Source organism: Monodelphis domestica, chromosome 8 (genome assembly GCF_027887165.1).
Source record: "Monodelphis domestica isolate mMonDom1 chromosome 8, mMonDom1.pri, whole genome shotgun sequence".
Lineage (NCBI taxonomy): Eukaryota > Metazoa > Chordata > Mammalia > Didelphimorphia > Didelphidae > Monodelphis > Monodelphis domestica.
Window position 1 is genome coordinate 123,328,855 of NC_077234.1, and position 144,179 is coordinate 123,473,033.

Here is a 144,179-nt window from a genome sequence, read left to right on the forward strand (position 1 = left end):
CAGGGCAGAAAATGGCAAAAGACACAGGATTCGACTGGTCTTTAGAAATCCACCAAGTCTGAGAGTCCCTGAGAGCACCCAGGTGACCATCAGCTAAACATAAGCCAACTAAGTTCCTAATCCTTTTAGGGAAAGCTGATCCCTGTCAGAGTGGGGAAGAAGTAGTATTATTCACCCAATAAGAATTCCTGAGATTAGAACAGCCTTCTAGACTGGGCTAGAAATTAGCCCACATTACCAACAGTGTTGACTGACTATATTATGTTTATTCAGATCCTTAAGGAGAGAGAATTTGTGGAAATCTGAGGATCTTTATTGGAGACTGGACAAATGGAGAAAACCCAACTATTTGGAATTCATTCATCTCTGGCACTAGAGGCAAAAAAGAAAGAAAAGCTTTTAGTTACATTGCATAAAGTTGAGGTTACTGCTGTGATTTACAAGCAGGTTGACTCATAAGATCTCCAAGGGTGAAGGAGGTATCCTTAAAGACTTCATCTGCTTTATTTGGTGCTTGGTAGCTAGAACCATGAGTGCTGACAAAAATAGGTAAAACCTCAGTTAAATTAGAAAAGAACCCCAATGTCCTCACTCAGAAGAGCCCAGTGAGAATAGCGTTGCTATTAATGAAAATCGGAGGATTCATTTCCTTTCAGGGCATGTTTATTAAGTTCTCTGTTTAAGGGGTGATGCCCAAAACTAGGGATAAAAATACAAAATGAAACAGTACCTGACCTGCAGGACATTACAATGTACTATTGCAGAGTAGCATTGTATATGGTATTCAATCCCCAAGTCTTTGATAAGCATGATACAAGGGAGAGATATAGGCAAAGGAGAGATCAGACAGAGAGGACTGGGAAAATTGACAGAAAAATATTACTAACCAGATGAAGAAAGTTTTCATAATGGCAATGATTAGATCAATTTCTTTTGCGTGTCACCGGAAAGACTTAGTGGTTCTAGAAAATATTATGTTGTATTGTAAACTTCCCATGAAAAATGTCTACTAACTGGCTTAATATGAAAAGGAAATTTTGTTAATAGAAAAAGAGAAGAACTAAAGGAGCAGTGAATTATGGTATCCTCAGTAGCTCTTTCAAACCGTATTACATTTCTCTGAACATAGCGAAGAATAATAATAAGTAATACTAATTATGCTAATATAAAAACTTGGAAATTATATAAAATCAAAGATTTTTCAACTCTTTTTTTTGTATATTGTCTCATTTGAGCCTCACAAACAAGAAGATAGGTACGAAAATTATGCAAAGTGATCTCAAGAGAAAAGTTCTGAAAACTGTGGGGTGTGGGGTCAGTAAAGGCCTGGAGTGAGTGATATTTTAGGAATATTAATTAGGAAACTGTATGAAGGGTGGATTGGTGAGAGGAGACATGAAGATGATGCTAATATAAACCCATACGGAGAAGTCATCTGTAGGTTTTAAGCTGCACTAGGCAATTTTAGTAATTTCTTTTCTCCTCATCTTCTAGTCTGCCAAGGAAATAGCAAATATATTCCATGACTTCAAAGGAATACCATAGTATAAACTGCAACCATTTTCATCATTACTGGAAATAATAAAAATTGAATTAAATTTCAACATGATGAAAATGGTTACAGTTTATGTGCTGCCATTCCTTTGAAGGCATGGAATATGCTTGCCACTTCTTGAAGGAGTGAAAGATAGTGTGAGAAAAAACTAATGTAATTTTCTTGTCTCTCTAGCCCATTTCTTTCTCTTTATTTCTGCCTCTAACCCTCTCTGACTCTCTCTGTCTCTTTCTCCATCTTCCTGCATATGCCTCTCTGTCTCTGTCTCTAGTTTCTCCTCTCTTTCTTCCTCTTCTCTCTTTGTTTTCCTCTCCTGAAGGACAATGCATGGAAAAGTGTAATAGCAGTAAGTGCTAAATTCTTTGGATGTGACACTTTATGAAACAAAGACAATTCATCTAAATGCATAAATGGGTAGTTGGTTCTCCTTAGAAAAGCAAATGAAATGTTGAAAGAATGGACTTTATCATTCATTCAGAAGCTGGAAGAAAAGTTCATGGTAGAAGTTGAAGTATATATACCAAAAACGTTTTTTAGATGATTAAGACGTAAACAAATTCTGTGAAGCACTTGACATGATCTGCCAAACAAGCTATCCTATGACATACTATTTGATGTCAGTGTGAAAAGTGAAGAATGGCAGATATGTTTGTTGAAACAAATAGTTCAGAATTTTAAAATATGTAATTAAATTAAAATAAAAATAAATTAAAATGAGGTCAAACCCTTGATAACTATTTAAATAGTCACATCCACTGCATAATTTGAGCAATTTTTCACATAGTTCCAAAAGGTGTTCAACATAGAATACACAAAAATAGAGAAAAAATAAAACTGATTCAATCTCAGATAAGAAATAACTTGAGACTGATATGTGAGTTACCTCTAAATGAGCTGTTAGTATACAATCACATCACTGACTAGAAAGGGAAAAAATAAAAATCAATACAAGACTAGAAGAAAGAAAAAACGTTGAAGTACATTGTATAAAATGATGAACAAAATCTGATCTAGCAAAAAAAATCTACTGAAAATGGGAAATACAAAGAAAGACATTGATTCTACTATCATCATTTTCTTCAGAATTTTACCAGTGTAAAGGAATTGCCACTATGAGAATCCTTGGCAAATCTTTTCACCTCTATTTGCCTCAATTTCCTTATCTGGAAAATAGTGATGATAATAATAGTGTCTATTTCAGGGGCTTGGAAAAGAAATGAGATAATATTTATTATATGCACTCTATTATTAAGCCAAAATAACTAATTTAGCAATAAAAGAGAGGCATTGTTCCTTACTATTGCTATATGACTTAGAATCAAGAAAATAAATGGATTCAAAACATGCTTCAGACCTCATTTCCCTATATGGATCAGGACAAATCTTAATCCTTCCTGCCTTAGTTTCCTTATCTAAAAATGAAGGTACTACACTCAATGTCCTCTAAAGTTCCTTTGAACATTTTTATATTTAATTATATCCTCAGTGACTTGACTTTGTTTCCACCCCCAAAAACATGACAAACAAGGGCAACAGAAGTTTAGCATATAACCTGATCACAAAATGCCTCAGAATGATTTTTTTTTTAAAAATTAGAAAAAAGTTCTCATTAAATACCAAAGAAACATGAGGTAGGGATGGTAGAATATGGATCTCTACAAAGTTTCTCATGGGACTCACTTAAGCAAAATAATTTCAAATATACACACATATAACCTGGGTTCAAATCTTAATAATTGCATGGTTCTAGACAAATTATTTAACCTTCCTAAGTCTCAACTTCAAAATGGGGACATTGTTAGCACCTATTTCACAAGGGCAGAGTGAAGCTAATTATTTCTTTGTCATTCCTTCATTCAACAAATATTTATTAATCTTCAGTAGGCATCTAAAAGGTTTCCTTCTCTAGAATCTTATAAGACCAACAATGGTGTTCTAAAATATCCAGGGACCCCGAAGTGTGAGAAAGAAATGCATATGTAAAGTGGTAATTAGTTTACCATGAATGTTATCATGATAGGAGAAGAAAAGAGAGTTGAGGTGTGAAATCAAATATTGATAAACTCGAAGAATCAGACTCTTGCTCATCTTAAAGTTGCTTATATGTAATAAAATGTTTAAAAGCCAACAGACCAATCTCATCTAGGCTCTTGCTTCTAAAGTGGTCATTGTCCTCTCTCTGGCCATAAAGCTGTTCCTGTTGACTACAGGGAGGAAAACAAAGCCAGAAAATTCTTTTTGAAATAGTATGGTGGTTCTATTCAGCATTCTTTTTGTGACAGAGGATGGCACTAAAGAAAAAGTGCCAGGCTGAAGAGTGTGTGGATCTGATCACAGTATACATGCATGTGTGCATTGCTTTTCATCTTTTCCCTTTTCTTTGGCATGCCATTTTCAGTGGTTGTAGGACTCTTCATAAACTGTTAATAACATGATCATGAAATACATTATATTCAATTTTTATTGCAGGAAAAGGAACAATTTTATTTTCTTTAATTAGAGATTGGTAGTTCACTTTCTTATGGAACTTTGTCCTTATTCACTAAAATTAAGATGTGAAGACTGCCCTCCAGTGCCTTCTCTGGCCCCCTGAGGAAAGGACAGCATGCTTTTTGGTAGTCTAACGAGTCATATGTTTTGAAGACTGTGTTTGGGTAAGTGTGCTTTTCTTAACAAAAACTAGACAGCTTATAATGTATTAATGATCCCAGAAAGAGGATAAGGTAATGCATCTTTCTCTGTTCAGCCTCTTATTTCTTTAAGTGAACTATTCTGAAATAATGAAACAAGGAGAAGGAGACTTGAGAATTTCAGGAAAATTCAACAAGCAGCAGAGCAAAATCAATAGAATAAATCACTTCTGTTAACATTATCGGGCTGTCTCATCCACTTGCTGAGGGCAGACTTAGAAATAGATGTGTCAGCAAAAATATATGCTCCTGACTGCGTTTTGGGGTGTGGGCACACACAATCAATAATAGTGGTAATTTTCAAGTATAGGAAAAATCTGTCCCTCCACAATGTGCATATCTGATAGCTAGTAGGTAGGTATTATGTTATTTACATTTTTTACATTTACATTGTACTTTTAAGAAGGGTTCAAGTATTTTAACACATTTATTTGAGCCTTACTGAAATTTGATGAAATATGATTGGTTTTTTATCCCTATTTCATGGATTAGTAAACTAAGACTCAGAAAGTTGCAATATTTTTTCCAAGATGACACAAATTCTTGTTCATAGGGTCTAACCTTAGAGTGAAAGCTATCGTCTAATTTCCTTAGTTTAAACATGAGCAAACTGCAGGTCAGAGATGTTGGTTCTTCTATAAAAAGACAGTTATAAATAATAGAGTCATGAGCCAAATAATTCCTTCAAATCCAGATAATTTCCCACTGAACCACCCTCTCTATTTCTGAAGTCATTGCTCTTCCAAGTTATGATACCAAAATTGTATCATTTTTATGATTTCATTGCCAATTTACAAATGATTTCACATATCTCAGGGGTTAAAGCCATTATTCTTTTATTTTTAAATTAAAATTAAATTATAGTTTAAATTTAAAATTTTTAAATTAAATTAAATTTTAAAATTTTAAATTAAAGAACACCAGTTTCAATAAATATACAACACGTGTTATGTGGATATTTCTGAAGATGGGAGAGACACTTGGGATCAGGTAAAGGAATGTACCTTTCCTTTGTGTCTCAATGGCAAGTAGGTAGCATGCTTCTGGGCCCTCTTGGAAGAAAAAATAGTTTATGCAGACAGTTGAAAAAAATACTTAAATATCAACTCTGACATTCTGCATAAGATTGTGGGGAAAAATTGACATCACTTGGCAAGTGTGAGTGTATGAATTTCATTTGACTTTATGCATCTGACCAGAAAGAGAACCATTTAAATGAGTATAAGTGTGAGAATATATGGACACGATAAACACACTTTTGACATGTGTATGATGGGAGGACATGGAAGATGCATGACATGGGATTTTGCATATGTATTCTAAATTATTCATATATAATAGGAAACATTTTTGTAGAGTTACAGGAATACATCAAGGAGTTTAGAAATGAAAACTTTTCTTTTCCCATCTCAATCAGTTTATCATGACAGCCAAAGTAATGGAGTCAAAAATTTGATCAGATGCATGTGAACTGCATACTCATGAAGTCCATCGTCTTGGCGTCCCAGTGGATTTAGTGTCATTTCAATCAGAAAATCGCCCCCAGACAAATGCAGTAATAAATTGGAGAAATCATTTCTAGCCTTTTCTTCTCCAGGGATGAGCCTGAACAAGCTGGGAAGTGAGAAAATAGAAATCATAATGAAATGGATGACACTCAGCCATCTACCTAGAATTTGGCTTCTGACATAGCAGAAAAAGAAGACCTTGCCTTGAAACAAACACATACAAATTAGCGAGTGGTGTAACTTTCAGTAATGGGATCGCTTAGTGGAACGAGCCTGAAAAAGGTTTCTAATTAAGGGGATAGGCAAAAGCTTTACAAGTTGCTAAGGTTAATATAGTATTTTCAAAATATAAACCAACACTAAATTAAGTCAATATGCTTTTACTCGAGAGTATTTTTGAGAACAACATTCCAAGAAAAAGAAATACTATTAACCTAATGATTTAAACAGTTCCTCTCAGTGAATCCGTAACTCTTCTTTTCCTTTCTCAGACTAGGTTCTCCCTTTCCATACCAATCCTCTAGATAACGAAAGGGCAATTTATCTCAACAGTTTTGAAATTCCTGTACTGAAAGATGCTGTGAACGTATTTGTTCAGCATAACTTTTTTATGATCTGAGAAATGCTTTGTGAGTTCAAATCCCACACAGAGGCTAGATGTTGATTTCTGGGCAGTTTGTTAACAGAGAATTGCAATAGAAATCTCTGATAGATGGCAGAGAAAGGTGCAAAAGAGAACACCGAGAGCCAGGGGTATCGTTCATGGAGTTTAGTAGCAAGTCAATAAGTCTTTATTAGGTGCTTGCCATGAAAATGCTACATTAATTAATTATACGTGGAATTATATCTTGCAAAGTTTCATCCTTGAGAATAGTGGGCCAAAGATGAGAGTAGTGGCTACCACCATGCTGCCCTCCCCTTCTCACCTCTCCTCTAGCTGCCTCCCTGCTGGCTATGATTAGATTAATTATAAGATTTAGAGGTATACCAATAACCAAGGTTAGCCTTTGTAAACTAGGCAAATCAAAAACAAAATCCAAGAGAAATGATAAGGTAATACTTTTAAAACTATTTTTATTGGAACAAAAAATATCTCTTCTTTTCTCTTCTTTCTCCATAAGTTCATCAGTCTAAATTAGAAAAATATTTCAATTGTTCATATAGCATACATAGGTCCTTCACTTTCCAGATGGAAAATTGCATAGGCAAGGGTTGATATTGACCGTAGGTCCTTAAACCCCAAAGCTCTTTACACTACATCTTTTTAATAATATTTTTGGTTGTACTGTAAAAATGTTCATGATTTTAGTGGCTTTACTTTTTATCCTGCCTTTAAGTTTAAACTATTTATAGTCTCAATTTCTTTACTCATTCTCTATGCTTTTGCAACTATAAATCATCATACCAGTTGGTAAAAAAAATTCTCTTTTTTGTTCATATTTGGACCTTGAATTTTGATCCATCTCATTATTTTATCAACTATTTCCAGAGCTATATCAAATAATAGATATAACTCATGACTCCTTTGTTTTAACAACTTTCAGTGCAAAAGCTTTTTTTTCATTGCAGATGATATATGCTTTTGATGGCATTTATAATTTTTTGATAAAAGAAAGCTCTTGATTTCTCAGATTCTTAATATGAGTAAGTGCTAAAAGGATGCTTTTCTTTCTCTTTTGAATTTATCAAGGGTTTTTTTTTTTTGGTTTTGTTTTGTTTTCCTTTCTCTTCAGTTGTTATGGTAGAGTAGGAAAAAGACTGCAATGGAATTCACAATACTTGGATTTGAATTCTGACCTTGAAATTTACAGTGTGTGACCTATATCAAATCATTTTAAGTTTGTGATTTTGATCATAGACTATAATAGCCCTTTTCTTTTATGGGATTTTTTAACCTATTACCTTGCTGAGATGGTTTCCTCTTTTGTGTTTACATTAATTACTTCAGAAATTTTTTCCAGATCTATATTTGTAATCCTATAATATTATAGTTAATCTTATAAATAATCTTGTTCTTTTATTACGTAGTTCTTATACTAAGTATAAAAAAGTAACTTAAGATGGTTCTTTTAGTATATGGTTCTTAGAAGACTTTATTTGAAGAGGGATAAAGAAGTGTGCTTCATGAAATCATCTCTATATATGGAGGCAAACATTTTTATTTTCAATTTTTATACTGCACAGAATAGTAATACGGATTTTTGGAGTGCTCAAAGAATATTAATCAGGTTACTAGTATTGTGAGAGAGGATAAAATCAAGTAATACCATCTGCTTAAACTATCCTATGATTAGGCCAACATATTATTTTCATGTTTATGTGTACTTGGATACTTCTACAAGAGTTTTATGTCTTCTAGAGTCCTCATGACCATTTTAGATCCAGAGTTTTGTGCTTTTCATCAATTAGTTTTCACAGTTTTCAAAGAGATTTGCTATTTTAGCTACAGATTATATATGGCAAATTTCATAGAAAAGTCTAAGACACCTTTTTTTTTCCTGGTTAGTGAATGCATTACTTTCAAATTAATTGGTGTTTAATAAGTGCTCCCACAATATATGGCAAGGTGTGAAGTCTTGTGAAATAAACAAATGGAGGGGATATAAAGATTATGATTGAGTTTGAATTATAAAATATACCTATTTCAAATATACAGTTATTTTGCACAAAGAAAAGTAAATCTAAGAGTCCTACCAGTCTTTCCAAAGAATTGAAAATACCAAATGCAATTCAACTCAAATTAATATATGAAAATAGTATTTATTAGGTATTTATTCTGTATCTACATCTGGGAGTTACTGATATCCATGAAATATGCAATATATCCCAAAGCAAACATTCTACATATAAACCTTTGCAGATTCTCCAATTTTCCTGATTTTTTGTACCTTTTAAGTCTTCATATTTGCTGCTACAGGGATTTCCAGAGTAGTTTCACAATAATAAAATATAGTCATATTTGAAGGGTTACACATGTGAAGCCATTTAGCAAGAAAGTAATCAAAATTTGATGACAATTAAGGGGTTCCATTAAAAATGAAAAATCATAGATTGTATAACTATATTTTATAGGTTCTCAGAAATAATTTTAATAAAACATTGATAGTATTTTTTGTTTGTATTTTATTTGTATTTATATTTGGTACTAGAATCTGAGGTTTGAATGTAAAATATTTGCTCTGGAATATATTGCATTGTTGGATATCTGCCAGCCTAGAAAGTGGGGTTTCTATAAAGATAAATTTGGTTGTTTAATTAAGGTAGATTAGATATAAGATGTGACCCTAGCAGTCTGGCTGACCTCAATAAACACATTCATGCATACAAACCAAATGCATACTTTTAACATGCATACATACACACATCTATATGTGTGTGTTGTGAAAAGAAACAAACATTAATCAAAATAGAAAAATAGTTTTAAATACCATACTGTAAATGTTATTTTATTATATAATTATTTGTGCATAATTGAATTTATATATTAGAATATGTTATAACTCACAGTAACATCTATTACATTCACCAACTCTACTTCACATGTGATTGCAAAGGTATTGGATGAACTTTTAGCACTATTCAAAGTATTGTTCTACTTCATTTTGTGGATGCTTTTCTCCAATGATATTAATATAATTGTTCAATAATTTAATTTTTGCACTGAATAAAAGCCTAATAATGACCTGTTGCTGATTAGCATTATAGAATATACTACTTGTGTTCCCTAAATATATATAGTTTACTCTCTACAATGCTAAAATCTGTAACAATGCTCTCTAGAAACTTTTGGGCAGTGCTTTGTTCTCTACATTAATCATAAAAATTGTTAAATGGTTAATGGTTAATAGTTTTAACAAGACTCCTTTTCATATTCTGGATACATACCCTGGCATGCATTTCCTCTTAGTTAGTATGATAAATCATATTACATCATCCTTGAAAATTCTCAGCAGAAAGTAACCAACTGTCTCTACTTATCTCTTCATCTTTTGAGCACTACTAAATGACCTCCTGCCCCCATTACATATCTCATAAGTTAACACTTATATAAGGTTTGAAATTCACTTGACCCATGTTTTTTTTTTTAATATGGTCCCAACAACAAACAAACAAACAATAATAGATGTGATTATTACCCCCACTTTACAGATAAGAAAATTGAGGTTTACAGAATTTGAAACTTGCTCAGGGTAACAGGGGTAGTAAGGATCTAAGGCAGAATTTGAACACAGGTATTCCTGACTCAAATTCTAGATTTCTGAAGAAGTAGCTACATTTAAATGTATGAAATCCTAATTATTCTGCATGTAGTTTATGTGTTTGTATAATGCATCTCCCACCAGATTGTGAGCTCGTAAGACAGAGATTGTCTTCTGTCATTCTCTCGTTCCCCTAGACTTAGCGTGGTACTGGATAAGAAGAGTAGACACAATGAAAGCTTACTGAGTGCCTGAGATCACAACTTAGCATGCCCTTTGGATTCAACATGGAAGAAAAGGCCAGAAAAAAACCAAAAACCTGTTTGAGCAGTTTAGATCATTCACAAGCTCTCATCATGAATTAGTTATTCCCAAATGTTTCTTTTATGAGAAAATGGCAGTATCATGTCATAAAGTGACCGTCTTGTTGGCCACCCAGAATGCACTATGTCTGGTAATTCTTAAAATGAAACAACATCAAGTGTTTTGGAACTGATACTTTCATTTAAAATATTGTTAATGGAGGTTACACAATATAAAGAGCCAAAGTTACCTACTTTTACATGAGATATCCCATCTACCCTTGGTGAAGAATCTGTATTGATTTAAAGGAATCCTTTTGGGGGAAAGTGAATAAATCAGCAATTCAATATTTATGGAACATCTATGATGTGCAAGCATTGTTGCTAGATACAGGAAAGGTGTCATTATAGCTAATATAGTCCTGGCCGTTAAAGGGATATAACCTAATGGAATTCATTGGTTATGATACGCTCCATCTCAAACTACTGCTTTGGAGTATTCTTTGCTCAAAGTCCATGGCTCTGATACACAATTTGGAGATTTCATACCATCAGAAATTATGATGATGCTTCTTTATTTACTTTGATTTTGGCTAAATGATCTGGAAATATGTACTGTCACCATCGCTAAACATGCTCCTTAAGAAATGGCTAGGTAGAAAAAATACCTTTATTTCTGTGCAGAATATGAATAATGTCTTGAAGGGACTATAGTTAGTAAGTTATGTTCAAGAGGTTTGATCTTTCCTTGCTTCTACTCCACCATGTTGGTTCTGTACCTGAAAAGAACTCCCCACTGAGATTTTTTAATGAAAAAGATTTAACAGTGAAGATTTTTAGTAGATTCTTCAAAGCTGCAGTTCAATTGATGTCAAAATGAAAAGAGCTAATGAATACTAGTAAAAACTATGGTCCTTGTGCTACCTGGACATATCACACATTCACAATTACTTTGATGAAGAAATATAGTTGAAGAGCAAAATTTATTTTTCAGATTGTTAAAAGAATAACCAACTTTTTGGGAGTCAATTATATAGGAAGAATTTTTGGCAAAATGGAATGCCAATATGAGGACAGAGCATTGGACCAGATTTCTCTTTAGTAATATAAAAGTATTTTTGCAATGCTAACTAAAAATAATCAAATCAATTTTTATAATGATAATAATAAAGGCAAAGAAAATTAATCACAGAAGAAAAATTACTCCAGAAAACTATAGTTAGCATATATTTTTTTTGGAAAAAGTCAGCAATCTATAGTCTAATAAATCAACAGTGTTCTCAAATTCTTCCTCTGCTTCATACATATACACATGCACAGACATAAATAATAATAATTATAAAAATATAGGAATGGGTACTAAATTGATAAATCAGTATTTTAAGATGTTTCAAATTTTAAAAATTCTTGTCCTACAAATAAAAGTAGAAGAATATAAAGACTTGACTATTAATCATTTCATTTATATAGTTACAATTTCTATTTTGTTTTAGTTGGATGCATGAAACCTATTTGCTGTGTAAAATAGAATACTTTTTCTCTTTTCACTCCTTTCTAAGGAAAACTGTCTCATAGACTGGTTATGTAATAACTTATTGGAACAAGAGTTTGAACCTTACAATTTTAAATTGTTTTGGCTACTAAGAGAAAAAGACGAGTTCTCTGATTTATCAAATAAAGCAATGGCAATTTTAATAAATTAGCAACATCTTACTTTAATGAAATGGCTTTTCTATTATCATTGTTTTAAAAGACAATATGTTAACCAAAATGATTTTCTGAAAAAGCTTACCATTAATAATATTATTGATGAAAATTCTTTTTGAGCTTTCTTAAGGACTGGCCTTCAATAACGTAAAAAACATATCTAAACTTTTCAAGTTTTCTTGTTAAATATAACAGTAGACATATTTGTTATATGAACATATGATTATCAATATCAAATGAGACAAAACATTGAGACTTATGCTTGCTGAAGGTGCTTGCCACCATAATGGAGGAGATATAGCTTAGAGTTGAAATTGAAGGGAGATTCCAGATGTTCATATTTGTGGCTAACATTGGGTTGATTACATTCATCCTCCGAATGATGTATAGCTTCCTAAATGAGATTTATAATCACTCAAAAGTGTTCAGTACAATTATCCAAATAGGAAAAAAATGATGAATGTTGCCTATTGTCCAGAGAATAAAGTGAAATTGGATGGTGGCCCATAGAGTTCAAACATCACTGCATATAACTTGAACAGATGTTGCAAATAGATAACTGAGTGGATCCCAAATTAAATAGAAAAAAGAAAATGGACAGTATTGTATTTGGAGAATAACACAGTACTATTACTGTGTATAAAATTCTTCTTGACCACATTTTAAAAACAACATTCTGAAGCAATATTTTTATCTTCTGCAGTAACTGTACCTTAAAAAGTGAATTCACCCTCTTGATGAAGATGAAAGAGGAGAGTATTAAAACTGACTTTAAGCTTAACATAAACAAAAGTAAAATATTGGCAACTGGTGTAGTCTTTTCCTGGAAAAAAGGAGAAATGTAAGTTATGTCAGATTTTATATTCTTAGGTTCAAAATCACTGTAGACAGCACAGCAGTCAACCCTTTGGTTTTTCCAGTAGCATTGTATGACTGAAAGTTGGATTATCAGGAAAGTGAATACTGTGGAAGAAATATTTAAATTATAGTACTAGAAAAGAATTTTGAGATTCCTTCTGACAACAAGGAGATCAAATAAGTCAATACTTAAATATAGTAATTCAGATCCATGAGAATGTTAAATACTGAAGCTGAAGCTTAAATAATGTGGCAGAACTCATTAAAAAAAAAAAAACCTGATTTTGGGAAAGGTTGAAGATGAAAGGAGAAGGGTACAATAGTGTTTGAGATGGATACAATGAACGCAAATTTGGAAAGACTTCTTGATAGAGTGGGAGATATAAGGACCTGATGTACTATTGTCCATTGTGTTCAAAGAGTTTACATGACTGAATAACTCTAATCAACAACCACAAGATGGCAGAGTAGAGGCAGGAACTCACCTGAATTCTCCCAACATTCTCCTCCAAAAAACTTTAAAATAATGCCATAGATCAAATTAATCAGAAACTAAACAATACAATACTAAATAAAAAGTGGGTCAAAGGACATATCATTAAAAACAAACAATGGTTTCATTAAAAGAAATGAAAGGAGACAACATATTTATAAGGCATGACAAAAATAATATTTAAGGAAGAATGCATATTTCTAAAAGTTTATATTAATAAAATAAAGAAAGAGCAAGTCAATCAATTGGGCATGAAAAATAAAAAAGGAAAAGAAAAAAATTAATCCCAGAATTAGATACTAAAATGGAAATCTTGAAAATCAAAGAAGAAATAAAGAAAATTAGAAGTTAGAAAACCATTAAGCCAATGGATTAAATTGGAGTTGACTTTATGAGAAAGCCAATAAAATGGAAAACAATTGGTTAATTTGATTTGAAACAAGAAGAAAAGCAAATTAGTAGTATAAAAAATGGAGAAGGTGAATTCACTGCCAATAAAGATAAAATTAAAGCAATTATCAGGAGCTATTTTGCCTAATTATATGCCAATAAGTCTGAGACTGACAATAGATGAATATTTATAAAAATATAAATTGTCCAAATTACTAGAAGAGGAAATAGAACACAACCCTATTTTAGAAAAGAAAAAAAAATTGAACTCCATTAGAAAAAAATATCCAGCACCAGAAGGATTTACATGTGAAATCTACCAGACATTTAAACAATAATTAATTCCAATACAATTTAAACTATTTGGAAAAATAGGCAAAGAAGCCCCATCACATTTCTTTAATGACATAAATATGGTGCTGATTCATAAAACAAAGCAAAAATATTTAAAACTGCAGACCAATTTCCCTAATAGATATTCTTGCAAGGATTTGAAATAAAATATTATCAAAGATATTACAGCAATATATCAAATAAACCATGCATTTTGAAAAAATAGTATTTTTATCAGGAATGGTCTTGATCAATATTTAGAAAACTATCAGCATAATTGACCATATCAATAACACAAACAACAGAAATTATATTATTATCTCTAAAAGTACAAAGAAAAGCTTTTTTACAACTATAGCACTTTTAAAGAACTTTCTTTAAAATAATAAATTGTGCTTATCCAAAATAATCAGCATGCATTATCTACAATAATCATAAGTTGATGCTTATTATAACATCTCTTATTAATAGTATACTTGAAATGCTGGATATGACAATAATGGAAAAAATAAAAGAATTGGAATAGGTAATGAGGGAAAAAATCCATCATTCTTTGTAGACAATATGTGGTATATGTAGAGAATCCTTGAAAATAAACTCAAAAAATTGAAACAATAAACAACTTTCCCAAAGGGAAAGAATATAAAAGAAACCCACACAAACCATCAGCATTTCTATACATTTTTGTTGCTGTCTACAAAATAGTTATGAATGAGTGGACTAGATTAGTTACACAATACACTGTAGTAAATGAACATAATAACCTAATATTTGAGAAATCAAAATATCTACATTTAAAAAAAAAGAGCTTGCTAATTGACAAAAGTTACTGGGAAAATGGAAAGAAGTTTGATAGAAACTAGGTATAGAACAATATCTTACACTGTACCAAGATAAAGCCAAAATGAGTATATGATTTTGACATAAAAGAAAATTTAGAGAGTATAGGAAATGTCACTGGTCAGATCTATGGGAAAGTGAAGAGTTTATGACAAAATGAAAAATAGAGAGCATTATAGATATAAATGGATAATTTTAATTACATTTAATTAAAATGGCTGTATAAAAACAATGCAAGCAATATTAGAAGGAAAGCATGAAATGGGGGAAATTACAGCAATTCATTGATAAATGCTTTAATTCTCAAGTGTACAGGGAACTGAATAAAAATTATAACAAAAGTTATTCAATGAATAAAAATTAACAAACTACAAGACATTCCTCAATTGATAAATGGTCAAACTATATGAATAGTCAGTTTTCAGAGGAAGAAATCAACTATAATCTACTATACTATAGGCAACTATAATCATATTGAAATACTTTATATTACTGTTGAATCAAGAAATTAAAATCAAAACAGCTCTGAGGGGCCACTTCACACCTATCACATTGACTAATATGAGAGAAAAGGAAAATGACAAAAGTTGGAGTGTATCAGGGAAAAAACAGGACACTAATATACAGTTGGTGGATTAGTGAACTGATATAACCATTGTGGAAAGCAATTTAGGACTATGTCCAAAGGGCTATAAAATTGTGTATCTCCTTTGACTAAGTAATACCTCTTCTAAATCTCTATCACCATAAGATTAAAAAAAAAGAAACTATATATTTAATATATATATATTCATATATATGTGTATATATATATATACACACACAAACTATATAGTGAATATACACTCTTTGTGTGTGGCAAAGAATCAATAATTGAGGCAATATCTGCTCATAATTTAGATAATGGCTGAACAAGTTGTGGCATTTGATTTTGATGAAATACTATTATGCTATAAGAAATGACTAAGAGGACAGGCAGGTTGGTGGCAGTAAAAAATAGCTGCAGAGCCCAAAGAGACTGAGTTGGGCAATAATGAATAGATTAGGCCAAAATGGCAAAGTAAGAAATACTCATAGCCTGTCAACCACTTTCTCAACAATTGCAGAAGAACAAAAATCACCCAAAATGAATGCTGAAGTGGTAGAACCAAATAAATATTGGGTGAAGCCATGCTCCAAACCAGAATAACTTGGAGAGCTAGGAAGGACTATTCTCACTGGTTTATAAGGATAGTGATCAGGAAAAAAAAATCTTCAGTGGGACTCAGACATGATACAGTGCAAGGGGCAGGGAAAAGATCTCAGACAGCTCAGTCCAGGTTCAGAAGGATAAAAGCAGAAGCTAATAAACTAGGAAACAAGTGGAGTTAAAGATGGTAGCTAAAGATGGAGGAATATGGCCTAATAAGGTCCAGTATTACTGGGATGAGACAATGCAATTTGAACCAGACGAACTGAATTGCTGTAAACCTCCACACAGCAGGCTAACCAGGCTGCCTCTGCAGAATGTTCATTCTGAGACTGATAGGTGAGATAATCCCAGAAACAGTATAAGCACAAGATAGTACTCCCTTTCCTGCAGGAATGGAGCTGAACTTCAACATGTAGACAAAATCAAAGGGAAAAAAATAATCCAGCAAATGAGCAAAACACAGAGAAAATGTCTGATCCTAGAAAAATATTTCAACAAGAGAGATGACCAAAATACAAGGTCAGAAAAGGACAGCAATACAGAAATTAAAATGTGTAAAAACCCTCAAAGGAAAATGTGAAAGGATATCAAGTCACAAATGAACCCCTGAAAGAGCTCCAAAAAGGAATAGAAAACATTAATAAGAAACTTCAAAGCAAAATTATAAAAGAAAATGATAGAAAAAATAAATATCTTATGGTAAAATCTTACTGATGAAAACAATTCCCTAAAAATGAATATAATTATTTAAACAGTAAACAACTCACTAAGAAAGGAAGTACAAAGCCTAAAAGAAGGAACAAACTTTCTTAAAATTCCAAATGGGTAAATGGAAGCTAACAATTTAATAGAAAAACAGGAAACAATAAAATAATGAAAAATAATGAAAAAAATGAAAGAAAATTTGAAATCTATCATTGGGGGAAAAAAACCTAACTTGGAAAAGAGATCTAAGAGAACCATTATGTTAAAAGAAACCTGGACACCATATTGAAAGAAATTATAAGGGAAAAATGCATTTTATGTTCTTGAACAAGATGATGAAAATTTAAAGAATCTTTTAATCACCTCCTTAAAGAAATTAAATCAAAAATAAAATAAAATAAAAACACAAACCCCTGAAATAATACCAGGACTCCCAAGATAAGGAGGAAAAAAATAAACTATAAGCAGCCAGAAAAAAATTCAAAAACTGTGGCAATATCATAGGATTCCAAAGAACTGAGTAACTTCTGGAGTGGAGTGTGAGAAATAGACATTTAATGAAATAAAGGAATTCTAGGAATTCCTAATGAAATAACCAGAAAATTTGGTGATCAAATCTGACTCTCAATGATGTAAAGAAAAGTATTCAGAAAAATTTGATGGAATCAGTGAAGTTCAACTCATCATATCTCAGCATGGGAAAGTAGTAACTAGGATACTTCAGATTTCTGTAGTACAAGACCTAATACTTAAAACACTTAAGTAATCAAAGGAAACAATAAGGTCAATCTAATTACATTACTAGTAAAAAGATAATAACTTAGACACTCAAGCTATCTATGATACTTAATGTACCTAAGGTAGCTAAAGTACTTAGGATACTTAAGTTAATAAATATACTAAAGAATTTTATCACTCTTTGGGTAATGAATAGAATCATATATAGACAGTGTACAGAGAGTTAGCTGAATACAATGTAATAATATATGTATGTGTGTGTGTATATATGTACATATATATATATATATATATATATATATATTGAGTATATATTGAACTTCAAAAACTTAATCAGTGACACCCCCCAAAAAGATAGGAACCCAATAAAAATGTGAAGACTGCTTCGGCTGAACAGACAGAAAAAACCAATAAGAAGGTTCAACAGCTGAGATGGCGATGCAGGAAAGCACTGTGGAGTGCTTAGGGCGTGTTGGAGCACAAAGGACAACACGGCCATCCAATGCAGCTGAGGAAGTCTCCAAGTGTAACGACTCTTCGTGCCACTGGACCCAGGCTTCCAATGCCGAGAGAGTGGGACTGTCTCTGTGCATCGACTTTTCCACTTAAATCTCCTTCATGCACAAGTATCTTTGTGCACACTCATCTATAAACCATAGATGAAAACCGCACAAAGACAATTGTCATCCTCGGTTAATGAGAGACTACTACTATATATTGAACTAAAGGGATAAGAAAGAGGAAATCACTGGGAAAAGAGAAAAGAAGATAAATTCAGGGTGAATTATCCCAAATAAGGAGGCATGAAGGAATTGATAGAGTGGAAATGAAGATGGAACAGGAGGGAGATGGAAGGCAATACTTAAACCCTACTCTTATTGGAATTGGAATAAAAGTTGGAATAAAATCCACACTAAGATAAATAAATTTATCTTACAATAAACTTGGGGGAAATCTTTTTAAGTCTCTCTCAAATATATAAATATATTTTATTCATATATCATATATAATATATACAACATATAATACAAATAATGTTTGTGTGTATTTACATATATTTATTTATATATAATATAATAAACATTTATATATCATACATTTTATATATGGTATATTATATATATGTACTATAGTGTGAAATATACATATAATATAAATATATAGAAAATGGAGTCAGACTTAGCTCTGTTCTGTTGTTAGATTTGGTTTTCAGTCCCCTGGAAACACTGTGTTTTTTGATTGGTGAGAAAGGGTTTATGGAGGTTTGAATTCTTGCTTCCTCTAAGCCACCATCTTGAATGGAAGCCTCTCTTAAGTACTAATTTTAGCTATTAAAATTTATTTATGTTTTTTTGTGATTTACCTTTTTCACACTAATTTCCCTTCAAAAAGCACATTTACAATTTCTGGGTAAACATGGCAGCACTCTAGATGCGTGACTCTTCCTCTCCTCACCATCTATTGATACAGAGTACCTCAAAAAGTAAAAAAAAAAAACCAAATTCATATGAATGAAGGGACTCTACAGTAGGGTGCAGCACTGATGGTATGTGGGATTTGGGCATTTTATCACCATAGGGGCTGAAAAAGCTTCCACCAAAATGTGAGCTGATCCACCTTCCCCCACCCCACCTATGGAGCTAGAGTCAGAGCCAGCTCACTCTAGAAACAGTGAGTGAGCAAGAGGCACCTCTGGAGTGAGTGAGAGGCACTTCTATGTCCTTGGCAGCTGACTGAGTCCACCAAGGACCTAGCCCTGAGAAAAGCTAGACCTGAGGCCCCAGCAGGCTGAGGAGCTCAGACCATGCACACTGTCAGGGAGATAGCACAGAAAAGGACAGCAAACACTGGAAGCTGCAGAGATTTTGAGTGCTGGCCTCAGCCAAAATCCTTGCTCCTCAGCTCCATACACAGAGAGCCTGCTTATCTCACTCAGATTTAAAACTGGAAAGGGAAGGAAAAACCATCAAAGTAATGACAAATGGTGCCCAGAAACAACACCTTCCCAACACCAAGAAAAGCAAAAAGAAGGGGTTAACCCTGGATAATTTTTTTTTAAATATATTTTATTTGATCATTTCCAAGCATTATTCGTTAAAGACATAGATCATTTTCTTTTCCTCCCCCCCACCCCCCATAGCCGACGCGTAAGTCCACTGGGCATTAGATGTTTTCTTGATTTGAACCCATTGCTTTGTTGATAGTATTTGCATTAGAGTGTTCATTTAAAGTCTATCCTCTGTCATGTCCCCTCAACCTCTGTATTCAGGCAGTTGCTTTTTCTCGGTGTTTCCACTCCCATAGTTTATCCTTTGCTTATGAATGGTGTTTTTTTTTCTCCTGGATCCCTGAAAGTTGTTCAGGGACATTACACCGCCCCTAATGGAGAAGTCCATTACGTTCGATTATACCACAGTGTATTGGTCTCTGTGTACAATGTTCTCCTGGTTCTGCTCCTCTCGCTCTGCATCACTTCCTGGAGGTTGTTCCAGTCTCCATGGAACTTCTCCACTTTATTATTCCTTTGAGCACAATAGTATTCCATCACCAACATATACCACAGTTTGTTCAGCCATTCCCCAATTGATGGGCATCCCCTCGTTTTCCAGTTTTGGGCCACCACAAAGAGCGCAGCTATGAATATTTTTGTACAAGTCTTTGTGTCCATTATCTCTTTGGGGTACAGACCCAGCAGTGCTATGGCTGGGTCAAAGGGTAGATATTCTTTTGTCGCCCTTTGGGCATAGTTCCAAATTGCCCTCCAGAATGGTTGGATCAGTTCACAACTCCACCAGCAATGAATTAATGTCCCTACTTTGCCACATCCCCTCCAGCATTCATTACTTTCCTTTGCTGTTATGTTAGCCAATCTGCTAGGTGTGAGGTGATATCTCAGAGTTGTTTTGATTTGCATCTCTCTGATTATAAGAGATGTAGAACACTTCTTCATGTGCTTATTAATAGTTTTGATTTCTTTATCTGAGAACTGCCTATCCATTTCCCTTGCCCATTTATCAATTGGAGAATGGCTTGATTTTTTGTACAATTGATTTAGCTCATTATAAATATGAGTAATTAAATCTTTGTCAGAGGTTTCTATGAAGATTTTTTCCCAATTTGTTGTTTCCCTTCTGATTTTAGTTATATTGGTTTTGTTTGTACAAAAGCTTTTTAGTTTGATGTAGTCAAAATTATTTATTTTACATTTTGTGATTCTTTCTATATCTTGCTTGGTTTTAAAGCCTTTCCCCTCCCAAAGGTCTGACATGTATACTATTCTGTGTTTACCCAATTTACTTATGGTTTCCTTCTTTATGTTTAAGTCACTCACCCATTTTGAATTTATCTTGGTGTAGGGTGTGAGGTGTTGATCTATTCCTAGTCTCTCCCACACTGTCTTCCAATTTTCCCAGCAGTTTTTATCGAATAGTGGATTTTTGTCCCAAAAGCTAGGATCTTTGGGTTTATCGTATACTGTCTTGCTGAGGTCGTTTTCCCCCAGTCTATTCCACTGATCTTCCTTTCTGTTTCTTAGCCAGTACCAAATTGTTTTGATGACTGCTGCTTTGTAATATAGTTTGAGGTCTGGGACTGCAAGGCCCCCATCATATGTGTTTTTTTTCATTATTTCCCTGGATATCCTTGATCTTTTGTTCTTCCAAATGAACTTTGTTATGGTTTTTTCTAAATCAGTGAAGAAGTATTTTGGTAGTTCAATGGGTATGGCACTAAATAGATAAATAAGTTTGGGTAGGATGGTCATTTTTATTATATTGGCTCGTCCTATCCATGAGCAGTTAATGTTTTTCCAATTGTTCAAGTCTAGTTTTAGTTGTGTGGCGAGTGTTTTGTAGTTGTGTTCATATAGTTCCTGTGTTTGTCTTGGGAGGTAGATTCCTAGGTATTTTATTTTGTCTAAGGTGATTTTGAATGGGATTTCTCTTTCTAGTTCTTGCTGCTGAGCTGTGTTGGAGATATATAGAAAAGCTGATGATTTATGTGGGTTTATTTTGTATCCTGCAACTTTGCTAAAGTTGTTGATTATTTCAATTAGCTTTTTGGTTGAATCTCTAGGATTCTTTAAGTAGACCATCATGTCATCCGCAAAGAGTGATAACTTGGTCTCCTCCTTGCCTATTCTGATGCCTTCAATTTCTTTATCTTCTCTAATTGCTACTGCTAGTGTTTCTAGTACAATGTCAAATAGTAGAGGTGATAATGGGCATCCTTGTTTCACTCCTGATCTTATTGGGAATGCATCTAGTTTAACCCCATTGCAGATGATATTAGCTGTTGGTTTTAGATATATACTGTTTATTATTTTTAGGAATGACCCTTCTATTCCTATGCTTTCTAGTGTTTTTAATAGGAATGGGTGTTGTATTTTATCAAAGGCTTTTTCTGCATCTATTGAGATAATCATGTGGTTCTTGCTAGTTTGCTTGTTGATGTGGTCAATTATGTGGATGGTTTTCCTAATGTTGAACCAGCCCTGCATCCCTGGTATGAATCCTACTTGATCATGGTGAATGATCCTTCTGATCACTTGCTGGAGTCTTTTTGCTAGTATCCTATTTAAGATTTTTGCATCTATATTCATTAGGGAGATTGGCCTATAGTTTTCTTTCTCTGTTTTTGACCTGCCTGGTTTTGGAATCAGTACCATGTTTGTGTCGTAAAAGGAGTTTGGTAGAACTCCCTCTTTGCTTATTATGTCAAATAGTTTGTATAGTATTGGGGTTAACTGTTCTCTGAATGTTTGATAGAATTCACAGGTGAATCCATCAGGCCCTGGGGATTTTTTCTTAGGAAGTTCTTTGATGGCTTGATGGATTTCAATTTCTGATATGGGATTATTTAAGAATTCTATTTCCTCTTCTGTTAGTCTAGGCAGTTTGTATTTTTGTATATATTCATCCATTTCTCCTAAATTGGTGTATTTATTGCCATATAATTGGGCAAAGTAATTTCTAATGATTGCCTTAATTTCCTCCTCATTGGAGGTGCTGTCCCCCTTTTCATCTTTAATGCTGTGAATTTGCTTTTCTTCCTTCCTTTTTTTAATTAGATTGACCAGTACTTTGTCTATTTTGTTTGTTTTTTCAAAGTACCAGCTTCTTGTCTTATTTATTAAATCAATAGTTCTATCACTTTCGATTTTATTAATTTCTCCCTTAATTTTTAGGATTTCTAATTTGGTTTTCTGCTGGGGGTTTTTAATTTGATCGCTTTCGAGTTTTTTCAATTGCATTTCCAATTGATTGATCTCTGCTCTCCCTTGTTTGTTAATATGAGCTTTCAGGGATATGAATTTGCCTCTGATTACCGCTTTGGCTGCATCCCAAAAGGTTTGAAAGGATGTTTCGCCATTGTCATTTTCCTTGATGAAATTATTAATTGTTTCTATGATTTCTTCTTTAGCTAAACGGTTTTGGAGTATCATATTGTTTAATTTCCAATTGGTTTTAGATTTGGTTTTCCATGTACCATTACTAATCATTATTTTTATTGCCTTGTGATCTGAGAAGGCTGCATTCATTATTTCTGCTTTTTTGCATTTGTGTGCTATGTTTCTGTGACCTAATGTATGGTCAATTTTTGTGAATGTGCCATGTGGTGCTGAGAAGAAGGTGTATTCCTTTTTATCCCTATTTATTTTTCTCCATATGTCTATTAATTCTAATTTTTCTAAGATTTCATTCACTTCTTTTACCTCTTTCTTATTTATTTTTTGATTTGATTTATCTAAATTTGATAATGGTTGGTTTAAGTCTTCCACTAGTATGGTTTTATTGTCTATTTCTTCCTTCAATTCTCCTAGTTTCTCCATTAGAAATTTGGGTGCTATATTATTTGGTGCATACATGTTGATTAATGATATTTCCTCATTGTCTAGAGTCCCTTTTAACAAAATATAATTACCTTCCCTATCCCTTTTGATCAGGTCTATTTTTGCATTGGCTTTATCAGATATCATGATTACCACTCCTGCCTTCTTTCTATCAGTTGAAGCCCAGAAGGTCTTACTCCATCCTTTAATTCTGACCTTGTGGGTGTCAACCCGCCTCATGTGTGTTTCTTGAAGACAACATATGGTAGGGTTTTGGATTCTAATCCATTCTGCTATTCGTCTACGTTTTATGGGTGAGTTCATCCCATTCACGTTCAAAGTTATGATTGTCATTTGTGGACTCCCTGGCATTTTGATTGCCTTCCCTAATTCTAACCTTTTCTTCTTCGGCTCTACCTTTTAGTCCAGTGATTTACTTTGAATCAGTCCCCCTTGTCCCCTCCCTTGATGTTTCCCTTTTTAGTCCCTCCCTTTTTGTTCCCTCCCCCTCCCCCCTCTCTTTCCCTCCCTTTTTGTTCTCCCTCTCCCCCTCCCCCCCTTGGTTTTCCCTTCTCCTTACCCTTGTTGGGTAAGATAGAATTCAAGATCCCAATGGATCTGGATGTTTTTCCCTCTCAGAGTTGATTTCCCTGAGATTGAGGTTTAAGTAAACCCCCCCCCCTCTCTTCCTCTCCTTCTTATAGGAGTTTTCTTCCCCTCCCCTTCCCCTGTGAATCTTTGTGTGAGAACCATTATTCTATTTGGTCTTTCTTTACCCCCTATTTATACATTACATTTTCCCCACATATTAGTATACATAGGTTGATATAAATGTAGTCCTTATAGAAGAGAGTTTGAGTAAAAGAAGATAACATTTTTCCCATTTCCTTAATATTTACCTTTTCAGGTATTCCTTGCTCTTTGATTTTCGGTATCAAACTTTCCACAGAGCTCTGGTCTTTTCTTTGCAAAAAGTTGGAAGTCTTCTATTTTGTTGAATGCCCATACTTTCCCTTGGAAGTATATAGTCAGTTTTGCTGGGTAGCTGATTCTTGGTTGGAGACCCAGCTCTCTTGCCTTTCTGAAGATCATGTTCCATGCCTTACGATCATTCAGCGTAGAACTTGCAAGGTCTTGTGTGACCCTGATTGGCATTCCTTTATATCTAAATTGTCTTTTTCTGGCTTCCTGTAGGATTTTTTCTTTTGTTTGATAGCTTTGGAATTTGGCAATTACATTCCTGGGAGTTGTCTTTTGGGGGTTTAGTGTAGAAGGTGTTCTGTGAGCTCTGTCAGTGGCTGTATTGCCCCCTTGTTCTAGAATCTCTGGGCAATTTTCTTTGATTATATCTTGTATCACCATGTCCAGTTTGGTGTTTATTTCTGGCTTTTCTGGGAGTCCAATTATTCTTAAATTTTCTCTTCTCCCCCTGTTTTCCAGATCTATCACCTTGTCGGTGAGATATTTTATGTTCTCTTCTAATTTCTTGGTGTTTTGGCTTTGCTTTATTAGTTCTTGCTTTAAAGCCTGGTTTTCTTTTACAGTTTGGTCAAACTGGTTTTGTAGATGCGTGAATTTCTTTTGCATCATTTCCCACTTTTCCTCCCAGAGGGCTTCCATCTTTTTGGTCCTTTCTGATTCAAATTCTTCATGTGTTTGTGGAGAGTTTCTATTTCCTTTGGAAGATTTTGGAGAATTTTCTTGTATATCTTCTTCTATCTGCTCTGTATTTTGTATTTTGGCTCCATAGAATGTGTCCAGAGTCGCCCCTTTCTTCTTATTTTTCTTGGTATTTTGGGGCTTCTGTGCTTCTGTGGAGTTTGTCATCTCTGAACGTGGAGGATTGGCTTTTCTTGTCTTTGTCTGGTGATCAGAGGCTTTAGTCCTGGGCAGATGTTGGTTCTATGAGTGTTCCCTGGGTTAAACTGAATATGCCTCACTGGAACTGGAATGGAAGGGTCGGACCACGAGGCCACACTCTCCCCCTGGCTCGATTTCCGGAAGTTGCCTTCAGAATCCCTGGCCGTGAGGCTGTTTCGTCGGCCTGCGGGGGGATGGGCTGCCGCTTCCCCAAGCTCCGAGAGCACAGACTTTCACTGAGACTTGGATAGCAGGATCCAGCCCGTGAGGGTGTCTTGCCCGCCCTGAGGGTTGCTGTTGTTTTGACCAGCTCTCTGCAGCGGAGGCCCCAGGCAGTAACTTTCACCCGGACCGACCAGCTCTTTGCAGCGGAGGCCCCAGGCAGTAACTTTCACCCGGACCTACCGGCTCTCTGCAGCGGAAGCCCCAGGCAGTAACTTTCACCCGGACTGGGACTTGGGTAGAAGACCCTGAGGGTTGTTGTTCCTCAGACCCTGCTCTCTGAGCCCGGCGCGGCTGCCGCTTCCGGGAGCCTTGGACTCTGCGCTCCTACCCCTGAGGTCCGAGGGATCTCGGGTTCTGGCTTTTAAGGGGAGCCGTACCTTTTGAACCGGGTCCAGGTCCAGGAGGAGGGTTCCCAGGGTCTGTGCTGTTGATCGTTTTGAATTTCGGCGCCTTAGGAGCTTCTAGTTTGAGATCGGTCGGGAAGGGTTTTCCGGAGATCTGAACTTCAGCTTTCTCTAAGCCGCCATCTTAACCGGAAGTCCAACCCTGGATAATTTTTAAGAGGAAAAACCCAGGCTACAGAGGAAATAGAAGAGAAAATACAAATAAATGTATGAAAACCTACCCCTCCCAAAAAATGGAAATTGTCCACAAGCTTTTGAAGAATTTAAATTGGAGTTAATGAAAAAGATGGAAACATTCTGGCAAGAAAAGTGGGAAAGTTCAAAAAGAAAGTAACAGTTTAAAGGACAAGAACTCCCAATTGGAGAAACAGCTAGAAGCCATGAAAAGCAGAATAGACCAAACTGAAAAGGAAAATCAGTCCTTAAAGACCATAATTAGGCTACTGGAAGCCAATGATCTTGCAAAACAGCAAGAATTAATAAAGCAAAGTCAAAAGACTGGAAAAATAGAAGAAAACATGAAATATCTCCCTGAAAAGATGACAGATCAGGAAAAAAGAGCACAAAGAGACAATTTGAAAACCATTGGTCTACCTGAAAACCCAGAAATGAACAGAAATCTTGACATCATATTACAAGAAATTATACAAGAAGACTGCCTTAATGTTCTTGAACAAGGGGACAAAATTAATTGAAACAGTTCATAGGACACCCTCTACACTAAATCCTCAAAAGTAAAACCCCAGGAATGTAATTGCCAAATTCAAGAGCTTGCTAGTTAAGGAGAAAATTTTACAAGAAGCCAAAAAGAGAGAATTCAGATCTCAAAGAACACCAATCAGGATTACACAAGATCTTGCAGCTTCTACACTAAAGGACCACAAGGTTTGGAATATGATATTCAGAAAGGTAAGAGAATTGTATCTTAAACCAAGTATCACCTTTCCATAAAAACCGACTATATCCTTCCAGGGGAAAGTATGGGCATTCAACAAAATAGACGATTTCCAAGTATTAGTAAAGAAAAGACCAGAATTAAGTGGGAAGTTTGATATCTGAACACAAAGATCAAGAGAAACATGGAATGGTGAATAAGAAAGAGAAGGAAAAGGGGGAAAATGTATTTTTTATTCAATCTTTCTTCTTTAAGGGCTTCAATAAGATAAAATTATTTATGTTAATATATGGAGAAAATGTTATTTGTAACTCTCAAAAATTATATTCACTATTATAGTAATTGGAGGAATCATCCACAGGAAGAAATTGGGGTAATAAGTGCTATAAAATGATATGCCAAAAAAGAAAAAGGGAGGGGCGAGTCAAAGATGGCACCAAGGGATATTTGAAGAAATAAAATAAATAGGATAATCTTTATCACACAAAGATACACATGGGAAGAGGAGGGGAAGAATACCCTTTTAAGAAGGTGAGGAAGAGAGTGCTAATAGGTAATACTTAAACCTTATTCTCAGTGAAATCAATTCTGAGACGGAAGAGCATTTAGGTCCATTGGGGGATTGAATTATATCTTACCATACAAGGAAAGTAAGAAGGGAGAACTAATGGGTGTAGAGGGGCAGAGAGTACAAAAAGGGAGGGGAAAAAGAGGGGTGAGGGATATTAACAGACATTGAAAAAATAAGAAGGGAACAAAAAGGGAGGGGGCAGAAAGGGAAGCTTATTAAGGGTGGGAATTAGGGAGACTGATTAAAAGCAAACCACTGGTTTAAAAGGATATAGCAAAAGAAGAAAGGACAGAAATAGGAGAGGATATCAAAATGCTGGGGAAAACACAAGTGGCAATCATAACTTTGAACATGAATGGGATGATTTCAGCCATAAAACAAAAAGAAATAGGAGAGTGTATTAGAAATCAAAATCCTACCATATGTTGTCTGCAAGAAACACACTGGAGGCGAGTAAACACTCACAAGGTTAGAACTAAAGGTTGGAGTAAGACCTATTGGACCCCAACTGATAGAAAGAAGGCAGGAGTTGCAATCATGATATATGACAAAGCCAAAGTAAAAATAGATGTGATTAAAAGGGATAGGGAAGGTAAATACATCCTGAGAAAAGGGAGTATAGATAATGAGGAAATATCAGTAATCAACATGTATGCACCAAATGGTATAGCATCCAAATTTCTAAAGGAGAAACTAGGGGAATTGAAGGAGGAAATAGATAGTAAAACTATACTAGTGGAAGACCTGAACTTACCACTATTGAATTTAGATGAATCAAATTAAAAAATAAATAAGCAAGAGGTAATAGATTTGGATAAAATCTTAGAAAAATTAGAGTTAATAGATGTATGTAGAAAAATAAATAGGGACAAAAAGGAATACAACTTCTTTTCAGCAGCATATGGTACATTCACAAAGATTGAACATGTACAAGGGTATAAAAACATGGCAAACAAATACAGAAAAGCAGAAATAATAAATACAAACTTTTCAGATCATAATGCAATAAAAATAATGATTAGCACGAGTACATGGAGAGGAAAAACCAAAATAGGTTAGTTAGAGAACAAATCATAGAAACAATTAAAATTTTCATTGAAGAAAATGACAATGGTGAAACATCCTTTCAAAATTTATGGGATGCAGCCAAAGTAGTACTCAGGGGGAAATTTATATCCTTGAATTCATATATTAACAAATTAGGGAGGGCAGAAGTCAATGAATTGGATATGCAAATCAAAAAATTTGAAAGCGACAAATCAAAAATCCCCAGATGAAAACTAAATTATGTGAATTTTATATTACTCCACTCTACTTAGTCTAACAAAAACAGGAATGTCTACATCCATGCTTAAGAATTAAGTATTAAGGAGGATGGCCTATGACAGACATGTGCTAGCAAATGACAAAATGACAAATCAGTAACAACTGACAGACCCCTCAGCTGTCCTAAGGCAATTTAAATTACCATTGGTACATGTGAGACCCAGGAAAGTGATGTAAAAACCGTCTATATATTTTGCATCATGTCCTCGCTCCGGCTGTTTCCATGGAGAGGTGGCTCTGGTGGCAGATTTCTGAGCATTTCGGCATCTTGCCATGGAGGCAGCTATTTTCCAGGTTTGGTGGTGAATTTTCCTTGATACTATACTGGGAGAAGCTTAGTAGCCTAGTTCAGTTGAGGCATCTTCACTGAACTTTCTCGGAGTTTAGGCTGATTCTTTTCTCCTTTACCTTCCAAACAGTATCCTCTTAGAAAATCCTTTAATGTTCTTCAAAGACCTCATGGCAGAGGTCTTTGAACTCCCCCTGCAACATGCCAGGCGGGAGAAATCCTATACCCTCTTTCTCTTCTTCTCCTTAATCCCTTCCCTCTATATTAATTAAAATCACCATAAATTTCCAAACTGACTTGGGTATTTTATTTGGGATTTTCTCTGGTAACCAAATTAATATAGATTAGGTCACAACCCTAAAATTATGCTTACAATTAGAGGTCCTAAAAATTAAGGGAGGAATTAATAAAATCGAAAGTAAAAGAACTATTGAACTAATAAATAAGACTTGAAGCTGGTATTTTGAAAAAAAAAAACAAACAAAATAGACAATGTACTGGTCAATCTAATAAAAAAAGGAAAGAAGAAAACCAAATTAAGAGTATCATAGATAAAAAGGGAGACCTCACCTCCAATGAAGAGGAAATTAAGGCAATCATTAAAAACTCTTTTGCTTTATTATGTGGCAACAAAGATGGCAATCTAGGTGATATGGATGAATATTTACAAAAATATAAATTGCTTAGATTAACAGAAGAACCAATAAAATTCTTAAATAACCCCATAGCAGAAAAAGAAATTGAACAAGCCATCAAACAACTCCCTAAGAAAAAATCACCAGGGCCTGATGGATTCAAAAGTGAATTCTATCAAATATTCAAAGAACAACTAAAGCAAAGAGGGAGTTCTACCAAATTCCTTTTATGACACAAATATGGTACTGATTCCAAAACCAGGCAGGTCAAAAGCAGAGAAATAAAACAATATACAAATCTCCTTAATGAACATAGATGCAAAAATCTTAAATAGAATACTAGCAAAAAGACTCCAGCAAGTCATTATGAGGGTTATTCATTATGATCAGGTAGGTTTTATACCAGGAATGCAAGGATGGTTCAATATTAGGAGAACCATCCACATAATTGACCACATCAACAAGCAAACCAACAAAAGTTACATGATTATCTCAATAGATGCAGACAAAATACAACACTCACTCCCATTGAAAACACTATAATGTATAGGAAAAGAAGGTCCTTTCCTAAAAATAATAAACAGTATTTATCTAAAACTATCAGCTAACATTATCTGCAATGGCAATAAACTAGATGCATTCCCAATGAGATCAGGAGTGAAACAAGGATGCCCATTATCACCTCTATTATTTAACATTACACTAGAAACACTAACTGTAGCAATTAGAGAAGAAAAAGAAATTGAAGGTATTAAAATTGGCAATGAGGAGACCAAGCTATCACTCTTTGTGGATGATATGATGGTCTACTTAAAGAACTCCAAAGAATCAACTAAAAAGCTAGTGGAAATAATCAACAACTTTAGCAAAATTTCAGGATACAAAAACAAAAACAAAACCCACATATGTCATCAGCATTTCTATATAACTCCAACACATCTCAGCAGCAAGAACTAGAAAAAGAAATTCCATTTAAAATCACCTTAGACAACATAAAGTACTTGGGAATCTATCTGCCGAGACCAACACAGGAACTATATGAACACAACTACAAAACAATTTCCACACAATTAAAATTAGATCTAAACAACTAGAAAAACATTAACTGCTAATGGGTAGGATGAGCTAACATAATAAAAATGACCATCCTACCCAAACTTATTTAATTATTTAGTGTCATACTCGTTGAACTACCAAAAACTTTTTTACTGAATTAGAAAAAAAAAAAACATTACAAAGTTCATTTGGAAGAACAAAAGATCAAGGATATGCAAGGTAATAATAAGAAAAATGCAAAAGAAGGAGGCCTTGCTGTCCCAGATCTCAAACTATACTATAAAGCAATGGCCATCAAAACAATTTGGTTCTGGATAAGAGACAGCCAGGAGGATCAGTGGAATAGACTTGGTGTAAGTGACTTCAGCAAGACAATCTATAATAAGCCCAAAGATCCCAGCTTTTGGGAACAAAATCCACTATTTGATTAAAAATGCTGGGAAAATTGGAAGAGATTAGGTTAAGATCAACATCTCACACCCTACACCAAGATAAACTCAGAATAGGTGAATGACTTGAACGTAAAGAAGGAAACTTTAAGTAAATTAGGTGAACACAGAATTGTATACCTGTCAGATCTTTGGGAAAGGAAAGATTTTAATATCGAGCAAGAGTTAGAAAAAAATCACAAAATGTGAAATAAATAATTTTGATTATATCAAATTAAAAAGTTTTTGTATAAACAAAACCAATGTAACCAAAATTAGAAGGGAAGCAACAAATTAGGAAACAATCTTCATAACAAACACATCTGACAAAGGTCTAATAACTTAAATTTGTTAAGAGCTAAATCAATTGTACAAAAAATCAAGCCATTCTCCAATTGATAAATGAGCTAGGGACATGAATAGACAATTTTAGTTAAAGAAATCAAAAGTATTAATAAGCACATGAAAAAGTGTTCTAAATCTCTTATAATCAGAGAGATGCAAATCAAAACAACTCTGAGGTATCACCTCACACCTAGCAGATTGTATAACATGGCAGCAAAGGAAAGTAATGAATGTTGGAGGGGATGTGGCAAAGCTGGGACATTAATGCACTGCTGTTGGAGTTGTGAATTGATCCAGCCATTCTGGAGGGCAATTTGGAACTATGCCCAAAGGGCACTAAAAGCCCTTTGATCCAGCCATAGCACTGCTGGGTTTGTACCCCAAAGAGATAATAAGGAAAAAGACTTGTACAAGAATATTCATAGCTGCACTCTTTGTAGTGGTAAAAAAAAATTGGAAAATGAGGGGATGCCCTTCAATTGGGGAATGGCTGAATAAATTGTAGTATATGTTGGTGATGGAATACTATTGCGCTAAAAGGAATAATAAAGTGGAGGAATTCCATGGAGACTGGAACAACCTCCAGGAAGTGATGCAGAGTGAGAGGAGCAGAACCAGGAGAACATTGTACACAGCTACTAATACACTGTGGTACAATGGAACATAATGGACTTCTCCATTAAAGGCAATCCAATGTCCCTGAACAATCTGCAGGGATCTATGAGAAAAAACACAATCCTCAAACAGAGGACAAACTGTGGGAGTAAAAACACCAAGGAAAGGCAACTGCTTGACTACAGGGGTTGAGGGGACATGATGGAGGAGGGACTCTAAATGAACACTTTAATGCAAATAACAACAACAAGGAAATGAGTTCAGAGCAAGGACACATGTGATACCCAGTAGAATCGTGCATTGGCTATGGGAGGGGTGGGGGGGAGGGGAGGGGAGGAAAAGAAAATGATCCTTTTTTTCCAATGAATAATGTATGAAAATGACCAAATAAAATAATGTTGTAAAAACTTAAAAAAAAAGAGAGAGATAAGAAATAGTGGGGTACTTTAGTATCTCAGGAATATTACAAGGTTTAGAGGAAGCCTTCTTGCATGTGCTTCATATTTTCCATGCAGATTATAAGGGGGATATGGACAATAATCATAGGTGATAAAGTACAGATTTGCTTATATCTATACCACTAAACAGAGGACTTTCATAAATCCAGGGAAGTATTAAATTTAAGTTATTAAGTATTACATATTTTAAAGAAATGATAAATTTATTTTTCACCTCTTTTTAGTCATTTTTTAATCCTTTATCCCCATTTTATAGTTTTCTTGGCAATGATACTAAAGTTATTTGCTATTTTCTTCTCCAACTCATTTCACAGATTTGGAATATAAGGCAAGCATAGTTAAGTGACTTGTCCAAGGTCATATAGCTATTCAGTGTCTGAGGCCAGATATGAATTGAAAGAGATGAGTCTTCCTAACTCCAGGGCAAGCACTCTACTCATGTAGTTTTATTATTTCTATTTGTGACCTTCACAATTGATAATTTTGTTATATGTTAACTTTCAAAACTTTTGAAATTCATTTACAAGGTATTTATAGTTGACAAATTACTACTAAATAAATTAATTCAAATCTAAATTTTTTGTTTTGAGGAGACATAAATATACCAAGTTAATTCTATTAATTTAAAAGGTCTCAGAGGTGAATGTGTGTTATTTCTCTTTTTTTTTCTTGGAGTGTATCTGTCTATTCAAAATAATGTGACATTACTATTTCTCTCCATTTTAACTGTTTATTTTAATTTGTGTATGTTATGATTGATAATTTATGTAATAATTATAAAATAGTTTAATAAAACTTTCTAGAAATTAAATAAATACTTTATGATTTTTAAAAATTCTTGTTTTGACTATTTTTCCTTGTTTTATTTGTGTTGTGTAAAAAGGAGCCAGAAACAACTGGTGAGTCTTTTTTTTTTTACTCATCTTGTCCCATTCCCTACTGTATTAAAATGTTTTCCCCCAGAAGTGCTTTTAGAAAGTAAAGTGTTTTCTTCTCTGAGAAGGAAAAAGAGAAAGAAACATTAAACTATTAGTCTGCATATGTTTTCATTAATAAATTAAGACCTCTGTTTCTAACTCAATGTATCCCTTGGTTGTTAATTGGTTTTATTCAAATTCTTAACTATATTCATAACTACAAAGTAAGGAGGCTGTCATTAGAAATGTATCTTTTTACATTAAACACCATCTTTGCTACAAATTAGTATGAAATTATATAGTAAGAGGAAATGGTTTTATTAATGTGAGTACAGATGAAAACCCACATCATCTAGCCTCAACATTTAATATCTCTAGAGAAGGTGATGTTTTTTTTAGAATCAACAGAATTCATTTTACAACTTTAAATTGTTATTCATATTATTTTTAAGTTGCAAAAATTACTTTTCATAAAAATTAAAAATAATAAAAAAGGAGATTTGGAGTGAGAATAAATAACCCTGGACATATAACAAGATCTTTACATATATAAGATGAAAGATGAAGAAGGTTTAGCAGAAGCATTAAGACCTGGAAATCACAATATATTTTCAAAAAGGAGGAAACTTTTATGTTGAGATCTGAGATTGAGAGGGTTTGGTTTTGTCAGAGGACACCTATTCCAAAAGCCACATTTTATATATTAAGAACCCAAGGCCCATGACAATGAACTGTTTTGTCCAAAGTCATATCTAGTAGGCATTGTTGGAATCAGAAGAATCTATCCTTCCATCACCTCTTTTTTTCTCTAATATTCTATTAAACAATTATTATATCATGATTTGCTTCAACTCATAAAGTCCATATGAAACCTCTAATTGAATTGTCATTGTTCCACCTCTGTCCAAGTGAAAAAGGAATCTGAAGAGAAACCCTGAACCACCATAAAATTAATCCCCTGAACTCATAAATATGCATTTTATCTTGCTTATAAACTAGATAGGTCTCATCAATTTTGTTTCCCAATGGGTCTGCGTATATATACAGAGTTATATATGTGAGAGCATATATGTGTTATATGCATCAAAACCAAAAATTAACTTAAAATCCAACAAAGGATATTCCCTAAAGAGAGACTTATTCAACCCTGGAACTGATGATTGGGAGGAATTGCAGAACTGCTATCAAGGAAATAGTTCAAGGCAACATAAGCAATATCCTCCCTTCTTTAGAACCGGTTTTCTATTATTCTGTTTTATCTTCTGAGTTTGATTGCTGCAGGCATGTGAATCTCTTTCAGAGTACAGTAGTTCTGTCTAAAGTGTACATTCAGCTTTCACTATGAATTTATAGTGTCCTGTCAGTTTGAATCACAGAACTTCCATTTCCATGGTCCTCACCCTTCGGATCTCAATGAGTTTCCCATTTTATTAGCTGTATGGCTTTTCTTGGCTCATATGAATCTCCTGAACTCTAGACAATTGCTACATATATGAAGAAACCAAGTTATTTCTCTGTTTGTAAGATTTAGAGTAGACATAAATTCTCACCTTTTCTTTTTAATATATCCATTCCCAAGGAGGGAACTAGCTTTGTGAATTGAAATGGCTATAGATTTTGTTGTCAGTCCTTTTGGTTATCTGTTCTTTTATCCACTCTTGAAAAAACCATTTTTTTAAATTTTAACTAGAATAACAAGGACACTTTTTTATCTAATAAGTGTACAGAAAGACTTCTTGGAGTGCATTTGTGACAATTAAAACTATAAAAAGTCATTAGTAACTAACATAATGTGAAATTGTGGTAGCTGATAAATGGTTGGAGTAGTACACTGGTAACCTTGAGAAACAAACAAACAAAACAGGAAGAAAGCTTCCAGTGATGGAGCTAGGTTTTTCACAAACAACACAATGAGAAAATTTGAGAAGGATAAAAAGGAATGGAGAGATGGTGCAGCCCTGGAGACTAACTCTTCCAATCCCTTCATTTAATAGAGAAGGAAACAGAAGTTCAGAAAAGTTACATGTATTGCTAAAAGTTAAACAGGAAATAAGAATTCAAGGTCAGACTTGAATCAAGTAATGCTGACTTAAAAGCTTAGGCTCTTTCCTTTACTTGTAATCTGGATCATTTGAGTAGGTGGTATCCCAAATTAAATTTAAAAAAGAAATCCCAAACATTAAAATATGCTAGTTAAAACCTCTCAATAACCATCAGCTAGCTGCCATAGTGAATAGAGTGCTGGGCTTGCAGTCAGGAAATGCTAAATTCAATTTCTGCCTTAGACAATTCCTAGTTGTGTGACCTTGCATAGGTCATTCATCTTCTGTCAATTTTATAATCTATAATCTATAAAATGGAGATAATAATTGTGTCTTCCTCATAGGGAAGTTTTGAAGACATAACAACTAGATAAAATATGTAAAGTGCTTTTCAAATCTTATAATGCTAAATTTTATAGTGCCATATAAATTCTGGCTATAATTAATATTTAAAACTTTTCTGAAATGTAAATTTTATTTTTATTTTTTTTTGTTTTCCAACTAATTATCTGGTATATATTTCCTCCAGAACATGCCATTATAAACATATATACTGCTATAAAAATTAATCATCAGCATACAATAAATATGTATCATATATTCATACTCCTTCCCCCTCTGACAAACCAGATTTTGTTCCTTCCTTTAGTGGCATACGTTAGACTGAATGACTTGTGGCAAAAAAAAGAGTCTTCTCATAATTAACTTTTATAGTTGTACCTAAATTGACTAGGACAACTGATAGTCAATTATGATGTCAAGACTTTAGTCTTTTGACTTGATATAACTTCTTCTTTCAAGAACTTAGAGTCTTCTCTATTATGATGAACAGGCATAGATTTTAACAAGTATAATTCATAATCACTAAATACTTATGGACATATTCAGAATAGAACATTGTACTAGGAGCTGTAGGAAATATTGGGCTTCGGCTATATACTATTTTGTTTAGCCATTGTGTGGTAATTCATTCATGATTTTATTATGGATTACCAAAGGTTAAAGTAGTAGTATGTAGGGGTGTCTAAATAATCATTGCTTGAAGCTCCTTTGTAAGAGAGTATTACAAAAGGTTAAAAATGCCCAGACAACTTTCAATAATACAAACAGAAAATTACAATCCCATTCCTGAGACTCTCTTTGAGTTTTAAGTTAAATATAAAATTATTATACTTAACAAGAATCCACTTTAAATTAAAATCTAATTTTAAAAGAAAAAAACATTGAATTTTTCAGCCAATGTATAACTAAATGTTGTCACTGACATTTAATACATTTTCTTTCTAGATCTTTTACTAATCACAATTAACTTGGGTACTTATAATTCAGTAGGTTTACAGCAACTCCTTAATCCAGGGGTGTGTGTGCTGGTCAATAAGAAGCAACCAATTCTCAAAAAAGAAATATACCTAGGACATATTTTTAAAAGTTTAATCTGTATAATTAGCATTTTTCAATCACTCCTAGATAATCACAAAGCAACAACTCAAACCTTATTTTGTAGCATTTGTCAATATCTGAATTATAAATGTTCTCAATGAACATTTAATATTTGGCTCTTGTGAGCCATTCAAGCTGTTTCCAGCACATCCCTAAGTGATCATTTTTCTCATTAGAATGAATAATAAAATCTCATAAGTGGAAGGTACCTTAATTGGACAATCATTCAACCAATAAACTTCCCCTTCCTATAGTATATCAAATAGTCATGAAGCCTCCCATTCTGGCTTTGGACAGTCTTGTAAGGAAGCACTTCCATATTATTGAGTCCCAATTTGCTTCTCTGTAACTTCTGTTTTTCATTTTAAAGTCTTTATTTAAAAAATAGTTTTGTAATATTCATAATTTATTCATCTGAATAATCTAGACACTAAATGATATTAGTATTAATATGCTCTCAATTGTCATTTGGAAATAATTGTAAAATTATTAAATGAATTTAACTTGTTAAATAAATTTAAAAAACTAATGACATTTAGCTACTCGATCACAATTCTATGTTTTATCTATGAGTTCATGGTCCTGTGAAAGGTCTTAGGATCAGACTCCAAATCCTAACTCTCTTCCTAATGAGGGTGAACTTGAATAAGTTTCTAAACTTTTTGTTGCTTCCATTTCCATTTCACTAACTAGAAAAGTTACTGTAGAACTGATTTGCCTCTTTAGACCTTTCTAGTTCTTAATCTATGATGCTAAAATAAATTACTTAAGAAATTAGGAGAAAATTTAGAAATTACTTGGTAAATGTGAACAGTTGACAAACAAATGAGAAAAGCTTTGCCCCAAAATCAACCTCTATCAAAAGATAGATGAAATAAGTATATTTTCCTAAATTTTTGTTTAATTTATCTACACTTCCAAATAATTGTTAAAGCTCTCTTTCCCCCATTGCAGTGGAGATAGTTGAGTTATATTACAAAGAATTATGCCTAAAAGGAATATTTTTATCAACTAATTTTTTTTCTGAAAAACAACTGAACTGACAATTATCGGAAAGCACAGATTTATAGGTAAATATCTACTAGGTAGAACTAAAAATGAAGAAATATTTTCAAGGATACCTATCCCTATAAATCTTTACTATCTAAACTATATTAGTAGTTGGCTCAGCACTAAAAGTATCTTTCCATAGTATATAGCATTGAGTTTTTGACCTTGTTTTTTGACTGTCCAGAGAACATCTACAAAACATTGATGTATATGACCAATTTCATATCGGTTCATTCCTTTTTTTTATTGTCTTAAATTTTAAAATGTTGACTCTTCCATTGTACATGTAATTGCTTTTCATAACAACATAAAAGTGCTTTATGGGTCTCAGGTCATAAATTCTCACCAGATCTTTATGAAGTAGCTAGACTTATAACTTCTATTTTATAGATGAGGAATCTTTTGTATTCAATAGTAAAATTCAACAGTAATGTCAAGGGAGGATATTGACTGGAACCTGAGCAAATACAAAAACAAACACATGAACAAGCAAGCAAAGAAGCCAGTGTCCAGGCTGAAAATATAGGATTTATATACAAATATCAGAAAAACAAAGCTGTGAAGATCTGTGTTTGCTTTCACAGAAGAGAATGTGTTATCATTTCAGACGGGAGTATGCTATCTAGAAAGTGTAATTCATGGAAAGAAAGGAAACCTAAGTCCTAGTTTAAGTTCTTCCAATAATGTGATAAGCTAAAAAAATCCATCTTAACTTCTTTTTCTATAAAATAAAGATGTTTAACAAGATAATATGAATGGTCTTTCTATATCAAAAATTCCATATATCCACAAATTTTCAAAATTGTTAAAAAATAAAATGTAGTTATATTTCATATATCTATATTTTGTGTATGTGTTATATTGCATATATACATACAATATCTTTTCTGGGTTGGAAAGAAGTAAAATATTAAGAAATTTTATTTTAAAATTGATTTTATATACTTTTAAAATATATATACATATACAATTAAAATTTAAAATTTATCACACATATTAAACAAGAGTAAAGAAAAATTTTCAAAAAGAACCACTTGTCCATGTCTAAATCTACACAATATTACTTGCACCTAGCTAATCCTTGATACTTTTATGTATTTTGCACTTATTTGAAAAGGTATTGCCACTTGAATGTTGTTATGATATTAAAAATTTGTTACTATTTGAAGATTTATTTTGTAGTCTGAAACTTTATTGGTTACTATTTGTTTTAATATATTTTCTGTTTCCTTAGTATTTTCTAAGTAGACCATTATTTTATCAGCAAATAATGATAGTCATTTATCTTCTTTACCTATCTTTATGTCTTTAGTTGCTTTCTCTTGTCTTATCCTTATTGCTGGAACTTCCTGAACTATGTCAAATAGCATTACCGAGATTGCTTTTCCTCTCTCTACATTTATATTAGGAAAACTTCTCAAAAAAACTTAGTGTAGTTGATAGAGAAGATTAAATGCCCTAGGATAGGAATTTTCCCATGTCACCTTGATTATGCAGTTCATTTTTACTTCTTGCTTTCCTAATGATCATTTTTCCACCATCAGCTATGAAATCGCTTCTTTGGATACAATAACAAAATGCTTCCTCCTATTTTTTCAGGATGTCTTCCCCCCCCCCCCCCAAGAGCTCTGATTCCCCTTTTTCCAGAAGAAAAATGCTATCCAGGGAGAATAGCATTCTTTTAGAGATAGAGATTTCTCTAAGCAACAAATTCCTGCAAATTATACCCATTATCATTATACAGATTGGAGTTTGATATAATGATTATATCCAAATTATACTCCTGGGAGATATCTCCATATCCTATTATAGAATCCTTCCTCCTATAAGATCATTCTTCATTAAGAACACCTAGCCCCACGGAATCAAGATTTTCTTCATTTTCTCCCTATTTTAATCCTTCCCTCTGACCCTTCACCAATTCTCCTATTAATTCTCTTCTTCCTGAGAAACTACAGGAAGAATTTTCTTCATTGGTAACCACTTACTTCATTAGGTACATTATATATCCCCCTCTGTCTTCCTTTCTCTCTCCCTTTTTATGAACCAAAATATTTTTTTCAAATTTATTATCTCAAAAACAAAAACAAAAAAGAACATTAAATTATGTATTAGCAGGGTACCATGAGGTTTTTAGTTCATTCCATTCAGGACTATTACAGTACCATCACTTCTATTTCATTCCTGCTTTTACTTATTGACTCCTTTTGTACTTTGAGAATAAAATTACTCTGCTAATATTTTACATTTGTTAAATGCATATGTATCTTTTTCTTTAATTTTTATTTCTCTAGAGTAATTTATTTTATTATATATTCCTTGTTTGCTATATTTGTTTATATATTTCTTATATCAGTTGCACTGGAGTATTTATAAAGCAAATAATCTGCTCTTGTTTGTGCCTCCTGACACCTATGAAATTCCTCAAATCTTTCCTTTCACTTTATGCCATTTATCCATTGATTATTAGGTTCTAATTCTTAAACTTGGTTAGACCTCAATCATGCTCTTTGGGAAAATATATTTAGTTCCTTTCCTTGGGTTTCCAGGGAAATACAGAATATTTTGGTATTATTCTTTTCCTTATATTTTAATTTATTGGACACTTGCAGAATTTTCTATCTTGGAATTGCTATATATCATGGAGTTTGTAATAGGATTTTTTTCCTGGAGGGTGTCAGTTAGTGTTTTGATTGCTACTTTGTCTTCTAAGATCAGAAGTTCTGGGGAAACTTATTTATTACTATGCTATTTCTTGCATTTTGGTATGTTTTAGCTTGTTTTGTTCTGTAGAAGTTCTATAATTGTTAAGCTGTTTCTGTACATCCTATGTGTTTGATCAGTATGTTTTACTTTATAGAGATCGCTTTTTTAAATGTCTTTGCTTATGTGATTCTTTATTCCTACCTTATCCTATCCTTATTTGGATTTGCATTCTCAAACAAGTTTTCTCTTTTTAGCTTCTTTGGTCTGATTTGCAATTGTGGGTTCAACTTAATTTTTTTTAATTTTCTGCAGATTATTTCTGTATTTCTGACCATAAATTCTCCTTTAATTATTGTTATTTCTCTCTTAAACCATTCAGGAATATCCTGCTGTGGTTCTATCCTCTTTATTTATTTCAAATAGAATGATTCTTTCTATGACTTCCTACTGTGTTTTGTGGTAATCTAGAGAAATGTTGGTTCTTTATGTGATTTTATTTTCTTTCCTGCTATTTTACTGAAGTTATTGTTTCAATTAATTTTAGTTGACTTTCTAGGTAAGCCACCAGATCATATGTAAAACAAAATTTTGTTCTACTGTGCATAGGTTTATTCCCTCAATTTCTTTGTCATTGCTATAGCTAGAATTACTAATCCTATATCAAATAAAAGTGATGATAATTGCTATACTTGCTTTACCCTCTTTCCTATTGGAAAGGCCTCTAGTCATCTTCATTTTAATGCTGGTTTTTCATTTTAGATAGATCCTACTTAATGAAAGGTTTGTTTGATTTGACTAACTGCTATTTTTGGTCAGTCTTAATTTTTCCTTTTTATAAAACTGGATTTTGAAATATCATGGTTTTTCAGTGCATTAGACACTTAAATTAAATATGCAATGTTAATAATTTGGACTTTCGCCAAAGGCCCACTTTAATGCCTCAGAGTGGGATGAAGGTGATCCTGAGTTTGCAAAAATTATGCAAGTTAAAACAGGTACCATTGGAGGGCCGATGGGGTGTGTATTGTCTGAGTTGATCATAAATATGTTTTTAGGAATTCTGTACTAGAATGTTGGCCACAAAATAATATTTGCTTGTTTGTTTGGTTTCTTGGTTGGTTGTTTATTTTGGTGATGGTAAATCTGGAACATGGAAGACGTTATGGTCTATGTTGGTAAGAAAGTAGCCACGCTGATAAATCATTTATATATGGATTTGATGTCTCATCTTTTAGATTGTTAAGGTCCTTGGGAGACTCTTTGTACTTATTTCACAATCTCCTTTCATGACACATAACATTTAACAAACATATACTAATTGGGTGTTTGGTGACCTTTCTCTAATCTCCTTGGCTTTGCACAGGCTGTCAACAACATCTGGAACACACACTCACCTTTTTGAATCCCTGACTTTCTTTCAAGTGCCTCAATATTAGTTTCTATTAGTTCTTTTCTGATCTCTCCATATGCTAGGGTCCCCCAGCACCTTGCATTTATTTCTTATGTTCTTATTTTGTACATACTTCTATCTGTTCATATTGTTTCTCTCTAAACTGTGTAAGAGTAGAGACAATTCTATACTCATTGCCCAGCAAAGTGCCTGGCACATAGTAGGTCCATGATAAATACTTGAACATTAATAGAATATTTTTTGAAAATTTTATAATAGAATATTTTAAAATGAGAGGAATAGGAAAGAGAGCAAAGTTTACAATATGTCTCAAATTGCTGAGGTTGATTATATCAAAGGGTAGTTTAATAGAAAGGGTAGGAGTCAGAATGGTTGTATTGCCAGGGCATCAATTCTAATCATTTATATTCTATAAGCCTCAGTTTCCTAATATATGAGACTGATGTGGGTGACAAGACCAGGGTCTTGTCCAAAGAATTGATGACTGAAGCAGTCTTGATGGCAAGGGGCATCAAGCTTTATTGAGACTGAGGGTGGTGGCAATCTAATAGCAGGGCACTGCAAAGAACCTGGATTGGCTGCAAAAAGGCCTTGGTAATGGTCTTGCCTGAAAGTTGAGAAAATTTTTTATCTAATTGGTCATCAGGGAAGGATCGGTTGGGTGATTATGGCTTTATCAAGAGACAGAAGCTGTAAACAAGGGAAAGAAGCCACTTTTACTCATGATTCCCCTTGTTACCCTTATTGGGGTGCAAACCACAATGCAAATGGAGTGCTAATGAAATGTTAAGCACCCTAAGGTGACTTTAGGACCTTTTTGGTTACTTCTGCACGTGCCCAGAAAGGGGAAGGTCCCTTGACCACAGTGTCTATGCCATTTGTCCAATGTTGCCCACATTCTCTTATCAACCCACCTCAAGACAAAAAGGGCAGCGATTTCTAATTCATAGTCTTGCCATTAGGGATTACTTTACATACTTTATCAAAATTATATTCATATAGTTTGCTAAAATTATCATTGCAGCAAATGACCAATAAAGTTGGTTCCAGCTCTAAGATTCTGTGGCTACAACCTCTACCCACATTTTTGGCACCAGCTCAGACTGTAAATCATTGTAAATTTCTATTAACCACATAATTTTATATATATATATATATACATATATATATATATTTGATATTAGGAAAAAGCAGATTCCTTTAGAAAAAATACTTCATGAAATTTACAAACATATTCTAATTAGATTGAACAGTTAGTCAATAAGCAATTACTAAGTACCTCCTATGACCTAGAAACCATGTTAACTACCGAGGATACAAAAAAATGTCAAAATACTCCATGCTCTCAAGGAACTCAATCTAATGTTGGAGACAATCTAGGAATTATGAATAAACAATTTCTATATAAGAAGACTGGAAAGGTAGGAAGAAGCCAGGTTTTGAAATGCTTTAAAAGCCAAGTGAAGGACTTCCAGTGCCAAGATGGTAGAGAGAGCAGGGAGCTTGCATGGTCTCTCCCAATTCTGCTCCAATCCACTTTAAAACACAACCTGGGGGCACTTGAGTGGGTGAGGGTTTTAAAGTATTGTGGTGATAGGGGAACTACATACCCCAGAGTGACCCAGGGATCTCTTCTACTTCCTTCCTGATGTGGGATTGGTCTTGAATGGACCAATCCCATGCTAAGGAGGGGCCATGTACCCCCCCCCCCCCACTTCTGGGCATGGGATTGGTCTATATAAGGACCAATCCTGTGCCTAGGAGGGAACTTTGAATCAGAGAAGATTCAAGGGTTAAGGTGTTAATTTCAGCCAGGGGAAACTCTGGTTTTTCTTACTTTATTAAAGTTAATAATATAAAAAGAGTTTCTCTTATTTTAATCATTTCAGTGGGTCAGTGGATAGAGAACCAGACCCATAGATAGACGACCTTGGTTCAAATTTGATCGCAGACACTTCCTAACTTTTGTATAATTGAACATTTGTTATCCTAAAAAAGAAATACATTTCCCAGGAGCCCACTAACTTCCTGTCATTATGTACTTCCTGTAGACAGAGGATATTAGCAAATGGGTGGTCCTCTTGGGCTTCTTTCTTGGGTTTGCAGCCAGCATAGTGGCAGTGGTAAGCTAAGTGTGGGGATTTTGAAAGATCTAATCAGCCATGGGCATGTGGTCTTTATTTTGTATCTTCTTTATTCCTTGATTTCTAATGATCATTAATAAATCCCTTAAAGTATAATATTTTTATTATTGAGATTTAATTTTAATTCTTACACTATATGACCCTCGACAAGTCACTTAACTCCCATTTCCCACCCCGTACTGCTCTTCTGCCTTGGAACCAATACACAATATTCCTTCTAAGAGGGAAGATGAGGGTTTTTTTTTAAAGCCTCTTAACAATTTTGGAGCAGTGAAGCAGTTCTCGATCCAAGAAGAGCTCAGATAATCATCAAGAGAAGGGCTGGTAGCACCCAAGGGTAGAAACCTCGACCCAAAGCAAGTGGGCAGCTGGCAGGCAGAGTGGAGGTGAGCAAGGAGGCCTCCTCTGGACATTGACCTCCAGAAGGCCCTACCACCAGTAAGCCCCCAAGACAAGCCATCAGGAAGGTTCTACCCTCCCACAGCAGCAGGGTCTCCATCCTATACAAACTGAGGAAACACTAAGAGGACAGACCAGCAAGGAGAACCCACCCCCCACAGCAGCAGCAACACCACAACTATGCACAGCTGCCAATGAGGCCCTATCCCCAGGACAAGAAGAAGCTCGCCATACTTATAGTTAGGTTCCAAGCCTTGATGGATGGGAGGATGAGGGTAACTTTGAGGGTAAAAAGGATGTTAGGAAGAGAAGATGGTATGAGGGAAAAGAGAATTGTTTTAGCATTCAATATGTTCTTATTAATATTATTATGATTCTAGAATTGCAGAAAGGGAATTGATATGCATCTACCACATTTTTCGAAATTAAAATAGGTTTTTTTACATACATTGTAGTTTGAATATCAATTATAATATAAAACACAGTGAAAGCAAATTATATATACAATCAGACCAATATTGTTACATGAAGTGAAATCCATATAATTTGACATTAGGCATCCAGCTTTAAAAAATGTTTCTCAAAAATATTGTGTATTTATATATATATATATGTATGTATTTATATATACATAAATCTTGATGTGTGTATATGTATATATAAAGTTTATATTTCATAAATGTGTGTAGGTTTATATATATATATATATATACATAAAAACACTATCAATCTATCTATCAATCAATCTATCTGTCGAAAGTATGTTGTATGTTTGATTAAGGCTGATAGACTTCTTTTCTTCTCCTCTATTCCCCGCTTTTTCAGAAGACAACCAAAATGGATTTGAAACAACAGGGGTCTGAATTATCTGTTATCTGTCTGTACTGAACAAATCGAACATGGCAGTCACAAGTTGATGAACAGGCCTGTGTGTCCTTCACAGAAAGTGCTATATATTGAAAGAAAGATATATTTTCCCTATTACGGTGAGTGATTTGTATTGAAGAAAGAACAATGCCGTGCTGAGCTACAGGCATATTTAGGGGACTTTGATGTGCTCACCTGTTGGGAAATGATACTGTCACAATTGCCATAAGGCTATAGAAATAAAATTCAATATGATTCATTATTATAGCTAGCAAACATGGTAAAAAAAAAAATCCTTCCACTGGAGTAGAGGTCTTAAAATGATGTGGTAGGTCTAAGTCTGTTTACTTTCCATTCAAAGAGTTTAAGATTAGAAAGTGTTGCCCGATAAGTAAATATTTAGGGAAATGGGCAAGGACAGGAAAGCTATAATTTAGCAGAAAGTAGTTATTACTATAAGAGTGAAGAACCTAATGAAAAAAGGGATGAATGAGAAATTCCATATTGCAATAAGCTTTTTCCATGACTGCTGTCATGAGTCATTGATTGCTTTTACCAAATGGGATTGACAATTTCAAAAATAAATGAGAATAAGTAAGAACTCAGATGGGTGTATTGCCTTTACTAATATCACCTCTCATAGGAGAGTGAAAAATGGCATCCTTAATATGATCTCTTATTGATATGCAATTGATTATTGTTTCCATAAAAATAAAACAACTACTAGAAATATCACAATTAATTTGAGAACATTTCTCAAGAACTAGGTTTTTGGGACACCATTCTCTCCTGATTCTTCTCCCCACTATTTAGTCCCTCTTCAATCCCTTTGCTGAATCCTTAACCAGATCATGTTCCCTAACTGTAGGTGTCCATAAGAATTCTATTCTGGACCTTCTTCTTTTCTTACTCTTTATTAATTTATTTGGAGATCTCATCAGATTCTATGAATTTAAATGCCATCTCTCTTCTGATGATTACCAGATCTACGCATCCAGCCCAAATTTCTTTGCCAACCTCCAAAATCCCATCTCCGATCAATTTTCAGGAATCTTAAAGTAGATGTCCAAAACAGAACTAATTATCTTTCCCCTTAAATCCTCCCCACTTCTAACCCTACTACTACAGAGAAATACCATCCTTCTAAGAACAAATATAAAATGTGCTTGGCATTCAAAGCTCTTTATAATTTCTCCCTTTCCTACCTTTCCAGTTTTCAATCCAATGAATCAGTTTATCTTTAGCAACCCAATGGTTCTGCAGGTAAGAAACTTCATGTCTTAGCTCTGGAAATTTTCTTTGATTATCTTTTGTGTCTGAAATTCTCTTTCTCCTTACTGGCTGCTTATCATTATTATTATTTTTATCATATCATCATGGATTCAATATTATGACAGCCTTCTACTTTTCTAGAGACAGCAACATAGCACAATGAATAGAATAATGGAGCAGAAGTCATAAAGATAAAACTGGACTTTAGACACTTGCTATTTATATTTCCTTTCTATTGCCTCTATTGCCTCCACTGTAAAATAAGTAGAAAAATAGTACCTATCTTCTAGGGTTATTGTGAGAATCAAATGAAATAATATTTGTAAAGTATTTATTAGGTGGATTTGTACATAGTAGACACACTTAATAAATGTTTCTTCTTTTTTTTCTTCCTTATCTCCTAGAATTAATTCACATTTCACATTATGCACTCTATATCTTAAATGCTTTTCATTATTTCCCATATCTATTCATGCTCATTCCACTCTTTCACAAACAATGTCCATGATCAACTCTGCATTTTAATTTATGAAATTAAATTAAACCTTCTAAATTCTAAATCAACTGCCAGCTCCATCATGAAGTACAATCCCATCTTTATTTATTGTTGTCGTTCAGTCAATTTTGTTCATGCCTGAGGCTCTGTGACTTCATTTTGGAATTTTCTTGGCAGTGATTCTGTAGTAATTGTTATTTCTCTTCTCCAACTCATTTTATAAATGAGGAAGCTAACTGATTTGACCAGGATCACAAAGCTATTAAATGTCTGAAACCAGATTTGAACCCAGGAAGATGAGACTTTCTTATTCTAGGTCTGGAACTCTATTGTCCACTGCTGCACCTAGCTGCCCATAGTCAAGAAGGCCCAGTTTCAGATTCTCCCGATTTAGCTACTTGAAGTTATATCCAAGAAAGAAGATAGATTAAGCAACTTTTCTAGGGTCATATAGCTAGGCTAGTAAGTGTCTGAGGTAGACAGTGGTCTGAACTCAGATCTTCACTCTATCAACTTTGTATCCTAGTTGCCCATGTGTCTCTATTATAATAATTTACTCCTCTGAAATCTACTATTACCTTTGAATACCTTCTATGTAGTTATCACTTCCCAGTTAAGATCATTTGTAATCCTGACATATCTTCTCTAGAAGATTATAAATATAAATACAAAAATTGTCTTTAGTTTCTCAATGTAAAAAGACCTTAGTACTTGTTCTAAAAATAGTAGAAATTGTAAAGTGCTTGTTGCATGTAATGAAAAAATCTAAACCTGAACTAATGTAACCAATTTGAAAATATTTCTTGAATAGTGGTTTTTAAAGCATTCAGATTTATAACTTCACACTGTGTTCCACTTATTATTTCACTTAAAAGGCATGCATGATCATTCCTAAGAAGCAAATAAAATGAATGAAAAGTAAATATTTATATCACATCTTTCAAAATGTGCATTTGAATTATAAAATAATACATGTAGTAGTTGATATGCATGGAACCTAGAGATAAATTTATATAATTAATAAACTATTGCTTTGGATTCTAGTATTTGAGGGAAAGGAGATGATTTTGTGCACATTGGTTTAAATTACCTTTAAATATGTTACAATATCTTCTCATTAATATTTTTAAATTCATAATAAAGTAGGAGATGAATAATTAGGCTTTTAATGAAATCTATAATATTTTACAAGAAAATGACTATAAATAGAACTCTATTGATAAGAATTATTCTAATCTGATCATTTGAATGTTTATCATTCAATATCAAAATATAAATAATAGTGAGCTGTTTTAAGTTTTATAATCATACAGATCAACAACATTTAAACTGCTTTTCAAATGTTATGTGTACTGTTTTGTAATACTATTTAATATCTTATCAAAATATTAAATTTCTAGTTTACTTTTTATCTTTTAGTTTGTACCTGATTATTTTAACACAATTTTTATTAATCATTTTCTGACATTTGGCTATTTATGTCTCTCCCCTGCACCCTTTCTCTAAGAAATTAGGTAATGTTATAGGTGATTCAGTATATAAGTCATCATGTAGTAGTTGTTCCCATGTTCATCAAGTTGTGAAATTAGATATATATTAATTACACTAGATAAAAATTCATGAAGGAAAGAAAGTAAAGTATGGCACACTTAAATCTGCATTCAGAGGTCATAAGCTCCTTCTGTAGAAGTGGATAGTCTTTTTTATAGAGACCCTTAGAGTTGTTCTGGATCATTTCCTTGTAGATAATGGTCTTTCACAGTTGATCATTGTAAACTATTGTTGTTCCCATGTACAATCTTCTCATTCTGCCCACTTATGTTGTGTGAAGATTGGATTTGGCTCTCCCCTGATTGTAACAATGAAGGTACTTAGCTCTTCCTTGATTGTAAAGATTAAATTGTATTCCCCTGTCTATTTTTAAATTTAATCCCCAAAGTGTAATCACATTACTTAAAGTTGAATATAGAGATCTATTTTTAGATTTTAATTCCCATAAGTATAAACACGGTACTTAAAAGTTGAGTATGGAGACCTGCCCATTCTGATTTAATTAAAAATGTATGAATACTCATCTCACATACTGAGTGAGAGGTCTGTGACCCACGTGGAAAGAATGGGTGACAAATCAGAATCGACTGACTGCCTTCTGGGTAGTCCTAGAGTAGAGCATCAGCTGTGATTGGTAGATGTAAAGATTAAGGGAAGTGACACAAGAAAAAAAAAAGGTCTTTAAAAGAAAGAGACAGGGGCCTGAATGGAGTTCTTCTGGCAGTTTGACTTGGAACTCTCACTTGGAGTGGAACCTCCTGTGAGAGAGTTCTGCTGGAGTTCTACTGGCATTTCTACTATAGTGGTGAATTTGCTTCATTCAGAAGAGTACTGACTGGACCTGTTTCCTGGTGACCCCTTTTTCCTTGGCCTTCTTGTGAGTGTAAAGGCTGACTCATTTTCCTTGGCCTTTCTGGAGGCACCAGCCTCTGAAGAAGCCCATCATCTTGGGACTCCTTTCCCTCGGCTGGGGCCTCTGAACTCCTGCCTGGTTCAGAGGAGGAAGGAGCAGTTATCATTCTCCTTTTCTTTTCTTTCTCTCTTCCTTATATATCTTCCCTCTATTCTAAATAAACTACCATGAATTCCATTCTGATTTTAGTAACTCATTTGGGATTTTAAAATTAAATCCCTGGTTATCAACTAAAATATTATTCTGCCCAACCTATAAATTTAACAGGTGCATCACTTCATTTAAGTCTTCAGTTTTGTTTGTGTGTGTAGATCATGTCATTCATCATCTCTTATAACCATAGCTTTCAGACAATGCAATAATACTTAGACTACCTCTTATAGATCGGTTTTCCAGATCAGTTGTTTCTCCAGTGAGTGACTTCAGATTTTATTCTTTTTTTCATTTTTTAAAATGTGTTTTATTTTTTTCTGGCTTTCTTAGGGAGTCATTAGCTTCCATTCATCCAATTCTAATTTTTAGGGAGCCATATTCTTCTTTCAAGCTTTGTACTTCTTTTCTTGTATATTTTACTGTTTCGGGTATTATATTTCCTTTTTTTTAGAGAACTATTTTCTTCTGTAAGCTTTTGTCCTAAATTATTGATTTTTAATATTATTTTACTTTCTAATTTTTTTCTTAATCACTTATTATTTATTTATATATTTTAAAATTCATTTTGGCCATGACATATTTTTACATTTTCCTTTGAGGCTTTTTGTTTACAATTTTAGTTTTCATTTTCTATTCCTGTCTTCTTCTGAGCTTGAATTTTGGTCACCTCTCTTCCTAAAATAGTTTTGCCTCAGTATTTTGTTCATTTGGGGTTATTTTAAAGCTTAATTTTGTCTAGATGCTGAAGCCTACCTATGTTCCAGGGGTGGAGTATGTACTGTCTTGCACTTGTGCTTTGGTTGATTCCTTAAATAATCCCATATCAGAAAAAGAAATCCACAGGCCATCAAAGAACTTCCTAAGAAAAAATCCCCAGGGCCTGATGGATTCACCAGTGAATTCTATCAAACATTCAAAGAACAGCTAACTCCAATACTATACAAACTATTTGACATAATAAGCAAAGAGGGAGTTCTACCAAATTCCTTTCATGACACAAACATGGTACTAATTCCAAAGCAAGGCAGGCCAAAAACAGAGAAAGAAAATTATAGACCAATCTCCATAATGAATATAGATGCAAAAATCTTAAATAGGATACTAGCAAAAAGACTCCAGCAAGTGGTCAGAAGGGTCATCCACCATGATCAAGTAGGATTCATACCAGGGATGCAGGGCTGGTTCAACATTAGGAAAACCATCCACAAAATTGACCACATCAACAAGCAAACCAACAAAGATCACATGATTATTTCAATAGATGCAGAAAAAGCCTTTGATAAAATACAACACCCATTCCTATTAAAAACACTGGAAAGCATAGGAATAAAAGGGTCGTTCCTAAAAATAATAAACACTATATATCTAAAACCATCAACTAACATCATCTGCAATGGGGATAAACTAAATGCATTCCCATGAAGATCAGGAGTGAAATAAGGATGCCCATTATCACCTCTATTATTTGACATTGTACTAGAAACACTAGCAGTAGCAATTAGAGAAGAAAAAGAAATTGAAGGCATTAAAATAGGCAAGGAGGAGACCAAATTATCGCTCTTTGCAGATGACATGATGGTCTACTTAAAGAATCCTAGAGATTCAACCAAAAAGCTAATTGAAATAATCAACAACTTTAGCAAAGTTGCAGGATACACAATAAAGCCACATAAGTCATCAGCATTTCTATATAATTCCAACACAGCTCAGCAGCAAGAACTAGAAAGAAAATTCCCATTCAAAATTACCTTAGACAAAATAAAATATTTAGGAATCTATCTCCCGAGACAAACACAGGAACTATATGAACACAACTACAAAACACTTTCCACACAACTAAAACTAGACTTGAACAATTGGAAGAACATTAACTGCTCATGGGTAGGACAAGCCAATATAATAAAAATGACCATCCTACCCAAACTCATCTATCTATTTAGTGCCATACCCATGGAACTTCCAAATTTCCTTTTTACTGATTTAGAAAAAACCATAACAAATTTTATTTGGAAGAACAAAGGATCAAGGATATCCAGGGAAATAAGGAAAAAAAATACAAAGGAAGGGGGCCTTGCAGTCCCAGATCTCAGACTCTATCATAAAGCAGCGGTCACCAAAACAATCTGGTACTGGCTAAGAGACTTTCTAGAGAAAGGAGGATCAGTGGAATAGACTCGGGATAAGTGATCTCAGCAAGGCAGTATATGACAAACCCAAAGATCCCAGCTTTGGGGACAAAAATCCACTATTTCATAAAAACTGCTGGGAAAATTGGAGGACAGTGTGGGAAATATTAGGTTTAGATCAACACCTCACACCCTACACCAAGATAAATTCAAAATGGGTGAATGACTTGAACATAAAGAAGGAAACTATAAGAAAATTAAGCGAACACAGAATAGTACACATGTCAGACCTTTGGGAAGGGAAAGACTTCAAAACCAAGCAAGACTTAGAAAGAGTTACAAAATGCAAAATAAATAATCTGGAATACATCAAATTAAAAAGTTTTTGTACAAACAAAACCAATGTAACTAAAATCAGAAGGGAAACAACAAATTGGGAAACAATCTTCATAACAAAAACATCTGACAAAAAGTCTAATTACTCAAATTTACAAAGAGCTAAATCAATTGTACAAAAAATCAAGCCATTCTCCAATTGATAAATGGGCAAGGGACATGAACAGGCAGTTCTCAGCCAAAGAAATCAAAACTATTAATAAGCACGTGAAAAAGTGCTCTACATCTCTTATAATCAGAGAGATGCAAATCAAAACAACTCTGAGGTATCACCTCACAACTAGGAGATTGGCTAACATGACAGCTATGGAAAGTAATGAATGCTGGAGGGGATGTGGCAAAGTAGGGACACTAGTTCATTGCTGCTGGAGTTGTGAATTGATCCAGCCATTCTGGAGGGCAATTTGGAACTATGCCCAAAGGGCACTAAAAGACTGTCAGCCCTTTGATCCAGCTATAGCACTGCTGGGTTTGTACCCCAAAGAGATAATAAGGAAAAAGACTTGTATAAGAATATTCATAGATGAGCTCTTTGTGGTGGCAAAAATTGGAAAATGAGGGGATGCCCATCAATTGGGAAATGGCTGAACAAATTGTGGTATATGTTGGTGGTGGAATACTATTGTTCTAAAAGGAATAATAAAGTAGAGGAATTCCATGGAGACTGGAACAACCTCCAAGAAGTGATGCAGAGTGAATGGAGCAGAACCAGGAAATCATTATACACAGAGACTGATACACTGTGGTACAATCGAAGGTAATGGACTTCTCCATTAGTGTCAATGCAATGCCCCTGAACAATCTGCAGGGGTCTAAAAAATACTATCCACAAGCAGAGGATAAACTGTGGGAGTAAAAACACCGATGAAAAGCAACTGCCTGACTACTGGGGTGGAGGTGATAGGACTGAGGAGAGACTCTAAATGAACACTCTAATGCAAATACCAACAACATGAAAATGGGTTAGAAACAGGAACACATGTGATAACCAGTGGAATTGTGCGTCGGCTATGGGAGAGGGAAAGTTGGGGGGGGGGGAGAGGAAAAGAAAATGATCTTTGTTTCCAATGAATAATGTTTGGAAATGACCAAATAAAATAATGTTAAAAAAAAGAATGTATCTTAAATTCATTCTGATATCAGAGAAATGTTTGAGGTATTGATAAGTGTGTCTTAGTGTGGTTCTGGTTAGAAATTCTAATCAAAATATTTCAGTTTAAAATTAGCAAGAAAATAATACTTTTCTCACAACCAAGGTAGAACTACTTTAATTATTCTTATTTTATGTAAAAGGAAATTGAGGTTTATAATGATTAAGATTAATATGGGAGACTGTATATTGAAGTATAAGTTCTTTTAATAAAAAAGAGAAATCAAGAATAGTGTAACTAAAAAGTCTCCAGGCTGTGTTGTGCCTTTTTCTGCTCCAGATTCCCAAGTTCAGCTCCAAAGGACTCCACTTCTTAGATAGGAAGGCCTGAGAGGTGGAAGCCTGAGCCTAAATACAATGGGCTCTTGGGTCTCTAACTAGCCAGGCTTAATTTCAGTGGGGTCCTCTGTTTTGGAGACTAGCCAGATCACCCATAGGGATTTCTGATACATAGTTATAGAACTTTTACTAGCCCACACGTCTATCAGAAAGCCAAGTAGTCACAAGAGACATGGTCATTTAAAGTAGGGGCTAGTATTAAGAATCTGGTTTTCAAACTGAACAAGCAGTACATTTTATATTGCATTTACACAGATTGAGTTATCAGTGATTAAGTGATTTGAAGATTATATTTGGCCATCATCCAATGACTCCAGTGACTCCCTATCACTTTTTGACAATGCAATTTTAACTCTGATATTGAAAACCCTTAACTTAGCCTTTTAGACTTATTATACTATTTCACTTCATCTGCATGACTGTTCTATGAATTCTTAGTTCTCATATAAATCCTCAGAGAACAAGTAAAGAAAAATCCATCATAATGATCTGAAACTTGCAGAGGTATTGTTTATAGCTTTGCAGTGAAACATAGACATTTTGAAATTTAAAGAACAGTGAGAAGACCAATTTTAAAGCAAAACAAAATAAAGAAGAAAGAGGAAAAGAAAGAAAAGAAGTATTCTTATCAAGACTAGTCACTAGAATATTGAAAAAAAGTAAATTTTATTAATTAAACTCACTTTTTCAGTGAGTTTCAGCCTCCATTGAAAAGGATGAGGAGAATCATATTTGTCAAGAACAAGATAATTACTTATTACAGTATTGGACTTTGTTGGGGAAAAAAATCTCATAAATTGTATTGATTTTGCTCACTTTTTTCCTTGTCATATTTGTGCTATCTGCCAATAATACCTACTGTTATTGATTCCATAGAATGAGGCATAACAGAAAACACATTTTCCTCAAAAATAATTTTCTTATAAACTGTTCTAAATAATAAAGCTAATTTTTATGTTCATTCATTTTTTTGTCCTCATCATAATGATAGGACTGGGTACATAGAAAAGTAAAAAAAAAATCTCATACTAGGGAAATGAATATGACCCCAAATGCAGGAGTTTAGAGAAGTAAAGTAGAATAATACACCATCATTCATGTCCAGGTATAGGTTGAACAGGAATGCCTCTGAAAAACAGTGCTTCTCCAATGTAGTATATGAAGTTCTGCGTGGTGTTAGGAAGATCTGAGTTTCAATTCTCCTTCAGACATATTTTCTAGATGAACCAGTGCAGGGCTGTTAACTTTTTGGACCATAAATTTTCTCAGAATAAATAGGAATAATAATAACTCTTATACCAGTGAGTTGTTCTAAGGACAACAGCTTGTGTGAAATGCTTTGCAAACTTTAAAGCATTAAAATGTTACTTTTTGCTATATTCCAATTTCTCCCCCTACCTCCTACTTTCTATGATTTTACAGAGAGGCTGGGCAGCAATCTATTTTTTGGTCCCATATTCAGTTTAATGATATGGTTTCTAGCAGAGTAGTCATAATAATGAAATTCCCCTACAGCAAAACAATTTGGAAGTCTCATGGAGTGCCTTTTAATGATATTTTACCTGTGCTACTGGAACTATTAAAATTAGTGCACCTCTTAAAAAACTAGGTCAGAGATATTGTGGCATACTAATTGAAAATAAAACAGAATTAGAAATAAAACTACCAATATTCTCCAAAATGAGTTTGTCATTTTTTAATCCCTAGGAAAGTCATTTCCCTTAGTTTAGCAATTACTAGTAGGGATGCAATACTACTTGAACTAAAGAATAATTTAATCAAGAAACAGAGGGCTTGTATGAATAGCATTCAAGAGACCTTACTGCTCAGCTCTGTGTTCCTTCCATTTGTTAACCTAATGCATCACTAAAACAAAATGCATTTCCTATTTGGAATTACTAAGTAAACATTTATTTACCTATATAAAACAAAACTGTAAAGTCTCTCACAAATTCTATACTTTTAAGTAAAATATATCCCTATAATTGCATTACTAACAAGAGGCTATCATTTTCAGCTTGATCAAAGTGACAGTGAAAGAACTCATTGATTGAGAAGTAATGAACATATGCAATATGCTTAAATAAGAAAACAAAAATTCTAATTAGAAAAAGAAGTTTTAAACTGACAGAAAATACTCTATTTTGCAAAGTACAGTTGATTTCAGTTTTTAGGTGGAATATACACATAATTCAGTTAGAATGAGGAGTACAAAGAAAGATTATACTTTGCAGAACACTGAATTAATAGCAAGAGCTTAGGGAACATTCTATTTACTCATCCCCAAATGCCTATCAATATATGATTTGAGAAATCAATACTTTGAATTCCAAAAATATCATAGTATAACATGTCAAAATAATGGAATAGAAGAAAATGCAAAGTTTGGCATAGAGAGATAGAAGGCTCTAATGTAGAAAGGACAGAGGCTAAGGATGCTAAAAGGAAAGATGAGCATCTACATTGATAGGAAATCAAGGGTAATGGAAGCTAAAAGTTAAAAGGAAAACTTTCAAGAGAAAGTATCCAATACATTTTTCTTGACTTCTCCATACAGTACTTCTGTTTAATAAATCGAAACCCATAAGTGAGAACATGATGGGATGATTTTCCAAAACGATTTTCTAATTTGTACTTGTACCAACAATGATTTACCCAGAAAAATACGTATATGCAAGATGAAATGGAAATGAAGAAAAGGGTCAGTGAGATGAAATAAGGAGCTATCATAATAGTCATGGTATGAAGTGATTAGTTCCTGAAATAGAATAGTGGTTGTGTAATTGAAGAGAAAGAGAAAAAAAAAGAGATGTAGAGTTAAAATTGTCAGAACTTGATGACTGTTCAGATGAATGACAGGTAGAACAGTCTACAGTGGGCATTTAGGGCAGCTCATATATGAAATGAGACTCCCTAATAATACAGTCCACCAGTGATTAACCATTCTCTGCTAAAATGCTCCAAGGATAAGGAAACTACTGCCCTGTGAAACAACTCATTATTCTTTGAGTATATTCTACTTGTTATAAAATGTATCCTGACACCAAGATGAAATTGTTCTTTATTCATTATTCCTGCTCCTTATTTTACTCTCTGCAGTATGAAAGGGATTTTTTTTTCATCTTAACTTATTCAATCAAGTAGTTAGAGTAATCCACCCTCTTAACTAAATTAGTCAGGAACTTGAGGATCCTTTTGATAAAAGTTCACACCCTCAGAAGACTGGAGGTAGAGCAAATTAAGAAACTATGATTGGTTCCTGAGATGTGATAGACCAGCCCAGAGTGAAAAAAAGTAGAAACCAGAGAGACAGGAAGGGCTGTGGAGAAAACTGCTTATAAAAGCCAGCTGAGGGCATTCTGATTCATTCTGTTGTGTGGGTGTCTCTGCTGTCTTCTGCATTGAAGGTTCAAGGAGTTTGGCTTCGGTGACTCGCTTGGGTTGAGGAGACACTGGGCTTTTGGCTCTCCTATCTTCTGTGGGACACTGTTTTAGGTGAGGCACTTGGATCTAGACTTAGTGAATTTAGCTAGGCAATATTTTCTACCTCCTTCCTACATTTCCCCATTTACTATCTCTACCTTGTTGTAATAAAGCTACTAAAGCTACTAACAGCCTTGTGACTTGAGTTAATTTTTATAAATGACAACCAGAACAATTTTAAAAATTCTTGCATTTGTCAAACCCATTTTAATCATTACAGGAGCAAGATAGAATTGACCTAGCTTATCTTCTCTATGTTAAATTTTCAAATATATAACTGAAGATAAGTATTATGTCTATGTTGAGATTTCTCTCTTTGATCAAAATGCCCATTTAGTTCATCATGGACTTAAGCCTATTCACCATATTGGATGTCTTCAAAAGGACACTCTCTAGCTTACAGATGACCTTCTTAAACAATGGTCACCAGAACTAAACAAAAAGCTATGTAGAGATTTGATACAGTCAGAATAGAGTAGGAAGTAATAGATCTGATACAGTTAGAATAGAGTGGGACTATCTCCCCTCTATTCCTGTATATATATATATATATATATATATATATATATATATATATATATATATATATATATATATATATATATATATATATAAAAGTGCAATCTAAGACCATATTGTAATTGGAGACACACAAACCCACAGCACCAAATCACATTGCTGAAATATACTCAGTTTGCAGTTCAGTAAATCTCCCAGTTCTTTTTCAATCAATTTGCAATCTAAACAGTAAAACTCACTCTGTGCTGAAGTTTTTTTTTTTAATAGTCATGCAAGAGTTGATTTTTTTCTGTTGAATTACATCATATTAAATACAGCCTAGTTTTCTAGACTGCCATGATTGTTTCTGCAATATACTCTGTTAGGCATTAGAGACAAATACAAAAAAAATTAACAGTCGCTATTGCCAAGAACTTTCAGTTCTAATAGTATAGACAGCAAATACATGTACATATGTGTGTATATATATATATACATATATATATATATATATATAAAAGAATAATTACCAAGTTCTGAAAATCAGAAAGACATATTGAGAGAAAGACAGAAGAGTACACTAGCTGTTTGGGTAGAAGAGGATGTTTCTATGAAAGGGTTTATGTAGGAGATGGTGATTATTGATGGAAAAGATAATCTATGAGATGGAGATGTTGAAATACTGCATTTGAGTCCTGGGGATAGTTCATTCAAAGGTACAAAGAAAGATGAAGTGTTTTCATTTGTGAGGAATAGAGAAAAAAGTATCTGGCTGGAGTGCAATGTAAAGATAGGAAATAATGTATAATAAGGCCATATATTTTGAATAAGCCAGGGATTTTAATGACCAAAAGTGAAACAGAGAAATTTGTACTTTTCTTAGAGACAAAGGGGAGCCACTAGAGTTTATTGAGTAGGATGAATAAGACAGTCAAATTTCTGCTTAAGGATAATTAATTTGTCAGCTGTGAAAAGGATTGACTATAGTGGGAAGAAAATTTAGGCATGGGAATCAAATGGGAAGTCAATGCAATAATCTAGGTAAGAAGTGATGGGAGTCTAAAGACAGGAGCAGAAAAAAGCAAGCCAATGGAAGAGATATTATAAAGATATAAATGGTAAGATTTGGCAACTGATTGTAAAAGTAGAGTGAGGGAAAGTGAAAAGTAGATGTTAAGACTGATGTTATGAACATGAGAACATATGAACATAATATTATGGTGGGTGCCATTGAAAGAAATAAGAAGGTTTGGAAGAAAGGTAGGGTTAGAAGGAAAATGAGTTGGGTGTTGGACATTTTAAATTTGAGGTATCTTCTGATCTTCTGTATATACAGTTCAGGAGGCACTGGAAAGCTCAGAAAAACCAGGATAGAAAAATATGAAAACACAGACAGCAGAGACAAGGTGATAATGAGCATTATTAAATGCACTAGGGAGGTCAAGAAGGATGAAGACAGAAATGTTCAGGAAAGTTGTCAGTCTATAGGTCATGAATAACTTTGGAGAGAAATTTCAGTTGAATAATGAAGTTAGAAACTAGACTAAAAAGGATTGGGTAGTATGTGAGAGGAAAGTAGAGACAATTAGTGCAGAAAATTGGGTTTGGGTTTTTATTTTTTTGCAAATTTGCTTAATAGAGAAGATATAGTACAATGGTTTGAGGGAAAAATAGGATCTAGTAATTTTTAATAATAGAGATTAAATATTAGAAAGATGAAGGTGATGATTTAGGAGATAGTGGCTGGAGAAAATGGGAGGAGATAGGATCAATATAAAGATGCACAACTGAAGTAAATTTCAGTATATTAACTATAAATTTTATGTAAGCAACATGAAAACAATGTCAACATGAATACATATGACCTGACAAAATGGTAATTAAGTGATTTAAAATAAAAAATAAGAAAATAATAGCCCATTTGCTGTACTTTGACATAATTTTGAGGCCTAAAGAATGACTTTGAATCATTGATTATCTCCCTAACCTCATTAAACAAGTAGAATGAGGCAGGAAACATAATTTTGATGAAGTGTTATTAATTAATTAGATCGTAAAATAAACTATCATGCATTCTATTTAAGGATAACTTGAAATAAATGGTTAAATAAGATTAACTTTGTTCTGATTGCAAGTATATATGTAGTTCCATTTTCTGGGTAATAATGTATATCAGGTAAAGTTTAATGTATACAAATAATGTTAGTATCAAATGGCACAAGGCTAATAATTTATATTTTATTAGGTACTCTGGGGCAGCTATCTTTGTTTTGCAAAATCCTAATAAGCTTTTGCCTTGTCTCTTGTCTTTCTATTACTGCCATTTCAGAATTTACATGCTAATTAGAACCAGTATGTGCTAATTAGTTTTCTCTTACATTTCTTTGTGAGAGACAGTATTTTGTGCTTGCCTAATCATTACTGTAGGATTAATGGGTGAAATGATGATAATATGAGATCATCCCTTCTCTGCTCAATAATCCCCATGTTTACATTTATACTACATAGTATATAATTTTCAGCATGAGAATAACAATTTTCCACAACACAGTTTCTTATATCTTGTAGAAGACTGTATTTCTAAAAATAGCTTAATATAACTATAATTACTTGTTGCATCATTCCTACTACATAATTAACTATTGAAAAAAAAAATAAGATAGGTCTGATAAATATTTTTTACAAGATTAGCCATGCCAAATGTTTAGCATTCTGTGCTTAACTGGTTACTGGAGTTTGAGATTGCAAAAGACTTTAAATTCTGGGATTGTCACATTTCGTTCTTGTATAATAAGGAGTCACTGAAGGATCTGTTTGGGGATAGGTGGAATCTTTCAATTTCAAAATCCTTATTGTTACCCTACCACTTTTGAGTGACGCAGAACAGACATTTTCTCATAAAAAATAAATTGAAACTATTATCATTTTATCTTCCTAAAGGAAGTTGATGTTAGTTAGCTCATCTTGAAAGGATGAAGAAAGGTTGTTAGTTGTATCACCAGGAATAGTGCATACAGGAAAAGAACATTGTATAAGAAATGTATAGTTTCTTATCTTTTATGTTCTTTAAGGTTATTCATTTCATTTCATTAAGAGAGTAGGTCCAGGTCTATTTAGGAGTCACTAAATTAGCTGTGATCACATCAACTGTCTTTGCCATTGTGGTCATATGAACCATTAAAGAGAAGTTGATCACAATCTTTCAGTGAGTATCATGAATAGATAAGATCATTCAAAACTATGAATTCTTTCAATATATAGTGCATTAATAGTTACCATGTGGCAAAATACCAAACAAAGGCTTGCTTTGCATTCCAATTCTTTTGCTTTTTACTAATAAGAGTATCTTTAATGTATTTTGATCATTTAATTGATAAAATTAATTTCCTTTATTCTTCAGTGAAAAATTTTTATTGCTTCATACTTCTATTTAAATAACTTTGAAATATGCTTATTTCAACAACCACTAAACTCATAATTAAGAATGGCTTAATGTAAGTTCCATGGTTTCTTTACCTGCTCTATATGAGTGAAATTCCAAGATGGTAAGGTTACAGAGCAAGTGGGAAGGAAGAGAAAAGAGGAAGTGTCAAACATGTGTTTAGTTTAAAGTGTAGCTTTGCTCTGATGGTGACATGGCTTCTCAGTTTACTTTGTTCCATACTGCTTATGTTGCTCACTATACACATCACATCCTTGGATGACTCCTATCATCAAGTAGAATCCCATTTAATGGCTACCAAGATGAGTCAACCAGGTACATATAATGGAAAGAGTGCTATACTTGGAGTTGGGAAGACTTCATCATGAGCCATGATTCAGATACTAATTATCTGTGTGATCCTTCTTAGGATTTATTTAATACTTTAATTTCTTAGAATAATTTAAATTCATAGAACTTTAAGCTAGTTGTGTCAAACTTAAATAGAAATGGGAGCGATTCATAAACACATAAGAATCCCTTCATGCTACATCTTTTTATTATATTTTCATTTATTTTCCTAAATATTTTCAAATTACACTTTAATCTAGTTTGGACCCACAATAGAGAATACTGGGGGTTACGTGTGTTGGTGGGAAATCTACCCTTTGATTATAATTGAAGTATTCTACATTGATAGAAAGGCTAACCTTACCTGACTGTCCCCCAAAGTAACTGAACCATAAACCCCATCTCTATATCCTGTATGTAGCACACACTATGTAGCCCTTTGTATTTAATAAACTATCACTTAAACAAATTATTTTAGATGATCTTAAAGATTAAAGTTTAAATTATAACCCTTCTATAGTTTAGCAAATAAACACCTATTTCTGTCTGCAATGCTGAAGCAGCCTGCCTGTTTTGAAGTAGAACTTCACTGCAATGATGTTCTTTATATCTTTTCTCTATGGATGATAAGGTAAATCATGATTTCCATCAATCTTTAACAATATGATGGCAAATGTGTGCAACAAAACGGGGCTGGTCTAGATGGGAGTCATAAAAAAGAAAAGTCTAGCAGAAAGTTGTCAAAGCAGTTCTCTAGGAGACTTGACCACAAGTTACCAACAACAAAGAAAACTGAGGACCGAGGCTCTTGCAGAACAAACAGAATTTTTATAGTAAGATAAAACATATGCACTGTGTGACTTTCTTTTAAAAATGCAAGTTGGTCCCTCTTGTAGACAAGAATGTTAAAGGCTTAAAGAGAGTAACTTTATGCTATTCACTGGGAAAACTGATATTGCTAGAAGGTGTCTCAAAAGAATATAAGCTCTTATTTTCCTTAACACTTAGCTTAGTGGATATTTAGTGATTTTTAAAATTGAATCAAATTGAATCAATTTTCTAGGAATAATGGAATACTAGGAAATTAATGGAAGAAAATGGTCATGTATAGAGCTTCAATCATTGCTGTTGAATGAAGGTAGGACCTTCAGGAGAGAACAATGAATTTGAGAAGAGAACAACTAGTTAAGAAAATGGCAGAAGAACATTTGGATGTCTGGAGAATAGATTTAAATTAAGGGATAATAGTTTAGAAAGCAAATAAGGTCATAGTAGAATGCTAAGTCAGAGTCAGAAAGACCTGAGCTAAAAGTCCTGCCTCTAACATGTACTGGATTTTTGATGTCATAACTTTTTAAAGGGTTTCACCTTCAACTTCATGGTTGCATGACTCATTGGTAATTGCAATACTAGTCTGCACTATTGGAGGAAGTTTTATATTTGCTTTTGAACAGCTCTCTGACTTCATTACTTTGGAAAATTCTCAAAGAGGAACTTCTTGTATACATCCAAACAATTCCTTTGGAGCTTATCGTCTTAGAGATTTGCCTGTTGACAATGAGAGGTTAAGTGATTGTGCTGGAGTGGATTAAATTTGGAAGACCAGAGGTTAAAAGCTATTTAGTACTAGCTCATAGATCCTGAACAAATTTGCTAAACATCCTGGGCCTCAGTTTCCTCATTTATATGAAGAGGTAGGTTGAAATGATCCAAGTTGTATATGAATTGTTGCTATGTTAGGAATTGTTAGGAACAGACTGATTCCTTCTGTTCTCTCCTTCCTAATGGACTGAAACTAAATTGAACCTTTCTTGCCCAGCCTTTTCTTATCTTTTAGATGTGTATGCAAAAGGCCAGGGATGAAAGTTGGGTGAAAGATTGTGATTTAAGTGGTGATCTTTTCTCAGTTAATGCCCTCTTCTTTCTACTTACTTCCTCACTTTAACCAACCATAAATCCTAACACTTTGGTCACATTTAGCCTAGGTATAAAATAAAACACCCTCTAGTTCATATGGCCCCGTATTCTGAAGTTTTATGAAATTCATTTAAGCTGAAAACTGAACAGCAAAATCATCATAGCTAAGGGTCTCAGTTTGGGAAAATTCCTCACGTTTAGGCAGAGCTTGTCTCTCCATCTGAATTTAAATTTACATTCCTCACTAGTCCCATATTCTTTTTTTTTATGTTTAAGAACAAAATCAAGATACAGGAAATGTTTGGTAAAATAAGAGAATACGTTAGAACAACTAGTGTTGGATGGGTCTAGAGAAAGAAGTTGAGGAAGACATTTTTAAAAATTCCTTCAGTCCTAAAAGTGATGAGTTAGCAAACATCTTCAACCTAAATCTTCTGCTCCTAAATATCTATGGAAGGTTGATGAATCTCTTCAAACTCTCTCCTCTGCAATACCTTAGTCCCTCCCTTTCCATTTTTTTTTTCAGTCTCTCCTCCTCTCTTCCATCATGTCCCTTGTGCTACAAATTCCTTCTGGATCAGCCTGTAAAGTACCAGGAGAATCTGGGGATGCTTTCTCTCTAATATGCTGTCATTGCTCAATTCTTACAGCCGGCAATACTTCCTCTCAGTCTGTTTCTAAGATTGCGGGCATCCTTTAAAGACCTCTCAAACATGAATCAAGTCTGCCTTCTGGCTCTAAGGGCCCAAAATGATCTCTGGACTGAGAAGGAAATACTTGTCCAAACTTTTGATCTGGGTGGCCCAGTAGATAGAGAGCCAGGCCTAGAGATAGAGGTCCTGGGTTCAAATTTGACCTCAGACACTTGCTAGCTATGTGACCCTGGGCAAGTCACTTGACCCCCATTGCCTAGCCCTTACCACTCTTCTGACTTGGAGCCAAGAGTTAGACTTTTAATAGATATAAAAAAAGTACTAAAATATCCATGTGGTTCTGCTGTGTTATTTGCCCCAAAGGAAGCAGGGAGCCAAAGAAGGAAGTCTCAGCAGTCTGGAGGGCCGAGCCCATATAGGCATGTGCTGAGCTCTGGGGAGATGGGGGAGGGGGGACTAGCTGCCTCCTTCCTATATCCTTTGCCTTGTCCCAGCCCCCAAAATTCCTGCAGAAAGACTCCAGTGGCTTGGCCTCAGAGCCTGTGGGGAGCAGAAGGCACCATAAGGGCTGGATGGGTGAATAAATGAGGTCAGAGAGTGTCTTAAAAAAACCAAAACAAAACAAAAGGACATAGAAATGGACTCGGAACAAAGGCTGGAATTGAGCCAACTTTGGGTTATCCCCCAGGCAGCCAGCAGGTGGCGTTGCTCTTTCATGGCGCGGGTGTCAAGTTGAGGACCTTATGGGTCCTCCTCCAAAGGGAGGATGCACCCCATCAGTAATACTTTCCCTTTTGAAAAAATAATCTTTTTGGTCCAAAGGAAACCCAAGGAAGCTGGAGGATGGGGGTCAGAGGGGCGCACTCAGCTTCCCCCCGCCGTCCATCCTGCTTTATATCATGGCAATACTCTCCGCTGTGCAGTTGAGGTGAGTGGAGGTACTACTGATCCCTGAAAACTTGAAGGTCCGGCTGGAGCAGGACTGGAAGGCAGCCACCAGCGTATCTGTGCACACGGCCCCGAACTCACTCGTAGCTGAAGGTGCCATAAAAGACCAGGATGTCAATAAAGCTAGCCCACTTGGAGAGGGCAGTCACGTGCTCCACGAACTCCTGGGATACTGTTAAAACTGGAAAACTCCCATCTCTCTGTCTTTCTGTCTTTCTGTCTGTCCCTCACACAAACATAGACACACACACATACATATACATACATACCTATCTATGTTTATCAGTGTGTGTGTGTGTATATATATATATACATACATATGTATATATATATTCATGTAGACCTAGAGTTGTCTATCTGTCTCAGAAAGCTGAAATTGAAAAGAAGAGGGGAAACCGTTCCTTCACAATTCTGCGAAGAAAGATATAGCAGAGTAGCAATTACAACATACGTAGAAGAATAACGGTTGAGACCTCTAGCCATGAACCGTCTAATCAGACAAGCATTTAAAAAGTAGCTCTATATAATTTCCCAGGCACCATGCTAGTCCTGGTAGAGCATGACCTCTCCTCTCAAGAACACTCATTTAATAGAGTTAAGAATGTATGAAAAGGGGCAGCTAGGGGATAGAGAGCCAGGCCTGGAGACAAGAGGTCCTGGGTTCAAGTCTACCATCAGAAACTTCCTAGCTGTGTGACCTTGGACAAGTCATTTAGCCCAAATTGCCAAACCCTTACTGATTTTCTGCCTTGAAACTGATACCTAGATTTGATTCTAAAGCAGAAGGTAAGGGTTAATTTATATATTTATTTTTATTTTTAATTAATTAATAATTTATATGAATATAATAATGATTAATTAATTTTTAAAAAATTAAGATATGAAAGGAAATATTTAAATTAATCCAGCATAATTTAAGGGAGTAGAAGACTAGTAATAATAAGGAAGAATCAGGAAGGGCTTCCTGTAGGAGATTACATATCAGCTAAACATTAAAGGAAGGTCAGGATTCTAAGAGTCCCAAGTTAGAGGGGTATGCATGCTAGGAGTTGTGAATAGCCAAATCAAAAACCCAGATAACAGGATATGAAGCTCTAAGTTCTGGGAACAAAAGACAGCCCAATCTGACTGGAATGCAAGATTGGAAGGCAAAATCCAGCCATGCATAAAATGTAGATTTCTTAGGTCCAAAGTTGGCTTGATGAAAAATTGTGTGTGGTTATCTATGCTCCTTATCCTATGTAGTTATCCAACAGGAAACCAAGTCATTTGCCTTGCCACTTCCCCTTGAACCAGAGCTCCAGAGGGCATGCCCTTTTTGTCTAGGAGGAGTGAATTCATTCAACTCTTCCCCTCCCACCCCAGGTCTGAGTAGTTCTGATTGGTGAATGAATGCAAATTCACCCAACTTATTATAAGCATCCCTGGACCATATTTCATATTCTGATCAATTATACATAGGGAACATGAACTGAACTAAGTTTCTTACATTCTACCTTTCTTGCTACTTTCCCCCATCTTCTACCTCTTGCTCTAAAAACAATACTTAAATAAATGTTCCTATTACTAATGGAAAGGGCATTACAAAGGACTACACTGTCGTTGCCATCATGAGCTCTGTGATTCTTTAGCCTGGAATTCCCTTTCCTACCCCCTAGCATAGTACATGATTCAGGTTTTCAGAAGATATTACTGAGAGTGCTTTTGTTCCCCTTAAAGACATTATGTTTCTGAGTTAACTGATATTTAAATAATATCAGAATGGTAAAACATTTTTATGATAATTTGCATGCTTGATCAGTATATAAAAATGTCTTACAGTTGCTGATATCAGAAATTTCTTTTTGTTCACAATTGAAAGGATACTTTTAAACAAGCTTTTCTCCAAGGTCACAATTATGCTGGTTTTAGATCACTTCTGACCCCTAGAGAAGTGTGGTTCTGTCAAGCCACATCACTGGAATTCCAAAGAACACTTTCGACTTTTTCTCCTGTATGTATGTCATCTGAACTGCCCCTAGAATTTGAGCAAGACAGAAACAAGGACTTGCAGTATATGAATGAATATAGAAGAATGGCATATTTTATTTTTCCTATGCTCAAGCACTTGATTCCATCTCTGCTTGTCTCCTCTGGTTTTGCTTAACTTGAAATCAGTTTACTATTCATTACTCTATGCTGTCTCTTTACTGATTCATTATTTAAAATTAAATTATTTAGTCTTTGTTCAAGCCTGGACATTTATTCATATATTATTGATTATGCTTTTTTATTGTGTTATGATCCACATGGATGTGTTTAATATTTCTGACCTTTTGTATTTATTTGTCCTTTATGCCCTAGCACATTGTCAATTTTTGTAAAGGCATCATGGAATGCTAAAAAGAAGTACATATTTAAGAATATCATTTAGTAATCTTCCAAGGTCAATTGTGTCTATTATTCTAGTATTCTGTCATTATGCTCAACTCTTTTTATACTTATATATTTATATTAGATTTTACCCAAATGTAAAAGAGGCATATTGAAGTTTACAGTGAGCATCAATTGATTCCCTAGGTCCTGTTGAAATTCAGTTATCTTTTCAATTAAGTATTTAGGTGTGTTTTTTTTTTATCCTTGTCTAAAATCTGGGGCACTGTGATGGAATCATCAGTGAAGCTCTCTATTCTGCTAGTGTGGCTATTGAATTCTCTTGGTGACCATCTATGCTACCTCTTTGAGACAGTACCCACCACAGCCACCACTCCAAACAATGAGCCTACAATAAATAGACTATGACATTGTACCTAGGGCCAGGTAAAGGGATAAGCTTTTGTTAGCTGGGATGTACAGGAAGTGGTCAGAAACAGTTCTTGGTTATTATCTGCCCCACCTGTTCATTTACTCAGAGCTAGAAATAAGACCCTAAAATGAGCACTGGGGTTATGTGCCATAGGGTAAGCAGAACATATTGCCTATGTTTCAATCATTGCTATTTTATTTATTCATATTTGCTCCCCCCAAAAAAGAGACATGAATAAATAATATCTTATTTCTCTTTCTGGGAGTCAATTGTTCATTCTTTTAGAACATTGGATATTGATTCTTTTATGGCTGTTATTTTTTCCATTTAAATCATTGAAGTCATCATATATGTTGTGTTTCTAACTCTCCTTACTTCATTTGTATTACTTTATCTAATCTTCCATGCTACTTTGTAAATCTTGATGTTTATTTTTTTTCTACAGATAAATGTATCACAGTGTTTTAGACATTCTCCAATAAAAGAAAATTGACTTTGTTCTCTTTTATTTGCTACCAACAAATGCTTCTATAAATGATATTTGTATACATATTGGGCATTTCTTTATATTAATATGATTATTGTCTAGTGATGAAATACCTGGGTTAAAATGAATAGTCATTTTCTACTCTTTCTTACCATAATTTTAATTAATTCTCCATTGAATATACTAATTTCCAGGCCCACTAGCAATGACTTTCTGTCTCTGTGATATGGAATATTCTAATATTTTTCACTTTCATTTTGCTCAATGTGACCTAAAATAAGCTTTAGTTTTTTTGCTTTTCTCTTATTAATGATTTAGAACTTCCTCTGATATGACTGTTAATAGTTTATGATTCTTGAATTGATAGTTGTTGCTCATACGATTTTATTCTTCTCTATAACCCTTTTTCACTCCTATTTTTTTACATATAATCCTAAATAGCTTACTACCACACCCTCTGCCTTTACATACTACTCCTAACTATTATGATGATAATAATTTTTAAGAGTTACAGATATTATTTTTAAATATAGGAATATAAACAATTTGACCTAATTGAAGTTCTTAATTTTTTTTCTCTTTCTAATTTACCTCTTTATGCTTCTCTTGAATTTTGTATTTGGACATTACATTTTCTGTTTAAGACTGGTCTTCCAGAATTCTTGAAAATCTTCTATTTTATTAAAAGACCATACTTTCCCCTGAAAGAATATAGTCAGCTTTTATGGGTAGGTGAGTCTTGGTCATAAACCCAGTTGCCTTGTCTTCTAGAATATCACATTCCAAGCATTCTGGTCCTTCAGTGTGGAAGGTATTAGATTTTGTAAAATCCAGAATCCATGCTATTTGAATTATTTCTTTCTGGTGCCTTGCAGTATTTTCTTCTTGGCCTGGGAGCTCTTGAACTTGGCTATAACATTCCTGGGATTTGTCATTTCAGGATTTATTGCAAAAGCTGATCTGTGGATTCCTTCAATCTATTTTACCCTTTCAATCAAGAATATAAGACCTGTCTTATTTGATTTTTGAAATTCTTTTTTTTAATTCTTCCTGAACTTGAATTAAGTTTTGCATGTGGTTGCTTGGTTCCATAATTTGTTTTCTTATCCCCATAGAAATTTCCAAGGGCTTAGTGTTTCTTTTGTTGTTTCCTTGCAGCTTTTTTTTTTGCCTGTTGACTGATAATTCTGAAAGCTGCTTGCTGATTCTGTCTCCTTTGTTGCTAGTTTGCAGGGATTGTCACTGAGCTAGTTTGCTATGGGTTGGTGCCAGGGCCTGGGAATTCAAGTGGTGGGTCTGGTGTGCATTTTTGTTTATGTAGCCTTCTTCCTGGGATCCTGAAGTTAACCTATGCCCAATTGCAGAACCTGGCACAGTAGATGGGAGAAGGTGTAGTGGGTAGAAGTATCAGCGCTCCTTTGTGTTTAATTTTGCTTTCAGTTCCCTCTTATCCTGTATAAATCAATTCACACTTCTGACATTTTAAGTTTATTAGTAATTAATATTGGTTAATAAATGAATCTATTGTCCAGGATAGACTTTCCTAGTGAAAGGTGCTCCAGATTGAAGTTACAATGCAGTTTTTGTAGGGTGCAAGATACAAAGCAATGTTCATTAATGAGACATAACCTTGAAGAATTTATCGTCTAAAAGCCAGATTCATCATTAGCGTGGGGTACAGGATATTCCATTATATATCTTATCCTATATTGGCTTCTTTGTTAGGGAGGGAGTCACTTTCTCATGGATACTGACCACATATTGTTTTGGTTCTGAGTTGACTAACCTTCTGAGGAAAGCTCATTTCTGATTTCTGCTTTCTCCATGGAGAAGCAGATTTTCTGATTAATAACTTAGTTTATGTCACTTCAATACTAAGGGACATGAAGAACATTTAATATAAGGAGGAGTTGGAAAAGTTCTGGAAATTTATCCTGTAGAAGAAAAGACATAAAAAGATTGTATTTACATATTGACTGTCATATGAATGTGGAAATTGACTGGTTCTTTACAAATCCACTGAGAATAAAATAGAATACATGTTAATAGCTAAAAAGCTAGGTTTAGGCTTGAAATGAAGATACATTTCCTAAAAAGTAAGTAGTTAATTAAAAATTCATTTGGTTGGCTTGAAAATGAAGACATTTGACTAGAGGAAGATAAGGTTGAATGCTGTTTTGTAGAGGGGATTGTTTTCTGCTATCACTTTTTAAAGTCCTTTTTATATCAAATTTTAATTCTGTTCCCAATTACTAAGCTCAAAGATATTACTTTCTTTGATCTTTCCTGTGATTTTTTAGCTAAAATGTCTAATTATTGGGGAAAAGTAACTTAAATGCTCTTTTACTTTATCATTGAATTAATGAAAAATAAAAAAATTAAATGATTATTATGTTTAAAACACCATGCTAAATATTGGGTTGCAAATAGAAAAGCGAGATAGTCTCAACACTGAAATACCTTTTGATCTAAGGGGGAAGGGTGGAGGGTGAAGGTCAAGGAAATACATAGTAACTCACTCAGCTCTTGAAAATATTAACAAATGTTATGACGTCCACCTGAAAATATTTTACTGCTATTAAAATTCCTTATATAACTTAACTTAAAGATAGACTGAATTATTGACCTACTAGGTACTGGAACTATGGCCTTATTATGCTGACTATATAAATACTGAAAGGAATGTGAAACTTTAAAAAGGAACTTCACAATCATGGGTAACATTACCTACCAATGACAAATAGAACCCAAATCTAGTCCCCAAAAAAAAGAAGCAAGGAAAAAAAGAAGAGCAGCAAAATTATTAAATTTTTCATATCATATCATATCAAGTATAAAACAAAATCAAATATTATTGGAAATGTCCATTACAATACAAATATCCCCTCCCATTGTCCTGGAATATGGAGTTAGTAGGGGAAATAATGATTTGGAGCACCATTGTCTCTATTGATGTGAGTGGAGCCATCATGGCAATATGACTAGATCACTCCTGCTAAGAGTTGGTGCTTGCTTTGCTCAAACCTTTGTATTGCTTTCTATAAATATTCTATCATTTGAGAAAGGACATGCACATGTCCTACTACCCATGTTGTCAATCCATATTTTCATATACTGGATTTTATTGAAAAGGAATATACTTGAATTTATAAATGAAACTAGAGCAGAAAGAAAGAATCTGCTAATAAAAATGCTGTTTAAGTGTCTCTAATGGGGAACCTACCACATCCCAAGGCAGTCTATTCCATTTTCAAGAAAAGATTAATTCTCAGCCAAATTCAGCCTCTGCAACTTTGACCTTGTTGGGGCAATGAAAATTAAACTAATCCCTCTTTCTTATCACAAACCTTAAAATATTTGCTCGCATGCCCCCTTATGTCTTCTTTTTCTATAGGCTCTACTCTGTGTGTGTATGTGATTACTAGCATACTTATATATGGCATATCAACATGGAAATTATTCTTCCCTTTCTTATGGTTGACTCTGTTTCCCCAGTCTGTAGTAAGTTTAATGAGACATACAAGTAGTAGAATTTTCTTTTTTGCTCTACCTCAAGAATTTAAAAAGATATGGTACTCAGGTATAGAAAGTAGTTACCCAGGTTGTAGGAACAGGACTTTTTTTACTCTTTTTTCATGTTCTAGTATGATTTCCTCTACTAATTCAATTTATGTGAAATCTGTATTATCCTAGTCAATTGACTTAAATATTAAGTACTTATATTCAAGAAATTATTATAGGCAAAAAGATTACAATATCCTGGAGGACACTCTAATAATAATAACAGCAATAATAGTACTTCTAATAGTAATCATTCTCTCCCTCATATGTGAAAAGTATTATATGTGATAGAGTGTGAGAGAGAAAGAGAGTGAGAGAGAGAGAGAAAGAGAGAGAGGAGTATTTGAATAGATTCTCAAAGGAAGGGAAGGATTTTGAAAGAAAAGATGAATAAATATAGGTGTGTGAGGCTGACAAAGTTCATTAAGGATCCATCCTTTCCCAAAACTTGTGGTTCAAAATGACTAATATGGAAAATATTTCATATTATTGAACACATAAAATCTCTGGGTTGGGGAAGGGGGAAGGAGGGGAAGGGATAAATTTGCCTCAAACTCAAAACTTGTTTTTAAATGAGGGTTCAAATTTGCCCCCCTCTATTTAATTGAGAATAAAATATTAAAAGAAAAAAAGTTGTGCCTAAAATTGAGCACGCTCTAGTAGATGTGGTTGGGTGACCAAGGCCTTATTACTAGATACTATGTCTCTCTTAATGTTGCCTATAAAACCAATCCATAAGTATTGAAAGCACTTGCCATACACTTTATTTAGAATGCAAAAAGAACAATGGAAATAAATCCTGTGCCTGAGGATCTTGCTTTCTAATGATGGAGACAAGTATTTATAGAATTATATCCAGAATAAACATGAAGCTAATAAATACAAAAAAATAGCTACAAGAATTTGGTGAGGTTAGGCACTGGCTTTTGGGTCCAAGAAAGGCTTCATGTAGAAAATGATTCTTGATTTATGTTTCCTAATAGGGCATTAGAATTTTTGTCAACCATAACCCAATCATTCTTTATATGTAGATATATATATATATATATATATATTTTTTTCTGTTTTCAGTTTTTATTCAATTTTTTTTTCCATTTTCAGTTTTTTCTCTGGAAGTGAACATAAAAAAGTCATTCTTCAAACATTATTACAATATAGCTGCTGCTGTATACAATGTTCTTTCTGCTCATTTTACTCTTCATAATTACATATAGGTCTTTCCTTGTTTTACTAAATTTAAGCTGCTCATCATTTTTATGGCCTAATAATATTCCATCACAAGCATATGCCACAACTTGTCTATTCATTCCCCAAGAGATGGACATCCACTCAATTTCAAGGTCTTTGCTACCACAAAGAGAGCTACTATAAGTATTTTACAACATATAGATTCTTTTCCTTTTCTCAAGATTACTTTAAGAAATAAATCTAAGGGGAGTATTACAGGGCCAAAAGGTATACACACTTTTGTAATTCTTTGAGAATAATTCCAGATTGTTCTCCAAAATGGTTGAATAAGCTCACAGTTCCAACATCATATTGATTTCATCATTTTTCCACATCACATCTAACATGTCATTTTGCTCTTTTATCACTTTAACCAATCTTATAGCTGTAATATGATATTTATAAGAATTGTTTTGATTTATATTTTCTTTAATCAATTAATTTAATTCTTTAATCAATAATAATTTAGGGAATTTTTAAATATAATTATGGATTGCTTTAATTTCTTTACTCAAAAACTGTGTTTTTGGAGAATAAAGAATAAGATATTAGTCTATATCTATTTTCTAAGATAGTGTTTTCCAGTTTCCTCAGCAATTTTACCAAATACATAATTCTTATTCTCAAAACTTGGATTTTTATTTTTTGTCAAACACAAGGTTATTATAATTTTTAAAAATCTTTGTTATATGTCTGTTCTGTTCCAATCTTCTATTTCTCAACTAGTAAGCAATATTTTTGATTATTACTGATATATAAAATAGTTTAAAATCTGGTACTACTTAAGTGTTCTTTATGTATATATATATATATATATATACATATATGTATATAATTAATTCTTTTGATATTCTTGATTTTTTTTATTTTTCCAAGTGGATTTTTTATTATTTTTTCTAATTTAATGAAAAAATATATAATTTTTAATTTGATATTCAATTAGGAAATTTAATTCATACTTTTTCCCATTTTTTAATTTATACCCAATTCTTTGATTTATTCTTTCTCTACTTTATTGATATAAACATTATAAAGATATACAATCTCTTCATTACTACTTTTGCTGTATTCCATAGATTTTGGTATATTGTCTCATTACTATCATTTTCTTTAATAAAATTATTTATTGCTTCTTTAACTTGTGTTCTTTAACCCACTCATTTAAGATGAAGTTATTTAGTTTCCAAATTAATTTGTATTCTATGTTCTAATGGCCCTTTATTAAATATATTTTTGTGGCATTATGATATGAAAAAGATGCTTTTAATATTTTAGATTTTCTTATTTTATTTAAAGTTTGCATATACTAACATATGGTAACATTTTTGTAAAGGTGCCATGTATTGATAATATATGTATATATGTATATTTATATACATATATATTTATATTTATATTCCTTTCTATTCCCAAATATCTCTCATATTTATCTTTTCTAAGACTTTATATCCTTGAGTTCTTTTTCATTTATTTCCTTGGGTAGATTTATTAAATTCTGAGAAGTAAATGTTAAAATATCCTATTATATAATTTGTTATCTTTTTCCACCTTTAGCTTTTCCTTAAAAATTTGGATGCTATAATATTTGTTGTTCACAAATTTAATATTAATGATGCTTCATTATCTATGGTACCTTTTAACCTAATGTTGATTCCCTGTTTATCTCTTTTAATTAGATCTTTTTTAGCTTTAATTTTATCAGGAATCTTGATTGCTAGTCCAGCTTTTTTTGTCAGCTGAAACATAATATATTTACTCCATTCCTCTATTTTGACTATATGTGTCTTTCATTTAAATGTTCTTTTTCTTATAAGCAATATATTGTTGTGTTTTGGTTTTTGAGTCATGCTGCTATCTATTTTCATTTAAAAGGTGAATTCATCCAAATCACATAATTGCTAATTGTGCATTTCCCTCAATTATAACTTTCTAGCATTTTTTCTTTTGTTGATCCTTTTATATATTATTCATCCTCAGAAATCTATTGATATTTGTGATTGCAAATGTGTCAGATTTCATTATGTTTGATTTAGAATATTTTCCAACCCTGTTCAGAACTTGTAAATACTGAGACTCTCATTCAAATGGATACTGTTTCCAAAATATTGAACTCAGTTCAAATCAAAATAAAGTGTGCATAGGTTACTTATAAGATTAAATTTTTAAAAACTACAGGTCATATCCTTGGTTCTCCAGATAGCTAATTCTGTTCATTTTATATGTTAAAAATATCTTATTTATCTCATGCATTTCATTAGTTTACTTATTTAAATATTTCATCTAAGGATATTCATATATTAAAAGGTGTTTTTTGACTATCAGTCTTTTTCATTTTTGGGCCCCAATAATCTGGAGCAGTATAATGGTTCAGTTATCCCAGAAAGACATATGTGTCTCTTTTAAATAAAAATTATAAACATAGTTTTCTAAGGTTAGCATTCCTAAATCAGGGTAAATCTATAAACTCCAGTATTCTCATTTATGTAGAATTTTAGAATCTAAAGTATGTTAGGCAAATTATGTCATCTGAGCCTCATATATGCTGTGAAGTACATATTGGAGCTATTCTGATCATCATTTTGCATATGATAAGCATAAGACCCAGAAAAATTAAGTAATTTGCCTCCAGTTACACAAATAGTAAATGTCTAGAGGTGGGATACCAACCAGAACAGGTAGGTGGTGGAGAGAGTAGAGGACTGGGTTCAGAATCAGGAAGACTCATTTTTCTGCATTCAGATACTTGCTAGTTGTGTGACTCTGGACTAGTCATTTTATGCTACTTGACTCAGTTCCTCATATGTAAAATGATTTGAAGAAAGAAATAGCAAACCATTCTACTATCTTTGCCAAGAAAATTCTAAACAGAACCATAAAGTCGAACACAACTGAAACAAGTGACCAATAAAAAAAAATATTAAAAATGGTCTTCCTAACTCAAATTCCTACATTCTATCCTCTATTCCATGCTATTTCACTTGTGGAATAATCATTAAATCAAAATCATTAAATCAAAATCAAATCATTAAATCAAAGAAACATAATCATTAAACTGTAGGTATATGAAGAATATCTAATTATAACTGAATATGGTGAATAAGGTAGAAATTAAGAGAACACAATCATGATAAAATAGAAGAGTTGGGGAAGAATGGGGTTTATGTCCTCATGCTGGAATAAATTTCATTATAAAAAATGAAGTTAGATCAAATCACAACATAAAATACGGAAGAAATTTCCTATGAATGTTCCTTAAGTATGAAGTATGGATGCCTGTGGATAATATACAACATATAAGCACTGATCCATCATTCACCTTCACTTAAGAGTCAACACCTGATAATTTAATCAAGGTCACACTGCTGGTAAAGCTGCCTGGTCTAGGAACGATAAATGTCACATCAGAATTTAAGGCACTGTCACTTCTCCACATATAAAAAAATACATATATTTAATGGATAGACAAAGTGCCTCAAATTACACAAATGGAATTTTCAGCTTTTTAAAAATTAACACAAAAAATACAAGTAAGAAAAAAAGTTAAAAAGCAGCAATGAAAAACATGTTTTCTATGGGCTTAGAAATAACATTCATTTAAGATAACTTTGCACCATTTTGTTGTCTGATGAATTTAATGAGCACCATCTAGAGGTTGCCACTATATTTCATGAAGCAATCAAATATAGCTTTGAATGTTTGCACATACCTGATTATACCATTAACATTCATTGTTTGCCCCTGCCCTTATGGATCTATTTACAAAGTATTTTACACATCTCTAACACAAAAACGACATAATAACTTAGAGGATTCACTAAAGGAAGCAAAAGTAGAGATTTAAAGGCAAATTTGTATACAGAGTCTAATTTAATCTCAATGTCAGAAGGGATATATTTGGATTAATAGGAATACAGCTTTGAGGCAATCTGTCTCAAGTTATTAATGATGCTGCTGAGTATCTCTTCCAGAAGCTAAGTAGTCATTCTGCTAAATATGTAGATTACTCTTCATCTTATAATTATATTAATAGATGCTTCACAGGTATGAAATAAACCCAGAATTCCCTTGGGAAGTTTATTGAGCTCATTACTACCAACCCCTTTCTCTTGAGAATGATTAGACTGGCTGAAGGAAAAAAAAACCTTATGCTCTTGAAGATATTTATTTTAATAATGCTGTCAGCTATAATAGAGAAGATATACATTCTTCTGCTTCTTGTCCTTTTTCATAATCCAGGTAATAATTTGAGTTCCATCCTATTCTCAGCATTTCTGAGAGCTACTGTATTTCGTAGCCAGTACCAGATTATCTGGTTGATTATCACTTTGTAATATACTCTGAAATCTGAAAATACTAGATCATTTTCTTTTATATTTTTTACATTGATTCTTTTGATATTCTTGACCATTTATTCTTCTAGATGAATTTCAGTATTATTTTTTCTAGTTCTATAAAATAATTCCTTGGGTTTGTTGTTGGGATGACAATAAGTAATTAAATTAACTTAGATAGAATTGTCATTTTTAATATTGTCTCGGGCTACCCATGAACAACTAATATTTGTCCCCTTTTCATATCTGTTTATTTGTGATTCTCTGTGTGGAAAATATTTTGTATTTATCATCATATAATCCCAGAGATTGTCATGGCAGTAGACTACCAAGTACCTTGTCTATTGTCCCAATGAACAAAATTTAGTTTACTTGTTTATCTCTTAATTATGTAATTTTTTTTTGCTTTTCTTTGTTTAAAATCATGATGTCTATTTCTGAATCTTTTACCTCATCAGAAGTATGATAGATTCTTTTCCAGCTCCTTATTTTAACATAATGTGCGTCTTTTTGTATGAAGTTTGTTTTTTATAAACACCATATCATTAGAATCTAGTTTTTTTAATCCATTCTGCTATCTGTTTCCATTTTATGGGTGAGTTCATTTCATTCATAGTCACATTTCTGATTAGTGATTGTTTCTTTCAATCCTGTTTTTTTCTGGTTAATACTTCTTTCTCTTCTTATCTTGTCTCTTCTCAAAAATTCATTTTCCCCTAACCATTGCCTGTGAGCAGTAATTCCCATCTCCTTTTCCTTTATCTCCTTCCCCTCCTTCTAATTCACTGGGTTAGATTGATTTCTGTGCCCAATTTAATATGCATGTTATTTCACTTTTGAATCAATTCAAATGAATGAATTGTAAACATTGACCACAAGTCCTCCCCAATTTTCCTTCTAAATAAAAGCTCTTTTTTGCACACTGCTTTAATTTGAGATAGTTTTCTCCATTCCTTCTTTCTTTTCTCCATTCCTTCCCTGTCTCCCAATGTATCCTTTTTTTCTCAATTTTTTTAAATCACCCCATCATGGTTAATTTGAATCTGTGTTTTCAGTCTATGTATATTCTTTATAACTATCCTAATAATGATAAACTTCTAAGGATCTATATGTATGATCTCATCTAACCATATTGGCAAAACTATAGCACAAGTGCTAGAATGTGCCAGAGCAGGCTTCTCCCTTCCCCCTCTCCATACCTGCCTGAGGATGTTTCTCACATTTACCTACATGACCCACCCCTCTGCCCAGCAGCCCAGTTGGGAGCACTTTCTCCCTCCCCTCTCTGGGATAAGGCTGGGAGTATGAAGCTCACATGAGGTATGAGGGTTGTTGTTTGGGCCCTTGGTCTCTAAAGGGTTCACCATCACTGACAAATAGGAATATAAACAGTAAACTCATATTAAGTCCATTAATTTTGTCCTCCATATTTACCTTTTTGTACTTCTCTTGAGTCTTATATTCCAGATTTTCTATTCAGTTCTGGTATGTTTATCAAAAAATCTTAAAAGTTCTTTATTTCATGTTATTTCATTAAATATTCATTCTCCTATTCCCCCAAAATATTTTCTCAGTTTTTCTGGGTTGCTTATTCTTGGTTTTAATCCTAGTTCTTCTGCTTTCTAGAACATCATATTCTAAGCCCTCTTCAATTTTAACCTAGGAACAGATCTTGAAATCACAATTTCTACCAATTCTCTTAACTCTGTAAGTTTGTTCAATTTTCCTATTTTCTTGTGCCACAAGTACTAGTGTTCTTTTATGCACTGGAAGTGAGATCAGGGCTTCTATTTTCTTGTGAATTACATCAAGCACTCTTATCTGCCCTGAATTGTCATCAGGGCCCTTGGTGGTCTGTATACACAGTCACTAGTTCTCTTCTCTGCTTGGGAACTGTATAAATGCTTGTCTTTTTAAAGAGGGGAAATCTCATTCTTGTTATATATATAGATTTTTTGTTAAAATTATTATCCATAAAGAGAGTGTAATTGGGTCCAGAATAGTAATGTTTCTTTCATTGAGAGGTGTGTTTTATGTGTGTAAATATTATATATATTTATAAAAATTTTTTATAACTATATATAAATTTAAATTATACATATATAGCTTCATTTGATTCAATTGAATCAGATTTCATGAAGTGCTTTATTATATGCACAGCACTGTGTTATATCCTAGGAATAAGAGGATTAAAAAAGCAAAAATCAGGCTGTCTTTGATCTCAAAAAGATTGCATTCTACTATATATTATGTAGGGGCATGATGCAGTGGTTAGAAAAATGGGTCAGAAATATCTGTGTTCAAATTCAATTTAAGACACATATTAGCTCTGTGCTCTTGGGCAAGTGACAACCCCTATTTGCCTCAGTTTACAATATGTAAAATACAGACTCCCTGAAAAATGAAATATCAATCTCTTTCCTATTTTTGCTAAGAAAACCCAACAGGATCATATAAAGCAGACACAACTTAAAGACTGAAAAACAACAAACATTATAGAAGATGCATGTACACAAACAAGGTAATTGGAGAAATTCTCTGGAGAAAATAAATTTTAAGAAGAGAAGATGGTCTTAAAAAAAAGAGAGAGAATGGCTAAGTAGTGCCAAGGAAAAAGCTTTTGAGATGGGAAAATAAGAATAGAATGTATTCTAGGCATGAGGAATGGATCATTAGAATGTACAGAAGTGAGAAACAGGAGAAGGATTTTAGACTTAAGGGAATAGTAGTCATATATGTGAAATAAAATAGCATTTAAAATTCAAGGTCATTAGGAGATAAGGTAAGGAGTTTGCAATAAGTGGGTAATTGACCCACAAAGTAAGTTGGATTTCAGTTTACTGTATAAAAGATACAGGAGAGAAAAACAAATGATGAATTTAGATAGGCTTATAACTTGGAGAATCTTTAAGTCAAGCATAAGTAGAAAGCAAAAGAATGCAAATTAGCAATAGCTTTGGGGACTGTATGGTGCATCCCACAAAGATAACATTAGGAAGATAAGTAATTTCAGGTTTGAGATCACTGAGACTTAGACTGTAGATTTAGAAATAGTTACAAAGAGAAAAGACTATATATCTGAAATATTGTAAACCAAAAATTGCCAAGAGTTTGTGGTTGGCTGAATGTATGAATAAAAAAGAACGAGATCTATGAAACTGATTATTTAAAGAAATAGTCTTGCTTCATAGAATGATCCATAAGTTGAAAACAATGAATATATCACTTTCCAGTGGATATTGTGTATCTGCTGTCTACATGATACTTAGGTGGTATCATCTGAAAATAAATAGAAAATGTGATCTCTGCCTTTGAAGAATTTATAATTTAGAGTTATACAGACAAGAGAATAACAACTGAAACAGCAAAAGTATTAAGAATATCAATATATATTCCTGGAATTATGTATTTTAAAACACATATTGGGTGGTGGTAAATATTCAGTGGGAGAAGATAATGAAAAAACCCTAAAAACAAGTGGTAGGGTGTCGTTTGGTGAAGTGGAGTAAATAAGCAATTTGGGTTCTTAGGGTATGACATTTTTCATATCTCCAAGGCAAAAAAGGACAGTGTCTAGGATCTTCATGAGACATTCTTGGTAGAAGAGTATTCTTTCGAACATGTAAAGTAATGGAAAATAAAACCTATTAAGTAAAGGAAATATAATTGTTTCAAGTTCTGAGAATCTGGAAAAAATGTATTTGATGTGAAAGGTATTTGGAAATTTAGTGAAACTGTTCCTTTGACATGCAAGTATTTGGGAAGGGAAGGAGATTGATATGGCCTAATAACATTAAATGATCGAAAATAATTGTCCCAGCCTTCTTGGCAAAAAGATGCTGAAACCAGGAGCTATCTCAATAGAAAAATTGAAGGAGAAAAATATGAAAAGTACTTAATAGACAAAGGTATGTCTTGGTAATGGGTCCATATATGTGGACAATGGGTAGTAATGAACAGAAACTACTTAGGAGCAAGGAAACTTGTAATAATTTTACTGTAGCTTTTTCAGGCTTATAATTTAATCAGAGAAGATATAAATTATTTTAGTTAGAATCAGGACCTCTTAAATGATATAGAGTGACCATTGGAGTCTATATATGTGTTTATTTTTATCTAATGACATTCACATAACCCCTATTTCCCTTTAAGCATTTCAAGTCAGGTACCATCTAATGCATAAAACCTTTTTATTCCCCCAAATACTGTTCTTTCTCTTCTTTTTATGTGTAACAGGAAACTGAGAATTTAATAACATTTTGGGTTCCATTGTTGAAAGGGACACATATCTCCCTATTGTTTTGTTTAGCAATTTTGAAGTATCTCAGTCTTTGCTGTAGAATACAGAATTGAGGCACATCTGGAGGTCTTAAATGGATAAACTCTATAAGACAAAGACTGAGAGGAAATTAGATTTATTTAATGACTGAGAAACAACAGCAAGTAGGCCAGAAAAAAGGGTCATTATCAGCAACAGACAAGAACAAAAAGAAAAGTCAAGGAAAGAGCAAGTAGAGCCATTAACTTCTACATGTATCTCAGAACAGAAGACTCAAATGAAGATGCAGATTATATATATATATATATATATATATATATATATATATATATATATATATATATATTTCTTTAAAGACCTAAGGAAATTGTTTTAAAAAAAAATTGTTTTCCCCCAACTTTGACTCTTGGTTTTTCCCATTGACAAAAATGGTATCATATTTATTTCTTTACTCATTTCAATTAATCTGATTTTTGCCTCAGCCTTAGGAAGGCAAGAGGTTACCAAAAGAAACACAAAGTTAAATTAACTCAGAGAGCGACACCTGTGGGTAAATGTTGGGAGCATTCTTAACTAGAATCTCTGAACTATTTGTGATTGTTCTCCGGACTTTTTCTTCAATAAAAAATTTCATAAAGCAGAAAAGAAAGGGACCATGTGAACTTGAGCAGCCATTAAATGTTCTTATGCTAGAATTTCTTATATTTTATTCATGCCATAAAGCCCTTTCAGAGACTGATGAATCCTATTTACTCATCTCAAATGGATAAAATAAAATACGAAGTATTACAAATATATAGCAATTACATTAATATGTATCTAAGCATTTTACTTGGTATTTCTATGGACTAAAGATCCATAGGATAAGATTTACCAGCTTAGAAACCTTAAGAAACTAGCTCTTAAGGGTGAAGCCTAGATGATAAAGTGGACATAAGGAACACCCCAAACTCTCTGAAACCTCCCCTCCAAACAACCTGAAAATAAACCTTCAAAATGAATCTTACAGTCATAGAACCAACAAAGGAATGGTGTGAGGCAATTTTTCTCCAGAAGACAACTTGGAAAGTAAAGTTAGAAAGAAAGTCCTTAGGACCTCATCAAAAGCTCAGGCCAAGAGCTAGGGACTCCCTCACTATTTGAGATTCCCCAAAGCCTAGGTCAGCAGCAAGACACCCAGACCCTATCCAAGTCAATAACAAAGTACACTCACATCCACTCTTCAAAGATTCTAGCCTTCAATAAAGCCATTTATGAGGCCGTAAATTCCAGTGCAAGCCCACAGTGAGGCACTGAGCATAGACAGTGTGCCTATGGCAAATCAGCAAATAATAGGCCCAGAAAGAGATTGAATCAGCAAGGACAGGTGTCTTCTAGAGTTCTCAACCCAAAGGCCATCCTACCACCTTGGAAGAAATGAAACTTACCAGGAACAAGATGTGAGGGTAGCATAAAGAAATACTGAAGTTTAAATGAGAATTCCCTTAAATCTGGAAACAGGACCCACCTTTAAAATGAAAATAAAAATCAAGAAAAAGAATGAGAAAATGAGAAAATATTTAAAAAAAAACTAACTCTAGAATATGGGAGTAAGGTAAAGGAAGGCATGACTTAGAAGGGGAGAATGAGATCAAAGCAGCTACATAAAAACTTCAAAGAAAAGTGGCATTGGCTTCAGGTTCTGAAAGAGTTCAAAAAGGATTTCAAAAAGCAAATAATAGAGCCAAAGGAAAAATGAGAAAAAGAAATGCAAGAAATGCAAGAAGAAAATAATACCTAAAAATCAGAATTTACCAATTAGTAAAGGAGGTACAAAATTAACTGAAGGGAAGAATTCTTTATAAAGCATAAATGGAAATAAAAAAAAGAAAAGAACTTGTTAAAAATTAGAACTGGGCAAGAGGAAGCTAATTATTTGATGAGTCATGAAGAAGAAATCAAAAGAATGAAAAAATAAAAGAAAACAGGTCATTGGAAAAACAATTGATCTGGAAAAAAGATATAGAAAAAATGATATAATAATTATTGGACAACCTGAAAACCATGATTAAAATAAAAAAAAACCCTTTATATCATATTATTACAATAAATTATCAAAGAAAAAATATCTAGATATTCTTGAAACTGGGCATAAATTAGAGAAATTGAAAGTAACTATTGATCATCATCTGAAAGATTTCCCTTTAGGAAAACTTACAGGAATATTATAGTCATATTCCAGGGCTCCCAATCCAAGGAGAAAATACTGCAAGCAGTCAGAAAGAAACAGTTAAAATTCCTTATAATTCGGCGATGGGGTAGGAGAGGTAAGTATTGGAGGTTCAGAGCATTCATTTAGACTCTATCCTGAAAGATATTTGCTTTCTCCTAATAATAGTTATATGTCCCTGATTTATGTTTTCTTTTTCCTTTGTCCTGTATTTAAGGAAAGGACATGTTAGGATATTTGAATGAATTATTTGGACCTTTGACACATCAAGGTTCACGATTCCAGTGACTCTTTCAAGATGACTATCTAATATGAGGCAGATAATTATCTGAAAAGATTCTTCCCTGTTTACTCTTTTTCCAATACTGATTATTTGATTTGCAAACACTTTACTGGCCTTGACCCCCAAGTTAAGGGTGTCCTAATGATCTTTCTGCATGACTATATTTTACCTGAAGCAAGTGGCACTGATTTTGACAACATTCACTCCTTATTGTGTTAAACGTGCTAGTTTATCTTTAATTTTTTTCAATTGGAATTTTATTGATTTTGTTTAGGATGAGTCTATGGAATGTAAGGGGGGAAAGGGGTTAATTTTAAAAGAGTTGGACTGGATTATTTAAGAGTCTGGTCACCAAGAATTTAATTCATTCCAAAGAGATTTATTTACAATTTATTTACAAAATGTAGAAAGAGTGAAATAAAATTAGAGAGAGGATAAGATAAGTCTCTCCTGAGGTTAGTTTTTACAGAAAATTCAGCAGTTAAGAGTCAGCTTTTCATTCATCATGTGTCAGTTCAAAAGAAGAGATTTTAGAAAAACCTCACCAGGAAACAGGGTCTCAGGTCCAGTCAGCACATTCTTCACCAGCTTCCACTTCAAGGAATGAAGAACTAGCAGTAGAACTTCACTCAGGAAGTTGTCACTCCCTTTTAAAGACACTTTCTCTTGCGTCACTTCCTGTGCCTTCCCCTAATTCTATGTCTACCAAACACAGTTGAAGCCCTGCTTTAGGACTGCCCAGGAGGCAGTCAGTTGATTCTGATTCATTACCCACTATCTCACAGGTGGGTCACAGACCTCTTGGACTCAAGTGTGAATGGGGTGTTTACACCTTTGGTGACTAAATCCCAAAATGGGCAGATCTTCTTACTCAACTTTTAAGTGTAGGGTATTTACACTTTGGGCTATTAAATCTAAAAATAGGCAGGGGTTACAATTTAATATTCACAATCAGGGGAGAGTTAATTATTTTCATTTTCACAATCAGGGGATAGTTAAATTTAATCTTCACAGGAAATATGACTATGAATTAGGTTGTTTGCTTTTGGGCAATAGTATATCACACCACTACAAAATACAATGACAATGATAATGATATATAAATATATAAACATATATATATGTATGTAAATATGAGTATGCACATATATTCATTTTACTTAAATGAATACTATTCATCTATACATATAATTTGCATATATATTTTATAGCTATAATATAACAAAATTAATTTGTGGTATCTATTTATTGTACTTAGAAAACATTACAATTCTTTTAAATAAAAATATGTATGATATAGGCTTAATGGTTAAATTGACAGGAAAAATAAAAGGAGATAATTCCTAGGAATATTTGGTTGAATAGCAGTTTCAGCAATTTTAGTGCTAGAATTGACTTTTCATTTAGTTATTAGAAGATGAGTCTACTAGATCTATGAAGTTAATTTACCTAATTTCATGAAGCAAAATATTGATAGCTTTAGGATTCAGGCATTAAATGGTACTGAGAATAGTGTCATGCCCTTTTATGATTTCCTAAATAAAAGGATTAGAGTTGAGAAAGATGCCAGTGTTGGAAATTTCCAGCTGGAAAATGAAATTCTGAATGCCAAGTGCATGATATTCAAGCTTGTCTGCTTCAAATGTCAGGGTTGTTGGGCTATATCAAGTGCTGGACTGATAAAAACAGGCAGTGAGATAGAACATCAAAGGGAAACAGAATGTGACATAGAACTCAGTAGAATACTATAGAAATGCAACATTGTTATATTAGAAGAAAAAGACTACTGGAGTCAACTGTAAGTAAATGGTATAGGGGATTATAAAGTTTACTCATAATTAAATTGTGAAACATAGTGTGACATAGCGGGCTCTTCCTGCAAATTCTTTATGAAATCAGGATTTGAAAATGAAATAGAATCAAACCAGAGTCCTCATTCTGTAATCTCACTTCAAATCCCAAACTTATGTCTTTTGAAATGAGATCTAGCAGGATTTTTTTTTCTTTACAAGAAATTCTTTTGAAGGAAGGAAGAAAGAAAGGAAGAAAAGAATGTATAACATTTATGATACTGGCTTTTATGTGATGAGTTCTTTTTGTAACTCAGCTGACAAGATTACTATTGCCTGTTGGAAGAAAAGAAAATAATATTTTCCATTGAGAAATCATTTCAAAGCCACACATAAATCTCAATGACACAGAATGCAATGTCTCTGCAAAATTACATAGACCATGCCTTTTAAGGTTAGGCTATATAGATCACTGAAATGTATACTACATTTTGCTTCCCAGGAATATAGCTCATGAGTCCATACTAACATAAACAAAATAGCAATGAAAAAGAAATTTGAGGAATTGTGCAATATGATCCATCACAATGTCATGTGTGTGTGTAATAAAAATAGGAAGAAACAAGAGTACAATTATTCTATTTAGAAGCAACATAATCTTTCAACTATGAGTGGAACCTTTCCCTCCCTTTTTGACTCTCTTAAACACAGAAAGTGTATGATCACAGTGGCTCATGCATTTTGCAATTCAGGGACAGAGTCTTCTAGTATTAAAACTTGGAATTTCTGAGCATTATGGTTAACATCACAACGAATCAACTCACATTCATTAATTAGGTGCCTTCTGTGTGCATTGAGTCTCTCCAGAGACTCTGCTAGGTGCTATGGATACAAAGTAAAAAATAAAAGTCTATACTCTAGGATGTAAATCTAAAATGTGGAGTGCAATTTGAACATATAATAATTACAGAGTAAATACAAAGTAGATGGTGGACACTATTAGCTATAGATACTAGTAAAGGATTCATGCATAAGAAGGTGTTTACCCATGAAGAGAATAAATGAGGAAGAAATAAATGCATTACAGAAAAAGACTTTTTTTTACATTTACAAAATAATTTTGAGAATTGCATCTAGTCTACAACATTCAGTAATATAATAACCAGGTTTAATAAACTGTCCTGGTATTCAAAGAAACAATCACTTTATAAACCAGCAGGCTCCTCTGCCCAGAAGGGAACAATAAAAAAAAGATAAAAATACAATCAAGTAAAATGCCTAATGAAAAATGCAACATGTTATGCTTCTCTAGTTCCTTTAAGCTTTTTCATTGGGAACAGATATATGTACAATATTTTCCCACTGAAATATTTTTTGAGGAAAAAATTGAAGATAGACTAGTCCTTACAGTTAATACATTTGAAGGACAGGGAATATAAATTTCATGAGAGCAAGCAAAATTATGTGGAGGGAAAATACAGAAAAACTTTAACATAATTGTGGGGATAGAGTATATAAATGCATAATGATTTATTTCATGAAATATGAAAGTTTTATTTTGACCCAGTTTCCTGAATTAAAGAAAATCATAACCTACTTTGTATTTAAAATACTTGGTATGAAATATTGAAACAATATATTAAAATTATTAAAGTAAAAGCCTTCATGTGTTATACTAATCAACAGTGTCCATTGAGATGCTACTTACTATACTTGAACCTTAGATTCCTTATATATAAAATAAAGGAGACCAGATGTTCCATAAAGTGCCTACCAGCTTTAAAGTTTGAAAATTATAACATTTTGTAATACACATGCATATTGTGACAAGGAAATCACCTTAAAAGTCTGATATATATTAATTTAAGGTCGCCAAGGAATTCAGCTATGTAATTCCTAAATGAAAACTCAAGTCAGCCGTCAACCTTTTATAGAGTTTAATTACAAACAGGAGGAAGAAGGGAATTAGAGATAGAGAGAGAGAGAAAGGGGAGAGAAGGGAAAAGGGCTTAAATACCCCTTCTGTTTAGGCTGGGCCAAAAGGCCCAAGCCCTTAGATAGCTGGGGCAAAGAAAGGAGATCAAAAATGGAGAAACAGTCTCAGGGGCCTCCACCTCCAGCTTCCTTCAGAGCAAGCTTCTCAGAGCACCTCTCCAACCACTCAGAGCCAAAACTCTCCAACCAACAACCACCGTCCTCAGACCTCTCTATCTTTAAGGAAACCATCCAAGTTCCCTCCCCTCAGTTCTCACATCTACCAATCACTGTCCATCATTTTCCCTGTGCCAATGGTGGCTCTAGCTTAACCCAGGACCGCCCAGAGGTCTGTGGCTTTGCACATGTCTGTTGAAGGTCATATTCTCAAATAATTAAATCTTGATCTTTTGCTACAACCCTTCCAAAATCCTGTTACCCTGAGTAGGGTAGAGATTGGAATAATTAAATTTTGATCTATGCTGTAGCCCTTCCTAAATCCTGTTAGGACTGAGTAGGGTGGAGATTGCAATTTCCAAGACCTGGTTCTGTCATTCCAAGTATCTCCATTGTATCAATTCTAAAATCAATCATGACTCAAAGAAATTCCTGTTCTATGCTTAAGCATAGGTCAAAGCCCTTTCCATTGTTCAGCAAAAGGTTTCTGTCCTAAAGTAATCTTAAGAAGGGAGGAGGAGGAACCTCCCATGCCAATGGGATTCACATTCCAATAGAGTTCCCACTCTCAATAGGAAATTTTTCAAGTATGAAATTTCCCAATGGTGAAATTTCCAACATTTACAAGTCTAAGAAATTTTAAGGTTAACAATATGTATGTCCATGAATAAATAAATATACATATACATACATTCAGATGTATATACATGTGGATAGAATAAGAAAGGAGAGAGAAAATGAGGGGCAGGAGAAAAAAGGAAGACAAGGAGGAGGAGGAGGAGGAAGAGGAAGATGAGGACAATGGGAGGGAAAGAATAGAAGTTATCTGGAACTCTAAGAAGACTCCATTTTTTACCCTTTCTTCATTTTTATCTATACTCAAGTCTCATTTATTTTATAACAGAAGATTGTATATCAAATGGTCCTGGGAATTCCAACCCCACTTTTCCCAATTATGTTTTAGATGACTCTTTCCAGGATGGAATGTGGACACAGATAATCCAACCCCAATTGATAACACAAAAAAAGTGAGTCTTAGATTGGTACCTATTGACTTCCATATGTATATATAGGTGAGGGGCTCTCTTTAGTGGAGGCCAATACAGCATGATAAACTAGGTGTCACAGTGGATGCAATGCAAGGCCATGAATCAGTAAAACCTGAGTATTAATCCAGCCTCAGACACTAGCATTGTGACCCTGGCCAAGTCATTTAATCTTATTGATCTCAGTTTCCACATCTATAAAATGAGTTAGAGAAGGAAATGGCAAACCACTCCATTAACTTTGCCAAGAAAACCCAAATGGGGTCACAAAGAGTCAGACATGACGGAAAAAAACTGAACAAAAGCAACAAAAATAGAGCATAGCAAAAACTAACCTCTCCCTTCAAGAGTTTTCTTTTTCTAAATATGAGTCCAGGAAGGGGAGGAGAAGAATGTTGGATTTCAAATCCAGGAAGATTCTGCAAACAGCTCTGCATCCAGTCATCAAAGTATTTTTAAAATGCACATGAATTCTTCCGTATTCATCAGTAGGTATTACTTATCTCTTGTACTTCTTAGTTTTACTAAATTATTTCTATTTTTAGTTTGTAGCAGGGAGCAGAATCAGAAACTTTTCAAATAAACATAGAAACAGAAAAAAATCACATCTTATATCTCATATTCATAATTTCAAATGTTCACTGGTTCTTGCTCCCATATTCTCTGTCATTCTTTTGACCTTCATTAGCAAATGAACCCTTCAATTCACTTATCTCCTTTGCTTGCTTTTTCAGAGTAATTTCATTTCTTCCATTCTCTAAAGGACCTCCTAACTTTCCCTGAATACCTGAGCAATAAAGAAAGACTTCTTTAGTATATTCACTTTCTCTAAGAGAAAGGCTATCCCATAAGTAGAGATAGCTATTTCTTTGATTGTAGATATAATTTGTACATTGTCATAATTTGTATCCTTACATTCACATATATCAAATATATATGTTGTTCAGGACACACACAGTTTAGAATTTGAAATAAAAGCCTATGATGATCTCGGATATTTTTTTTTCTAAATTCTGAATGTTGACTGCTCTCTCCAGCCCTTCCTCTGAGATGATGTAACACAAAGCAAAGTAACTAAAAAAATTGAGATTATTTCTTTGTCTTCCTAGCTTATTGGCATCTTGATATCATTTCCTTGCCACATAGAAGTTTCAAGTTGTTAGAGTCCCAGGATTACCTTGCATTGCACTATAAAGAGTTTCTTTGATGAATAACTTGAAGCAGAAAAAAAAACCCATATGAGGAACATTTTGCCTTTTATTCAGAAACATTAGTTTATTAAATTATTTGATTTATAAGAATCTTAACTATTCAGGACTTTTAAAGTATACTCTTATTATTGAAAGTAAGTTAAAACAATAAATAAAATATCAGTGTCTTGGAAGGGATGAGTAGAACAATTTTTTCATATTAATTAAGAATTCAGAAATATTTTATCACCAACTTAAGCTCAAATGTCAAATTATTGTTATATTCTATTTATTCAGAAAACATAAATAAGGATCCAAAATATATACTTAACTAATTGACTGGAAAATAAATAAGACATAGACTCTACACTGGACAAGCTTACAAAATGGCAGTGTCATTGTTCTTCATTCCAAATCCATTTCAATGTATCTCTCAGAGACTGAAAGCTCTAAGAGTTTTTCATAGAAATATATTCAAACACTTGTGACACAAAACAGTTCTTGAGGTGGTTAAAAGCACTTCATGATGGTAAAATTATTACAAAGGATAAAAGCAGTAAGCAAAATGTTTTCCCGGGGCTTCAAAAACTCTACAAGAAAGTCTGCCTCTATACTCTTCTTGCTCAATGCAACCATAACTGGGTCTAAGATCATTCATCTCAAAGTAAAGTTAATTCAGACTTTCCCTTGCCTGCCCCAAAACTTCCTTGCTCGTAGTTGTCCCTCCTGGTGTCTCTCAGATCTTTTTAGAATACTGGCCCACAATAGATAAGAAGAAATAATACATGTACATAGCTTAATATAACACATTTTCGGAGATGAGAGTACTTAAGAAAACAGGGCACTGTAAAAAAGGCAGCATAGAATTGTGACAAGAGGTAGATCACTTGATTTCAGGAGTTCTGAGCTAGAGGAAAGCTAGTCAATCAATATCAAAAGTAATTTTAGCATTTGGCAGCAACATTGTGAGTCCCGAAGAGTAGGGTAACACCAGGCTGTCTGAGAAGTGTGAATCAGTGCAATCAGAAGGATGGAGCCACTTAAAATTGTGGGATATGATAATAGACGAGAAAGCAGAATACTACTCTTTGATGAATCAGTGAAAAAAATAATTAAACAAAATAAGTTAGGTTAAGTTTAACATAAAAATTTGATTTTATTAATTATGAGGCATAATAAATATGAATGAATCAATACTAGTAAAAATTTTATTGTGGAAATAATTAAAATATTGATCAGATATTTTCTTAAATCATTCACATCCATTTAAAAATTCCAATAATTACTGGTTGGAATGTAAAAATGTTATTATAATGACCTCTAATATAATAATTGTGTTCAGTATAAATAATATTTTCATTTGAACTTTCTCACAGAAAAATCAAATAACTAAAAAAAAGAATTGACTCAATCCATTTTATTTTGCATTAATTTTAAATAAATTAAAATATTGCCTTTTGTCTTTTATCAAACTCTCCTCACTCCTCTTCTCCCCTTTTCCTTGAACTCTCTTAAAACAAAGAAAAAAATTTAAGCAAAAACCAAGTAGAATGACTGTATGTGACAATGTAGACATTGTTTTATCATTTACATATATATAATTCAGATTCCTTTTAGTGATATCACTTATATTATCATTGTCATAGTTAATATTACTCTCACTGGACATATACATGTACAACAGACTGAAATCAGTCCTGGAGTAGCTTGGATTATATTGAAATCTGATCAAATTTTCTTATATTATTTGTTTCACTACACTCTTATTTTGGTTCCTTAATTCTGATTTACTTAATGTTTAGTTTTTGTTTAATAACTATGTTTTCTCCAAAAATGGGAGCAAAATTGGCTCTCAAAATACAATAGGAAGCAGGCAGGGGTTAGTCATTTATTTCCTAAGCACAATTTACATTGAACAGTAACTTATAGCTCCTATCACCTGCATTACTTAGCTGAGACTGAATGTCCTGGAAACTTGCACCAATCGTTGTCCTTTATTTGCCATTGTGGTTTGACCTTGGATCATTGCTTTGGAGTAGCCTGGCTTCTGAGATGGACAATTGAACTCCACAGTGTTTCATTCTATCATTACTCCCTACTCAAGTTTCTAATGTCAGAGAATGATTATTAAAATTGTATATATAATAAAATAGTTATTGATAAAGATTGCTCAAATTGGGATTTTAGATGAGATCTGAAGGAATCTAGAGAGGCCCAAAGACAGAGATGAAAATGAGCATTCCAGGACTGAAGGACAACCAATGGAAATTAGTATAATTAGGAGATGAAGGGTCTTGTTCAGAGAATAGTAAAGAGGCTGATGTCACTAGATCATAAGATACATGTACAAGAGTAAATTCAGAAAAAGAATGGGAAAGTTGGAAGGAGTCCAAGTTGTGAAAGACTTTAAAAGCTGAGAAAAAGAATTTTACATTTGACCTAGAAATAATAGGAAGCCAATGGAATTTGTTGAAAAAGGAGGTGGCATGGCCAGATTCATACGTTAGGAAGGTCACTTTAATAGTTGAGTGGGGAATGGACCTGAAAAAGAAGGATCTTGAGACAAGTAGAACAATCAAAAAACTTTTATCATAGTCCAGATGTGAGGTATTGAGGGCATGTAGAATAACTACAAAGTCACAGGGGAGAAGACTTGACAGGATTGGGCAGCTGACTTGATGTGGAGCAGGGGTGGGGGTGACAGAGAGTCATGAATCAAGGATGATACTCAGCTCTCTCAAGTCACAGCCAGCCAGAGAACAACAGTCATTGCAAGAAGTAACAGTTTCTCTCAGTTTACATCTCTATTATAGTTGTTAGCCTGAGTAACAGAGATGATGGTGGTACCCCCAACAATAATAGGACATTTAGAAAGAGGAGTGGGCTTCAATTGGGGGAAAGGGATAATTAATTCAGTTTCAGATAATTTATTTAAGATGTTTGTGAGACATCCAGCTTGATATATTTAATAGGTAGTTGGAGATCAGGGGAGAAATTCTGGATAAATAAGTAGATCATCAAACCCTTGGCTGTATTTGAAAAATTATGATATAGTCAGGGAAGAAAAGAGGGTCCAGGACAGTCTTAGGGGCATCTCTCATTAGTATTTGTAGACTGAATGAAGATTCATCAAAAGAAAATTACAAGGTTGGATCACATAGGTAGGAGGGGAATCAGAAGAGAAGAGTGACAGGAAAGCAGAGAGAGAAGAGAGCATTAGGTAAGAAAGGGTAAAGAATAGTATAAAAGTCTGTAGGAAGGTAAAAAAAAAGAATGAGGATTAAGAAAAGTTTATTTGATTTGGAAATTAAGAGCTATTTAATAACTTTGCACAGAATTGTTTAAGGTTAATGATGAAGTGAGAAGCTAGAGTTCAGAGAATTAAGAAGAGAATGTGACAAAAAGGAAGTGGGACCATATATTGTAAATGGTATTTTCATAATGATAGCTAGTAGGGATGGATGGATCAAATGAGGAATTTTTTAAGGATGATGAAGACATGGGAGTAGTTCTGGTCAGCCAATAGACAGGAAGAGATAGAAGATAAATGAAAGCCTTGAGATGCTTAGACCATTCTGCTGGAGAAGACAAGATGAGATAGGATCACTTATGGAAGAAGAGTTTGTTTTGATGAGGAAAAACCTTTTCATATGTAACAGGGATGAAGAAAGACTAAGTAGCAGAATGATTTGAAGTGAGAGTAATGACTTCTCAAAAAATGTACTCAAATTTTTGAGCAAGATATGAGGCAAGATTCTAAGCTGAAAAGTTTGGGGTAGAAGAGACATGGGAGGTTTGACGAATGATGAAATGTTAGAAAAATCACCTTGGATGATTGGGATAATAATTTTATTAGTGAGGTGTACAATGATTGCCCAATAAAGCCTCAATTGAAGTTATGTGACAAATATTTTGAGAATCCAGTTAGCATAATTTAATGATTTGCATCATCTCTGGGAAATATCAGTTGGTAGGAGCAAAAGTAGTGAATAGTGGGAGCAGTACAAGGCTGATGCTTGGAAGGACAGGACTAGATAAGAAAGCATAAGTCTTAAGCAAAGAGGGCAGTTCAGAGTTGAATTGTGAAGGAGACAAACTGAGGAAGGAGTATAAATAAGTAAGTGTAATTGCCTGGGAAAGAGAGGCTTTCTTCTCCATTTATTATGTGTGCATATGTACACACATATTCAAAAGCTCTTTTATTTCATGTCATCAAAATTTGTTTCCTGAAATTCTTATATTGGTAATTTCTTACAATCCAATCCATTTTATATAACGGGTTGTCCAGTCAATCCTCAATCAATGGGAACCCACTTTTTTTGCTAAATTTGTTTTTGGTTAAGGGGATGATTTTAATAAAAAAATTGATAATCATTATAAAAGATCTATCTAAATAGTCTCTCTGTCACATATATTTTCAAGTAGAAGGTTAAGGTATTTTTCTCTATAAGAGACAGAAAAATACTTTCTTAATTGACACATTTTTTGCCCAGTGACTTTTAATTTTTCTAAATGGAAGAAAATCAACTAAATGGTCAGGTATAGGGTAGCCTTATATTGTTCTTGTAGTTTATTAAAAACACAAGTGATTCCCAAGTTACTGAAATTAAGCATTGAATTACAAAGTAATTCATGTACAGATTATCTTGAGATTCTTCTCAGTACAAAAAAAACAATGTTAAAGGTTTTCTTCAAAGTAGAAATCATAATTATTATTTTTTGAAACAAATTTTCCCCCATTTGGGACATGAGGTATCTGTCAGAAAAGTCAACAGAAGAACATTTTAAAAATCAGTTTTCTTTAAGAAATAAAGTTACTTGAAAGTTTCTGTGGATTAAATTGCCTTCTAAATCTTTAAAATTGGGCCACCACTCATGTTATTATTGAGACCTACAGATATAGTTGTGTCAAACACATTGCAACTCTTTAATATCTTAACTGAATAATTAAGGATTACATAAAGGTGAAAGTTTGGATAGAAGATAGGGTAGGAGAAAAGTACTTGCTGTCTACCTCCCAATGAAATTTTGAGACTTCAGAATGGCCAAAGCAAAATCTAGTAGGTGATAAGGACCTTCAAATTCAGTTTAGCTCATTAATGAAAAACTGATAGTGATTTGTATACAAAAATAGGACAACAACCTTGTTTCAAGAAAATTACATTTTAATGGGGAAAATTAGAAATTCAAATATTCCATTAATTTGTCCTATTAATAGCACTCAAAGATAATTATTTTCAATTGTCTCATATAACACAAGTTGGCTGTAAACCAAAAGGTCTGATCTGAATTTAGTGTTAGTGTGTGGGAAACCTATTAATGACGAGGAAAGAGTGATTTCTGCATCATTCAAATTTAAATCCCAACCATTTATCCTGGACATTTTGTCATCTTCACTATTATTGCCAACTTCTCTACATTTGGAAAACCCTCTGAAACAGACTTCTAAGTTCTCTGCAGGGAACAATTAGTTTAACTTTATAATTATATCCTTGGATGATCTAGGAGACTGAGTAAATATGAACTCAGTCAACCAGCTCTTTGTACCCCAGTCCCCAACTCCAAACCCCCAACAACATATAAGACAGTTCTGGGCATTTTGTCTTTTATCCTGCTGCTGCTGCTGCGGCATTTTCCATCCTCACATTCTGACTCTTGTTCTGGGAAATGTAAAAACCAATTCAATGTTTTCTTCTTCAGAGAGGGCATGAAAATTGTCATGTCTCTACTTACCTATCTCTGTGACTCCTCAAATCAAACCTCCCTTCTTTGCACATTTTCATATGTATATTGTCTTTCCATTTTTTAATGTGAGCTTCTTGAAGATAAAAACTGTCTCTCATTTAAATGTATTTTCCCAGTCCTTGTGAAAAATGTGCTAAATAAATGGATTTTGATTCATGAATTTGATTAAACAAAGAAACATTTTCAGGTGTTTGCTCTGTTCAGAATACTGTGCTTGGTGCAGAGGAGATGGAAAGTCTAAATCTAAAGAAATCATTGCTTTTATGTAGCTTTCAATTCAGTAGGAGTTGGCACATAAACAATTGTTAAACACATATGTGTATATATGGTGTGTGTGTGAGGGATGAATGAGGGAACAATCAGTGTAATTGAGGGGTGTCCCTATGAATTCTAGAGCTAACTTTTCCTAAATGAGTGACTGTAATCATATTATGAGCAAAAGGAAAAGGCCCATAACATATAAACTGTCTACTCACACACACTTATAGATATAAATATAGCTATATATTTATATATAAGTATTTATGTATAAACTCACATATTTTAAGTTTCTAATTAAATATAAGCTTCTAATAAAATAAATTTATTCATACCTTCTTGTTACCTAAAATTTGCCCTTTGTCATTCCTTGAGATCCATTCCCAATTTATGTGATATAAGTATGTCACTACATATTTATTTGAATAAATGCATGAATAAACTATTGTTAAGCACATAATATGTGCAAAATACTCTGCTACATGCTTGAAATACAAATAGAAAAGTTAAATAGTTCCTGTTGCTAAGCAAGATTTCAGGTTTCAGGTTTCAGGAGCAAGATAAATGGAAAGGTCCTTTGGTCCTTAGATAGATGCTAAAACCTTTACTTTAATGTAGTCAGTTTCTGATGTTAAATCATTTGCCAGTGCAAAGAATTTTGGTCATAGGAACTTTATGTTTTTAAAAAAATAAACAATTATCGTGAGTGTCAGATTGCAGTGAGATCAAGGAAAATGAGGATTGAGAGAAGATTGTTGAACTGAGTAACTACAAGATTTCTGGTAACTTAGGAGAGAGCAGTTTCAGTGGAATGACAAGATCAGAAGCTATAGAATAAAAGGCTCATAAGAGAATGAGAGGGGAGAAAGTAGAGATATGGATATTTAGATAAACTTTATAAAAAGTTAAAGAGTAGAAGAGGTAACAGATGATAATGGAGATGGAAGGAGCAAGGGAGAGGTTTTTTATTAATGTTTGAGGAAGATATGGATATACTGGTAATCATTAGATAAGGAACCAATTTGTAGAGAGAAGGGATTGAAAAGAATCATTTGAGTTGCTAGAGAGGTTATATTAGCTTTGATAAGGAATGAGGTTACCTTATGTCAGGTAGAGGTGAAAGAAAAATTAGTGGTAGAAGGCATCTTGGTCATAATGAAATGAGGAGAGGGGAGAAGAGGAAGCTCGTGAAAATGGCCATATTTTCCCCTTCAAAATATGTGCTAAAATTCTCAGAGAGAGAAAGGTAGGTGAAGTCATGGTAGGTTTGAGGAGAGATGAAAAATTTGGAAAAGCTGCTGTGGAGAGTAGGATAGTGAGTTAATGAAAGAAGTATAGCAGGATTGCCTCCTCACAGTGAGAGCCTATTGAGGTTGTATAATATAAATTTGTAGAGGACCCAATCAGTATGACTAAGTCATTTTCTACATCTTTCAGAGGCACATATGGAATAGTGAAGGCAATGGATGATAGAAGGAATAAAAGACTGAAGATTGGCAGGATACAAATGATAAGATAATAATTGGTCTGGGACTAAAAAGAAGAAAATGTACGGTTGAATTGGCTCAACAAATCAAGAAATGGGGACCGGGAGAGTGTGGCCATTACAGGGGAGATGTCATGGGAGAGAGATGAGCTATCAAATATGTATATCTTTATGTCCTTGTGGACAAAGAGTAATAAGGAACTAACTTAAGTGATTGCTCTATTGATCATTTCTGAAAACTGACTCTTCTTATGATTTCCTTTCCTACAATTATAAGACAATGTGAATCTCCCTAATCAGTACATTGCTGACTTCTGGGGGGAGTAGTAGGGAAAAAGGTGAGTAACAAAACATGTTGATTATTTGTTCACTAGATGACTTTAAAGTCTATTGACTTAAGTACTTCATTATTTCTCAACAGTAGCATGGAAAAACCTTTTTATCAGAAGTAATGATGGTTTAATGTCAAAAAAATATTAGTTTGACATGAAGCAAAGTGAATGGAAAGCAAATTACTAACCCACCAGGAGTAAGATTCAGTCAAGAGAAATTCCTCTGGATTTATATTTAATTTTTCTTCCTCTCTCTACATCTTGTCTAGTATTTTTCTACCTTCAAGTCTGACTATATGAACTTCTCTTCCCTTCCCTTCCCTTCCCTTCCCTTCTCTTCCCTTCCCTTCTCTTCTCTTCTCTTCTCTTCTCTTCTCTTCTCTTCTCTTCTCTTCTCTTCTCTTCTCTTCTCTTCTCTTCTCTTCTCTTCTCTTCTCTTCTCTTCTCTTCTCTTCTCATCTCCCTAACTGATATATTTCTGATATTCAGGTTTCATAGATGGCAGATCTGTGTCAGAAATTTCTTTATGGAAGGAATGATTTTTGCTGTGTTTCATTATATATTATTGTCAGCTAGCAAGTGTAAATTTCAACTGATATCTTAGAGTATTTAGCATTTTTGTCAATGACCCTACAAAATGGGAGACTGAAAAAGTCCAAAATTCATGCTAAACACAAGAGAAAATTTGGTAGTGTGGGGCAGGGAAAGGAATCATTTTGATTTCATTATTCCCCTGACTGTGAAAAAACTGATGAATGAAATATTATAGCTTAAAGTTGGTGGTTTTGACCCATACTTACCACATTTAGTGACAATCATCCCACTGCTATTTGTGACAGTCACTGCTAACTATATGCAGTCAAACTTGCCTAATTTCTTGCTTGTGAAACTGTTTTCTTTGAGTTTACATCACTTCTGTTTTCTGTCTCTACAACTGCCCTTTGACCTAATAAGCAGCAAACAGGGGAAGTTTTGATGGAAATTAACTGTGGTTTTTAGATAGCTGTTGAAGGCTACTCTTATCACAAATCTGGAATAAAACCTGAGTCCAGTCTGGAAGAAGCTTTGGTAACTCACAAGGTTGACATATGCCACGATATTTAGTACCTGCAACCTGGTTTTAGCTGAAAAAGTTTTGAGTTTCTTGCAAAATGTGAATAAAAATAAGTAATTTAGCATTTTAAATCATGAAAATAAATACAATTTTAGAAAAAATATGGAAATTAAGTATACTCCTTAATAATTTTTACATGAACTTAAATAATAAATTATGATTAAATTATTCTTACACTGGTAAAATGTATTTTAACAAGTGAAGGTGCTTGTTATCTGATATTCCCCTTGGCATCCTATTGGCAACCTATTCTGGTATGTTCCTAAGAATGATCTAAATGCACTGGAATCTGAGAAACTGTAACTAGCAGCCATCCAGGCTAGGAATTGACAAGATAGGGAGTTAGTCAAGGCAAATTGCCTAGAATTTCAATTGTTCTCTTGTATATCCTAATGATGTATAATGTAGTTCTCTTAAAAAAGGAGAACAGAGCAGAATAAATGGTAATATCTTAAAGCATTTGTGTTCTATTTCTAATACTTATGTATAGGAGATTACTCACATGGTTGCCTAAAGAATCTCAAATAATGAATCGAATGTCTGCTTTTGAAAAGCTTCTTTTAAATTTATTGGTTTCAAGTTAAGAAAAAGTCTCTAGCTCCAGTGCAACTTTCAGAGCAATATAAGATTATATATTTTCAGTAACATACACTGAGTAATCCCTTTATTGTGAGGTCAGATTTTTTTCAGCTTTTAGTTGGTCACATTAGTAAACTATTTAAGAACTACAAAAACGTTAAGATCTGGCATTTTAATGTGGAGATTTCTCTTGGTAGTTGTCTGGGTTTATGATGCCATCTATAGAAAATAATTTATTCCAGTTGAAACTGTCCTATATGGGGAAAGAAAATAGTGGAAGGCAAAAACCCTTCCTAAACTATGGATATTATGGAGAAAGCAATGTTATGAGATGGGAAAATATTAACATTCATAACTAGGACTAGGAAAAAATTAATCCTTATTTTAAGTGTGAAGGTTTTAGTTTTGTTTTGTTTCACTTTTATTTCTGAAAGGTTTTGTTAGCTTTGGTACTAAATACACAGAGTGGCCACCAGTGGTATAATTTAATTTATTGTTACCTCTATGATGCTTAACAGGGTGACACAGAAGAATAAGACACAATAGAGGTTTAAGAAATGTCAGTGTGCTAACATTAGATAAAATGCTATTTCTAATTTTCATCTGCTCTTTGCTGACTTTGCTACCTTAAAGGTGGGATAATAAAGTGTATTCTCCAAATCAACAGACATGGAAATTGACTGAAGAAACATAAAACTCAGGCAGAAACATATGCTCACAACTCATCCCTTATGGATGATGGAGGACAAGGAAAACAAAAGACAAAAATGGAGCACAGAGTAAAAATGCAATGATGGGTTAATGAGAGAATGAGGGAAATCTTACAAAACTTCAAAGAAATAAGAATTAGAGCATTCCACCTACTTCTCTCAACTGTAAGTTAAGTGGTAGAATCTGACAGTCAGAATTTGAGCCTCAGTTCCTTGACTCAAAAGTCAAGATTCTTGCCAATATACTATTTTTCATTTCTTCTCTTACCTTATGAACCCCATACTCCTGATAATGGTGATAATCACATGGCAAAATGCGTGAATTAGAAAAGCTGGGCCAGATGCTGGCAGAGGAAATGTAATCTTTATGCTTATATATAATATTATTCCCTTCCTTCCATCCTAAGAACTTGTGGGCTTGCCCCTATTTTTTTCAATTTATTGATTATGGTGAAAGAAACCTGCACAAATTGAAAGATGAAGTCAATTCAGGAAAGTCTTAGGTAACAGAAAAAGAGGCTAAGATATGACACATGACATACTTTTATATTAAGAAAATTAATTAAGAAAAAGAAATTAATCAGTATATAAGAAAACATAGTTAATGTTCTAGCTATATCCATAGACAGACAGATTTATGTATACATATATTGACAGAGAGACATACTGTTCAGAACTTATATGGAATATTATGCTCATTTCTGACTACAATATTTTGAAAATATTAACCAAGTTTAGAATGTCAAAAGGTATATAATCAGGATCATATAAGGCAATGATGGTGAAGCTTTTAGAGACCACATGCCATGGCCTGACCCTTAGAGACCATGTGCGATGCCCTGCCTTTCCACAGAGTGCCAGCCATGCCCTATTTCAACCTTACCCCATACTGGGGAGAGAGAAAGCACTCCTATTGGGCTTCTGGTGGATAGTTTTCCTAATATTAAACCATCCTTTCATTTCTCATATAAATCCCACCTGGTCATAGTTGATAATCCTTGTGATAATTTGTGGGAGTCTTTTTGCAGTATTTCATTTAAGGTTTTTGCATCTATGTTCATTAAAGAGATTGGTCTGTAGTTTTTTATTTGTTTGTTTTTTCTCTGTTTTTGGTCTGCCTGGCTTTGGAATCAATATTTATGTCATAAAAATGTGGTAAGACTCCTTCTTTGCTTATTTTGTCAAATAATTTGTATGAAGTTTCTTAATGGCTTGTTCAATTTATTTTCTGAGAGGGATTAGTTAAGTATTGTATTTCTTCTTTTCTTAATCTAGGCAATATATATTTCTAATTTAGTTTTTATCTGGAGATTATTAATTTGTTTCTTTTAAAAAATTTTAAGTTGCAAGCCCAATTCATTGATCTCCCTCTCAATTTTGTTGTTATAGACACTCAGAGACATAAATTTTCCCCTGAGTAATTCTTTGGCTCTATCCCATAGATTTTGGTATGATGTCTCCTCATTGTCATTATCTTTAATGAAGTCCATAATTGTTTTTATGATTTTTTTTGACTCACACATTTTGAAGAATTAGATTGTTTGGTTTCCAATTAATTTAAAATTTGCCTTTCCATGGACCCTTAAGTATATTTTCATCATATTATGATTGAAAACATTGTATTTATTATTCCTGCTTTTCTGCATTTGTTTGTAATAATTCTATGCTTAGTGCATGGTCAATCTTTGTATGTATACCATGTACTGCTAAGAAGAAGTTATATTTCTTTTTATTCCTATTCAGTTTTCTCCATGTCTATTAACTCTAATTTTTCTAATGTTTCATTCACTTTCCTTACTTCTTTCTTATTTATGTTTCAGTTGGATTTATCTAGTTATGAAAGGGGAAGGTTGAATTCTCCCACTAATGTGGTCTTACTCTTTCCTCCTTAAGTTTCTTTAATTTTTCTTTTATAAATCTAGATGCTATGCCATTTGGTAAATAAATGTTAATAATGAAATTACTTCATTTTATAGTAACCTTTAACATAATGTAATTTACTTCCTTATCTCTTTTAATCAGATCAATTTCTACTTTACCTTTCTCTGGTATCATGATTGTTACTCCTGCTTTCTTGTTTAACTTTAAATGATGCATAATAAAGTCTGCTCCAGCCTTTTACCTTGAATATCTATCTATCTATCTATCTATCTATCTATCTATCTATCTATCTATCTATCTATATCTATATCTATATCTATATCTATATCTATATCTATATCTATATATCACCCTGCTTCAAATGTGTTTCTTGTAAAGAACATATAATAGGATCCTGGGTTTTGATCCATTCTGCTATCTGCTTTCTTTTTATTGTTGATTTCATCCCATTCACATTCAGCATTAAGATTACTGTGTATTGCCCTCCATCATGTTATCCCCTTTTAATCCTGCTCTACTCCCGTTCTCTCTGTTCCTCCTCACCAGTGTTTTACTTTTGCTACATCCACTTCCCCCCTCCCACCAATTACCTCCCTATTCCCTTGTCTTTTTTTCCTATTACTTCTCTATGGGGTAAGATAGAATTCTATAGCCCCCTGAGTATACTTGTTTTACCCTCTCAGAGTCCTTTATGATGAGAGTAAAGTTTAAGCATTGCCTGTCAACACCTTTATCCTCTCATCTATATAATGATTTTCATGCCTCTTTATGTTATATAATTTATCCCATTCTATCTCTCCCTTCTCTTTGCTCTCACTGCAACCCTCTCTTTCAGCCCTTGATTGATTTTTTTACATATCATTCATATGCAAACATATCATATCTTACATAGATATTATTCCATATCATCACATTTACATACACATCAAATTATCCTAATCAGTTTACTTCTTGGACTTTTTGACAAGGTCAATTAAAAATATTATATGCCTTATGCAGTGGGGGGCTTAAGATGAACCCCTGGGTTTGTAAGAATTCAAGGCTCTGAAACTTAGCTTAGAAATAAAAAGAGAAATGTATTAATTTAGAAGGTAATATTGAAACTAGTCAGGAGCACTGCATAGATAGAAGACTGCCTCCTAGAGGACATCAAGTTTGGGGTTTTTATACTCTTTACAACAGTTGATATATGGGGATGCACTAAAACAGTGGGGGGCCTGGGGGGGTGATCATCTGACTGGGATCTGCCTGAAGAGATAGGGCATGATCCTCAAAGTTAGGGGACATGTGGATGTCTAAGATACAGCCCAATTGTGTTAAGTCATAGCCTTAATGTGTATCTCTCTGTCCTTCTCAAATTTAAAGGACAACCCAAAGAGAATAGTCTGCTTGGGATCTTATCAGGAATCACAAGAATATAAGGGAGCAAAGGGCTTTCCTTTTTACAGTTTGGCCTAAAATATTTCTATAATTTGGTGGTACAATTACCCATGCCACTTATATGTTCTTGCTTTACTTATTTTTATTTTTTGATGAAACATTTCTTCTAGATTCATGAAGAAATATTCTCTTTCTCTTCAAATTTACATTTAATTTCCAGGGAGTTCATTTGTAGGGTCATATTTAATACTGACTCTTCAAAGATACTCAATAACCTTTCCATTTTTCTCTATTTTAAAATTTATCTCATTTAATTTATTCTAGTGACTCTTGTAGTTCTTGTGTCCTGGAAAATCTTTTCTCTGAATCTTTTCTCTGAAAACTTTTTGAGTTTCTTATAGAGTAATTCTCTTCTTTAATGATTACCCTTTGTAAAGTCCAAGATACTTCCTTTCTCAGTCTAATATTTCCTCCTGTTTCTTCATCTCTCTATCCTTATTTTCTTAATTGAGTGCCTATGCTTGGGTCACACTCTTCTCTTATACTCCTGGATGATGTGGGTATTACCTAATTGATTCTTGGTATGGTGAGTAACAGAGGCCTCCACCTTCAATGGTAAGTATCTGATCGTATTTCTTGTTTGTGGTTCTAGTCAAGCTTTACTGAAAGATGGACTTGGCCTGAGGTTATTTTTGTGCTTAGTTTTGTTGGAGTCTACATGGATATTGTTTGAATGAGGACTATCTGAACACTGGGTAGGTCACAGAATACCTGTCCAGTGTTATTATTCTATGTCCTATTGTTTCTGGGGCATCAAAACTACATACGCTGTGTTGTGTACTGCTTTTAGTTTTCTTTGTCATTATTCCTTCCAGTGCACTTTTAGAAGTTTATCAGGGTGTCTATGGGGAGATCTCAGAAAGCCTAGATCCTAACACTCCGCTATCTTATCACAATTCTAAACATGTGGATTTGCAAACTATTTTTTTAATACTTACCATTTTAGATTCCTTAATTAACTACATAATATATGGTACATAAAAAGGCTAATTTGAGGTTTTACTCTTTAATTAAACTAATTATAATTCCCCTTTGCTTTGGCCTTTTTCTTTTTCCAGAACTAGCCAATCAGAAAATACCAGACATAGTATAAAATACCTACAAACCTCATCAAACATACATTTTTAGCAAATGATATAATACAGAGACATTTGAAAAGCCTTTTTATGTAAGATAGTTTGTGCTTTTCATTTTGAGTAGGATAATACATAAATAGCACTGTTCATCTCATGCATCATTTGGCTCACAGTAGCTCATAGTAAACCATCCCCCTCCTTTCAAAGTGATAATTGAAATAGATGTAGAGTAAGTGGTGGAGGAATTCTATTTACTACATTTTATTTGTGAGCCAGTTAAAGTGTATAGACCAACAGTAACATGCTTTTCTTTCTAATATTAGTTTATACTGTCATTTAGTTGAATTCAGTGTCAAATTATATTAAAAGTGTTGTAATACTCATATATTTATGATAAAAAAAAATCCCCAACAATGGTCAGTCTTGCAAAATAATTGGCAAGATAATAAAGCTTTTACTAAACTACTTTTTTCAGAGAGTCAAGAAGCATCAATAATTATGCCACTTGTCTTGAAGCTGCTCTGAAATTTCTAAGGAGGAATATAAATGAATAGGTAGTTTTTCACAACTGGTGATAGGAAAAGAAAATGCTATTAAAGGAAGAATGTGAAATGGTTTGTTTCGTGAAAAGGTAAATTTAGCAACCAGGCTCTTTGGTCTTCCTGTTGACTCTGGGAAATGGAATCAAAGCTGTTGACTAGATGATCTTTAAGATCCCTTTAGTTTATAATATTATATAATTCAAGAAATTTGTGAAAGGAAGAAGAATAACAGGGGTTTACTTCATGTTTTCTTCCTTTCATCCCTCCTGTTCCTAGTGTGATAGAGGCTGGCACTAAAGAAAATGTGCCAGACTAAAGAGTATATGAAATTGATCACCTTGATGGGGGAGGGGCCCCAGGAGTGAATTTCTCCAGGAGAGAAGACTCTGGCAGGGAGAGCAGTGAGGGTCTCTCAGTCTTGAGACATTGAAGAGAGAAGGTGGATAAAGACTTTCTCTTGAGGGTTACCCATTTTTCCTGCTGGTGATTGTAACTCTTTCCCCCCAACTCTTCCCAATTGAAGGGACTTTCTGAAGAGAAAACAGAGCAGATATTACCTCAACTCCTGTTGCCCACGGGTGAGTCAAACTGTCTTTCTCTCAGGGGGGGGGGGCTCAGGCTGCCAAGGCCTGAGTTTTCCCCAAACTTGAGGAGGGAGGAAAAAGGTTTAGATAGAGAAAGTGACCTCCTTTTCCCACTTTCCTTTTCCCATTCTTCCCTGCCCATTTATTCTTCTTGTATTACCTGACTGATTTGACATTAAAAGTTATCTGTTCCCCAAGCTGAGTGTGAGTGAACGGAATCAAGGGGAGACCTTTCAGTCTTGAATAGTGGAGGGGGGACAAGAGGGACAAGAGTGAATTGGGGAGAGCAGCATTGGCTAAGGAGGGAAGGTAGAAGGGGGAAAATCTTCAAACCCCTTCTCCTCTCTCTGAGCCAACCCATTACAGCTGCTGTCTCCCCCAGAACCCCACTTTGTGGAAGGGGTTCTCTTCCCTTTCTTCCTCTTCCATACTGAAAGCCCAAGTCTCCCTTTGGGGGTACATCCTTTCTGTTTTGTTATCTTTTTTTAAAACACTAGGAAGTCAACTCTTCCACTAAAGCTCAAAAGAGGGAAAGAAAATTACCATTTTAAACCAGCATATTATATCATTGTACTTGCATTTCATAGTCAACTGAAATGTTTAATTTTTTTTCTAGCTTCTAGAAAAACCTTTCTAGCTTTTTCTAGCTTTCTAGTTTAATTTTGTGAATTTTTACTAGTATTAAAAATAATAGAATTCAATTTTTAACAATATAAAATAAAAGTTGCTGTTCTGATTTGAAAGTAAAATGATTTCACTTTTGGTTCTTTTACTAAATTATTGATACATTAGCATTTGTTGGATGAAATGGGATTATAAAAATGTAGATTACATTTCTTGTGAATGGGGGAGATATAGAAAATGTAAAAAACAATCATGGGAGAATGGTAGACACAAATGAAATGATAAATATTTCTCTTTTTTCCCTAAATGAAGATAGGGTCTCGAGATCTTTAATATTAATTATCCTAAAACAATCCTAATTTTCAGTCCTTCCTGAACTGTTGATAACAAAGCTGTTATCTATCTTGAAAACTATAGCTTCTTCTGAAACAATGGAAAATGTCCATAATACCAAAGCAGCAATCATCATAGTAGGAAGGAAATTTGTCAAGATAGCTAAAGAATGGAGAATGATCCTAGAAGAACACCCAAAGGAAGCCTAGAAGTTGTAAGGCACAGATGTTACCTCTCTTTTGATTGCATACATTTGCCCTGACAATAAAGTAGTTGAATTTGAATGTCATGGAGTAGCATCCAAACAATACAATTGTGAAGCATAAATGATTGTTTATAAAAAAGAACTTTTTCAATCTTCTATGTGATTGAAAGAAAATAATTTACCATAAAATATCACTCCTGATAGCCTATGTACCAGTTCCTGGATATTTAGATGTGATATGAGAAAGAAAGGAGAGACATATTCAATAGGCAACAAAAACATATTGACAACCAGACAACTGAAGGATATTTAAGAAGGATTGAAATTAAAACAGCCCTTTGGGTGATTGAGCTGAATGAAAATTTTCATAGCAATATATTACCTAAGCATCTGAAGGGTTCCCCCCACCCCCGCAAAGAAAAAAATTTCCAGGGTTCTTTATATCCAGATAATGAGTAAATAACATCAACAATCTCAGCATTTAGTATACAGAGACAATAAAATTTAAGGAATGCCTAAATACTTTTGCAAATGGAAGAATGGAATAACTGGGATAAGAAGCAAAGATAAACTCAATGAATGTTTAGATAATTCTCATTAAAACATTGTACTTGGAATTCACTTTTAGTAAGGAACTCCAATAGTGAGTACATCAATAATTAGTAAACCCCATTTCCAACCCGTGTTTACTATGTAAATAGAAGGGTCTATTAAACTTAAAATGTACTAAGAAGTTACATAAGATTTTGGGGAAATAGAACATGTCATTGTGGAAACATCACAGACAAATGAACCTTCTCCTCTTCCTCTGTAGAAAAACATCAAGGACTTTCTGAGTCATCATCATTATCTAGGAAGAAGACAGTCAAGCTCAAGCTGGAAGGATCATCGGGCTCAAAACAAAATTCAGATCACAGTAATGAATCATATAACTTTAAAGCACTCTCTGGAGGCTCAAGTTTCAAATTTGTAGTTGTTGGTAAGATGTAAATTATATGAAGAAATGACATACATTTCCTGACTTTAGAAGAAATTTTGGATAAAGTCACCATTTGGACATAAGGTTCATGCAGAAAAAATGACTGATGACTGAAGCATTAGACAACCATCCCAAAATCAAAGTACTGGCTGAGAAATATGCCTTTGAGAACAAAATTGTCTCAGATCCTAGACAAGCATGACCAGAGAGATTTGGGGCGGAGGATATTCCTAGCAGAATTGGAAGAGGAGCTGCCTTATGCCCAGAAAGCTATCAAGGTTTTAAAGGAACAGATAATCTTTATCACTCATCCTGAGAAGAAGATCCTTTTTTTTAAGTGATAATAGCTGTCAGTTCAAAGTGGATGACTTTCAAAGACTTTGAAGGAGTATCACTGTATTCTATAGATGAGGAGAAGATTGAAGAGTATCTGAAATGGCAGAGTGTTTCTTCTATGAAGAAAGATGTTGGACCAAAGAAAATGGCACCCATTCAGAGAAGGAAGAAATCAATCTTATAAGCACTTGTCTGGAGTCTTGAAGGATTGCTTTGACATTGCTCCTGGGAAACAGATGGATCCCCTTCTGACCAGCTGTGTTAAGGATTTCAACTGAATATACTCAGACTTGTGTCAGCTGGAAGGTGGCCCATCCTCCCTTGACTATGGAAAGGAAACAGGTTTACAGGTACCAACCTCCTCCCGGCTTGCTTAAAGATGTCTCCTGTGAAGAAAAGAAAGGAAGTCATTTTGGGTGGATTATAGTATAAGTAGAGGAGAAGAATGTGAAAGAAGACTAGAAAAAGGAGATGGGACCAGGTTGTGATGGTCTTTAAAAACAAGGGGGAATTTTATACTTAATTCTAGAAGAAATTGTGAAGCATTAGAATTTATTGAGTAGTAGAATTGGGATTGTGAAGGGTAAGATGATCAAACTTGCATTTTAGGAGGATCATTTTAATAGCCTAAGTTCACATTGATTTAAGACTACCATCACACTGTTCAATTCATGTTGAATATGCAATCTAATAAAACCCAATGAATGAGAGAAAAATCTTCGATGGCTCAGATTATAAAGCAAATGAAAAAGTCATTAGCTGGACAGAGGTGTTTTTCCTGGAAAATGAAGACCAGCACAATAGCCTGTGTGACCCTGCAGATCATAACTGGCTAATAGGGGATGTGCCAAAGCCTTCTGCCTTGCCCTCTGTCCCCACCTGAAGCTACTCATGGAAGTAATGGAATGACTTGGCTGGGACAAGAGTGGCCCTCGACACTGAGCAGGTTTGCTATCAGGCCAGGAGTAACTGTCAGCCTCTGCCTGCCCAGTACATGAAGGACTTGGATAGCACCTTGGTACCAGTGATTTATGGTGGTGCCTGTCAGTTCAGCAAAGGGCCCCTGGACATGGAACTCACCTTTTATTTCCTAGAAAACATCTCCTAAGAAACTCCCGTCAGCAGCAGTTATACCCGAAATCATTTGCACTTTGAAACTGGAAGATGAAGCTTTTGTTAACTCTATTCAGTGGGCTGGGGTGGGGGGAGTCAGGTGTTGCATAATCCTCAGTCTTCTCTGAATTATCCCAAGTAGGTCAGGATAACTTCTTGGGTCCACACAGCTCTGCTGTCTCCACAGCTAATGCACTTCTGTTACTGTTTAGACAAGGTTACCCACGTCCTGCACCCATGTTTTCAGACTTCACTGGAGGGAAAGAGTGTTGGAGGAGGAAATAAAAGATGAAATAACAGTTTTGCAAAACAAAAACACCACCTGGAAGAAAATCTGAAATATCTCCCTATAAAAAATAACTGACCTGGAAAATAGATTCAGGAGAGATAACCTAAGAATTTTTTGTCTGCCTCAAAGCCATGTTCAAAAAAAAATAGCTTGGACACCATATTGCAAAAAATTAGAAAGAACTGCCCTGTTCTTTTTGAATAAGAGGGGAAAATAAAAGTGGAAAGAGATGACAAATTTTAAAAGCTACACACTTTTTATAGTCAAATTATAGAACTCCCTGGCAAAGGAGAAAATACTAGAAGCAGCAAGAAAAGTTTCTAGGCTAAAGGACCAGAAGGAATGCAATAGGATATTCCACAAGGCAAAGGATCAGGATAGCCACCAAGAATCACATATCCAGCAAAACTAAGCATAATATTTAAAGGGAAAATACATATTAAATGAAATAGAGGACTTTCAAGCATTCTTGAACTTGAACAACTGACCAAAGCTGAAAAGAAAATTTGATTATCAAATTAGACACTCAATAGAAACAGAAAAATGTAAACAGAAAAGAAAAACCTCAAGGGACTCATGAGATAAAACTGATCACATTCCTGCTTGGGTAGGTGATAACTAGGATATTTGAGATATATATGATAATGGAGATATTTTAAAGTTTTTAAATATTTAAGGAAACCAAGGGAAACAATGGATTTCCACTGATTACATTACAACATAAAAAGGTAATAACTAGGATACTTCAGATATCTACTATACTTGTAGTACCTAAGGTATCTAACGTACTTAGGATTGTAATGATGGGGAATAGGGAAAAAAAGAACTGTTGGGAGAGCTCTACAGAGATTGAGGTGGAAAGGACAGTTGGAAACTTAACAAGAACTTCTGTGAAATTCTCTAGGGGAGCAGGGTCTTGAGGGGAAGACACAGAAGGGAGTAGAAGGAGGAGCTGTTTCTCAGGGGCATACAGGACACTGTCAAGATTTCTGACACTGACAGAAATCCTAACATTGTGGGTTCCCATTTAAAACACTATTAGTCCCTGACAAAAAAACTTAAATACACTGAGGACTTTTATTTCCATGAACTATTGAGATGGACTCAAAGAGGTGAGCAGCAATCCCTCCTCTTTTCTACCTCTTCCATGCCTATGAGAAAACCCATTATGTCAGTAATTAAATTATTTAGAAAGAGATTTAGGGCAATGTAAAATCCCTCTAAACTCTTACCCTTTAACCCAATCAACAATTAAATCAAATAAGCAGTCAGATAGTGAATTAAATCTTATTTATTTACATCTACAGAGTAAGCCCATTGGCAGACTCCATATTATTGCCAATTTTCAAGAAGATATAAGGGGCATCTTTTGAGCACCCCTTAAGTAGCGCATATCCATGCACATATCCATATTGAGGTCCCATATACCTCTGCTTGTAGAAAAGACTTCCCTGCTGCCCTTGTGGGCCGACACAGCGTACAAGGTGCAAACCTTCACCGAGGGGAGATCTCCATGTTGTCTCCCTCTAGTAATTCAGGGACTCTGGGAGAGAGTAGTGAGGGAAACCATTTTCATCAACCCTTCACTCACTGCCTTCAACCCTCATTTCTCCATCTAAGGAGTGTGAGTCCCCCCAAATTACAGGATCTCTAAGGTATAGAAGATACTTAATGACTATCAGTATTAGGTCAGTGAAGAGAAGCATACACATGCCAAGAATAAGGAAGAAGTTGAATAGATGAGATTATAAAAAAATCAAGGGATAAGAAAGAAATATTTTAGGAAAAGAGAAAAGGAAAGAAAGTTAGAGGTAAATTATTTCACTTGAGGAGAAGAGTAAAAATTAATAGAGTAGAGGGAAATGTGTAGTGGGATAGGCAGTGCTTGAAAGTTACTTTCATCAGGATGGGTGCAAAATGGAAAAATTATCCCACATTTAATTAACTATAGGTGCCTATCTTACTCTTCAGGGAAGTAAAAGTGGGAGGTAGGAACAAGAAAAGGAGAGAGTTTAGAAAAGAAAGAGTGACGAGTTCCGGTCAAGATGGCGGCTTAGAGAGAGCTAAAATTCAGATCTCCGGAAACCCCTTCCTTACCGATCTCAAACGATATGTTCCTAGGACACCAAAATTCAAAACAAACAACAGGATAGATCCAGGGAACCCTCCTCCTGGACCTGGACCTGGATCAAAAGGTATGGCCCCCCAAAAGCCAGAACCGGAGATCACTCGGATCTAAGGGATAGGCAGAAGGAAGGTCCCAGGACCCATCCCCCCCAACCCAGAGCCCTGAGTCCGAGGCAGCAGCGGGAACCTGAGAGCCAGCAAAAGGACCCCAGGGCTGGCTATTCTGAAGGCCGCACCCTGAAAACAACCTGAGCCAGTCGCGGGGGCACCCAGACATCAGGGAACAGAAAGAGACAGAGGGGAGCCTGTAGCCCCCTGGCTGGATCCTTCTGAGTCCCAGGGAAAGTCCCTGCTTTAAGACACACTTAATCCAACCCAGGGGAAGTTAATCCTATCAGGAGCCCTCGGAGCTCCTGGAAGCCACAGCCCTTCCCTCCTCAGAGTGCAAGGTCTTCTGAGACAACAGTAACCCTCAGGGCCGGCTATTCAGAAGGCCACATCGTGAAAAAAACCTGAGCCAGTCATGGGGGCACCCAGACAGCTGGGAAACAGAGAGAGACAGAGGGGAGTCTGTAGCCCCCTTGCTGGATCCTTCTGTCCGAGTCTCAGGGAAGGTCCCTGCTTTAAGACACACTCAATCCAACCCAACTGAAGTTAATCCTATCAAGGGCCCACAGAGCTCCGGGAAGCCTTGGCCCCTCCCCCCTCAGAGTGCAGGCCTCTCTGGCCCACAAAGGCTCTGAGATACCTCAGGAACAATGCAAAGCCAGGCTCAGAGCATGGGAGTAAGGCAACGAAGAAGCATCGGGAGGGAACTGAGAGCAGTAACACCCACAAACGGACAATTTGCCTGGGGCTAAAGCCTCTGAACACTAGACAGAGATAAGAAAAGCTAGACCTCCCCACTCAGAAAGAGATGGCAAACAGCACAGAAGCACAAAAGCCTCAAAACTCCAAGAAAAACAAGAAGAAGGGGGTGACTTTGGACACATTTTATGGGGCAAAAATACAAAATACAGAGGAAATAGAAGAGGAAACACAAGCAAGTGCTACTAAACCTTCCAAAGGAAACAAAAACTCTCCACAAACTCATGAAGAATTTGAATCGGAAATGATCAAAAAGATGGAAGCCTTTTGGGAGGAAAAGTGGGATATAATACAAAAGAAATTCACACATCTACAAAACCAGTTAGACCAAACTGAAAAGGAAAACCAGGCTTTAAAAGTCAGAATCAACCAACTAGAAGAAAATGAGCAAGAATTAATAAAGCAAAGCCAAAAGACCAAGAAATTAAAAGAGAACATAAAATATCTCACCAACAAGGTCATAGACTTGGAAAATAGAGGGAGAAGAGACAATTTAAGAATAATTGGACTACCAGAAAAGCCATAAACAGCAAACTCGACATCATAATACAAGAGATAATCAAAGAAAATTGCCCAGAGATTCTAGAACAAGGGGGTAATACAGTCACTGAAAGAGCTCACAGAACACCCTCTACACTAAATCCCCAAAAGACAACTACCACGAATGTAATTGCCAAATTCCAAAGATTTCAAGCAAAAGAAAAAATTTTACAAGAAGAAAAGAAAGAGTGAACTTGAGGAGGTAGTAGTCAGAAAGTAAAGCATGTGTGAATAGGGCAAGGCTGAAAGAAGAAGAGAAGGATAAATAGTTTTCAAAATAAGATGGAGCGAAACACACAGTAATCATAACTGTGGATCTGAAGGGTTGAACTCACCCTTAAAATAGAAGAGTATAGGAGAGTGGATTAAAAATTCCCATCATATGCTATGTACAAGAAACACATTTAAAGTAGGGAGACATATGCAGTATAAAGGTAAAAGAGTAGAGCAAAATCTATTGCTTCACCTAAAGTTTAAAAAGAAGGCATAGTAATTGACAACTGATCTAATTTAAATAGATAAGGAAGGAAATTATATCTTTATAAAAAGAACCATGTGCAATCATTATTAAACAAATATGCTTGAAATAGCATAGCTTGCAAATTCCTAAGGGAGATGTTACATGAGTTACAAGAGGAAATGGAAAATAAAAACTATTTTAATAGAGGACATTAACATTCCCCTCTCAGAATCAGATGAATTAAATGAAGATGGTCTTAGGATACAAGATTGATTATAACTGTAAATCTCTTGAAAAAGAGTTGCTTGGGGAGAGAACATTTTCCTTTTGAGGAGATTCTTCTTTGGGATTTTCTTTTCTTTTTTCATCTTACTATTTGTTTATTTGCTGTTTGTTTATTTTAGATACATTTATTTTCTTTACTTTGGTTTGTTTATATAAATCTTCAAAAGCACCAAGATACATGTGAACCTAATGGAACAATCAGTTAGTCATTCCACAATTGTTTATTGAGTGTTTAAATACATATTTACATATTTATATAAAAGCAAACTCTTATGTATATAATTAAGCATGTATTTATTTACACTTACTAAGTCTATCTCCAACACTGTTATAAACAGTGGGTAAAGAAATAAGGGAAAAATATTTTTCTTCTTCTGAAGGAGTTCTCATTCTAAAGCAGGAGATAACATATAAATGCCTATGTACCTGCAAGATATATGGAGTATAAAAGGGAGATAATCTTGGAAAGAAAGCACTGGTGGGTGGAAAGGGCAAGAGAAGGTCTCCTGTGGTTAATGGGATGCTAGCTGAGTCTTAAAGGACATGTTACATAATTATGTGCTGGGGTTGTGTAAAAGCACTAGGGTCACCCATTAAAGGGCCCTTGTTGTTCTTGTTTGTAGATAAGTGAGCAAAAGATTGTTCATTTGGGAAGTATCTAAGAATTACCATGAAAGTATCATTGAAATATCTAAAGATTCCTGGGGGAGAGGAAGGCATTTAGGAAAGAAGGCAATTATGGAATCTTCCCAGGTTCCTAAAGAGATAATTCTGGGCATGTGCCTAAAAGCACAATGTTGAGATTAGTTGAGACTAGGCCATTAAATATATTAGATGCACCTTTATAATTAAGCGTAAAAGTGGAAGCAGAGAGAGGCAGCAATGAAACAACTGAAATGAACACACAGACACAGAGACAGATACACACACATACACACACACACACACACACATCCCTGGTAGAGAAGCCTTTTTGCTACTCAAAAAAACTTCCAAATATCTCATAATTGTGGGTAGGGCAGGTATGGGAAGATAGTTTCAGTGACCAAAGAATTCATGGAGGGGAAAATCTGATTATGTGAAAAAAAGCAGCTAAGGGCTAAGATGTAATGGTTAAAAAGACCCTGAACTCTTCTTTAAGGATGAAAAAAGGAGTTATGGGACAAACCTAAATTCTTGAACCCATTCTCATAGAGAGAAGGACAAGCTCTTCACCTAAGAGTTTGAGGAATAGGCATGGGTTAAGCCATGATGAGGGAGAGTAAACCTCATCTACCACTATTTACTCTCAATTATGTAGAGTGAATAGTTTCTATAGAAACATCTCTGGGAATATGATTACTGTTTACAACAAGAATTTCACACAATTCTTGTGGGTAAAGATTAGATGATAACTCAGGTAAATAGATTCACAATTTGTTGAATGACCAGACTCAGAGAGTAATCATTCATGGTTCAATGTCGACTTGGCAGGCAGTCTCTAGTAGAGTGCTCCAGGGATCTGTAATTACCAGAATCTGTTTATTATTCTTAATCACCAAGTAAAACAAAGGTATAGGCATGATATGCTTATCAAATATGTAGACAACTCTAAACCAAGAGAGATAATTAACACTAGATAACAGAGTAAGTACAATAAGCTTTTAACAGACTAGGATATTGAGCTGAATCTAATTAAATAAAATCCAATATGAATAAATATACAGTTCTAAATTTGGGTTCAAATAAATCAACTTTATAAGTTCAAGAGAAATTTAGACTTAATTAAAATCAGTTCTATGGAAAAAAAAACCTTAAAGTTTTATTGAAGTTTCAACATGTTCACTGAGTAGATACATTTTAAAAAAATAAATGGATCTTAATAATAAAAGCTAGTATCTATACAATTTTAATGTTTACAAATCATTCTATAAAGTTCCTTTTAAACCTCCAAATGACCCTACAAAATAGGTCCTATTATTGTCTCCATTTTCCTGATAAGAAGACTGATATTGAGAGAGGTTAATTGACTTACCCAGAGTATCACAATTAAGCTGTGTGAAAGAATGGATTTGAATTCAGCTGTTCCTTGTTCCAGTACCAGTACTAACTACTGTAGCAACTACATACATCATTAAGAGAAACATATCTTCCATCTTTAAAGAGATAATATCATAGTTTACTTTGTTTTGTACAGATCACAGGTTGTGTTGTATTCAGTTCTGGGTCCCAGAGTTTAAGAAGGACAATGACAAGGTAGAGAATATCTAGAACAGCCAGTCAGAATAATGAAGCACCTTAGATACAAGTGAAGGAAATAGAGACATTTAATAAGGATTGGGGGGAGGGGAATTAGGGGGCACAATAAATAGAGTGCAAAGTTGAGAGTCAGGAAGACTCATCTTCCTGAGTTCAAATCTGGCCTCAAATTCTTACTAGTTCTGTGACCCTGGGCAAGTCATAACTATTTTTATCTCACTTTCCTCATTTGTAAAATAAACTGGACAAGGAAATTTCAAACCACTCCAATATCTTTGACAAGAAAACCTCAAATGGAATTATGAAGAGTAAGACACAACCTAAATTGCTTAACAAAAATATCTGGATTTAAAGATTCAAGAGCAACATGTTCTCTTTTCTAGTTTGAAGGCTTTTCAGCTAGTAAGGGTTCATCATTATTTTTGGTGGGATAACAAGTGAATTTCTCTAGGTGTAATACTGTTCTCTGAAATTAGAGATCTTGAAGCAGAGAATATATGACATGGTTATGTTTGTTATAGTTAACATCCCTTCTCAGGCTTGGAAAGAATTGGACAGAGACTGATTTCCCTTCCAAATCTGAAATTCTGTGATTTAAAATGTAAATCAGGATTATACTTCTAGAAAAAGTCAATTTTTCCTCAATGTTATAATTAAGTGATGAGACAGAATCAGGGCACAATGGAATGAGCCCTGGATTTGGGTCTTATTCAAAAACAAACTAAACCAATTGTTGCCTTTATAATATTGGACAAGCTACCTCCTCTCAAACTGCTGTTTCCATGTCTGAAAAATGAGAAGTTTGGGCTCTGTGACCTCTGAGGCCCCTTCCAGTTATGGTGCTATGGCACTGTCTGAGAGACTGTGTATTTATGGGGTTGGAACTTGAACTCCAGACCTTCACAACTGACCTTGAGAGCCAAAAACATCACTATTGGATTTGTGTCAAAGAGCAAAAGAAAAAAGGAAAAGCAAGTTTGAAATGATCATAGGTTGGCCTAGTGCAATATATAGGAACATTGTGTCAACTCTAAGATTTATGGCAGCAAAGCTCTATCTGTGTGGCAATAAACCAGTCAGGTCACTCTACAGCAAGTGCTATAACCATTTTACAGGACATTTAAATAGGAATATTCAACAAGGACACGTTTTCCCTGAGGAAAGCCAGAAGTAGGAACAAAATATTTGGAGGGAGAGTGGGCAAAAGCTATTTAGTCTGTCAAATTGCATTCTTCTTCCTGTATTTCATCTTTTATTATTCCACCTAATGATTATTTCTTGGACTGTCTGGCAATGGTTTTCCTTGAACAACCTTGCCTAATAAGCTCTTTTGTATGTTTATTATATTCCAGCAACTAATTTATTTTGTCTTCATAAAATGGATTTGTTTTTAACTTTACCTAACTTGATTCTTGTCCAGCAATTAAAACTGAGTTTTAAAATAACATTATTTTAATGCTAGCACATATATTATGGATTATTACCAAGATATGGCCTATAACACTTTGAAAAGTAAAGTCCAAATTAAGTAATTTGCTACTTTTCTGAATGTGAACAGATATATATTTTACTTTCAGCCTTGCTAGAAACCAGCCATGTGACCTTTGGTATAGCAATTAACCTCTATGGGAATCAAAATAAAATAACATAAAAATGTTTTCTCACTGCTGTGTAATGATAAATTTCCTGATGTGTAAAAAGTAAAGGGTTGTTGGCCTCTAGCTTCATGTACAAACAACTTTATACTGCATCAGATAGTAGAGATGATGAAATATAAATCCCATGAATCAGAGATCCTTAAGAAAATGTTGATGGAAATTATTTTTTCAGTGTAAGTAAACTTTGCCTAGAAAGGTAAATGGCTATAAAGAAGAACTTGCTATGAAGCTGGTCCTAGGAATCACATGAATATTCCTGGATTATGAATTTAAATATAAGAAGAAGCTAATTTCCAGGAAGAGTGGAATAGTTCACAAGAGACTGCATTTGAGAAAATACTAGTAAAGTTAATGTCCAAAAGATCAATAAGGAATATAATTGAAGGTTTCTCCTAGGGAGACAAATATGGTCTCATGTATCACTGAATTTCAAGAGATGAAACTCAAGGCCTTGCATATGGGTCTATTGGTATATATCTTTTAGAAAAGTAGAATGCTCAGGTAAAGGGAGTGAGGCTGCTCTTTGTTGTACAGTATATTAATATGAGATGCATAAAACATACTGGGGGATTGTGGGGAGAAGCACAATGGAGAATATTTGGATGCAGATCAGGGCAAAAGGAAACTAAAATGATCATGAAATTCTGGTATATACTATAGGCCATTTAGAAAGGAAGGGAAAACAGATGAAAAGTTTGGGAAACAAATCAGAAACCTGGCATGGATGTATGGTACAGTTTTCTTAGCAAGTAAACTCTTTAAAAACAATGATTGTTTCACTTTTTTCCATTGTATCCACAATACAACACAATGCTTGGCCAATTATAAAAAATCAGTGAATTTCAATTAAATAATTGGGAATTATTGGGAATTTTACATTGTAAGAATCTACTAATCCAGTTCCTCGACTTACCTTAATAAAACAAATCCTTCAAAAGGTGGATAGACCAAAAATTACCTTTTATGTTGGATCTTATTTTTTACTAACAGAAAATAAATGTGAATATGGGATTAACCAGTACTTATTAGACTTTATGAAAGAGGAGAATAAAACTAGGATTTGTTTTGCATATAACTTAGATTTAAGAGTTCAAATTCAGTGATTGGAGGAGACATAGATAAAATGTCATGAATCAAAACTGTAGAGAGTAAATAAGTTGATGAGTAATAGGAAGTTTTCAATAATTAAATCCTAAAAACCTAAAGGGAAATAGAAAAGAGGAGAAAAAATAAAAACCTTACACTAGAGAACAACAGCTATGTCAAGTTATTTTATACTTGCATGAGTGTGCTTGTGTGACTCACATTTAATTTTATAACAAATGAAATCAATCTGAACATAATTCCATATGTGAATCTCTTTATATTAAAGGAACTTAGTCTTAGTTCAGAGCTCCAGTAATCTTTTAAATTAACCTGCTGTCTTTATATATGTATTTTTTTTTTTGTTTTTCAGTTATTTTTAGTAATGCCCAACTCTGTGTGGTTCAGTCTAGGTTTCTCTTACCAAAGATACTATCACAAGGATCATCTACTATGACCAAATGGATTTTCTATCAATAAATGAAATAATGTTTTCATAATAGGAAGACTATCAGTATCATTTCCTATATTAATAAGAAAATTAAAAGAAATAATATGATTATCTCAATATATGCAACATATATTTTTTTACAAAATTCAACAGCTACTTCTATTAAAAACAATAGTGTGGGGCATCTAGGTGGCTCAGTGGATTGAGAAACAGGCCTAGAAAGAGGAGCTCCTTTGTTCAAATTTGGACTCAGGTACTTCCTAGCTGTGTGACCATTGTCTGCCCCTTACCTCTCTTCTGCCTTGAAACTAATACACAGTATTGGTCTAAGACAGAAGGTAATGATTTAAAAAACACTAGAGAACACTGAAATAGATGAAACATCCCTCAAAATGGTGAATATTGTCTATCTAAACCCATCAGTAAACATCTTTAATGGGGATAAGCTAGAAGCCTTCCTAATAAGAAAAAGAGTGAAGCAAGGATGCCAATTATTCTAATTATTATTCAACATCATACAATAAATGCTAGATATAGCAATAAGAATAGAAAAGTAAATTGAAGGAATTTGAATAGACAATGAGGAAACAAAATTATCATTCTCTGCACATGCTGTGGCATATGTACAAAACTATAAAGAATCAACCAAAAAACTAATAGAAACAATGAACATCTTTAATAAAATTTCAGGATATAAAATAAATCCATATGAATCAGCACTTCATTATAGTACCACTAAAGCCCAACAGCAAGAGTTAGAAAGGGAAATCCTATTTGAAATAACTGTAGATAATATAAAATACCTGGAAGTGTCTACCTCCCAAGACAAACCCAGGAATTCTAAGATTTAAAGCCCCAAATACTTTTCACACAAATGAAGTGAAAGTTAAAACGCAAGTATTAATTGCTCATAGGTAGGTTGAGTGAATACAATAAAATGACAATTCTACCTAAAGGAATTTACTTGTTATGTGCCATACCACTCAAACAAACCAAAATTATTCCAAAGAGCTCTAAAAATATCATCAAAATTCATCCAGAATAACCAAAGACCTAAGCAAGGGAATTAAATTTTAAAATATGAAGAAAGGTGGTTTAGCTGTACAAAATCTTAAACTATATTATAAAGTAACACCCATCAAAACAATCTGGTACAGGCTTAAAATTAGAGTGGTAAAATGAAATAAATTAGGCTCACTGCATGTAATGATAAATGACCATAGTAATCTAGTATTTAAGAAACTTAAAGAGCAAAGCTTTTGAAAGAAGAATTCAATATTTAACAAAAACTACTGAAAAAGTGGAAAGCACTATGACAGACCACTAACATCTCATACAATATGCTATCAAGGTAAAATCAAAATGGATACATGATTTAGAAATAAAGGGTAATACTTAAAAAAATTAGAGGAGTGCAAAATAGTTAACCTGTCAGACCCATGGATAAGGGGAAAATGTCGGTGAAACAAGACAGAACATTATGAGTTGTAAAAAAAAAAAACTGACTACATTAAATTAAATAGGGTTTGCATAAACAAAATCAATGCAACCAGGATGAAAAGGCAATCAAGAAACTGGGAAGAATCTTCATAATAATTCATATATAGAATACATAGCATTCTCCAATTGACAAAAGGTCAAAACATAAGAACAGGAAATTCTCAGATGAAGAAATTAAAAATTTTTTAGACATATGAAAAAAATACACCAAATCATTTTTAATCAGAAAAATACAAATTAAAACAACTCTAAGGTACCATCTCACACCAACCAGGCTAACTAACATGACAGAGAAAGGAAAATGGTAAATGTTAGAGTAGAAAATTGGGACACTAATACACTGTTCATGGAACTGTGAACTGATACCACCATTCGAGAAATTTATTTGTAACTCTCCCAAAAAGGCCATAAAATTATACATATGTTCTGACCTAGCATTACTACTAGGTAGGTCTGTATCCTCAGGAGATGAACAAAATGATTTCAGAAAAACCTTGAAAGATTTATGTGAAGTGATTCAAAGTGAAATGAGTAGAACCAAGAGACCATTGTACAATGTGACAACACTTAACTATTATCCACAATACAAGGATGTAGGCCAACTCCAAAGGATTCATGGCAAAAAAAGAAGGAAGGAATAGATGGAGTCTGAATGCAGATTAAAAAAAAAAAAACAACAAACTTCTCTTCACTTTATTTCCTCTCTGAATTTTTCGCTACTGTAAGCAACATCTGTGTTGTTCTACAACAGGACAAATATGGAAATATTTATTACATGAGGATAGATATGTAAATCCTATGTCATGTTACCTGATTTCTTTGGGACAGGGGATCAGTGGGCAGGAGAGAGAAAGAATTATTTGCAAAATAACAGAAAATAAATTTTAAAAATTGTATTGACATATAAACTTGAAAAATAAAAAATAGCAGAAAATTATGATTATTATGAGAGCCTGAAGAAGGTAATTTTTTGGGGAAGTTAGTAGAAGGAGAAGAGTAGAGAGAGTATTTCAGGAAGGAAGCACAGCCAGAGAAAATGAAGGGAGATCTCTAAAAAGGAGACCAATGCCAGTGGACCCAAGAATACATGTCAGGTGGCAAAGTGTAAAAAGATTGGGTGATAAGAAGGGGCTTTATTATGTAGGACTTTGAACATTAGTGTTTTGTATTTCATTTTCGAAATGATAGGGAGCCACTAGCATTTAAGTAGGGAAGTAGCATGATCTGACCTGTTCTTAAGAAAATTATTTTATAATTACCATGGTATACTTTCCAGTCCCCTCAGTATTATGTGATTCTCTTACTCTCTAAAGACTCCATTTTGTCAATATTCTTCCTAAAAATGGTTCCCAGAATTGAACTGAAAATTCAAGATAATTTTCTTATCCATCTATATTTCCATTTATCAATCCAATTGAGCCATCTATATCCTGGAATAAACTCACACATCTCAATTAGCCAAATGAAAGAACTTATATTGACATTAGTATTATATAGTGAAATGAATCATGCAAATAGTTCATTTGCATTACTTCAAGTTCATAGAATAGTAATTAAATGAGCATGGTTGTTTCCTTCACCAATGAAGGTCATAATTGCATTATTGTCTTTGAGAATTTTGTGACCAAAAATGTATAGCCTTATAGTCATTTAAGTGATGAATCTCAGAGTTTAGTAGTAATGGTCTTCAAAAAACAAACAAACAAACAAACAAAAAAAACAGTACAACCACTGATACCATCTAAGCATCCATTTCAGAATGATAGGATATTCCCAAACTAATACTCAAATGGAGCAACCATTAAAACCTAGGTGAGTCATAGGTATCCCAAAATGATACCAAAATAACTTACTCATAGCAATCAATACAGTGATTTTTCATAATCTAAATTCTCAGGACAATTTTAAGAATTCTCTCGAGGAATCTTAGCGAGAACAATGTTAGAAGTCAGTGATCCTGCTTTGTAATTCAAAGCAGGAGTAGGTCCTATAATATTCTTGACAGAAAATCATTTAGATTCTGTTTGAATACTTTCACTGACTGGAAACTCCCCCCCCCTTACCCCTTTTTGGGTATAGTCTTTTCCATCAGACACTTCTTGTTATCAAAAATGTCTTTTTTATTTTAAACAAAATTTAAATAACTTCTACTTACTGGTTCTGGTTCTGTTCTTTGTAGCATAAAAGAACTTATTTCTTCTTCCACAAGACAATCATTAAACTATTTTGATACATCCATCATCTTTACATTTCAAAAGCAGGACAAAACTCTTTCAGATCTTTTATTCCTTCCTATATCCATTTAGGTCCTAACTCTATCATCATACTGCTCATGGACCTCAGAATACGTTGCAATGTTTTGATACTAGGAATTAAACAGAGTCATCGAGATATGGTCTGACCAGTGAAAAGTATAGTGTGATTATTCTTTCCCATGATCTGTAAAGAGTACATTGCTTAATGAAAACAAATATTGTTATTTATTTTAGGTAGTACATCATATTTTGACTCACTTTGAACTTATGCTTAACTAAGATTTATAGATGTCTTCTTTTTTTTTTTTGCACTTTTCTTTATGCAACAGGAATGCAAGATGTTAGTAAAGAGGTAAAGTGTTTTGTTCAAGGTTTCACAGTTAGTAAGTGCCCAAGGACTTCCTGACACCAGGGCCAGCACTTTCTCTAGTATACCATATATCTGCCTTTCATGAAGTGATTGATAGATTCTATTTAAAATTTTTCCCTCTTGTCTTTATAGATGTAAATACTTTTAAGATTTTAAAAAATATAACGAATGCATTTTTCATAGGTTTTAAGGAATTCAAAAGTTCTTTCTTATATTTATTGTCCAGGTCCATTGTTTTTAATACACATTACACATTCTTCTAATATTTCAATTTTTTATTTTTTTTCACAATTTTTAAAATTTATTTATTGAATTCTGTTCACTTCATTCTATTTTTTCAGGTATGATTTTTCACATTTTGTTCTAAACTATTTGGAGCTACCAACTTTCTTTCATAGCACCAATTCATTTTTTAAAAAATTCTATTGTTTCATTTTGTCCAGCCATACTTGGAATTATTTTGACCAAACTTTTTTAAAGCTCTACTTCTGCTTTTGGTATTATTCTCTTTTAAGGCTTATCCTCTTGCGGCTTCTCTTAACCCATAATATTTCCTCATCATATTTGGAGTCCCCAATCCCTGTTTTATGGTTTATTTCTATCTCCAGAAGCAGAATAGGTGTTTGTGTTAGTGCTAGGCTCCACCTCTTCTTATTCTTATGGGTGAGTTGGACAAGATTGGTTCAGTCTATTCTCCCCTGTCATCTGTTTACCATCATCATCATGGTTCTGATGAGAATGACTGGGATCAGTCCTAGCTCTCCTTGCAATCACTGCCTCCTGCTACTCTGTAGCCCAATAGGATTGTTGGCTTTAACCCCATATCTTTCCCCAGAATCCAGTTGGGAAGTGGATCCTTTCTCTGCTACACAGAATTCAACTGATTGCCGTAGGTGGCAATAGCCTTAGAAATAGAACTCTATTATTTATATCCCTTTTCTTCTTGAGTGACTCTGAATGCTTCCAGACATGAAACATCTGGTCTTGTCTACCATTTTTTGTGACCTACTGAGGCTGATTCAAGCCCATATTTGGCCGTCCTTAATAGATCTGGGTCAAATTCCTACTGCCTTAATTTCCAGAGTTAGCAGCCATAGGAGGAGCTTCATGCCCCATTGGTACATTCTCCTTCAGAGATCCTACAGTCTCCAAGCCTCATTTAATGGAGAGCAGGCTAGTTTCTGATGCCCAAATCCATTACACTTTTAGTTTTTAGGCTTTTGGCCTTGTTATTTAGACTTTTAAAAAGTCTTTCATATTTATACAGAATTTCATAGAACAAATCTTGTCATGTTAACACAGTTTCTATGACAAAATGTCAATGTATCTTAGAATTATCTAGTTTGTTAATGCAGCTTTTGTCTTTTCCCTGCTGTCCGTGCTTGATATATAACTCAAGGTAATCTGATATGTTCCATTTTGAAATGATAGTCATTAACAAGTATCTATAGCCCTTTGTAACGAAAAGTAACTTTTTATTTTTATTCTTTCCTTATCTGATACTAGCTGCCAGGTCTCTCAGTATGAATGCTTTTGCAACAAATTGAATGTCACCCCTTTTTAAAAATTATATGACAAAAACGACCTTGTAGATATTACTATTTTAGTTACTAACATTCTTGAGCTTGTAAGTGTTTCGGATAATGAAAGTCATTGACATATCTGAAAAAGCGGACCATAAAAGAATGAGTTTATTCATTCACCACTTGTTTTAGAGAATCATAAATTCAGGAGCACTGGATTTGGTGCCAGAGGACCTGGGTTTGAATCTCAACTACTTAAAAAGCTTTTTTTGTTTGTTTCTATTTGTTATAAACCAATCAAAGCAGTTAGATCTCAGTGACAGAAAAGGAGTAACATGTCCTACTCTGGTATGGATGTTACAATGAATTTGTAACTTTTTGTCATTATTTTTCCTCTTTGATTCTACTAGAAAATATTATATTACAGGCTCTTGGTTGTATTCCAATGTCAGAAATCCCCTGCCTTGTTTCTAGTTACTCTGCTCATTTTCAGTTTTTCCCTTGTTTAGTTTTTTGTTTGTGTGCATTCCTACATAAAACATTGGCAAAAAGAGAAGGAATTCACATCATGTTTTATGATGTGCTAAGCAGAGGTTATCCTATTCTAGGATTTACATAAGAATCATTTTTACAGGTATTTCTCAAATGATTCTTTTTGAAAATTCTTAGATTTGAGGAGAAAAGCTTGACATTTTAGGAAGTCTTTGGCAAGAAACCATACAAATTGAACAGGATACATGTTGGAGTTGAAACATTAATCAAAAGAGAAGAGAAATTGAATTAGTCAGGGAAATTCTCCTGAAGCACTCTCCTAAATAAGAAGAGGCCACACTATGAATACAAGTATATTGTTTGATTTTGATTTGACTGTCCTTTACCTGAGCTCTGTAGAAAAAAGGCAGTAATTATAAGCTCAGAATTACGTATATCAGTTATGACCTTTATATGAATTATATGAATGACTGAAGTTTTTGTTTCTGGTACAGGAATTAAAAAAAAGCAGAGATTTATGGTTCATGATGGCCCCACCAAAAAACAAACCTCTGTTTAGCATTAGGTTTTCTCTGTATTTAACTAAGCTAGTTTTGGGATAGAGAATATGGTACTTTCAGAATGATATTTGCAGTTTTTTTTCCTTTAATTAAACAGAACAGTATTGAACCTACACTTTGATGTCATTTTCTTTGAGAATCATCAATCAACTCAAGGCCAAAATTCAAAGCAAAATAAGACTCCATTTCCACCTCTAAAGTAAAGAGTAAAGAAAAACTTAATAAGGAAAGGTTTATAATTTTATGACAAATGTTTAATTCAGTCTATATTTAGATACTTTGATTCTTTATAATTTTCTATAAAATATATAATTTTGTTCAAAGTGTAAATTTTATGTATATCTACTTATATTTTTATTTCCTTACTAAGTATGGAATCCTATTTTTAGATAAAGAGTCATTTAGCACATTATGTACTATCTATATCATTCCATCAATCATCTTTGCCTAGCTAATATTTACTGGTTCAAATAACTAAAAGTATCATAAATTTAAAAAAATTAAAAAAAATATCAATACAACTTTCAATTATTTTTTCTGAAATTTTGTGAATCACGTTCTCTCATTCTCTCCTTCTTATCCTCCTCCCTTTCAAAGATGTGGGTTAATATGATATAGATTATAAATGTTTTATCATACAATACATTTTTCCATGATCATCATGTTGAGAAAGAAAATACATATTTTCTATTTAAAGAAAAATTCATGGAGGAAAAAAGGTGAAAAATGGCACACTTCAATCTGCATTCCTCTTTTTTTTAACCCTTACCTTCTGCCTTCGAATCATTACTATGTATTAGTTGCAAGGCAAAAGAGCATTTAAAGGCTAGGCAATGGGGGTTAAGTGACTTGCCCTGGGTCACACAGGTAGGAAGTGTGTGAGGGGTAGGAAGTGTGTGAGGCCATATTTGAACCTAGAACCTCCATCTGCCCAACTGCCCCTCTGTACTGTTTGAGAGCCTAGACCTGGCTCTCAATCCACTGAGCAGCCCCTATTCTGCATTCCTTCTAAGGCAGTGGATAGCCTTTTCTTTCATGAGTCACTTGGAGTTGTACTATATTTTTGCATTGCTGATGATAATAAATTTATTCATAATTGATCATCATACCTTATTCATTATTGCCATAATGATGTAAAAGATTCTCCTGGTTCTGCTCCAGTCAATTTGTGTCACTTCATATAAATATTTCCAGGTTTTATTTATTTATTTGTTTGTTTGTTTGTTTGTTTATTCATTCATTCATTCATTCATTTATTTATTTTTTGTGATCCTCTTGTTTATCATTCTTATGGCACAACTGTATTCCCTTACAGTCATATACCACAACTTGTTCAGCCATTCCCCAATTGATGGACATCCCTTCCAGTGCTTTTCCACCCCCACCCCCCAAAAGCTACTATTAACATTATTGTACAAGTAGGTCCTTTCCCCCTATCTTTGATCTCTTTGGATACCTACCAAGTAGGGATATTGTTGAGTTAAAGGGTACAATTTCAGTGGTCTTTCCATTTGTTCACAACTTTACCAATAGAATAATAGTGTCCTAATTTTATCCAATCCATCATTTTTTTCTTTTGGTCATATTAGGCAGTCTGATAGGCATAAGGTGGTACTTCAGAGCTGTTTTAATTTTCACTTTTCTAATCAGTAGTCATTTAGAGCATTTTATTCTGTGATTAAAGATACTGTTAATTTTTTCATCTGAAAAGTGTTTGTATTCATTGACACTTTTTGACAATATGTAAATGCTTTGAATTCTTATGAATTTGACTCAATTCTACCTATTTGAGAAATAAGGCATTTGTCAACAGACACTCATATTTTTTTCCCATACTTTGTTGTTTTTCTTCTGAGTTGCATTAGTTTTGTTTTTGCTAAAACTTTTTTAATTTGATGTAGGTAAAATCACCTAATTTACATCTCATAATGTTCTCTATATATTCTCATAAAATTCCAAATGCTACATGTTTTTGTAGCATTTTTTATTTAGAATACCAATATGAAAAGACTTTAAATTAAACAGTGTATTTAAAGGTATACACATCAAAATCTTAAAGGACAAAAATTGCAGTGACTCAAAGGACAATGGAAATAAACATGGTGTTATCAGCAAACTCCAGCATATTTCTAATAATACAGATTTCCCTTCCACGTTGTGACATTTTCCATCATGGTTTTGATATATTGTGGTTTAGCATAAGAAATTAAAAGGGAAATTTGGAGGTGTTTTATAGAAGCCACAGATGACATATGAAGCCCAGAAGATTACACATACAATATTTGAAAATTCAGAAATACTGTTGCATAATATCAATATATTTTAACTTCTAATGGCATAAATATAGACATTTATTTTTTAAAGTTAAAATAAGTTAAAAAAAACAGTTAAACTTTTTGAAAAAAAAACCTGCAAAAGCCAGCAGATGACACAAAGGCTAGCAATATTCTCTCAACCTTCCTAAACTCCCAAATCTTTAGCATTTTAAAAATCCAAAGACCTTTTTTTTCATTTCATGTTAGTTAGCCACTCTTAGGATATCATCAAAAGCCATGTGTCCTACTTCCTTAATGAGAAACTTGGACATTTCTCTATATGTCCATAACCTTTTATCATACCAGCCTTAACTTTCCTAAACCTATTCTTCATCCCCCCTGAGATTTCCACATCCTTAACAGCTTTCGTAAGCCATTAATCCTTCTCTACCATTGATTTTCTTCCCTTTTAGTCTTTACTATACAGCCAGCCATTTCAAATCTACCTTATCTTTTGCCCTCAAGCAACATTTTTTCCATGTTCTCTCCCATAATTAATTCCTTGCTGAACCTTAGCCTTAGATTATTCCTTCTTCTTCCTCTTCTCCTCATAGGCAGCTGAACAAACTTGGGGAAGTTGTACAACTTTCCTAACTGGTGTTTTATAAATTTATGTTATCTAATTTCAACTGGATGCTCACTAAAGAGTCTTTTTACTCCTCCCTTTTTGATTCCTTATATTACTCCTCAAATAAACTATTCTAAATTTGCTTTCTTTCCTCAAACTTTCCATACCTTTCTTTCCCCTTTTCTTCATTGAGGATTTCACATCTTAGTGTTCTGGAAATGTCAATTGTAAATTTCTTTAGTACAATTATTCCTTGATGCAGGCTCCTGCTCTCTCTTTTTGCCCCACTCTTTGAAAATGAGGTGACCCTTCTCCTTGGAAAGGACAGCCCTTCTATTTGCACTTTTAGTTTCATCTTCTGCCATCTTCTCTAACAGACTACATCCTCAATCATTCAACTGAAATTATTCTCACCAAAGTTGTCAATGATCTCTTAATTGCCACTGACAATTATTCTCCCCTTCTCTGCTATATTTGACATTATTGTTATTATTTACTACTCTTTCTGTATTTCTCTCTCTGAGTTTTCATGATACTACACTTTCTGGGCTCTTCTATTTATCTAGCTTTTCCTCCATCTCCTTTGCCAACTCATCTTTATCATGTCTCCAAATGGTGAGTGTTCTCCAAGGTTCTGTTTTAGGTTCCTCTATTCCCTATATACTCGCATTAGTATCTTCACTACCTCACACGGCTTAATTATCATGTCTGTGCAAATGATTCACAAATCTAGGATTCCAAGCTAATAATGTCCCTTGAGCTTCAGTTCTAAATCATTAATTTCCCACGAGACATTTATTTCCACTAGAATGTCTAAGAAACATCTCAGAATCATACTTGAAATCATGATCTTCCCCCTTAAACCTTTGCCTCTTACAAACTTTGTACTTGAGTTGAAGGTAACCTCATCTTTCCAGTAGCCCAAGGTTGTATTTATTTTTCACCTCACTCTTTTCCACCTTACATCACAAATCAGTTGCTAAATCTAGCAATCTCTATTTCTACAACATCTTTCACACCTTGTCCCATCTCCATTCACATAACTACTACTGTAATTCAGGCCATCATTATCTCCTAAAATTCATCTTGCTGGCCCACACAATTACCTAGTCTCAGATTTTATCCAATGTTCTTTAACTCTATGAAAAATTTAAAAAGGCATGGTGGAAACAACTCTTGACTAGTAAGTAGTGAGGAGAACTATGTTATAGACTCAATTTGACCACTCGATAGAATTCTGCCTTTAGGAAAGTTACTAAACTTTTCTAAGCTTAAATTAACTCATTTTGACATTAAGACATTGTACTAGGTCAAAGTTTTTAAGTACCCTTTAAAATCATAAGTCTAGTACTTCTCTTTATTCCTGACAATACCAATTTGGCTATACAATATTCCTTGGGTTCATCCAAACATATCCCAGTTCTAAATTAATAAAATCAGAATAGATTGTATCTAGCCAGAAATGACCTACCTTCTACCACTCCAGTTTTCTCCATGCCATTTTGCCTATCTTTATGTTTTGTGTTCATTAGGCCCATTCTTCCATCATTTGCTTCCATATCTAGCCTAGATTCACAAATCCCTCTCCATATTTAATTTGATAAGAATTTGTGAAGTATATGTAATGTTAGGCCATATTATGGTCATTGTTAATGGAGAAAGAGTCCCTGACTTCAAATAACTTGCATTTTTTCCTGAGGAATATAATATGTAAACAAATATGTAACTATAAAATAAATACATTGGGTAGCAGAGAAGTTCTGTATTCAGAATCTAAGGTGATCCAAGACAAAAATATAAATAGTTTAAAAAAATGGAAGATTAATTTTATAAATTCTACTCAATAAAACGGAAAAAAGGAAAAATACATAGGGAATCAGTCAACTCCAAATTCAATCTGAGTTAATAACATGATGTTTTAAAATAATTAATACAATATTAAGTGCCATTAATAAAAATAATGTAATGCCCAAATGATGGAAAAGATTAAGCCCCCAATATTTTGCACTGTTCAGAAACCATTTAGATTAATATGCTTGGTTCCAAGGACCACAATTTGGAATTGGTTGACCAGAATGGTAAGGAAATTAGAAACCAAGTGATATGAGAAATAATGAAAGGGACTAAAGATGCTTAGCTCAACTTTAGAAGTGAAAATAGGATATATTTTTCTGAATGTTTAAAGTACTATGATATAAAATATAATAGATATTCATTTATTCTGAAAAAAACAGATTTAGAAATAATGGAATGGATAAGTGAAAATTACTGCAGAGGGAGATAGATTTTACTTAACATGGGAAGAACTATCCAATAACTAGACATATTTGATGGAAGAGTCTGTGCAAAGAAGCAATCTTAATGAATAGACATGTCCAAATGTGAGTTGAATATTAGGGCTGTTTAATAAATGAATTAAGCAATAAGAATGTATTAAATAAATGCTTGGGATACAATGAAGAAAAGGGATTTATTTTAAATGAACATATTCTATTGGTGAAAGCAACCTTTATATAAATATCTATGTATATGTATATACAGTATATCAATTAAATCCATAGTAATTCTATAATGCAGGATGCTACAGACCAGAAAGACTTTCCATAAGAGAGACTTATTTTGAGTTGAATGAAATAAGGGATTGTAAGTGGGGAAGGAAAAAGAAAGGGAGTGATTTCTAGGAATGAAAGATAGCCAATATGAAGGCGCAGATCTAGAATACGTGGTGGTGTGTCAGAAACTACGGGAAGACAACTTTGGCTGATTATGGAAAGGAGACTAAAGTATGGAAAAATAGATTGGGAGGAAGTAACAGAGTCATTCAGACACTAATCAAACATTTATTGAACATATTCTATGTGCTAGCCTCTGTGCTAAGTGTTGAGGATAAAAAAATAGGGCAAAAAAGGGAACCTACTTTCAAAAAACTCTCTTTCAAGTATAGGAAAAAAACAAGCAAATACTGTTATATGTACATAATACATGGAGTGAAATGGGAAAATAATCTTAGAGAGAAGGCACTAAGTGTGTTTAGGGAAGGAAAAGAAGGAAGCAAATCCTGAAAAAGGTAACATTACAACAAAGTTTTGAAAGATGAGAGTCAAAAGATAAAAGAAAAGGGAACTTTTCAGGCATAAGTTGATAAAAGTCAGGAGATGGAGTATTGTGAGTGAAGTAAGTAAGCAAGGAAGCCAGTGCAGCTGGATCTCAAAATATATAGAGGGGGGGAATGTGTAAGAAGACTAGGAAAGCAGAAGGTTTCAAGATATAAAATATTTAATTGATTGAGGAATGCTGGGATGTAGGATAGTAAAGGAAGCTGTGCTTCCCTGATCACTCCACATATGCAAAAATATAAAGTTATATACCTCAAACCAAAGGAAAACTGGAGGAAACCATCTCCTTTGGATGAGAGAAGAGAATGGTTCAGGCCACGCAGCATCTCTTGGAATTGGCAGAACTTGGAACAAAAGCAGGAACCAGATCTGTCCATGAAGCCACGGGGAACTGGAAGTAGGACAGTATTGAATATAACTTGACAAAACAACCGAAAATTTGTCCAAAGCAAGCCAGCAGGGTAACCACATCTACAGACAAAAGGATAAGAATATCAAGGGAATTAATGAAAAAAAAAATATGAAAGAGCCCTGACTGTACCAGATATCAAGCTAAACTTTAAAGCAACAATCATCAAATCAACCCTGTAGTGCCAAAGTATTTGTTTTTGTGTCCCCTACATACACTTGAATCAAAGACTTTCTCAATAAATAGAAGAAAAATAAGCTTTCATAAACAATTTTCTAAAGATGATGAAATCTTCACAGTGAAATAATATGTATTGAAAGGCATGTAGAATATATCACTGTGTTGACTGTTTTGTTGATAATAGATATAATACATTTTAAAAATGTATTTTCTTGGATTTTTGCCATGAGTGAAACTCACCAGGTTAAAATTTAAAGACTCCATTCTCCTCATATTTTTGCAGATTAGGCTAACATTTGTCTGATCCTAGTCTTGCAGCACTTCCTCTAGTATCAACAATTTTTCAAAGACTGCTGACAGCAGCTCAGTAATCATATTTGACATTTCTTTCCGTTACCTGTAATGTAGTTTGTCCAGGCCTGGTGACTTGAAATCACAGTCACTGGGAATATTTTTTAACCAATTTCTTGCTTTCAACTCCCTTTTAACCATTTTTGGCTTCTTTTTCTTCATTCAGATTATTTCCCTGACAGAAAAAAAAAATAGCTTCTTGAAAGAAGAGTCAGTGTTGAGAAAAATCTACCTTCTCTATATCTTACAGTATCATCATTATAAAAACTGAAGTCCTCTCCTGTCTTTGTCCTTCCTTTTCTCTCCCAAACTGGTTTTAAAGTATTTTTGTTCTTTATATTAAACACTAGATCTTATTCTGAAATTTAGTGTTTTTGTGGCTATTCCCTAGAACTCTTGTTTTTCTCTGCTACTATATGTTCCCTTATTGTATACATATTTAAAATATATATATTTCTATGACTATATCAACAAGAGTTTCTCTTTTTCTTTAATTTTGTAATAGTCTTTGTTTCTTAATTTCATTATTGAGAGCCCTTCATCAGTCTGTCTTCTCTTTTGATCAATGCCTGCTCTTTATAGTTTGGGGATGTTCACCTTTGATTTCTTTTTGAATGTGGTTGTCCTTTCTATTTATATTATTTTAGCCATTTTCTTGGTCCTGTTTTTTTTTTAATTCTGCATTAGTTATAAATATCTACAGGGTTTTTTGTATTTATAATTTCATTCCTACATGGTTTATTCCTATATCATAATACATTCTCCACACAATCATCCTCTAATTGGTAGTCATCTTACCTTCACAGTAATTTTCTATTACATTCATGAATGTAAATATTTTAGCCACTCCACTTATAGCCATCTGCTCTATTTCTAACTCTAATGGGCTCCTTGTGGCATACACCTAATAATTCAATCTTTGGGTCAAAATATCTTGACATTTTATTCTCTTTATTTGCTTAATTAGGTCTGAAGCTAACTTTTTTCTCTCCAGTGTCACCTTGAATTCATATACCACTGAGTAAATTCAGGTATAGATAAGCCCTCAAAGGAAGATAAAGAATCAAGGAACCAACAAGATAGGAAACTGATTCCACAGACACTCCCCCACCAACCACCCACCCCCCGGCCAGCCCAGGCAAATTAAGTAACTATGATTGGTTCCTGAGATGTGACGTGTGAGAGTTAGTGGGTGGAGAAAATAGTTTATAAGGGGAGACCCGGAAGGAAGTGGGAGTCTTTGGCATATGTGGGGAGGAGATGAGGAAACCCTTGTTGGAGTTTTGCTATATGCCCATTATGGTGGCCAAAAGATTAGAAAGCTAAGTATCTCTCTACATCTCTCCTACTTTTCTTTCTCTTTTCTACTAATACAACTTTGATTTGATAAAGTTATTAAACTATAAACAGTCTCATAATTTTAGATATTATAATTATAAATTGCTTTGTTGAATGTTCATACAAATTCAAAGCTCACAATGCACTAGTGTGCCCCACCCCATACTTCCTGAAACATTAACTAGTCCTGTCTTTTGTCAACTTTTCAAATATGCAGGGTGTGAGGTCACTGTGTTGATTTACATTTCTCTTATAATTTAATGATTTGGAACATTCTATCATGGTCAGATTTAATACTTTGTAATTTTTAAAGACACACTGTTTATTTTTACTATCTGTCCCCCATACCTGGAATTTTTCCACTAACCAAAAAGCCTCTTGGCTTCCCTGGCTATTTCAAAACATAGTTTATAGTCTGTTTTCTTTAAGAAGTCTTTCCTGTTCCCTTCCCTTAATTCTGCTAGTGGGTTTCCTTCCTATTTACTCCCTATCTCTCTTGTAGATCCATTATTTGTCTATTTCCTCCCTTTTTTGAATGGGAATTCCCTGAGGGCAGAGACTCTGTTTTTGCCTATCTTCTTATTTTTGATGTTTACCACAGTGCTTTCCATAAAATAAATGCTTCATGAATGTTTATTGACTTACTGACTGACAACCTACCTGAACATCTCTGTGTCTGTTGCCAGGCTATTTACAATAAGCAAATTCCTGCTTTTTTGTTCTAAAATTACAACCAAATGAAGCCATTTTTTTTATTGTGAGTATGTTATTCTATTTTCTTATGGATTCACACAATATCCATGCAATAGTCCAAATCAAACTAAACTTGTGTAGCTACAAGACTACTTACTATCTCTGTTATCTCACCTATAAAATAACCAGTTTATGGTCACTTCAGAGATTGGTAAAATTAAAAAGTCTGTTGTCTCTGCTTCTCTCAGCCTCTGAAGGCAAGATGGCTACCCTCAGTCCTGGATCTCTCAAAAATGCAATCTGACTGATGTATAAATGATGAAAACAGGTTTAATGAAGGAAATAAGGACAGGTGAGAGTGGAGGGCTAAGGAGATCCCTAGGCTAATAAAAGTATGCTCAACCCACCTCTTTGAGACTTTTACAAGTCTCACTTCTTTTGCTTCAAGCTATCTCACAATCTTTCTGACTGTTCTATGTCCCCCCCAAAATCCCTATCCTAACTTTCTTAGTCTTTATCCTCTCCAAAACAGTTTTTGGTAAAGGTATCAGATCACATTGCCTGGATCAGGGTTGGTGACCAAAATGGTCTGATAACCAAAGGTGCAGCCTAGCACCTGTGGAGGTCGAGTAACAGTTCAGATAAGTCAAGCTGGGTTCCTCTCTATCACAGATAGAATTCAATTGGATCAGGTAATAGCTAGCAGGAATATCTCAGAATCAACAGGAAACAAACAGAGGAGTATACAGAAGCAGAATCCTAGGAGACCAAAGTCCAGAAGCTGTGAGCTCTCTCACTGCTCTCAAACTTCTCTCCCCAGGACTGACAGTTAACACCCTCCCCAAGCCCAAGTCTCTCTTCCAGAATTCTGAGAGCCACTAACATTCTTTCCCTTGCAAGATCGTATAGTTTTCACCCTGCCACTCATTGCGCTTTTCTTTATCTTTCACTCCATTTTCTCATCTATAAGAATATAAGATCCTGAAGGATAATCTACATTCTAGTATGTGTTCATATCCCCAGAATTGTGCATAGTTTTTGGTATATAGTAAGCACTTGATAAATCTTATTCTTCATTTATTCATATAGTGGAGGCAAAAGACATGACCAAAGTCATAGGAACTAGTGACAGAGCCATATTTTGAACCCAAATACTTCTTCTAAAGGCATTAAATTTTAAAGGCTTCAATTGATTACCCATGATTCATAGATAACTTTCTAGTAAATATTTGTTTTGATGAGTTACCAGGATTGAGTAATTGTTGATTCAGATAAGTGTGATAAGGTTGTGTAGGGAATTTAATACTACTGTGCCACCTGATTTTCAGCGCCTTAAGTAAAAAGAGGAATCAACTCCTCATTTGATGAAGTGCCTTCCTTATTTTTCTGTGTTTATCCCCTGACAGAGGGCAGTTAGGGGTTAAACTTGGCCAACTTCCATCTATGCCAGCCAAATGGCAACTTTTACCTCCTGCTGCCTTCCTGCATGCCTCACTGTGATGTAAAAAACTTCCTAGGTTCCTAAAGCAACCTTCCATCTGACCTCACACTTTTTATCTCTACTGCATCTGTCCTTTGAGAGAAAGTTGGTGGAGAGAGTTCCTTCTTCTAAAGCAAGGTCTACTTCTTTCCTGTTGTACTCTGCCCTGCCTATACTTTTCAGACTTCAGAAGGAAGGGTAATCTAATAAAAGAGGCATCTTATTTGAATATGTTTCTTCTATTCCATGTTGCACTTGTCTCCTGGCCAACTTTTTTTTTTTTATAAAAGAAGTGGTACTTTCTACTCAATGATGAATTTTCTTATACTTGGGCATATTGTATACATCCCAATGATTCTGAACCACTGTCGATTATAACATGAAATCTATTCCCCATTCCTTAATATAAAATTCCTCATCCTCATTCCTCTTACCTCCCCTACTAAAAAGTTCCAATCATAAACCATCTCTTCTCTTAGGTTTTTAGCCCCATTAACATTTTATTAGTTGTGTCTTGTCAAGCCTCCCTAATCAATTCATTATCCCACTTTCCAATGGATCTCTTCCTAAACATTTCATCTCTTCTCAAATATCTCCTGTCTCCTTAATTCTCATCCTCTAAGTTGAGAAGCTTGCCTCATATTTAAAAAAAAATACGTCATTTATGATGAGGTCTTTCTCTCCATATCATCACACAGATTTTTTTCTGCCACTATTTCCTCCTTTGGTCCATATTGCAGGATGGGATGATCTTATTCCTTATCAAATCTAACCACACAATCAACTCAGTAATTTCATCCTGTGTTGTCTCCTCCAACAGAATAGCTCTTCAGTGATCTGTTCTTTCACATATTTTCAGTCTATTCATGACTGGTTTCCTCCATGCCACTTACAAATCTGGCCACATCTTCCTCTTCCCCCCACACTCTTAAATGATCTCTCACTGCTAACTATTGTCCTACGTATCTTTTGCATTTTATAGATAAACTTCTTGAAAAGTTGGCCTCCACCTTCACTTCACTTTTCCCCTCTATCATCATCTTTTTAACCCCTTACCATCTGGCATTGAACTGCATCATTCCACTGAAATTAAACTCTCAAAATTACCAATGGTCTATTATTTATCAAATCCAATGGTCTTTACCCAATCATCATTTTTTAAACCTCCTACTTGATAATCTCTTTGTTCTAGGTTTTCAGGACACCATTCTCTTCTGGTTTGTCTTCTATCCTTCTCAGGCTTCTTATCTATATCCTCCTCTCAGCCATACATATATAATAGGGTTATGTCCTTGGTCCTCTTCTTTTCTCTGCACATCCTATTTCACCTAATGATCTCAACAATTACTCCTTTATTTAATTATCTTTTCAATGCTGCAATTCTCATATTTGCCTGTCTTGATCTTACCTCTTTGTAAACCTCTAATCTTGCACAGCAAAATACCTTTCAGATATCTCAAACTGGGTATTCTTAAACTCAACATGCCTAAAACTTTATTCATTATCTTTCCCCCTAAGCCTACCCTGATCTCTAACTTTCCTATTATGGTAGAAGACACCACCATCTCAGTCCCTAAACATCAAAGTCATCCTAAACTCCTCTCTGTTGCCGACTCCCACCCCCTTCTCCTCCATCTTCAATGACAGTGGATTAGACCTTTACAGCATCTCCATCTCTTGAATTCAATCCCTTCTTTCCTAATATTGCTACAATTCTGGTTTAAATCCACATCATCACATGCCTAGATTATTGGGATAGCCTCCAGAGGATCTATTGCCTCAATTCTTTCCTCATTTCCATCCATCCTTCATTCAGTCACCAAAATGATTTTCATAAAGCACATGTCTAACAATGTCACAAACGTCCTTCTCAAGAAATCTCTTTGGTTTCAAGATCAAATATAAAATCATCTATTTGATATTCAAAGCCCTTTGTAATTTATTCTCCTATTATGTTTCCAAACTTCTTTCACCTTCCTTCCTTCCATATAATCTTGCCACTGATAACAACCTCCTTGCTCTTCCAAGCACAAAACATTCTATGTCTTCATTCCAGGCACTTTTGCTGATTCCTCCAAACCTAGAAAGTTCTCTTTCCTCATTTCTACCTACTCAGTCTCCTGTCTTCTTTTAAGTTCTATTCACATCCTATCTTCTATAGTAACTTACACAACACATCTTAATTCTAGTGTTTTGCCTTTACTATTTATCCTGTAAAAAGCTTATCAGTACAAATTTGTTTGTTTACAGTCTCTCCTAGTAGTATATGAGTTTTGTTTTGGGTTTTGTTTTTGTTAAGGTAAGGATTGTCTTTTGCCTCTTTTTGAATCCTTAGCACTTAGCATAGTGCTTGGAACTTAATAAAAATCAATTGGCTGATCCTTCTTCTTGTCTTGGACATTAGCCTTGGAAAGGGAGTAAATTTCTGTATTCAAAAAAAAATGCCAAGAAATCTACTGAGTAAAAAATCCCAAGGCAAGTCAACAACGCACTGGTTCATTCTCATTTCTTCTTCCTTTGACCATTATTTGTATGTATGTATCTATGTATGTATGTATATATGTATCTCTCCCACTATTATGTGTAAATTAATTCATGATTCATAAAGGCAGGAGAATATACTCATAGAGGATAGTTCCCCTCTTTTAGAAGGAAAGCTTCTCATTATATGTAATACTAAGACTAATAGAATATACTCTAAGCAGTGAGTTAATTTTTTAATGATTTTAATGATTTTGTTCCCCTGTTCAGAATTGTTCAGTAGTTCTATATTACCCATAAATGGCTAAATTCCTTTTTTCTTAGGTCATTTACAGTATTCCATGACCTAATCTAAACTTTATCTTATTCAAATCTGATTTCACATTTTTATATATAGGATAGAGAGCCAAAATGAACTACAAACCCCTGACACAATCATATCTTAAATTTTCTCATCTATGCTTCATCTCAAATCTCTTTCCCATTTCTTCATTGACATCTTATCTATTTCTGAAGCCTAGCAAAATACAACTTTTTCTAAGCAGTCTTCATTGATCTCCCGTGACAATATTGATCTTTTCTCATTCCAATAGCAGTTTGTATCTCTCTTATACCACTTAATATATATATATATATATACATACATACATATATAACACTTCATTCTTTAGTTATAATGTGTTATAATATATTTACAAGGTAATGAAATGACCAATGGAAGTTTAATTTTTTTTCTATTACTTTATAAGTTCCTCGAGGGAAAGTAACAAGTTTTGTCTATCTTGTAACACCAACCAGAGATTGCCTTTAGTAGGTAGTGGTTTTATATATATATACATATATATAATTATAGCTATAGTCATAGTTATAAGGAAAAGATGAGTTAAGGGTTGTAGAACACAGTGGCATAAGACGAGCAGAAGAGAGAGTTCTGGAATCTTGGTAAAGGGGGTTGAGCTAAGAAAAACCTCAGGGACTGTTAGACTGTGTCTCTCTGGATTTGATCCTGGAGGGAGTGGCTGCCAAACCCTTGGAGTTTGACCCAAACCTGTGTTACTGTTGTGTTACTGGCTTTGTGCTGTGCATCCTGAAGAAGATCTGAGGAAGCTGTCTCTGTCCTGTGTCATCTGAATTTGGTTGTAAGCTGAGGTCCAAGTCCATCTGAACTCAGGATCTTCTCCGGGATCCCTGCCTGATCCCCTTTAACACCAAGAGTATTAGCCCAGAAGAGGTGTATAGAGACTGGGTTTACAGCTTAGCATATCAGGGAGATAGTGTAGGAACTTAACTCTAAGAAGATCCTTCATAGGAAGGCATTAGATTTGGGATTATTTTAGCTGGTAATTCCAGTGATGGGATTTCCCTTTACCCTCTCAACCTTTCCCTTATTTAATAAAATACATTCCCAGTTACTGTGGTTTGTTATCTGTGTGATAGTCTGGTCTGGGTTTCTGTTCGCCTTCCCAAAACACAGTTATCAATTTGATATTGGCCCAGATTTATCCCTTTACATCCCAAACTCCCCTTCCCTTTAATATATATATATATATATATATATATATATATATATATATATATAGAGAGAGAGAGAGAGAGAGAGAGAGAGAGAGAGAGACATATATACATAACTTCCTGAAAGGTTTCTTATTCTCCAGAAATGTTATAAGAAAACACATTTTTTTCTGAATTTGTATTCATATGATGCACAATTTGTTAATTAGGAAGGTTGATAACTATGAAGTATAAAATAGATAAATATGATGTATTTACTTGTTTAATTAAATTAACAAAAGTTACAAATAATATCAAATGGATAATCTATAATGCAGGCAACATCAAGTTGTAAGGAAGAAGAAATGAATATTTTCTAAGGTTCATGTTCCTTATGTTGCTTTTAGTCACAATATTTCTTTGTAATGACAGTTAACATATTAAATCTTTTGAAATCTGCTGAATGCAATAAGATTAAAAGAAATTATTCAGGTAGTTATTCATTTATACAAAGTAGTGAATGTAAGACTATATTCTTTGAACCACATCAAAATAACCTAACTTGAATCAAATTTGTATTACTAATAAACATTCTTGAAACTCCCAATATAGATCCACAGTAAGGTAAAAAAGGTTAGTAATTGCTTATTATAGCAATATCAATATAATATAATATTTTAACAAAGTATTATGTATGAGTATAGTATTCAAAAATGCCCTTAACAAATGATGATGTATATAAATGAACAAATATAGAGTAATAGAAGTTGTAACCAAGTTCTATCACTATAAATAAATAAGGCTGATTGAAGCCTTTTTTGTTTGTTTGTTTGTTAACATTAAATGCATTTTCAGAATCCCCCCCACCATCACCACCAAGCACACACCAACTGTCACTCCCTTACCTGGCAAAATTTCCCTTGTAACAAAGAATAAAAATTAGCAAAACCAACCAATACAGTTGATTACAGAATATGAAACATTCTATACCAGTATATCTTCCTCTCCTTCCAATGAAGTAAAGAAGTATTTTCACTTAACTCTTCTCTGGACACAAATAATTACATGGCACTTAGTTTCATTTTGTTATTCCATTTCTTTGCATTGTTGCAGTCATTGTGTATGGTTTGTTTTTTCCTATTTCTCCTTATTTTGCCTCTAATCATAGAAAAATCACAGGATTTTTAAAATATGAAGGTATATTGTTGAGCTTCCAATCACCAACAGAAATATATTGAAGTGGTGGCATAAGTATGGTAGAGTTTATAGGTAACATCTTTGTCAGAGTGAGGTGGCATAATGACATATGGATGCCATTCAATTTGCCTGACTAATGGGGTTTGCAATAAATCACTTAATTGGTAATCAAGTCAGGATATATTTATATAGGGGTGTCTGCAAATTGATTAACATTTCAATGGGGGACTGCATTCTATATTATGATAAATCCTTGGTTGTTAAGTTTTCTGGTAATATTTGTATTTTATCTTGTCTATCCTTTTTCCATAGAATGGCTAGTTATGCAGTATGTAACACAGAATGAACACTATGAATCTATATGATATTCCTTAAAGTAAATAAGAAAAAAGTCAAATTCTGAAATAAATAACACTGATTCATGGGACATCTGCTTTGAAGATGTAGGAATAGACATGATTCCAAATTTGATCTGGACTAACAGTAGAGTAAGAAGTACTGATTTATGGCAGTTTACATGAAGTAAACTAAAATATTGTGAATATACTAACCGATACTAACATGGGTTTAAATAAAATAAGCATGTGAATTTCTATATATATCATACAAGAAGCTCTGTCCCCAGATCCCTGCAATATGGGTATTCTTTAAATGAAACTTTTAGTCACATGGATATAGATAAATATATCATTAACATTTTAAAAATCATTAATCTGTAGCCCAGAAAGTAAAAATTTCAAAGGTCACTGAACACAATAGTGATAGATTAAAGAAATTGGTATTTTGACTTGCATTTTAATTTTCTTATCTATACAACCAGAATATATTAAAATTTGTGTCTACAAGTTTCTCCAGATCTCTTAGACTGTTGAAATGAGGATCAGGAACTGGTTGCATCCACTGTTGTGATTCAAATAGCTTGCTACCTGCTTTTTTGTTTGTTTATTTAAATTTTATTTAGTTATTGGTTTGTTATATTAAAATTTCCACCATCCTCCCCTTCTTCGTATTAGAGAAAGCATAATTTAAGAAATAGAACTTTATTCTTTAGCTTTCTCAGGGACAGAGTAGTGTGTATACAAACAAACAAGTTTAGAACACAAATCACCACATAGATAAAAACAATACAGAAGTTCATGGGCATTGATTAACAAAAATGATATATCAATAAGTGACCAAATACTATATAAACACTAGAACAAAATAGTATTAAACAGATAAAAACTGAACAAAAATTTAAATGCCAAACAAATTGAATTCAATTGTCTTGTCATGAGTTTTGCAGGAAAGCAATAACACTTGAAATAGATGAATTAAAAAAAGTTATTACAAGCATACCATGCAGTCATATGTGTTGGAGATAGAAACATAATAGTGAATAGTTCTTGCCTTCAAGATCTTACATTCTAACTGAAGAGAAGGATGACTTTTTTGTAATTAGAGAGGGAAGCCATGGAACAGATGGAAAGATGCAGAGCTTCAAGATAAAGGATAACCCAGATGAACTCTTTTATAGAGCATAGAAATCTACCCCTTAACTCTTTTTAAAGATTCAGAAACTAGGAAGGCATCTGTGATTTGGTTGGGGGTTCAAATAAGTTCAATTAAGATCTAATGTTACCTATGCACAAATCAACCAACTCATTAGAAGTAGATTATCTGGGATAAACAAAACTCTCTGAGAGACAATAGAATTATCTGGCTGGAATATATTTTAGTTATATTGTACTCCAAACTCTTCATTTTTGTAAAAGAGCAAGCTAAAAACTAAACAGGTAAAATTTCATTTCCCACATCACATAAGTACTAAAAAGAACAAATAATTTTTAAAATGTGATACTAAGAATGAACTCTGCATAAATATGAGCATATTTTGAGTTTGAATAAGATGTTGCTTACAGAGAAAAGAAAATACTTTAAGTACTTCTCAACAACAATTTTAAGAATGCACTTACATGCCTCATGTAACATCAGGCCAGGGGATAAAGTATACGTGAAAAATTTTACCAAAAACAAACCCACAGAGCCCAGGTGGATTGGTCCATACAATGTAGCTCTCACCACTCCTACATTGATCAAAGTAATAGGAAAAGATT

The 144,179-nt window shown here is 33.9% G+C and overlaps 1 pseudogene; it reads left to right on the plus strand.

Annotated features, from left to right (window-relative positions):
* The first annotated feature begins 16,248 nt into the window (after positions 1–16,248).
* Positions 16,249–108,931, plus strand: LOC100619348 (general transcription factor IIE subunit 2-like; annotated as a pseudogene).
* Positions 108,932–144,179: the final 35,248 nt, after the last annotated feature.